The 110,561-nt window shown below is 43.1% G+C and overlaps 1 protein-coding gene across 1 annotated transcript; it reads right to left on the bottom strand.

The window, feature by feature from the left end:
* Positions 1 to 9,640: 9,640 nt before the first annotated feature.
* On the bottom strand, positions 9,641 to 107,086 carry foxp4 (forkhead box P4). Its single transcript, XM_032513441.1, has 19 exons — positions 106,466 to 107,086; positions 73,278 to 73,448; positions 57,059 to 57,148; positions 45,938 to 46,060; positions 37,495 to 37,676; positions 35,039 to 35,048; positions 34,298 to 34,328; positions 31,431 to 31,632; positions 30,830 to 30,928; positions 29,254 to 29,352; positions 25,908 to 25,995; positions 24,692 to 24,775; positions 22,177 to 22,402; positions 21,487 to 21,563; positions 21,296 to 21,397; positions 17,416 to 17,537; positions 16,659 to 16,725; positions 15,484 to 15,653; positions 9,641 to 15,157 (listed from the first exon to the last, which is right to left on the bottom strand). The coding sequence occupies exons 2-19, from the start codon at positions 73,437 to 73,439 to the stop codon at positions 15,010 to 15,012; spliced, it is 2,082 nt and encodes a 693-aa protein (XP_032369332.1). The 5' UTR covers positions 73,440 to 73,448; positions 106,466 to 107,086; the 3' UTR covers positions 9,641 to 15,009.
* Between the last annotated feature and the right edge of the window lie 3,475 nt (positions 107,087 to 110,561).

The following is a 110,561-nucleotide window of genomic DNA, read 5'->3' as shown; positions in this document are numbered from 1 at the left end:
CTGAGGCTATTTCTTCAGACAAGCTCTATTTTCACTAACAACTTGATAACCTCCTGTTCCATTTGTGTGTACAATCATTCATCCGAGACATCCAGGCTTTGACACTGAACTATTTGTAAGATCTGTGCTCTGTGGGAGAAAACGTCTGTCTAGGCTCGAGGGTCCGAGTTTGTGTGGGCAATGGTGTTAGAGAGCAGGATTGTTTTTTGTCTGTTTGTCTTCTGGCTTGTGAAAGAACTCCAGACATACTGTATTTTACTGCTGATCAGACCTGACTCACTTTGTGATCCAAATATTTTGTTATACATAATTCTCATAGAGATAAAATTAAAAGAGATAATTTAGAGAGGCTAATCGAGTATAAATGTCACGTGTTTTTTTAATTTAACAAAAGCTGCCACCAACAGGAAGTATGACAACAACCAATAGCAGCATTTCAAAGTCCCTTTGAGCTAAATCACATCAACACATTTCAAAAAGTCAACCTCATTTCATCTAATTCCAAATGTGTTAATGAGGACATTCTTGCCTTTTATCGGATATCATCACAACAGCTAAAAATGATACCGTACAATTATGGTGTTATGAAAACAGACGTCCTGCATATATACAAACCAAATACAAACGTCAAAAGCCCATGAAGACTGTTGACATTACATTGCGGCTACATTAAAGTTTTGTGTGTTTGTACTAGATTCAGTCTCCCTGCCTACTCCAACAATCAACAATGGGAGAGGAGAAATGTTCTTGTCATCAGCTTCCTAAAAACGCGCATGCTCTCTATCCTCTTGCTTCCATTCACGACTTTACCATTTACCACAACCCCTGGGCTCTCTCTACAATACAGTCATAGCTTTCATTTCTATTTCTTACCTGGTATTTACATACTTACTTAAATGCTAGTGATTCACAGGTACTTAATGGTAATTTCATCAAAATTTTGCTGTAATTTTAATGATTCTTAAACACATTTCTCACAGAGTACATTTGCCTTTGTTCTGTTTTCACAGTAATTGGCAGCTTCCTGTGGAGGTGAACAAGGACTCTGGACCATCCAGGGTCTAATGCACCAAGCAGACGAATATGGCAGCGTCCCTCCACATTCCTCACCTCCAACAGTTCTATCAAATCAGCTTCCAATTATTAAACAGAAGCAGCTGTTGACACACACACACAGCCACATACGTATTTTATTGAGACAGAAATAACTGCAACAGCAGATCATATATTGTCCCCTGGTCCTGAACTGCATGTAATTACTGTCAATACCACTCTCATTGCTGTACAGCAAGTATAGTCTGGATCGACGGATATACATTGCCAGGTTAGGCCTGACAAGCTTTGCTTTTGGCCCTTCACAACAACCTCAAATCACCCACTGAAAATGGCAAGTTTTGAAGAAAATTTGGTTTGTGCACTAAGGCAGGCCAGCTTGCTTCTTTTGGTGAATGATAGTAAAAAACTGTACAATGAATATGTTTACAGCATTTCCTAACTGACACGTTTAGGGGCAGATTGGAGGGGATTGCTATTGACAAAGTACACATGGCGATACACTAGAAAGAGCAAATTACGTTTAACCATGTATCCAGCTAATTTAAATATCTATCGTTACTGTATTGTGTGAACAGTTATCTTCATTTAAATAGTGTACACTTGACCAAGGGCAACTTGTTCTCACAAAGGCAATCCTGTCATGTTTCACTATAGTGAAAGCAATTCTACCTTTCTCACAACACATAGACCTGTTCTTTGTTTGGCTCAGGCTCTGAGACTTTAAAGGCTTTCCAGTCCACTGAGATCCAGCAGAGAAAGAGCAGTTTGACTTCCGCTTTACAGCACTGGAGGACTGAGGTGAGAGCTTCTCCAGGACTTCTGTCCAGACTGAATGAGATGGACCCTAAACCCAGCATCAGATCAGCAGAAAAGCAGGGTGGGAGGAGCAGACGGAGGAAATGTAGATATTGCAATAGGGAGAATCCAGTCATAAGCAGAGAGAGAGAGATAGAAGGGCGAGAGAGAGAGAAGAGACACACACAGTGTGTGTAAATACAGTGCATGTGTATGTGTGCGTGCGTGTGTGTGTGTGTGTGTGTGTGTGTGTATGTGTATGTGTATGTGTATGTGTGTGTGTGTGTGTGTGTGTGTAGGTGTGTTCACAGATGTGAAATTGGAACTACACGCACAGAATATCTACAGAGACTGTCTTTTGTATTATTCTAAACTTTTGATGTTGATTGTTTCAGTGGTTTTGAACAGTCTGGTGTAATTGGGAGAGAGAGAGAGGGAGAGAGAGAGAGAGAGAGAGAGAGAGAGAGAAAATGTGGTTCCAATCACTCACAAAGCTGCTTTTGTTCTGTGGCTAGGGTCCTCTCTCTCTCTCTCTCTCTCTCTCTCTCTCTCTCTCTCTCTCTCTCTCTCTCTGCCACACATCGAGTTGTGGAGTTTCATCCACTTTTTCATTCGACACTTGCCGTCTCTAAGGAGGGCTCTTGCTAAAGACAGATGAATTAGCATTGTTCATACACAGTAAATTGATGAATTGTGCAACTGTTGTTCAAATAATTAGGTAATTGTCAAGAATAAACAATTAACCTTAATGTTCAATAATAATATGATGTAATACAACGATGTTCAATAGTAATATATATTATCCATGCTTCATTTCTGTGTTTTGACACCATGTGCAACACAGTTTGTGCCAAAAAAAGGGTTACTACTTCACTGTTTCTATATATTTGTGTACATGCTGATTCAGCAGCATTCACAGTATTGGTTTCCGATCCTACTGTTGAGTCATCTACTACTTCTGAATACTTTCAATTACAAAAAAAATTCAAATGTTCAGCTCTCTAAGGACATTTGTGCTTGTATTCAACATTTCTCCATCATCTATTGTTCTTAAAATATTTTGCTTTTTTTATTACTTTAAAAGTCAATAGAGCAATCTTTCTCTTCCGGATCCTCCACACCAACATCTGGCTGGTACGCAAACTGCAGGCGGTCCTGGGGTCTGAAGAGGCTGAGGAAGAGCCGCTCTAACGTCTTCCTCAGGTGTGAAGTGAGTGACACCGGTCGGAAGTCATTCAGCTTGCTGGGCCTATTCTCCTTGGGAACTGGAACGATGCAGGATGTCTTCCAGAGGGTGGGCACTCTCCCTAGCTGCAGGCTAAGGTTGAAAATCCGTTGTAGCGATTCCCCCAGTTCTGCAGCACAGGTCTTTGGCAGTCTCGGACACACTTTATCCGGCTTTCCTGGGCTGGAGCTTCCTCAGTTGTCCTCTGACCTGGTCTATGGTGATGGGGGGCTGGGATTGTATTGAGGAGGAGGAGGGGGGGGGGTATGGTGGTGTCAGGGGGGAAGTGTGTGGAGGGAAGATGGAGAGATGGCTGCGGTGGGGGGGGGGACAAGGGCAAGGGCAAGGGCTGGTTAAGAATGTTGAAAAGTCATTCAGCTCCTTGCCCTCTCCATTGCCCCCCCCTGTAGTTCTGGTCTTTGTGTTGTGACCTGTGATGGTCTCACATCTCCCCAGATCTCCCTCATGTAGTTCTCCCTCAGCTTCTGCTCCACCTTTCTCCTGTAGCTGTCCTCAGCTTCCCTCACACAGTGTTTCACCTCCTGCTGTGCTGCCTTCATGGCCTCCCTGTCCCTGCTCCTGAAGGCAGCCTTCTTCCTATTGCGGACAGCCTTGACTCCCCACGTTACCCACGGATTGTTATTAGGGTAACAGCGGACAGTCTTGATGGGGGAGGCCGTGTCTGCGCAGAAGTTTAGGTCAGACAATGTGTCATCCCCTCTATGTCCTCACCCTGCTGGTCAATCAGCACGTCCCAGACTGTGGTGTTGTGGCAGTCTCTCAGGGCACTTTCCTTCTCAGGGGACCACCTCGTGCTGGTGCGAGTTGTCCCCGGCTGTTTTTGGACCAGGGGGGTGTGCAGTGGCTGTAGGTGAACCAGGTTGTGATCAGACTTCCCCAGTGGGGGGAGGAGAGTCGCTCTGTATGCATCCCTCACATTAGCATGCAGGAGATCAATTGTCCTGTTGTTTCTGGTAGGACAGTCTGCAACCTGGTGAAAAACAGCCAGAGTAGAGTCCAAAGTTGCAAGATTAAAGTCCCCCGAGATGATCATGATCATGAAAAAAGTCTCCAGTATTGTCCAGCAAGCACGCAAGGCATTTCTCTCCTGTAGCCGTCAAAACAGTCACCTCTCTCTGAATCTGTTTTGTGAGGTGCAGAGGAGCAGAGTAGCAGCCCCTCCCTTCCCAGTGTGCGTAGAAGAGACAGGGTGCGGGGGCCAGTGTAGGTAGGAGAGACAAAGGGACGCAACAAGAGAAAGACGCAGCTGAGCTGGCCTGGCCCTGGCCAAAGCCAGCATTCTTTGAGAATTCTTTGTGGTTCTTTTTCCCTTCCTTTGTAGAATTTAATTTTCACTTTAAAGCTAGGCTACCTAAGTATAATTATAAGGTAAAATAAATTCCTGTTTTGAATTTGTAATTATTTGGCTAAAGTTTCTATTTTATTTCTATGTAACTTGCTGACACAACTAATAAACTTGATGCAAATGATTGCCTAATGACATCACAAATATGCAAATTAGCATTTAATGTCACAACACTTTCTTGGCTGCTGTGCTTCTTCTTGCTGGGCTTCAGCACCACCAGCTTGGTCTCTTACCATGCTATCCCTAACCTGGGTTATAGGCTCACTTGTCTCTGACATTGTCCAATCACTACTTTAAATTGACCCACTTACGTAAATAAAGGTGTAATAAAACTGTTACTTTTACCTTTAACACTTTGATGTACACTACAATTACATTTTATGACTTTTTTTGGCATACTATACCACTACTTTTTTATCACTTTTTTCAACACACTACACTACTTTTTTGATATACTGTGATGTTATGATGATTTTTAACATTCTACACTATGACTTAGACACGGTGGTTAGCACTGCTCCAGCAAGTAGGGACTGCTGTCTCTGACCCCAGGTTCGATTCCCAGAACCGGCTGGTCCTTTTTGTGTGGAGTTTGCATGTTTTTCCAAACTTTCTTTTACATACTATGACTTTTTTATGACTTTTTTGACATGCTGTACAATGACTTTTTTATTACTTTCAACATACTGTACTACAACTTTTTTGACACTCTATGAATTCTTATTACTTTTTTGGACAGATTATGCTATGACTTTTGTCAACATCCTATACCATGACTTTTTATCACTTTTTTTCAACATACTATGAGTTTTTGATGACTTTTTCTGACATGCTATTCTATGAAAATTGTCGACATACTATACAATGACTTTATCATTTTTTTTTGACATGCTTTACTATAACTTTTTTATATGTAATACTTTGACTTTTGACTTTTTTGGACATACTATACATTCCTTTTGTACACTTTTTTTGGACAAACTATACTATGACTGTTGTCGATTTCTTTCAATTTACTGTGAATTGGTGGCTTGGTGGTTAGCAAGTAGTTAAGCAGTTCCCAGTCTGGGTTCTACTTCTTTGTGTGGGGTTTGCGTGTTCTTCCAGACTTTTTCCGACATACTATAACAATTTTCAACATACCTTACCATGACTTTTTAATTACTTTTACCATGCTATGACTGTTTTCAACATTATTTCAATTTTTTTTGATCACTTTTTGGAAATACTGGGGAGCACACTCTACGAGGTAAGCTACTTTTTTCAACATCCTAAACCATAACTTTTTTATCACTGTTTTCAACATAACATACTATGTCATTTTTCAACATACTATACTTTGACTTTTCAATTACTTTTTTCAATATACTTTAAAATGACTTTGTCATCACTTTCTTTGACATGATGTACTATGACGTTTTTTTGGAATACAGTATCATAATATGACATTTAAGACTTTTCGACATTCTATGCTATGACTGTTTTCAGCATAATATTTGGTGGCACAGTGGATCAGTTATAACTGTTCCAACTAGCATCAGCAAGTAGGCAATGCAGACTCTGACCCAGGTTCAATTACCAGTCTGCGCTGGCCCTTTTCATGACGTTTTTTTTGACTGACTTTTCATGACTTTGTTTGACAATCATATACCATGACTTTTTTATTACCTTTTTTGACATACTATATACTATGACTGTTTTTAACAAACTTTACTATGACTTTTTTTTATGTACTATATCATGACTTTTTCATGACTTTTTTGACATACTATACTATGAAGATTTTCAACATACTATACAATGACTTTATCATCTTTTCTGACAAACTTTACTGTGACTTTTTTATATAAAATACTATGTCTTCTTATGACTTTTTGGGAAAAGCTACTTTTGAACTACCACTACTTTTGGACAAATTACTTTTGAACACTTTTTTTGATAAACTATACCATGACTTTTGTGTGGCTTTCTTTCCATTAAATGTGATTTCATGGTATGACTGTTTTCAGCATAATATTTTGTGGCACAGTGGCTCAGTTGTTATTACTGCCCCAACTAGCACCAACAAGTAGACAATGCAGACTCTCACCCAGGTTCGAAAACCATTCCGGGCTGACTTTCTGACTTTTTCAACATACTATACCATGACCTTTTTATGACTGTTTTCACGCAATGCAGACTCTGACCTAGGTTTGATTCAAAGTCTGGGCTGGCCCTTTTTTTCGACATACAATGACCTTTTTTTCGCTGCAATTACTTTTTATGGCGTTTTTTTGACATACTATACCATTACTTTTTTTATCACTTCTTTTCGTAGTACTATGACCTTTTTGATAAACTGTATATGATTTTTAACATAGTGGTTAGCGCTGCACCAGCAAGTAGTGACTGCTGTCTCTGACCCAAAGTTCAATACCCAGATCGGGCTGCGCCTTTTGGTGTGGAGTATGCATTTGCGTTCTTCCAGACTTACTTTAACATTCTATGACATTTTTATGAGTTTTTCGACATGCTTTACTATGAGGTTTTTGACATGCCATGACTTTTCATCACTTTTTTTGACATATTATACTGTGACTTTTTCAACATGCTATACTACGACTTTTTTGACATACTTTACTGTGGCTTTATATACACTACTAAGACTTTTCATGACTTTTTTGGACATACTATACATTACTTTTGTTCCTTTTTGTGTGGAGTTTGCATGTTACGCTAGACTTTTTTCAACATACCTCACTCTGACTTTTTAATTACTTTTTACTATGCTATGACTGTTTTCAACATAATTTCAAACTTTTTTCTCACTTTTTTCGACATACTGGGCACGCTCTACAAGGTAAGCTACTTTTTTTTATCAGTTTTTGACTTACTATCCTATGACTTTTTACAAAATTCTTTACTATGACTTTTTTGACATACTAAAATATGACTTTTCTTATCACTTTTTATGACATACTATACTAAGACTCTTTGGATGACTTTTTTCAACACACTATACTATGACAATTCTCGACATACCATAGACTTTTTTTGATATAGGCCTACACTACTATGACTTTTTGGGACATACTGTACATTACTTTTGAACACTTTTTACGATAACTTTGTTGTCACCTTTTTTCAACGTACTGTAGTTGTACCTTGTTTTGGTAGCTCCAGCAAGTAGCAACTGGTTTGGTTCCCAGTCTGGGCTCAGTCTTTTTTTGTGGCGTTTCCATCTTCTTCCAGACTTTCTTTGACATACTATAATATGACTTTTTTATCATGTTTTCTAACATGCTATACTATGCTATACTATACTAAGATTTGTGACCCCAAGCAGTAAGGAAGTAGAGCCAATCTCAACAAACCAAACAACAAATGTTCTAAATCCTGTAGAATAACAAAACAATAAAAGTAGAAACAAGAGAAAGAGAGAGGGTGTCCACTCAATAGACTAAATAAACAAATCGGGTGGGTGCATGCAGCAGCAGATACCATGTTTTGTTGTTTTGAGGGAGTTTGGGGGTCAGCCCACTCCTTCAGCCACAGACACGGAGGGGAAAAAGTGTGAGGGAGGATGACCTAGTGAGTGAACTAGAAGAGACGACCAGAGATGTTAGCACGGCTCTCAGTAAATTTATTTTGTGACTCATAGGGTCTGCCTGGACCTCAGTGCTCTCCATGTTGCTGGGATTAGCAGCCCCATACACACACACATACACTTATTGATTTAGCATTGTAAGTCCATGAACATGTACAGAAAAGCAGATGCATAAGCATATATACAAAACTGGGTTTGCAAACGTACAATACACACATTCCTGTGTACACACCGCTTACCATGTCCAGATGAGCATTGAGAAATATGTTTAGCACTTTTGCCAAACACTACCGTGCCACACCAAGAATAACTTCTTTGTGTATTGCTTTGTACCCCGGCTCACCTTGTACAAGTGTATAGTACTAGGTTTCTGCTTAGTATTCATGATGTGTGCATGCCAGTGAGTGTATCTGTGTGCATGTGTGTCTGTAATAGGTTTAAGACGGGGTCTCTCCCAAAACCAAATGTCACAGGGATTTAAGCGTCAAGATGGTTTCTCTCACACTAACGAGAATATGAACCATTCACTTTCAAACTCGGGTTAGTTTTTTCTACCTGCGGCAACACATGCATCATGCAGCGCACAGGTGTTAAGACAAGCTGTTGGCCAAACCTGCAAGTTTGACAGAGACAGATAAGAAAGAGAAGGAAAATGAAGCAGGTGAGGGAAAAGAAAAGTACAGATCAGTACAGGTCACAAAAACTAGTTTCTACTGTATTCAGCATCTATTCTATAATCTCATAAGACTTCAGCCACCTGCATTCATGTTATTCACTGCATCACACACACTACAGGTAGTTCACTTACTGTAATGTCTGTTCTGCACTCTCTGGCCCACCCTGTTGGTCGGGCCATGTCAGTGGACCACAGTAATGTTTGTTGCTGGGTTTGTGTTTATGAGATGCTGCTTGTGTTGTCCGGTTTGTTTACTCCTCCTGGTGGCCATTCTCTGCATCACAACACATGCTGACCTCTCTTAAGGCCTTGCATGACTAAGAAAGGCTGAACTATGGAAATGTTACCATTTGAGCAGCAGTTGGTCAGTGTATAATAGGTTGAAATAACTACTGTACTGTGATGGCACCCTTGGGACAAGTTGATACATTCTTTAAAGGCTTTGTGTGTTTGTATAAAGGCGCATGTTTTTTCTACATGAAGACCATGACCTAGAAGAAATGTATGCTTCTCTTTAAATAGCTTAGGGCCTTAGCTATTAAAATGGCATATTATCAACTATCCTTCGGAAAGCTCCATTCACAATGAACTCTTCACCAGCAAACGGATTGGGACAGCGGTTGAGATGACACATTAGGATGAAACTCATACAGAATTCTTACAAGAAATTTTAATTTTTACCTGTACAATATGACTACACAGGAAGCTTAGTGGAAATTTGCGCCAAACATTTAACTTTCCGTCATTGTAAGCAGTTCCAGAAACATAAAAAATCTTTGTTGCAAAAAATCTATTTTTTCTGCCTTCCTATTCTGTTCATCATCTTGTGGCCCTGGCCCTAGAGGTGCATCTTGTGACCCCTTTGGGGGTTCCACAATGTGGGAACCAATGCTAGGTTTATAACTCTGGAGACGATACAACAAGGATGCAGCATAGGACAGTGTAATAAGTATTTTATTGCATTTTATAATGCCATTGTCAATAATTAGTACAGATTACATGCAACTAGACCTACTGTACAGTTTTTTTATTGTCTGCATGGACAGACACAAGAAGATTCAGGTTACAAATACACAGATATATGTGTGTGTTTTTATACAGCATGAAGGAAAGGGCAGTGACTGGCATTACATGGCTACCCGGGGTGGAGGGTCAAAGGGTTGGGCTCCACTGTCTGTCTAAAGCCACCACCCAGTCCCTGTCTCTGCCTCTTCCTCGGGTCACACTTTCAAATAACAAGAAACAGAAAGGATAAAGAGAGGTAAACAGATAAAGAGGTAAACTGAAACTAAAAGAAACAATACAGAGAGTCACTGCTGAAAATGTACACACATTCCTTAGGTTTAACCAGAGGAGAGAAGTGGTAGTTCCATCGGATTCAGGCTGTCTACTTGATAATGCCGTCAGGCAATGCTCCACTTTAGGAGTCCCTTCCCCCTCACATGACACCTCAGAACTGTCAAATCACAAGTCAGGAGTTGGGCTCCCTGTGTCCTTTGAGTCAGTCACCAGCCAATAGTAAAACACTATTACGTGGATGTACGAGAGATAACAGCTTTACATCAGTAAAGGTAATCAGTGAAGTCAATGGAGACTTTTGGATGTAGCTTGTTTTTTGTTTGGTTAAAGTTGTGGCATTGGTTTGGTTACAGTTTGGTTACTGTTCAGAAGTTTGGACTAAGCAAATGGGTTGCGTTCAATGCCTTTGGTAGTCAGATGATGAGCTGCATCTCTGAGAGTCATTCCACATTTTGGTATTGAGACTACATAAGAGGAGGAGTATCAAAAATGCAACAAGGCCAGGCTTTGATCTGTCTCTCTGGGACTGTGAGATGAGGTTTGACTGGTCACCACCAGACAGATGTGTGACTCAGTGACACCCCCACAGTGCCTGCAGATGATTGACAGCTCTGTGGGTCGGTTCAGTTCAGCACAGGTATGACAGGGGTCAGGGGTCACAGGGAGGGGTCACAGGGAGCTGGGACACATATTGGCACCTGAGAGGACCAACAGCAATATCTTTCTAGAGCTCCGCAATTTTTTTTAAAGCAAGAGAGGGGCTACATATTGTTACAATTTTTCATCTTTCTTTTTTTCTTTTCAGAGGTTTTGGTCCTGTCTTTGAAAAAGTCCTTCTGAGGTATCAATACATAATGAAGTAACTTTTTAGTTTGTTTTCCATTTGTTTTTTTCTTTCCTTAAAAATGCATAAATGCAGTACAGAGACAAAAAAGTATCAAAATAGACCTAGCTAAGATAAATATACAAACAGGTGTTACCTAAACCACTGATCTAACTTTTATTATTTTCATTTTTTTGTTGAGATAATACACTTAAAAAATCAGCGTCCCAGACGTTTTATGAAGAACTGAAAAAATGAAAACAAACAAAACAAAATCAAAACTAATAAACCAAGATACCTGCAGCACATAATATGATAAATACATATACTTCAGCATTAGCAGTACAGTATAGGAATCAGAGCTGAAAGCTTTACAATAGCTAAACAGGTGCAGAAAACAAAGAAGAGAAAATCAAAGGACAACATGGGAAAGAATGCCCTGGAAAGATAAGTCAAGCAATAATATACAAGAATACATCATGTTATGCCAAGCTGGAGAAAGAACAGAAGTGTTACATGGCGACCTGTGAACAATCTACATCTTTATAAAACAACTTTGTTTACAGGTGTACATTACATCTATGTACTGTATGCAGCAGTTCCTCTTGGTCTGGATATTACTAGTAGTAGTGATGAGTTTCATTAAGTGTGTGTTAGTCCTCTCAGCGTCTATGTGAGTGTTTGGCAAAGCAGGTGCTGCTGTGTTGTGGGTCTTTGGATTTCTGGATGGTCAGAGCCGCTGTTGCACTAATCCATACGCCTGTGTGTGTGTGTGTGTGTGTGTGTGTGTGTGTGTGTGTGTGTGTGTGTGCGTGTGTGTGTTTGTGGTGGCACTGATATATTCTGTCCATCATTACCCCCGACAACCAGCTCCCTACAACACAACAAAGCCATTAACGACCAGTTTCTCGTTGGCTGAGATCATGAATATACACACGTATAGTCAGAGCACACAGTTGAGAGGCTGTTCACATAGCTCAGTGCTAAACGGGTGCAGGAATATGGTCATTTTTTACACAGCTGATAGAAAACTTTTCATATATAGTAAGCACTTCACAACAGACTTTGAGACATAGAGAGTGCTTTAGATGTGGTTTAAGGAGAGGTAGTCATTTTTAATTCCATGGAAAGTGAAACGTCTCTATGTTTTTGGGCTCAAGCAGATGTGTTTGGGAGTCCAGATCGCCAAATAGCTTTTTTGTGTCAGTCATACAGTAAGTGTAACAACAATTTTGGCATTCGATATTATCATCGAGTGAGAATGGAGAAAAAAAAATATTTTAGAGAGGTCAGTCTCCCATTGGCTATGTGTTAAACCGTTTTGAAAAGGAGGTAGTGTTATTTTTGGTTTTTATCTTGTTTCAAGATGTCTGTCTGCCACTTTGTACTTTGTTAGAAATCAGTCTCTAATGTGACAGGAAACAGTCCTGTTTGAACTCAAAGTCATCAGAAAGGTTCTTTCATTAAACAAGAAAAATCGTCTGAAGTGCAAGAGATAGTTTGACAAAAAGTATGAAAATATGAACCAAACTTTCAATTACATGATGTCCCTTGGTTGTTTTCCTCTTACATGTTTTTTTCATTATTTTGAATTGTTCCCTCTTTATTGTACTATAACTGTTTTGGAATAAATCCTCCTTGTCCAAAGATGTGACTTTTATAACCACATTAGAGTACACTTCTTCTTCTTGGAAATACTACATACAGATCAAGATGTATGTTTGTTCCCTAGATTGAAAAAAACCTCCAAATGTTTGCTAAACAGCCCCAGAAAAGTATTCTTTAAATCGAAAAGTGTTCAAATGCCTCTCGAGTGCTTCATTTTTAGGTCTGCTCATGCAGCAGTAGGGCCAGTCCTAGGATTGTGTTTGGAACACAGTTTAGTCTGAGTGTGGGAGAGACAGGGTTTCACCTCTAAGTGCTTTTTTCTTTTCTCTTTCTTTTTGTTTTTCAGAGGAACTGTGTGAGGTTTGTTAATACTACTTTTTGGACTCATACCTAATGTGAGTCATTTGTAACCGCTTATCATGTAAAAGCTCTGATGTCTCCAAATTCTAGTTTGCTTAACACACTTTGGTTTTCGGAATGGTCAGCACTGTAATCCATGTATAATTTCAACATAATAGTTATATGAATACAATAATAGGAATGAAAACTCCTGGTTTGTTGTCTTTTGGCCAATCCTTGAAGAAGGAAAAAAAGAAACTCAAAAAGGGCCTAAAATACAGGGTTTTTGGTTTTCTACATCTTTCTTTGGTTACCGGTAACAAAAATAAAATGGGAATAAGCAGATAATAGATTAAAATAAATGTTAAATTTGGTATGGCACTGTAGAGAAAAGTAATGATTTTATGCTCACGGAAAACAAACAAAAACATAAATCGCACGTGCTATTCCTTTAACACAAACTCACACAGTGAATTTCAGATAGCTTCTAAACAGTAACTATTACAACCATAGAGCTTTGAATCGAAGCTGAGCAGAGTTGCCACATTTGGTGTCCCACTAAAAGAATTCCCCCTTATTTGTTAATTAATTTGGACACCGTTCCAGGCAGAACCTTGGTGGGTTGAGGTATTCTCTGACTGCAGTAATAATATATATATATCAATATTTTTAAAGCATTACTGACATTTCTCAACTAAATACACAACCAAAAACAAGCGAATGAGAGAGAATAAAAAATGATTCTGCTGTTAAATAATCTGTTTGGACAATGGCAACTTTAAGTGCATTTCCAAATTTCTTGCCTGCTACACTTTGGACAGAAAGGGGTGGGAGTAGGGGTCGGGTATCACAACTTGGGACAATACTGCGCTTTTTGTTGTTGCCAATACTCATTTGGAATGGTGTGAACAGCCAGAGTAAATCAAACAATTTACAATACAAAAACAAAAACAGCATTCTTAGAAAAGGTACGTTGAAACGGAACGCCACCGTGGAAATATTGATCCTCAAAAATAAACAATGATAAACATCAAATAAAAAAGGAAATGACAAAAGCTACCACACGTTTTTTTTCTTGTTATATTCCATAATCATGAACAGTTTTCTTTTTTAGTCACAATATTTCTGTAGACATTTTCTCCCTCATTTCTCTCTGCTTCCCCTCTTTTCTTCTCTTTCTCAAAGTGTTCCAAGCTCATCGCTCCATCCGCAGATGGAGGAGAGGAGAAGGACAGCACCAAATGGTCCAATTCCTGCAGTCTTTTGGGGATGGGAAGGGATGAGGGTGGGGTAGGAAAAGTCTTTTTCTCACTTAGAAGCAAAGAGTTTAAAAGACGTCAGTCACTAAGTGTCTTTGCTGGGGGCAGAAGTTTGGTCAGGGACCAGGGCCACAACCTCGCCGTGGGCTCACACACTCATGTGGAGACAGGAGCCTGCTCTGCAGAAGTGTTGGAGCACTGATGGAGGTAATCTTTGAAAGCTTGCTTCCTTCCTTCCCATCTTGAAGCCTGCCAGTTTCATTTCAATCAAATCAAAGAAAATGAAAAAGCAAGTGATTGACTCAAAGATGGGGAAGAAGGAGAGGTATAGGCCTACTGCACAGCCTCTGGTGACTGCTCCAAATCTATATACACATGATCCTGTGTGTGTGTCTTTCTCTTTCGAACACATACACATCTGTGCGTCTTCTCAAATGATTTTTGAGATAAAACTGCTAGCCAGGCAGCCCGAAACAACAGCAACGAGGGCGTATGCAGAGTGGTTGGGCAAGGAGGAGAGTGTGTGTCCAAACCTCTAAGGGTCTCTACACAGAGGCTGATATGACTAGGGAGGATGATAAGACATGGTGTGACAAGTGACCATGTGTGTGTGTGTGTGTGTGTGTGTGTGTGTGTGTGTTGTCGTGTGTTGTTCGTGTGTGTGTGTGTGTGTGTGTGTGTGGTGCATCAAGTGGTACATCTTTGAGCCAAGTGTTGGAAAAGAAACACATGGAGGTAAAGCAGTGCTCCGCAGTCTTGTCTTTGTGTCTGTAAGTAATGGAGGTCATCAAACCCTGTTTGGAGTTTCTCAATGTTGTCCTTGGTTGCTTGCATTTTCTTAAAAACTAAAAAAACATTGTCTTTTTCTCTCTTTTCTCTTAAGTGTACTGTAGCTATCTTTTCCTCTTCACACTGACGAGAGGGCTCAGGGATTGATCTCGCTATGTCTCGTCCCTCTGGTCCATCTGGGATCTGTCCTACTCCAGCTCCTCAGTAGGAAGATCCTCCTCCAGGTCGCGCTCGTCACTCGGCAATGGCAGGTTGTGTGTGATGCCGGCCAGAAGGGATACTGACCGACTGTCCTCCTCCACCTCAGTGGGCTCCTCCTTCACATGCACCTGGTGGCTGGAGGAGAGGGAAAACAGCTGTTAGCAGTTTTTAGGGCAGATGCCAATAGCAGAATTTCTCATGCCAAATATGTTTTGGCACGTTCAGAGTTAGTTCACCAAAGTACATCAACATGTATTTGTTTTGTGTCTGGATTTTTATTTTTATTTTTTTTATTACTTTTTTTTTACATTATTCTGAAAGCAACCAAAGCACAAACAATGATATACATTATAATTTATTATAGAGGCATACAACACTGACTTGCTGTTAGTATAGGCCACTATTAGCTACTAGTCTGATACATTGGCTCGTTTCCATTGTGTGCGTATGTTCATGTGTACCTGTACTGGTGAGGGCTGAGCGTGGGGCTGCAGCTGCCATTGCTATTGACCTGCTCCACAGTGGAGCTGACATCATCGTGGCCCACATGCAGCATGTTGAGGCTGGCCGCAGACGGAGTTACCAGGGAAGGGCTGTTCAGCAGAGACAGACTGCTCTCTGCCAGAGCCGCCTACACACAAACACACACACAAAGAGTTGTCTAATCAATTTAAATAGAAGCTGGGCTGCATTGCGGTTTTTGTTTTCCTGAAAAAAAATATTCATAAAATCAAAAGAATCTAAATGGCATTGGCAAAAAACGTAAGTTTGTAAGTTGATATATAACTACATGTAAAACACAGTATAAGAACTTGTCACAGGCACAATGAATAATGGATAGTCTTTCTCTACTTGAATCCACTAACTTGCTAGTGAACTTGACAAACCACTAGGGGGCACTTATATACAATGTTTCCCCCCTTCATGGCTTGAGCATTAAACTCCCTGTTAAAAAGTGTGTGTTCATGAGAAAGTCTCAACAGGAATGGTAAGCAAGACTGAGCCACAACCTCAACGCACACGCAAACACAGTGAAAGGTCAATGTCTGCAGAAGGGAAACCAACTGAATCAACAGGACCAACTTCTGTCACTGCTCCAAACGCTCATTTCCAGCTGATTGTAGATGAGACAGGTTGGACACTAGCTGAGAGACTAAATACCACCTGCCCTCTCAACAGAAAAAAAAGAAAAAAGGAGGGAAATTCTAACTGGCTCAGAGATGGATTTTCTGGGACAAGCGATAATTTTATGCACTAACCTTAATTGACAACTACTTGCTGCTATAAATCATCTCAGTGGTAAAACTGCAAGTGTGTGTGGATTCCCTGTGTATGTCTGCGTAGGAGTGAAGAGATGGGTCTAGTGTGTGTTTGTGTGTGTGTGTGTGTGCTTGCCGAGGTGGGGGTGCTGCATGTGTGAGAAAGTGAGATGGGAGGTGTGGAGGAGGCGGGAGGTGGTGTTAACGTCGTTAGGGAATCTGCTAATTATAAGAGGGAATTGATATTAGTGCCCTTGATTGTGATTTGCTGCTTGTGTGTGCTTGTGTGCGCGTGTGTGTGTGTCTGTGTGTGTGTCTGTGTGTGCGTGTGTGCGAGTGTGTGACTGTGAGAGAAATTTTGAGAGGGCATTCCTTACCTGGTAGCTGGCGTTTAGGGATCCAAAGCCTAGGCCTGAAATCATGTTTTTCACCAGAGTGGGACTTCTGCAGAGATACAGAGAGAGAGAGAGGAGAGAGAGAGAGAGAGAGAGAGAGATAGAGAGAGAACGAGAGAGAGAGAACGAGAGCGAGAGAGAGAGGTGTAAGAATCACAGATTGAGCGCATATGTAAAAAGATGTCACCTCAGCCAAAGCACTCTGACAAGGCTCCAAAATATGGTTGTTACAAGTGGTAACTTACACAGACTGTAAACAGATGATAAAACACACATATGAAAGCGTCTAATATATCTGGCGTGCAGGTGTGTGTGTGTGTGTGTGTGTGTGTGTGTGTGTGTATGTGTGATTATCCTTGGTTTCTCTGGCGGTTGAGAGAACATCTGTTTACATACGCTAACAAGGTTTTTTTTTTCTCTTCTGCATCTCACACAGCTGCTTACTAATGGTGTCGACAAACAGGGAAAAACAGGGAAAAACACACACATATACAGTACAGTGTGTACACGATAAGCCGGCAGCACTTTTTTTTTTTATTGCTGAGTTGGCCTCTTCCTAATAATAGAGGGTCCATTTAAGTAATCATGGTGCCAGCACCCATAAGCTTACACTCACATCAACCTTAACTGTGCACTCACTGTGTGTGTGTGTGTGTGTGTTGTGTGTGTGTGTGTGTGTGGTGTGTGGTGTGTGTGTGTGTGTGTGTGTGTGCGTGCGTGCGTGTGTGCACACACTTACCCGGTCATCTTTGGTGGTCTCCTCTTTTGGTATTCAACTTCATCCACAGTCCACACGGCTCCCTTCACGTTCTCAACGCGAACAAAACACTTGTGCAGACTCAGGTTGTGGCGCACAGCATTCTGGGAAAAAGGAGAGAGGAAAGAGGAAAAGCGTTAACATGACTGAGTTAACAGGTCCTTAATATGGGTATTTAATCTAATATTTAATTTTTTTTTAGTTTCTATACAGAAACTTGAATTTTGTTTATTTTGCCATAAATTAAGTTTTTTCTTTTTCTTTCTTTCTAACGGACGGAGAGTATTGCTTGTAGCAAAGAAAAACACTTGTAAATATGTAAAAAGCCTCCAATGTCTCCAGTTCATTTCACAAATTCCCTAACTTAAACAATCTGTGCTACACTCTTATATAAATGCTATTCTATGACTTCTATAATACTCCAGTGGGAAATGTGTCCTTGAATAGTAACTAAACTAAAATTGTTATTTTTGATCCTTTACTTGAAGTTCTCACTTAGATGGAGTTAATAACACTCACTTAGGGTGTGTTCACTACAAACAATGCTTTCCAGCTCGATGTTAAGTTACCTTTTAAGTAGGCTGACCTGAGGATCCTTTATATACACACACACATGTTCCATGTACAGAACTAATACAGGGTAGCAGTTCTCTAGTAGCGTTGTTTTATCTCCAAATATTTCTAATCATTCACCATCAGCACACACACAGAAACACACACACGCATCCACAGGCACTCAGACAGGCATGCAGGCGGGCACACCGCTATCTTCGTCTCACCCCCCCAGGGACAGGCCTCCCTTTTCATCTGCTATTTGTAGTTTGTTCATGCCCAATTTCATTACCAATTTTAATTCGTCTATAATTAAATCCTGCATATTCTCTCTGACACGTTGTTCTAAGCCGAGAGGGAGGGACAGGCCAGGCATGCATCACTCCTCGCCGTAATTACACACGCAGATACACACATGCACGCACACACACACATACAAACACACACACACGTAATTACACTAGCCATAATCAGGAGGAACCCTTTCTCCCCCGCATCCCCTCAACCCCCGAGCCGTGATGCTAAGTTTTGTAAATGAGTCTGACCCCAATCTGCGCCCGCCACCCTGACAGTGCAAACACACACAGTCACACAAACACACACACACACACACACACACACACACACACAAACGTGCCAGACACCAGTGCTATTGCTAGGCTATTTGCATTCGTCTCCGTGATGAAAGCCTAATTCTCCCAGTTAAAACATTAGCAGTCATTTACAGTGGGTCACAGCACATGTGCCACTCATCTCAACTCCCTCCGGCTGAGAGAGGGGGGAGGGGAAACTGGAGGCAGAATTTTGGGAAGAAAGATGTGCACCACAAAAAACGGAAAGAAAAAAAATCAAGGGACCAAATTCATTTTAAGTTCTCCCAGGTGTTACTAGGAGCAGGAATGTCTTAATATTGTTTGAGCATTGTGATCAGTCCGGTTGTGTTTCTGGGGTTACCGGATGTAGGCTGGGATAGGCCCATATGATGACGAATAGAATAATGAATAAATCAAAATAAACAATCATTAGTACCAACTTTGCCACCAGATTAGCGTTAAATGGTGGTCGATGAATTATTCAGATCCTTTATTAACCACACTCTGAAAATACTACAAAAATATTAATAGTAGCAGTCCTGATTTGAAAATTACGTAAGTAAAAGTATGTATGTGTTAGCAAAATGTACTTTAAGAATCCAAAGTAAGTACTCAAAATGCATTATATATATATATATATATATATATATATATATATATATACTGTATATTGCATTGGATAATGATTACTTATGTATCAATAAGCATTATATTTCTTTTTACTATTATATTTCATAAAATTGGCAAAATTGTTACTAAAATAAATAAAAAATGTGGTGGAGTAAAAGGTACAATATTTAGAGTAGTATAAAGTACTATAAAATAGAACCTCAAATTGTTACTTAATTACTTACACCACTGGAAATCAAAGTGAAGCATCTTACATAGTCTTTAATGCATTTCTTTTTCATTCTTATTCTATTTTTTTTTCAAATTTGCATTAAATGTCAGACCAATTGTCCACAGAAAAGTGGTTTGTACAGGTGTATCTGAAAAACAAAAAACGGTAATAAACAAATGGGATACTTTTCTTGTAAGTGAAATAGAAAATAAAACCTCAGCATGAAAGCCTCCAACCCATCATGCAGCACCTTGAAATCCCAATCTCAATCTCGTCCCTTTCGTTTGTATGATCAATGACTTCCACTCCCTGACACCGCTGCTCCCCTCATGAAATATAACGGCTTATTACAGGACATACATCTCTACGGCCCTATTTGACTCACTGAGCTGCTATATAAATACATAAGGCCATGGCGAGCTATATTTAAAGGTCTGAGAGGCCAACGGCAAAGGAAGCAGACACCAGACATTAATAGTTAAAATTCATAAAAGTCAGATGAGGAGGCAAATATATTCCTGGCTGCCCCATCTCTTAACCCTCTCCTCCCTCCCTCTATCCCTCCATCATCATCCCATCCCTCCCTTCTTGGTTTAGGGCTATTAGAGGAAGGATGGGGTCTCTCCTCACCCCTCCTCCCACTCTCTCTCACTCCCTTGCTCATTCTCTCACTTTCCCTCTCTGGAAGAACTGACACTTAAATTAGTGTGAGTTTTCCGTAGAAATGGGTCAGCACCTACAATGGTGGGATCAGGCCGTGCGTGTGTGTGTATGTGTGTGTGTGTGTGTGTGTATGTGTGTGTTTGTGAGAGAGAGATAGTGGAGGTTGAGCTAGAGAGACTTCAATGTGTGTGATCATAAGCAGTGTGCGTGTGTCAGCTTTTTATGTGCATCTCTGTAACGAGGCTGCATAACGGCTAGATGTGGCTCTACCGGGCTAAGTGGGGCCGACTCTCCATGAGCCATGATAGAGGTGAGAGAATTGTTTAGGTCTATGAGGAAGAGAGATAGTGATGGAGGGAAAGAGAGAGTGAGGAAGAAGGAGAGAATGCGAGCAGTGGGGAAGTGTCTCATAAAGGACAGAAAGAGCCAATAACTGTCAAATCAGTCATATATTTAAGAGCTGAGCAAAGTCAGCTTTAAAACTTGTGCGCAAGTGTGTATGTGTGTGTTATTTGTATCATTATGTGTACAAGTGTTAAATGTAGGCCTTCAAAGTGAATCCACTTTCTGCAAAGTGAGGTCATTTTGGCCAATCCCTAATGTTTCAAATAACACTGCAAAGCCTGCCAGTAAATTGTGTTTCTCTCATTGTGGTCTCAGCCTGCATCTGCATGGGTTTTGGGCTTCATTAGTGGGCACAGAACACAATTACTTTTCTTACTCAGTCAATTAGATCAGTTTTATCCAGCCAGAGTTGTATACAACATTTTAGTCAAAATATTGTGCTTTGATTGTACTTTTGATTTTTTTCGGGGGGCTTTTCCCCTCGATGTATAGTGACAGTGGATAGACCGGAAAGGGGGAGAGAGACAGGGGACTACATGCAGCATGCCAGATTCGAACCCACACCGCTGCAGGACTCAGCCTACATAGGGCGAATGCTCTCACTGGGTGAGCCAGAGGCCACCCTTGAACTGACTTTAAACCTATCCAAACTTCTGTGAAAACCTTCAAATAAATCTGAAGCTGCTCATTTTTGACATCCTGTTAATGACTCCAAACCAGTTTTCTAACTGGTTTCTTCTTCTATCTTCCATCAGTTGAGTTCACATTTAGTTTTCACATTTAGAATTTGCATTAGTTACATCTAGCCAAAATAATGTCCTGAGAGGGATGCAGTACAAAGGAGAGTGTGTAAATCATCAGCTTTTACCTTCCATGTGGCTGTGTTTCTCCTGAAATAGGCAAACTTTCGTGTAAACCAGTTGTAGATCTCATTGAGAGTCAACTGTCTGTCTGGGGACTCCAGAATGGCCTGAGGATGGGGAGAGACACAACCAGATTTAGAAGAGGAGAACACAGATGGAGAGGAGATGGTGAAACTGGATCACTGGAGAGACTTACATGACGTATAAGAGAGGCGTAGGTAAAGGGAGGCCTGACATCAGCGTTCTTGTAGAACTCACAGTTCTGAGCCAGCTCTGAAAATAAGGCATGACAATTTTAAACATGTGTATTGTAACACATGTAAAATGTGTACCAAATTGAAATGATAATAAATCAAAATGAAAAAATAAATTCAATTCTAAGTGGTATTTTAAATCTATAAAAGAGTGGACTTTTTTTTTAATGTGTCTTAAAAAACTGATATCTTAGCAGTGTGTATCTAGATACTTGATATTATTCTCCTATTGGGCACATTTTAATCCTCACGGTTTTACCATTTAAAGACTAGTGACTTAATTCTCAACCACATACTACAGTATATTGCTTGGATACCTGGAATTAACAGTTATGATTTACAGTAATTTTAATGCAAGAAAGCCAAAAGAGAAGGCTTTCTTTGAGCCATGAATGAAAGTGTTTTCTAAAGTGAGATAAAATGCATTGCTCTTTCAAGGAAATTAAAAAAACATATGCACATAAAAATAGCAACAAGTACCTTAAGAAAAGACTATAGCATTTATCAACACTGCATCAAAAAACATAAAATTTGAGTCCATTATGAATCAATATTTAGATAATGCCTAATAATAATAATAATAATAATAATAATAGCAAAACAAGTCAGGTACTGAGAGAGTGTGCGTCTACCTGAGGCGATGGGGGTGCAGTACTTGTCGGAGTTGCGCCTACGTATGGGCCCAACGCCGTGCGTGTGGGAGTGAGAGTGTGTGTGCAGGCTGGAGGAGCTGATGACTGAGGGACCCTGGCGCAGTGGGGTGATAGGGGTGGCAGCTGAGGTGGGGGGGTGGGGAAGACCCTCTGGGTAGAGATCACTGTCCCGCTTTAACAGAGAGCCACTGGAAGCCAGGTTCAGCTACAGACACAGAGAAATTAGTTATGAATTATTAGTATCAGTATTTAGTGGGGTGTTTACAGTATGAATACATTTGTATAACAGACTGATGCCATCCTAAAAAAGGTGAGAAACTTTACTTTGCAAATAAAATGAGCTTATGCACATAATGGCTTATCCATTATTTATATTAAAATGTATAACTTCTCTACTGAGGGTAGAGAATTGTTTTAGTGCAGGGACATAAAATGGATTTTCTATATGACTAATGCTTCTCTCATGTTTACTTTAAGGCTTCACCATCTGCTGAGTGCTGCTGCTGTTTACAGTGAAGCATCATGTACATAAAACAGGTTCAGGGTCAGGTGATCAATGTATTAGAAAATGTTTATGTGTTACACAACAAACAAAGAAATCTCTTTTAGGAAAGAGTTTCTAAACAATTCCCTCAAAAGTTGTGCAATAATATTAAACCATCGGAGATTGTACTGTAACTGCTCTGCAATATGTAAAGCATAGAAATGATACAAACACACAGTACCAAAGGCCAGAGGGCCACAAGCCTACTACTACCTTTATTTTAAAATATTTTACCTAAAGCAATATAAGGCACCATATTCAGGTTGCTTATGTTAAGTAAGTCACATTACATCAAAAATAAAGTCCCCAACGCTCCTGATGAATATGTGTCCCTACCATTTACCAAATGTATTCTTGCACAGAACCACACACACTTCCACACACTGAACATGCACATATACTGGATTTATGCACACAGCGCTGGCTGCTGCAATTAAACACTTAAAAATACAAAACCACATGACAGCATGTTTGTAAGAAGGGAACATATACATGCATTCTGCAGTGGTGAATTCTTCCCTGACCAATACCGCCCAATTAGGAAGAGCCTTGCACGCACGCATGCACATATGAGTGCGTACACACACGCACACACGACACACACACCACACACCACACACACACAAACACACACACACACACACACACACACACACACACAACACACACACACACACACCACACACACACACACACACACACACACACACACACACAGAACCAGTACTCCCAGTCTCTCTGGGACAGTTGTTGCAAGGCTGCTCATTTAGGACTAATTAAAACAACTTTCTGTGTGTTTGTTGTCATCTATATGTTCGTAAAATGTGTGAATTGCCTTCTCTTTACCCTGCCCCCTCTCTGTACCATTTAAGCAGACGGGAGGAGGCAAGGCTGTTTAACAGGTACTTCATTAACGCTGCAACCCTGCCACATCACCACGGCAACAGTCGAACCCTGTTAATTGAGGCCAAGCTTTGTTTCCACTCCTGATGCTCCTCCCCTGCCCCTCCTCCTCCAATCCCTGACCCCGAGGCTCGTCTCCGGTGGTGACAGAACACGCCTCTTCCTGATTTCCCATTAGATGTTAATAGCAGCTGATCCCCCAGCGATCAGCGCATCATCCAGACACACGAGAACACACACACACACACACACACACACACACACACAACACACACACACACATATTGCCACTCTACTGCACCCATTTATTTCCCCTCAAATTAAGACACTCTGCCTCTAATTGACAATTAATTTCAACATCTTCATATTTTAATAAGACTCCTCGTCAATCTGAATAATGAAATATTCATTAGATACCTAATAACAACCTCACCAACCAGTGTGGACACACACACAGACCCACAGCCACCCACACACACACACACACACACACACACACACACACACACACACACACACACACACACACACTAATACACATCACACGTCAAATTTCTGGTTTTGTGGGCACAGACTGAATATACTGTGAGAGACCGCTTTAGCTGTTTTCTCTCCGACAAGCTGAAAAATTACAATTTTTGAATGCTGAATCGAATACAAAACTGCAGTTCAACCCGGAGGCAGTTTGATTGTTGGAATGTACAACTTTCTCTGTGGAATGAGAACATTATGAAAGCATAGTTTTCTGGTAAATGAAATGCATGGTATCATAACAAGATTAAGTTTGGAAAGGAAAAAGACAGAAAGTAGTTCCTATGATTTCTAAAAAAACAAATTAACCCTCACTGGTCAATAGGGGGCGTAGATACCAAGCTACAGTAAGAGAGGAAGGTGACATCACAAGAAGGTTTAGGGATAAAGAAACAATTACAAACAATCCTACAGAGGAGTCTGTAGGTGAATAAATAATCCTAGAAAAGGTTTGGGGTCAGAGAGTTGATGAAAAGGTCATGTAATCTGGGTTTTTGGGTGCCAGTGTGTACTCACAGGTTGGTTAAAAGGCTTTGGCTCTGAAGGGCGCATGTGCAGGTGGGTCATCATGGCCTGGAGTCGCTCGCTCTCTTTTGCCAGCTGTGAAACACACAAAGGATGGTTATCACCATGAAAAACCCTATCTCATTTCATAAGGCTTAGATTGATATAATGTGGTATTGACACAGAATTACAATTACAATTACACCTCAGGCAGAGAGATGAATATAAAAGTCAGCCGCCTAGGCACCCGGAGCTCTCTCACACACTCACACTAGCCTGCAGACACACTCGTCCCCGTTTGACATTGTTAACTGCCATTTAATGGGGGCTGTTACAGCCTGTGGAAACGCTGCATCCTGCGTGTCTGTTTGTGCATGAGTACAAGCATACACACGTGTAGCCTCAAGAAACAACGGATCTACACTAAGACAGATAGCACCATTAACATACTCACACACTGATGAGATGTGCAAATAAGAGACATTCAAACACAGCGCCTGTGCTGCTGCTGTTTGTGTGTGCTATTAGAGGGTCGAGTGGTGGGCTGCCTTGTGGACTGTTGAGGGATGAGGTGACATGTCAGAGAGAGACGGTCGTCCTGATGTGATGTGACACCAGCTGCCTCTCTGTCACTTTGTGTTCCCTGGTGGTGGCTTCAGGGGCTCAGCTAAACGCTGTTTACCACCACCATCAAACACAATGCTAACCCTAACCTTAATGCTGGACAGCAGACACACATACGCAGTGATGTGAACGGGGTTTTCTGAAGTTTTGAAAACTGTGCCAAGATGTGTGTGAAGGGGCAGCCTTTGTACGTTCACTTTTCTTACTCACTGTTTAGGAATGGCATTTCACTTCTTGTCCAGTGTTGGTATTTGGCTTTTGCTGGAGCATTCAGATGTTTCAAGAGCATTGCGTGCATGAGCCACTTTGAGAACAAGAGAGGCCATGCAGCCTGGTCCTCCGCATTCTAGCTCATGTCTCTCTCTCTCTCTCTTTTCTCTTAATTCTCTCTCTCCCCTCTCAGCTCTCTCTTGCTGGTGAACAGAGCAGCTTTATAATTGGAGCAGCAATGGCAGCTTCCCTGCTGACTGCTCCTTTTAAATTACAAGCTCCACTGCTCTCCATAAACTCTGCCCCCTCCCTTAGACAAGTTACTGCCATTGACAGGATGAATTTGTTTGTGTGTGTATGTGTGTGTGTGTGTGTGTGTGTGTGTGTTACTCACCTGTATCTCCAGTTGCTGAACCACCTGCATCTGGACTCGGCACTGAGCAGTACTGCGATCATCTAGGGCATGCTCATTGTTCAAGTGCCTAGAGGTGAAGGAAAAATGCAAGATGATAAATTGATATCTACAAAAAATACATATTCTACAAAAAGATGAAAGCACTGCCAGTTCTAATTCAATGACAATTTCCAAGTTACACTGACTCAACAGAATCCATGTTAAATCAATTCACAGGTCCTAAATAATGAAGTAACAAAACCCAGGTCTTTTACTTTTATTTAAACTGATTAATGAGTTGTTTCAACACTATAAAAATAAATCATAAACTTGGAGGTTTATTTTGTCTAGTGAAGGATGCAGCAGCTGTGTTTTGTGTGTGTATACTTCATTGGTGCTCAGTGAGCCATGATCCAAGACAACCACCTGGATATGAGCTCATGTGTTATCATACAAAGCCTTATCTTCAGACTTTCTGTTAGCTAAACTCCACTCCACATATTAACACTGGTGTGCATGTGTGTGTGTGTGTGGGTGTGTGTGTGTGTGTGTGTGTGTGTGGTGTGTGTGTGTGTGTGTGTGTGTGTGTGTGAATGGTGGCGCTGTTTGTCTACTCAAATGTGGGAGGAAACCCGGGCCTTTTTATCTTCCCAGCCCCCCCTCCCCGTCTTTCCCTTTCCCCTTTTCCCCTTTCTCTCTGCTCTGTCTCGGCCCAAAGGGTTTTTCACAGGGTTTCTGCGCCCCGCCCGGTGTGTGTGTGAGTGTTTTGTGGGTTGGGGAGTGCTGGGATATCAAGGGGGTTTTGCTAAAAACCCGGGGTGTTAATTTTAATCTGGTAATCTTCAAAACCACTTTTTTTTTAAATTTTTTATTGGGAATTTTTAACAGCGAAATAGTGTTGTGTGTGGTTTTTGGGGTGTGTGGGGGTGTGTGTGGTGGGTGGTCTTTTGTGTCTGGGGTGTCTGTGTGTCTTGGGGCGGGTGCGCGCAAAGTGTTGGGTGTTTTGGGGTGGGGTTTTTGTCTTTTTAAAAAAGCAGGAAAATTGGCAATATTTGGCAAAGTCTAAAAATTAAACAAACCCCTGAGGGCTGGCCCTGCTTATCCCTTTAGTAGCTGCCAACACAAATTCCGATAAAAAAAAAAAAACTGATTTTTACCCCTCTTTTTCTCTGTTTCCTCTCTGTTAAGCTTTTTCCCCTTTCTTTTCCTTTTACAAATCTCCCCCTTTCCCCCTCGCCCCTTTCCCCCCAAATCCCCCCCTGCCTAGGGTTCCCCTCCTTCCCCAAAAAAAATCTGCCCCAAAAACCCCCCCCCTCTTATAGGGGGGCCATAAAAATAGCTTTTTTTTTCCGAAGGGGGTTTTAAATGACTCTGTTTACTCCTTGAGTGCTGGCAACAAGGCTTTAACCCATTTCACCCAAACCCCCCCCCCACCAGAGTTTATACCCGAAGTTTTTGGGGGGGAAGGAAGGGGGGGAAGCAAGAAAAAAGAAAAGGGCCCGAAATAGTGGATGTCCCCTCCCCTGTTTTTTTTTCTGCTCTAAAACCCTTTTTTTCCCCCTGGGGCAATGACTAAGGCTGGTGGAAGGGCGCACTTTCGGGTCTGACGGGGATTATTGTCCCCCTGGGGCCCCTTTTTTTTTTTCATTCCCTCTCTCCCAACCTCACACACCCACTCTTCACTTGATCTTTTCTTTTCTCTTCCCTCTGCCCCGGGGCCCCGGCGTGAAAAAACACCAAACAACGCTTTCCTCTCCAAACTTTTCCCCGCCTGCCGGGTGCTTTGATCACTGGCCCAGGACACAATCAACCCCGCACACTTTCCCTTATTTGGGGTGTGGTGTGTGTTGTGTGTGGTGGTTGTGTGTGTGTTGGGTTGGTGTGTGTTGTGTGGTTTTGTAGGGCCCTTTTTTTCATCCCCCGGCTTTAAAACTCCAGCTCAAATTTGCAAGAGTTCCCCCCGATAATGGAAAAGTGGAGTTTTTTTTAGGGGGTTCATTAAAAAGGGTTTGAAACCCTTTTTTTGCGCCTAGTGCCCCGGGGATTTTTGCTTTTTATTTGTTGAAAGAAGAGGGGTTCAGAATGTCAAAGGGCCATGGCTGCCCTCACACCCCCCAAAGGGACTCCAAAAGGGGATAAACATGAGGGGAAACAGAGCGGGAATGATTTACAGAAAAAAAATTTTTTTGAAAAGTGAAAAAAAAGTGTGCAATGGATGATAATTTTAAAACAATTTTTTTATTTAAACAAAGAAACAAAGGGCCTTTTGACCTTTGAGGAAAAACATACAAGGGCCCCGACAAAAGGGCAAAAAACCCAACCAAGTGAAGGAAAGACTTGGTGACAAATACTAACACAGGAACGAAGGGAAGAGGACAGAGAGAGTTGTAGTTCCAAAGTATTGCTCACAAACAGAGGACTTACATAGATGTTGAGTTTGTGTGTGTGTGTGTGTTTGTTTTTCTGTATTTGTTTGTGTGTGTGTGTGTGTGTGTGTGTGTGTGTGTGTGTGTGTGTGTGTGTGTGTGTGTGTGTGTGTGCATAAATGCGCCTCGGTGCAAATGTGATGTAACAGATTGCAACTGATGAATTAGTGAGCCAATGTGAAACACCAGTGTTGTATGTGACTGACACTCCACATTTAGCACAAACAGTAGCTTTACTTTGCTCTGCTTCATCTGCAATTCCAACTGGTAATCTGAATCAGATGTGTTGTGTCCTTTTCCTACAATGCTACTAGGAACCACGTAGAACCTGACCAATAAAGGACTTTTAAGGCCGATACCAATACAAGTATCTGGTTATTTAAAAACATGTAACATGTAACAAAACATAAACAGATTTCCCTAACATTATTAATTTGTAGTTATATATGAGTTTTCACTAAAATAATTTGATAATAATTTGTTTTATTGTCACAACAGAACAGAGAAACATTAAAATACATTAATGTTCTGATAAATGAAATACATATGAAGATCAAGAAGAGTCCTTTTAACAAAAACACAATAAAAAATTTTTTTTACCAGTGTTGCCAACAGAGATGTTGTAGAGCACCCTCTGGTGGACAAACTATGCAACGTCAACATTCATTACATGGTTGACTGTCCGTTTTTATTTTATTTTTTAAAATATTGCCAGAATGTTATCACAATAATTTATTTTTCATTATAAATGATTCTGAGGAATGAATATTCAAATATACAGTATATATATATTTATTTTATCAGCGATTATAAATTCCGGTACTGATAGTTCAGCCTAATAGATTTAATATATATATACTTCCATCTGTAAAACCAACTTACGCATCATGTTTCCATTATTTTGGTGGTTGTTAACTTACTTGATGAACTGTCCCATGTCCTCGCACAGTGCTTCACAGCCTGGCCACTTACACTCTCCATGGCCGTAGAGAGGATGGGAGCCGGCATGCTCCTCATGACTGTGGGGGGAGGAAACACACAGAAAGAGTGAGCTAGTAAAACAGATGTTACATTTTTCATATGCTGTTAGGTACATAACACATTCAGCAAATAAAAGTGATTACTTTTACATAATAAATAGCAAAGCCTAAATATTCAACTCTTTCACATACAAACTCACACATGCTAAACTAACTGTAGCAGCAGAAGCATCAATACAGCCATCTGAGTTTGGTTAGCAGTCATTTAGTTTGTACAGTTCAGGAAGCCAAGTGCAGAGAGAGGAGGATAAAGCAGAGTGGGGTTAGTTACAGAAGCCAGGCAAATAAGGGAATTGGTCCAGCAACCTCAGAGGCACATTCTTAAGTCCATGACCTGTCTCTCTGTCCTAGGCATATGTGTGTGCATGTGTGTTGACACAAAGTCGGCACAGTACCAACCAGCCATGACTGATTGGTGGTGGCTGCCGTCATGTGACTTGTGCATGTCTTTTGTGGTGAGCTTACGTGTGCGTGGAAATGTTTGTTTTGTGTGTGCATCTGTGCACATTTATAAATGTTTGTGTATTTGTATGTGTGTGTGGCGATAAAAGCCTTGACCAGGTTTGGTTTGGGCATGGAGTAAAATAACTGTGTGTGTGTGTGTGTTTGTGTGTGTGCGTGTGTGGCAGGTCCAGTAGCAGATGTGGTTCAGACCTGGACTTTCGCCTGCAACTGCTGTCTCCACATATTTACACGAGTGTGTATGTGTGTGTGCACGTGTGTATGGGGACTGGGATGGGGATTCTCCCAAATCAACATCAGAAGGTTGTCTAACAAAAAACATTTGTCTTGCAGATGGAAACATGTCTCTCTCTCTCTCCCTTTGCTTTTTCACCTCTTCCTAATCATATGTGCTGGCTGAGGTTGGAGCGTGTGTGTGTCTGCAAAATGTGTGTGTGTGTGTGTATGTGTATGTGCGTTGTGTGTGTGTGTGTGTGTGTGTGGTGTGTGTGTGTGTGTGTGTGTGTGTGTGTGTGTGTGTGTGCTGTGTGTGTGTGTGTGTGTGTGTGTGTGTGTGGTGTGTGTGTTGGCTGTGGTTGAGTCAAGTTAGAAGCAGCTCAGACAGCAGACTTGACAAACTGCTGGCAACCACATTCTCCTCCACATCAGCCGTGCATTAGCTTAACAGGCTAACACACTTGCTACCCTCTTTGTGTCTTCTAAAGCCACCTCAGTTGGGCTACCAGCAGCACATTGTACATGTAGTATAACAGTTTGTGACATATTTTATCAACCAATAAATATCAACCCCCTTCTTGAGTTTTCTTTGTTTATGGAGAAGGATAACCTGGATAACACGTGCTGTTACATTTTTTTGAGACGTGCACGTCAGGTTACGGCGTAGGCTACGGCGTAGGCTACAATGTACCTATTGCGTTAATTTAACTCTGGACTATAAATTGGACTTAAGTCTTGTCCAATAATGTTTATGTATGTGTGAGTTTGTGCTACTCACTGGCTGCTGGGGGGTTGGCCACCTTTGGAATAAAGGGGGACATGGTCATCTCCGCTGTCTGACTTGGTGAAGGAGGATATCCACTCAAACAGTCTGGCTCTGAAAGACGGAGATGGAGCCCATGAGCAGCCAACAAAAAGCCAATGGTACAACATAGTCCTCCTAGCACATGCATCCCCAATATGCTAACATGGTAACAAGGAATTTATGTATACAGCAAATTCAGATCCACAAATATAGATGACTCTCACAAATAATTGCCATTTTCTAACAGATGGCCTGCACACACCATCCTGTCCTCTCTTCTATACCATACTTGCATGTGGTTGACAGCATATTGGCAGAACTTACTGAACCCAACACACCTCCTATCAAATGAGCTGAGAGACATTTACACCTTGGTGATGTGTGATATGCTGCATGTGCATGTTTTGTGTTTACTGCGTAGGTATGGATGTACAGCTTAAAGCTAAAAGATAAAAGCCTGAAAAAGACATAGCAATAGTGTGTGAGTTAGAAAGACTGAGGGTCACATTGAGGACAGACGCACCATCACAATGTGGATATTTGAAGTATTTTAACATACTGTACATTACTGTACCTGTCTCTCTTTGGGGTGTGGCTATGTCCGTTGACCAAGCTGTGCAATGGGATGTGAGCACTGGCAGCTTTGGGGAAGGCTGAGGTAGAATTGGAGCTATTGGTACTCAAGTCCAGGCCCTCGGCCTGTTTTAGGGCCTCCTCACTGCTCTGCACCCCTGACACCTCCTTCCACAGCTGTTGGAGGTCTGACGGACACATTGCTGCAGAGAAGGAACGCACAGTTAACTTCATTTCACGTTTAATGCAAATATGATTATATGATATTTAAGTTAAGCTAATTCAAACAAAGTTAAGAAGAAATGTGATTAATAACAAGTCAGATGAGACCACATATACACTGTAAATAAACTGATGTAACAGAGAGCTGTGACTAACTACTGTATTCTAATCTACATAAAACAGAAATGCAACTATTGCAGTCTCATGCGAGTGGTTAAGAGAGGAAAATAGGACAAACTTTAACAGACAAGAGGTTAATTTCAGCATGTTTTTGTTATTTTTCCAGATATCCACTATTCCTTAACTATTTCCTAATCTCTGTTGGCAATTGCTACTATCCACCAGTACCACTGCTCCTGTCACTACCACTATTTGTCTGTCTGACAGGGTGGGTGCACACTTTGAGCTCTTTCTCGTCGCAGCTTTGTTATTTCTGCTCCTATTTCACAGTGAGAGATGCCTAAAATGCCACAGCTACTCGAATGGATCTTACCATGCATGCACATACACATCTGCACACACACACACACACACACACACCACACACACACACACACACACACACACACACACACACACACACACACACCACACACACACACACACAACGGACCTCGCAGCAATCCAAATATTATGTCTGCTTTGTCTGCATTCTTCTGTGGTCCCGCCAAAACAAAAGTTCTCACTCTGGAGGAATTAGAGCGGTGTGTGCCTAGATTTCTGTACGTGTGTGCGTATAATCCAAGAAACCTGAACAATCTGTGGACACGCCCTGAGCGTGAAAGTGTGAAGAAGTTAACGATTGATAGATAAAGTGTTTCCTATTCTGACTTGTCAGACTAGCTCCATTCAATCAAAACACATATAAACATAAATGCAAACATGTTGATATGTAACTTTAGAGGAAAAAAAGAGATTCTGGATTCTAGTGAAAGTCAGAAGCTTACTGAGGAGTGCAAAGTAAGCAAACTCACACCTGATCCTAGAACAGAACAGATTTGGAAACAAAAGAAATCTTAATTTTGTGTGCATTTGGTTGAAAATGTACTCTCACAATTTTACTTAGCTAGTGTTGAAAGATACAAAGTATTTATGAGGATGAGAGTGTTTGTGCTAACTGTTATAAACATACACACCCACATCTGGCTGCTAGGGTTATATTTTTTCACACTGATGTCTGTAGACATAAGCCTTTAGTTAGAAGGTGGGGTCTAACAGGATTAAGTAAAATCTAATGGATTTTTTACATAAGAGTGAAGAAACTGTTGAGACACTCTCAATGATGGACCTGTGCTTAGAAAAAAACAGTTGGATTCTCATTGCAAATTCTCAAATTAGTTTATGTGTTGTCATTAATGAACATTTGGAGTTATCAGGTATCAAAGTTCCTCCATCTTACTGCAGTAAGAGAAATAAACAAAAACCACAGCAGGACCCCCCCCCCCACTGACTACTCACCGGACACAACAGCCCTTTGAGGCGGGGCAACAGTGTGTGCAGTTGTGTGTGTAACTGCGAGTGTTTATGCATGTGTGTTTGTGTGTTTGTGTGGCATGGCTGGTCAGAGGAATGCGCTGGCTCACGCCTGGCTGAGCCGTCACAATGGACCAGCTCTTTCACACTGCAGGGAAATTCCACTCTGATACGGAGGGAGAGAGTGAGAAAGAGAAGGAGATGCCAATGCCAAATGTTTGCAACTGTCTGAAAAATAATACTCTTCCATCCAAAACTGTGACCTCTGCCTTTTCATTTGTTTTCAATTTGTATCTACTCTCTCTGTAAACTGGTAATTCCATTTAGCCTAATCACAAAAAGGTTTCTGTGCAACTCTTGGGTGTATGATTTTTAGGAATAAAATCGATTGAGTTTCTTTTTCTTTTTGTCAGAGTCGGAGTATAGAGCGAGTATGAGAGTTTGTGTTCTTGTGTGTGTGTGTGTGTGTGTGTGTGTGTGTGTGTGTGTGTGTGTGACTCCATGTGACTGCGCATGAGAAAAAGAGAAAGATCAGACGGACGGCGGGAAGGAAACTGGTCTGTTTGGTCAACTCAGTCAGCGATTTAGCAATGTTACGGCCACTTTAGAGCCCCTAAAGCATTCTCCACGTGTGGGGTAGTGTGTGTGTGTGTGCATTAGACATTACTGTGTACAGACAAAAGTGGACAAAAACACACACACACACACACATGTTCACTAAGGGCGGGCCAGTCAACGGTCAACATTTATCGTTCTAAAATCATGCTGACAAAATGAAGGGACAGTGGGAGGAGTTACATATAGGAACAAAAATATTCAGTGGGCCCAGCAATAGCAAAACGATGATGTTCTTGTGTCTGGCTAATCTCAACCACACACACACAAGCATACACACACTCACACAAGAAAATGCACACACCTCCAAGCGGGGGGCTTAGTGGCATATTTTACCTATTATCCAAATGAGTACCTTCAACAAACCCACCAATCAGGTTTCCTTTTATCTTTTATAGGCTGATTAACTTAACAGGCTTCACATGCGGCATTGGATACAGGCCTGTGTGTGTGTGTGTGTGTGTGTGTGTGTGGTGTGTGTGTGTGTGTGTCTGTGTGTGTGACTAAGTGTTGAGGGTTAGAGGTTGTACATATGAATGTATGTGTGCGTGCACGTACCTTGCTGCAGAGACTGCATGGCGGCGGTGGGCTGCGGGAAAGACCTTGTTCTGGAGGTGAGGAGGTGGTAAAGTGCTGCATTGGATCAGTGCGCTGGAAGGCCAAGCTTACTTCCAAGCTATGGGCAAGCGACAGAGGGAAAAAAGGTTATCATTAAGTGATTTCCTTACACACAGTTTTTTTTTTTATTTTTTCTTTGTATCTATTATTCAAAATTTTGATACTTCTGAAAATAAGTCATAACACCCCACTGGTCCTGTTTATTTTGAAACCCAAAAAATTTATTGTCAATTTTTGACCCAAAAAAAGCCAGCATGCCAAAAGTAATTAAAAACCCCCTTTAAAAATTTGTTTTGATCTGAATCAGTGCAGAACTGCGGCACCCCCAAACAAAAAACTTTTTAACAAAGCCGATTTTGACAGTTTCCCCTTTATTTAGTTTTTTTTTCTTTTTTCATCTACGTAAAAAAAAAAATCCCCTTTTTTTAAAATGTTTCGTTTGGCTGTTTCGCCCCTTTAAAGATTCATCCAACAATTAAGATACAGCACTAAAAACCATATGAACAAATTTGTATTAAAAAGAAAAAAAGCCCAGGCTGGGGACCGTGAGGATAAGAAAAAGAGAGAAAGGGGGAAAGAGTTTAGGTTTTAAGGGAGAGGGGATAGACTACATGAGGTGGGGATAAATTTGTTGTGTTACGGTGATAAAAAGTCCCCTTTCCTGCCTGCAGTTTGGGGAACCTGGGCCGGACTGTGGTGTTTTAGTTCCCTGGACAACCCCAAAAAGATGGATTTTTTCTAAAAGATAATAGTGGAGAGGAAAAATAAAAAAAACAACTTGAGGAATTGCCTTTGCGTGGGGGGTGTTGGTGTGTGTGGTGGTGGGGGAGAGGAGAGGGAAAGGAGAGAAAATGGGGAGCTGGAAACCTTTAACAGAGGGACTCAAGGGGGCAGATAGGTTCCCTTAGCTTTGGGGTGGGGGGAAGAAGTGGAGGCAAATGGTTTGTGTGTGGGAGGGTGTGTTGGGCCTTATAAGAGGGTTCAAAGAGGGGAAAAACAACAAAATTCTTTTCAAAAGAAAAACAGAGAAAAATGAAAAAAAAAAGGGGGGAAAAAAAAATTTTGCCAAGGTTAAAGGAATTTGTTTTTGTCTGCCAAATTTATTTGTTGAAAAAGGTTTCAGTCTGAAAAGCCTGCTGAAATGTTCCCCCGTCCTTCCCCTTTTTTTTTCATTTCCCTCCCCCCGCCCCCTTTTCACCTTTTTCGTCCATTTTATTTTATTTTTCAGTCCCACCCCCGTTCTCATTCCCTCCGGGGGGGTTCTTAAAAACATACATTGTGTGTGTGTGTGTGTGTGTGTGTGTGTGTGTGTGTTCTGTTTACACTTAGTTGTGGCTGAGTGGCCAAAGCTAGCGCAGTAACAGGCTGTCAATGTGATTTATGAGCACATCACACACTGTCTGAGCCTGCCAGTCACACAGACGCACACACATCCACACACATCCACACACACACATACTGTAGACAGACACTCGTAGACGCACATGCACACATCTCTTGTGATGGTCAGAGTCACTTCATTAAGCTGACTCCTGACCGGTCCCAAATGCACCGGCAACACACACAAACACTGACTCAACATACACATACATACTCTTTCTTTCAATGCATCACTTCCACACAGACAGGAAAATGAGGAGGAATTGCAGAAAAGAGGGAAAAGGGCAAAAAGTCACAGCCACTCAAGCACAAACACTCCTAAAGGCAAAAGAGAGATTTTCTGTTCTCTCCCTCCTTCCTCCTCTGACTTTTGTGTCTCTTCCGGTTCTCTTGTTTTCTGTGTTCTAGGCTTGCTGGACTCTGAAGTTGGTTAAAATCCTATTCCACACCTGGTCTGCCGAACACTACTCTGACCAGTATCAGTTTATAGGGTAAGAGACAATTTTCCTGGCTGATGGCTGGTTATCTCACACCGTCAGACAGGCTTACACACAGTATATAAATGAAACACAACCCTGCCTCAATATCAGACAGTACCTGCTTGACGAGGAGAGATACAAGAGTTGACTTAAAAGGTGTTTTTTGGTTTTGAATGATGGCTTGCGGCAACTGAAAAACACTGACTGCTAGAAATGGCCTTAGTCATATCAGCTGTATGCAGCTCTGTGGGGAGGCATTTTCCCTCAAGTGTATGTGTTTGTGCATTGAACCATCACACATCAAGCTTCTCCCTCTCTGCATGTATGTGTAGCTGTGTGACCAGTGTTTGCACTTGTCTAGTTGTTACAGGACAACAAACCTGAAAACTGGGACAGCCTCAGAGAGAAGGGAGAGAGGGGAAAGCAATTTAGACACCCTCTCAACATGCGAGTCAACCACAACTGGTTTGCTTTGGTCACGGTCGAGTTGGTTGACCGCTGTCGGAGAGGAGGTTGTGTGTGAGTGTGAGGAGTAGGAGAAATCTAGGATGTGTCTCCTCATGCGTTTATCAGAAAAGTCTCATGAGGCCCTAGCCTTAAATCTGTCTCCTCTATGGCCCTCTGTGTGTTTGGTAATTCTGGCGAATGAGCATTCATGTGACAAAAAAAGTCTCTGTTATACACATACAGTACGCACATGCACAAACATACACTCTTGTACATGCAGGTTACTACAGCAGTCTCGTCTGATCAATTGATATCCTCTTTGTTGTGCCACAATGTTATCCTAGTTGATCCTCTGATATCCTACTACTCTGCGTGTGTGTGTGTGTGTGTGTGTGCGTGCGTGTGTGTAAGAGAGAGAAAGAGAGAAAGGAAAGGAAGGGAGGTTCCTAATGCTGGTAGGGTTAATTGACAATTAAAAGAGTAGCAGACCCATCCTACACAGAGATTTCACCCCAGGCTTAGAGCTGAAGGCATGGAAATGAATACTTTGGCAGGGTAGCATATGGTTTAGCACAGAACTCCTTTACTGCCTCAAAATGGCATGCTTGTGGAAAAAATTAAAATCCATATTCACTAATCCTTGCATTGAGACAAGCTTGTACAAACAACAATAATCTGGACCAATGGAGGATAAGAAGAGAGAAGGAAAAAGAGAGCTAACATATGTATCCTATATATTACACCCTTCATGGGATTTTTTTTCCCTTCTGTTGGCTCCCATGTCAACCACTTTTAATGTGTTTAAGGGTACTTCTGTACTTCAGAGTATACTTGAGTTGAGTGAGCATGTACTTGGTGAAGTTCACCTCTTTTGCCGCTTGCTTCCCGGCTTGCTGTTGCTGTTGCTGCTGCTGCTGCTGCTGCTGCTGCTGCTGTTGCTGCTGCTGCTGTTGCTGCTGAGTCAGAAGCTGGAGATGCAACTGCTCCTGCTGCTTTTTGTAGTACTCCTGTAACTAGAGACAGACACAGAAAGGGGCAGGCAGGGGGAGAAGAGATGGAGAAATATGAGGCGAGTGAGTCACAACACAATTTGTATCAACCTCAACTAAAGCGCTGTCGTCCAACAGTGAAACGCCCCACTATAGTCAGACACCGTAACTTCAATGGGAGTCTCAAGGAATGCAGTTGCTTTCTATTCTTCTCAAGGAAGGCCGCAGTTTATTGTTGTGGCAGTGTGCAGTTCATTGACAAACCACACAGATATTTAGGGAGAGAAAGGAGGAGTGAGATCGACGTCAGAGAGTGATGTTTCTCTCCATTTAAAGGCTGAGTCTTCCCTCCCTGACTCGACAACATAACCTATACTGCCATCACAATACCAAAATAATACTGTGGTAAGAGCGGGGGTTGTTTTACAGAGATTACAAGAGTGAGTTATCACATCTGAAATGGCCTTTTCAAAATGTCACTCTGTGGTGAAAGAGAAATCTATTCAGGCCCCAAACTGTGGGCTGTGTGGGCCAACATTGTTACTTTGGAACCCCCAGTTCTATTAGTATGGCAGCCCCTAAGGGCTACGAGGGGTTTTACCCCTTCGGCCGATCGGAGTTTTTTCTTTCCCCCCTAGGCCAGCTGGGGCCCCAAACCCCGATTTGCTTTAATACAGAGCGGACCCGTTTGAACCCCCAAAAAACCATAGCTTTTTCTTCAATAATTTTTGGGCAGGTGGCCCCCCTTTGGGGGCTACCCCTATTAATTTGGATTTCCCAAAAGTAAAAAGTTCTTTTTGAACTTCGCCCCAAAGGGGGCCCCTTTTGGGTGGGGCAAAGTGTTTAAATGCCACCGCGGCACGGGGTCCAAAAGCCAAAAACCAAACCCACATTGCCCCAACAAGGAAGGGCTATCAATTTTTGAAAAAGCTCCCTGCCATGGCGGGCCCGGAAAAGGGTTCGGGGCCCGCAAAGATGCAGGTACAATGAAAAAGGGGGTTAAAACGTGATGATCTGTGGCATGAAACGGGAGAATGATTACCCCCCGGCTGCAAATATTATGAAATGTAGAGAAAAAACTGTTTTCTCAAAAAATCCCCCCAGGAAAGGAGAGGGGGACCGAGAGCGGCATTCGCACTAGTGTGAAGGAGTTTGGAAAACAATAAAGGTCCGTTTTTTTTTTTTTTTTTTGACTTCACGCGGTTCGCGCACGTGGGGAAACAAAACCGATGAGACAGGGAAAATTTTAGACTACTCGCAGAAAAAAAAAGGGGGAATAAGGGGCAGGGGGGAACCAGGAGGTCCCCGGCAAATGTGCTACTGCCATGCCTTTTAAATGAGCCAGACGCCGACAAGCCCGTAGGGGACCCCAATTTTTGGGGGGGGTCTTTTGGGCTAACCCGGGGGTAATAGCCTCCACAGCATGAACGACGCTGTTTGGAGGGCTGACCCTTTGGGGGTTCTCATAATGACAAAAAATGGATTTTTCCCTGTTTTTCCCGGCGTAAAATGATTGTACAAGCGCGAACGGACAAAAAACGGTGGGAACCCCCTCCCCCGTTCGGGGGGGGGGGGAAAAAAAAACCCTGGGGGGAAAAAAACCCTTTGGGAACCCAAAAGAACTAGTAAAGTTTTGGGTGTGAAGGAGGGTTTTGGGAAGGTGGTGCGCTCCCCGTCCCTTAAAGGAGGGCAGGACGGAAAAAACGCAGTGACAAAAATCACTCCTTTTTTGGCCGCGTTGGGAAAGGAGAAGTGTGTTTTAAGCACAGCATTCTGGCGAAGCCTGTGTAAAGGGCTAAAAAGGGGGGCTTCCCCGACCCGGAGCACCCGACCCGGCCCCAGGGGGGGGCCCCGGGGGGGGCAAACACCCGGGTTTTTGACGCCTCCCCCCCTTCAGGAACGCTTCCAGGGGAGCGCAAAAAACTGTCCTTCCCAAAACCTTGGACGGGGGATGGCGCGGGCTACTTTGAGAAGGGACCAAAATATACCCCAGAGTTTGTGGTACGCGACGGGGTAGGGGACCATGGGGGTCGCTCCCCTCTGTGCACCGCGTGGAAGCAGACCAGGCCTGCGTACCCCTTATGGTAGAGGGGCTCTGGGCCCTGGTGGGCGTACCCCGGGGGGGGAAACCCAATCTCTGTAAGCTTTTCCCTCAGCAACCAGCCCCACAGCCTTGATTATCAGGGGGGGACAGATGCACCTTCACTGCGTGTCTCCTTTCCCCCAGGAATTCCGGGGGGAGCCACCACAGTGAACGAGGGTTTGGGGAAACCCGGGGCCCGTGCCTCCGGTGCCCCCAGAACAATTAACAGATCCCCTCCTGGGCGGCTCCAAGGCGAGGGGGCCCGGGGGGGGAAAAGGGGGGGGAAAACATATAGGGGGTTTTTGGGCCGGGTTGTGGGAGAAGGGGTCACCCGGGGGAGGGTTTTCCGCGCGGCAAGGAAAAACCCCCCGGGCACGTGTTTCTCTTTAAGCGAAAAAATCCACCCCCGCTCCCGAACCGCTCCTAAAATTTTAAGATGTGGGTTTTCTCCCCTCGTTGTTGGGGGGCCCCCCCCTCGACCAAGTGGCGCCGGGTTTTAAAATCCGGGGGAATTTCTGCTTTTTTGGGGAAGCAGGTGGCTGTGGGCCCCCCCAGGGGGGCGTTGGATTTTTAACAGCCGGGGGTGAGCGTATGCCGCCCTGGCGGTTTTTAAACCCCCGCCGTGATGTGTCGTCCCTTTACAAATGCCTCCCCTCCATGGTGAAATTTTTTAACACCTTTAACACCGGGCAGCCCGGCGTTTTTGGGAGGGAGGGGGAGAGGCCCGGGCCCCCCCCACCACCTTGGACTCCCCATTCCCCCCCCGCCGGGGGCGCGTCTGTGTCCCGTAATATATTTTACTCCCGGGGAACCCCGGGGGGGCGGGTTTGGGGCTCCCCCTTGAGGTTTTTGGGGGAAAAAGGGTGGCAGATTCGCCATTTTTGGGGGATGGGGGCGACCGTGGCGGTGAAACCCCCTCTGGACTTCCCCCATTTGGGGGGAACCCGGGGGACCACCCTGTGTGCCGCGGAATCAGCCCCGAGCGTAACGCAGCGCTACACGGGCGCGGCTGAAACGGGACAAAAAGAATCGGCTTCCCGCCCGGTGGACAGCCGGCCCCATGTGACGATCATGTTCCCCAAAAACACGATTGTGGGGGACGAGGGCGCTCTTTTCCAAATTTTTTGGCAAAACCCAGGGTTTTTTAGGGGGTGCAAACTCCCTAGGGCAGCGCCCCCCGTCCCCCGGGGGGGGCTAGTGAGCAGATGTCCCAAATTAAAAGAGGACTCGATGCCCCCCTCCAGAGGCTGGGCGCCGTTTCCTGCACTTGGAAAAGGGCGGGGGGTAGTGGGTTGAACGGCAGCCGGTTGAATGGAAACGGGCCCCTTGGAAGGGGAACCAGGGGAATTTTCCCGGCCTGGGGAAAGTTTGGATGTAAGTAAACGTCTTTCAGATCCACGGGGTAAACCTTTTGTGGGGCGCCACATTCCAAAATGTGATGGTGGCATTTGGAAGGGGCCTCCGGGCTCGGTTATTTCGAAGGTCGAGGATGGACGCGTCCTCCGTCTTCGGGGTGAGAAAAAAGGAGGTAAAAAAACCCGTTTTCTCCCCGGGGAGCGGGGGAAAAAGCTCCCCGCCGCAAACCCCCCTTACTCTGCGTATTTTCGTTTTCTCTGCCGGGATGAAAAAGTTGTCTCCAACACCCCGAAGGGGGGGGGGGGGGGAGGCGAATGGGGTGTTAACCCCCTGTTACGCTTTGAACCCGGTCCAGTGTGTAAGCCAATCCATCCACCGACTTGACGGGGGGAGACAGCGGTTTGTTCACCCACATGGCAAACGGGAGCGCAGAGCCCATCCCGCCCCGGGGAACGAGTGAGCGTCGCCCCGCCAGGAGGGTTTTTTTGAAAGGGGGAGTGGCGGGGCCCCCCGTGTGGGGGGGGAGCGGGCATGGGTTTTAAACCCCCCCCCGCCCCGCCGGAAACGCCGTGGGGAGGGGGGTGGGGCAAGCGCGGCGCCCCCCGGGGGGGGGCCTCTTTCCGCTGCCCGCGCAGCGGGGGGGCATGGCGCCCCCCGCGGGCGGCCTGGGTTTGCTTTTGTGGGAAAAACGTAAACGTGCCCCGTTTTGAGAAAAAAGGGGGGTTTTGGTGGGGGAAAAAGCTCTTTTGAGTGAGGGAGGGCCCTTAAAAAGGGCCTTTTTTTTCCAAATCTCAATGAAGAGGGACGCGACCCCACGTCCTCATTTCCCCCCGCCGTGCGCTTTGGGTGGTCGGGAGGGGGTTGGCCAGGTGGGGGGGCCGCTCTCATGGTCCCCCCCCGGGTCTGAGGTTGAGGCCGTGTGGGAATTTTTGTGCGCGGGGGGGACCGGGGGGGCCCCCCCGCCCAAGTGGGAAACCAAACCCCAGCCTGCTGCGGGGGCTTCCGCTTGTGAAGGTTTTCTGGGAGGTGGGTGCTGTTTAGGGGGGCCCCCCCAGAGCCACCTCCGAAGCCATGGGTCCTCCCGCTTTTGGGGTTTAAATGGCAGTCTGTAGGGGCGGCCAAATAGTCCATCGGGGGGATGGGACCTAACCAAACTCGGCAGTCCGCTGGACTGGACATTGGGCCAATGTTTCCGGGGCCCCAGTCTGAAGCCCAAAACCCCGGCAGCGCCCCGGGGGGCCGGTGGGAGGGTGGATGGGGTCAAGCCTTACCATCCCGTGGCAACTCCCAGGGGGGGGGGCGCCGGGAGTAGGGCCATGGGAGCGGGGGAGGCCGTAAGGCGGTTTTTTGTGCCCCCAGCCCCCCGGGGGGGCCATTTGGGGGGCCCCTCAGGACTTTAGGAACCCCTTTCCCGGGGGGGGGAGGGGGGCTTTTGGGGCCCCAAAAAAGGCTTTCGGAACAAAAAAGGGCGCCAGGTCCCCCCCAGGGGGGGGGACGAAGGAAAAACCCGCGTCCGTACGCCTGAACCCAGGGGAAAGGGGGTTCGGAGACGGGGGGCCTTTAGTTTCCCGGTGGGAGAAAGCCTCCTCCCCAAATGGGGCCGAAGCTCCGGAAGCGCGGCCAGAGTGGGGCCCCTGAAGAGGGCGGCTCCGGCATAAAATCACGCCAAAAGGCCGCGACGGGGGGTATGATCCCGGAGGGCGGCGAAAAAGGGGCCCTTTGGGGGGGGGCGGAGCGGGGTGGGGGCAAAAGGGGGGGGCCGTTTTTTTTTGGGGGTGCCCCCCGGGCCCTTCGGGAACGGGGAGAGTCACGGGGAAAAACAAGCCGTCTCGACCCAAACCCCCCAAAGGGGGGGAGGGGGACCCCCCAAAAGGGGAGGGGGGGAAACCGGGGGTGGAGGCGCTGTCAAGAGAGCGGAGTCGGGATCATGCTCGCGAAAACCCGTCGCCAGCGGCCCAAAGGGGCCGCGGATTCCGTGCTGCCCGCGCCGTCTCCTCCCCCCCACCCGGGAAACCAAAAAGTTCCGCCCGGGTTTCTCTTTAGCGGGCAGGGGGGGCCCCAAATGGAGGGGGGGGCGGGGAGACCGGGGCGTGACGGACCAGGCGGGCCCCCAAAGGGGGGGGGAGGTCCGGCGGAAGGTGTAGCCCGGTCGGAGGAGGGGCAAACGGGCACCGGGGGAAGGTTTGGCTGACTTTATTGCGAAGTTGAAAAAAAGTGGGAGTGAACAACGGGTCCCCTGAAAAAGCAGTAAATGCACGTAGTTAGCCCGGCTGGCGTAGGGGGGGAAAGAAATCTTTCCCCGGCTGCGCAAGGGGAAAAACCCCAATACGTACCCTTTAAAAGGGGGACCTTTCAAATGAAAAAGCTGACAGGTCTGACAAAGCTTTTCAATTTTATGGGGCTATTATGGGTCCAAATGTGTTATTATCGTTCGGTATGAAAATGGGATGTATGTTTAATGCTCGAACCCCGTTTTTATATTTCAAGGTTTGAGGTTATTGGATCTGACGTGTTTAAAATTACCGCACACCAATTATGTGAGGATCTTCCAACCCCCACCACACACACCAGCTCATGACTGCCTGCCCGGAAGCGTGGGCCATAGTGGCCCTACTTTTCCCCCAAAATTTTCTCTTATACATAACTTTTTGGACTAAACAGACGGAAAATGCCAATCATTTAAAAAAGGGTTAGTATTGCGCTGATTTTAAGGAAACACACACACATGAATTTATAATTTTCTATACATCAAAAACACCCCCCCCAAAAACACAGGTCCCTCGACGGCCACAGCCCGTTGTTTTTGATTAACATATTATCAGGAAGCCCATTAAGATTTAATCTTTCGAGGGGGGGCAAAGGCGGTCAGGCAAAAACCCCGGGCCAATGAAGTTTGGTTTGTGGTGTGTGCGAGGGGGGTTATCCTCTTGAGAACAGTCTGTACATGTGTCCGTCGGCAGTTTGTCTTTGTTTCATGGTGCGTCAAATGTTCAAAGAGGCTTTTCAGCTGAGAATGACTTCACAGTGCAGCAGTTGTTTCAGTCTCTCATCCGTCTGACCCTACAGTGAACAGACTACACACCACTGCCCGTATTCACCACACCGTCTTTATAATGTGATGGTCCTGTTCTTTTTTGTGCAGACTGTTTTAAATTTCCAGTTCCAATGTTATCCCAGCCATGTATTCAATTTTGCATAATTTACTGTGCTTTAGTACGATGACATTCCTTCTTGTCCCTAATTTATTTGAAATAAATGGCTCATTCCTTCTTGCTGCTCTTTCTTTTCTTTTCCATCTGTCTCTCCTCTCTTTTATTACTCCTTAGGCCGAGTTAATCTCTCTTTTCCGCGTCACTAGCCCTGATCGCCTCCTCATCACACACACACACACACACACACACACACACACACACACACACACACACACAAACACACACACACACACTTGGCTGGAGAGTAGTGAGTTAAGGGAATAATTAAGTGATAATTAAGGTCTTTTTAATGATTTGATTCAGTGGCTCTGTGCATTAAGAGTATGTGTAAGTGAGGCACTCACCTCTTCAGCCTATTACCATGACCTTGACTTTAGTGAACACACTAAGAAAGAAACGCAGAGCAGCTGTAGCATAAGTAAAGGTTAGAGGAAACTTAGTAAAGGTTAAAACACACATACACACACACACGCACACACACACACACACCACACACACACACACACACACACACACACACACACACACACACACACGCACACACACGCACACACACACAAATCCACAAATGAGTGCCCAGTGCAGCAGTGGGCCGTAAACCTTACTTACACATTCTTACGCAATGCTGTATTGCCATGGGGATAATATGAAATTTAATGCTTGAGTGATACGTTGGTTGATTGTTCTGTATGTGTATGTGTGTGTCTGTGTAAAAGTGCCTGGTTTGCAGATATACACTAAGAGCAAGTCCATACTGTGGTTAATTAAGTGGGAGAGCAATGTTAAACTCAGTGGTTTTAGTAATGTGTGTGTGTGTGTGTGTGTGTGTGTGTGTGTGTGTGTGCATTATCAACCCCTTTCCCCATCTCCTTTTTTCTCGTTAAGAGAAAAAAAAGAGCTGGTGAAGAGGTTCTTAGCCATCTGCAAGTCTGTTTCCAGAAAGCCACCACATTTCCCATTTCCCGTATGCTACATGTTGTCAGATCTTTCCATTGCAATTTATACTCGCCTAAAGCTACCGCTCCTTATTAAATCTTGCCTGCTTGTGTATGTATGTATGTGTTTTCTAGACATTCGCTATGCCATAATTACCTCTCTATCCCCACTCTGTTAATAGCCCTCTTCACAGCCTTTACGAGGTTGCATGTGTTTCGCGTGTGCAGGTATGAGGTCAAAGGTTGGTGTGGTTGAGTATTTGTCTGATCTTTTGCAGATGAAGAGTGTTTATTGGTTTGTGTCGACATGGCTACACCTCTCTCTCCTACCGGGCACCAACACACACTCCTGAATCACAGTGATTCACTGGATGATGCTAAAACGTGTGTGCATGGACGTGTGCACACTTGTGCTTGCATGCGGGAACATGCACATTCTCCTAGCAACAATGCTAAAGAGAAGATACTTGTATTGACAATTTGTGTATAAGTGGATATGTGGATTTGTATTGATCTTCAAAAATCACTGAGCATTGAATAAGATACAATCACGCCCAGAGTGTTCCAGCGCCTCCTAAAACAGACACATCCAAACATGCTGGCCTGGGACCGGGTCCAACCAGAGTGTGCATATGTGTGTGTGTGTGTGTATGTGTGTGTGTCTGTGTGTGTCTGTGTCTGTGAGTGTGTGTGTTCTACCTGCTGTAGCATTAAAGCCTGCTGTTGCTGCAGCAGGGCCTGGAGCTGTGGGGGAGACAGGATCTGTTGCATCTGCTGAGGAGTGATCATCTGTGGACTCATCATAGCCATGGACACAGGCACCTAAAGAAGGTACAGCACACAGACATGTTTATATACTTGTTAGCAAAAGTAGGTCAACTCAATCAATGAGTTAAGCTTTGTGTAAATGGGCCAAGTCGGCACAGTGAGCTTAAAGCATGACTGTGCCTGCGACTGAATGCTCAACTCAAAACAAACAATGTGAATGGAGGTTGTACATTTGGCTGGTATGGACAGGTACAGTTAGAGAGGTGTGCTGTCTCTTATTCTCTGTTGTCAGTCACTGCAAAGAAAAGCTGGCAACATCAGACAAAGATAAATAGACAGACGCATCACAGCACACACATATTGTTGACACTTTCCTCCACAAGGCTGGCATTGTATTTGTAAAAAAAAAAAAAAAAAAACTGGCAATTTCTGTGACAACAGGCAGATAAAAGGAGAGATATACAATCTCACAATAAAATATAAAATTGTATCTCCTTTTATAAACACACGATTAGGACTGCCTCCAATTCTCTTTCCACACAGTCAAGCCTGGCTAAGAAGAAAGAAACAACAAAGTGGCTAACTGATGAGATGTCTATCTCATCAGATAGGGCTGCAGGCAGGCAAAGACAGGGAGAGAGAGAGAGCGAGAGAGAGAGAGAGAGAGAGAGAGAGAGAGAGAGAGGACTGAGAGAAAAATGTGGTTGCTCTTGCAAATGTGTTGTGTGCAAGCATTCTTATTGCACATGCATTGTACACAGAGATGGGCAGAAATGCTAATCTGATGACAAACAGTGCAAACTAATGACAAAAATCTGAAACAGACACACACACATGCCTAAATGCAGACTGAATTTATACACTGTATGTACTGTATATGTATATATATAATAAAAACAACCAAAACTAAAAAAAATGATTTTGTATTCATTTGCTGAATTAAGGTTTGAGAAAACAATAAGAGTGATAAAGATACAGAGCAGACAATGAGAGATATTTAGAGAGAGAAAGGGAGTGAGATTGAGTCAGAGTTGATATTTTCTCTACGTTTACAGGCTGAGTCTTCCCTCCCTGCCTCGACATCAATAAACTATACTGCCTTCTCAATACAAATTATCCTGTCGGTTAAGACGGGATGTCTGTTTTACAGAGAAATACAAGGGTGAGTTATCACATCTGAAATTGGCCATTTATCGATATTCACTCCATGGTGAAATATAAATCTCTCTCATGGCCAAACCGTGTGAGTTTGTGTGTGGGCTTGTGTATGTGGGCATGCACAAGTGCCAGTGTGTGCAGAGCTCTCTTCACGGCAGTCTATCTTCTCACCACCTACCTTCACCATACCAGGCAGGGAGGGTGATGAGAGAGGGAATTGTGCAGTAGGGAGCAAGAGTGGAGACGAGCTATACCCCTGTCACTGGTAAAGAGCTGATTATATTTTGTAAAGAAGATCAGCCATAAATACTAACTCTTTTACCCACCTGGTCTCCGTCTCCCCCTCCCTGCCGCTCTTCTTCCATCCTTCTCTGTCTCTTTTTCTCTGTGTGTCTGTCAGTGGCCCCACACTCTGCCTTTATCAAAGCAGGCTTCTCGAACTAACACACTCCCAGCCCCATATAACAGCGAAGGGATGGAGAATAGGGTATGTAGATGAATGAGCTGTGCGCAAGAGTGTGTGTGTGTGTGTGTGTGTGTGTCAGTGTGTTTGAGCTGAGGGAGAAGGAGAGGAAAAGACAAAGTCAGAAGGGGTGAGGCAGGGGAAGGGTGGTGTTGTGTCAGTTGGTAAAGGAAGAGGCAGAGAGGATTGGGTGGAGGGGTGTAGTGAGTTAGGTGGGGGTGGTGATGGGTGCCGCTTGGCGTCATGCCAGCTTGCCCCCGCCGCTGGGCCTTGTCAGTCTAAGCTGCCAAATGAAAAGCTGTAATTAATTGCTCTTGTGCATCCCATTCTTCCTCCTTGACAACTCATACATTCTATTTTATACACACGGCCATTGACATTTTCAAGTCACAGGCGTAATAATTACTGGAGTTATAGCACCTTTCTGTGTGTTGGCTGACGCGCGTCCATGTTTGCAAGTGCTGATATACTGTAAAATGTGTGTGTGTGTGTGTGTGTGTGTGTGTGTGTGTAAACGTGCACATATGCATGTGTTTAGGACTCAATGCGTGTGGCAGGCTGAATGCTGAGTAGTTAAGGTTTGACGCCATTAATTGCCCCTATAATCTAATATCACAAAGCGTGGTGATTATGGGGCATGCGTTGCCACCACCATACGACACCGCCAGCCTGAGAGCGCCGCCACAAAACAAAAGCCTCGCCATTAGCGACTTGACGGGCCAGGACAAAAGCCCTTCACAATGCGGAATTATATTTTCATTCGGCTTTGTCTCTCCTGGTGAATGATTTCTCCCCTTTCATTGGACTGTGAATAGGGAGAGTCTGAAAAGCCGGGCGATTTGAAGTCAGCCATTTATTAAATGCATTTAATTTTTCTTTCCGCTGTCGTCCCATTTTTTTCATGTTGCATGTTAATTTAAAAGAGAGAGATGTGTGGTAGATTAGTGGGAGAGAGGTGAAGCTTGGGGGGAAGTAAGTGGAGGGGTGAGCAGAGAGACAGGAGAAGGAAGGGTATCATCCACCCAGTGGAAGAAAGGAAAGGAGACAAGGAAGGGACAGAGATGGGGGGAAGAGATAAAAAAATGGTTGACAAATAAAAAGATGTGAGACAAAAGCAACCCTAACCAGCAGGTTTTTTGAAGGAGAAATGTGGCCTGTATCTTAAGATGGTTGCAATAACAAAGACACACAAATACAGGTGAACAAATGCACAATCCTCTACAGAAGGTGTTTGACAAATATAAAAGTTGAACTACCAATAAGGATTTTAAAACCTAATATGTCACTCCTTTCATTAACATGCAAGAATCAGTCGTATGTGCAAACACACACAAACACACACACACACATACATACATACACGTACGCACACACACACTCACACACACACACACACACACACAAACACACACACACACACACACACACACAAACACACACTGTTGAGGGGTCGGGGGCTGACAGAGGTCAACCCCTGTCTTGGAAAGAGGGAGCTGGGGGTAGGGAGGGAAGGAGGGAAGAGAGGAGAAGCGAGAGACAGCCTTGTCGTTTACAGAGAGTGGAGCAGTAATTAGAGGGGTTGTTTGAAGAGGGAGTTTAACTGATTAACAAAGGAAGAGAGGGAGCGAGGGAGTGCCCGAAAGATGGGAAGGAGAAGGAGGAGAAAGGCATGGAGTCCCAGAGGAGTGAAGAGAGAGATGGAAGGGGGATGTAACTTGCATTTCAATGAGCCTTCATCGCTTTCTCCTCTCCTCCCTTGATGACTTTTCATTCTAACGAGGAGGAAAGCCCCACTTTCCATTTCAGATGAAACCTCGGGAAGAGAGGAAGGAGGGTTATCTGATATTAAACCAGCATGCAGCTGGGGGAATAAGCCCAGTGCGGCTCAGCACCATGTTTATATAGAGACATGCTGATGATATGACTGAACTTTGGATTTCACACCTTCACCTTCCTTCTAATTGAGATCTCTGACTACAAATACACCTAATACGCAGCATCCTTAACTGTCACTTAATTATGCACACAACATTGTCACATTTAAAATAAACAAAGATGCTGACGCAACATCAAAGAGCAACATCCAGTGTGCCCTCAACATATACATTTACTGCTAATTTACAGCTATTCACCTCATGCTAGCTCAAAAATGCAGCCAGTACATGGAGTGTGTGTGTGTGTGTGTGTGTGTGTGTGTTGTGTGTGTGTGTGGTGTGTGTGTGTGTGTGTGTGTGTGTGTGTGTGTGTGTGTGTGTGTGGATGGCAGTAAGTGGTGAGAAGAAAAAAGGCTATAATCAGAATCTAAACAGGCTCTCAGTCTAATGATGCGGGCCCTGCCTCTGGGTCTATGGGGACACGCAGGAGAGAAGGATAATTGAAAAAATGACAGAGGAGAATGCAGGAGGAGAGAGAGGCTGACACAGACCTCATCCCCTCCTCCTTCGCATCCCCTCTTCTGGTAGGAACAAACCCCAGCGCTGTTATCCTGTCACTGAGCCATTACCACCTCATCTGGATGGGACGCCTGCCTCTCTTCTTGTCACACACACACACACACACCACACACACACACACACACACACACCACACACACACACACACACACACACACACAACACCTAGATGCGCATAAAAAACTTGACTTCCAATCTTTTGTCCACCTAATAATGAATTGCCATTATGTTTTTTTGGCATCTTTTATTAAAAAGATTAAAATCCTTCCTGGAGGCCACTATTGGTACAAACTTCTCTTTTTTTCTGATTGGACAGTGTAAAAACTTTGACACATTAGCAGCAGTGGTAGAAAAGGGAGAAATCGGTGCTTATTCATGCACATGGCAACTGCATGACCCTCTTCTGCTACTGTAGCTGCCTGCAGGCTGTGGGGTAAATGAGAGCCTCCCGTTTAAAATACAGTCACCACAACGCTGGCTGTGTCTTGGTGTGTAAAGGCTTTAATGATGGAACTCTTCTCCTTCTTTTTGTTGTTTATTTACAAGCTATCATCACTATCGTTCCTTACCATGTTTCAGTCCCTCCAGGTAAATAGCCTATCTGTGCTCATCATGCCAAAAAAATGAAAGGAGAGCATGTAGGGGTGAAGGAGGTGTGGGGGGGGGAGCAAGGGGGCTAGAAAGAGAAAAGCAGAGGAGTGAAGGAGAAAAGCATTTAAGTGGAAAAGAGAAATAGAAGGAGCGCCAACTGTGCTAAGAGCGTTGTTTGGAGCTCAGGGCCTGGCCTTCACTAGAAGTAAAAGAGCCCCATTGTGTGTGGTGAGTACCCCTCCTCCAGCTAATCTGCAGTGGGGCCAGGGGCCACATTACTCTGGGGGGAACTGATGAGCGAAGCCAGGTGGGGTTGAGGATGAGACAGGCATCTTACCGCTTCAGACGTTTTGCTGAGTAATGTTTGTCTGTGTATGAACAATGTGTGTGTGTGTGTGTGTGTGTGTGTGTGTTTGTTTCTATATAAAGTATTACTAATTCCCTTTACATCTCATGTATTTTGTGCAAGCCACTACAGTATGTGTTGCACGCCGATATAGCTAACAGAATGCAGTATTTCTATTTGTTGTTTGGTGATTGCACGTAATTCAGCATACAAGTTTTATCTTGTGAAGATATATTGTCGCTGTTCAGTAAAAACAATGTTTCACCAAATGTGGGGATGTTAAATTATTATTATTACTAGATAAGTATTTGAATTATTTTTAATGGGTTCCGCAACTTCTTAAAATGTTTGAAAAACAGTGGATTGTCTGAACAAAGCTTGACATTTTGGAGATATACTGTATGTTTATTTATTTTTAAGCTGCTTTACTGCAGTATTACATTGTTTGCAAAGTTGCATACAGCTGGCAACATACATTAAGCAATAAGGTAGTTTTCACATCAAATATTTGCAGCTTTCTAAAAATAAACTGAAGTGGAGTTAAGGTTAGAGGATAGATGACTGGTTGTGTTAATGCTTACACTTAAGGATGGATGAATAGATGAAATGATAAGGTGTGAGGATAGCAGAGGGATCCAAGCCCACAGGGGAAGGCAGGCTGCTGAGAGCAGCGAGTTGGGATCTCAACTGGCCTATTGCCGAGCTGGGCCTTGTCCTACACTCACATAGACACCAATCCTTATACACATACACTATGCATAACACTCGTCTCTCCCTGACAGGGGCCAGACAAATGAAAAAAAAACTTTAGAAAGGACAGTGAAAGACCAGTAAGTTCAAGTGGAAAATCCTCCTCCTCTTCCCACCTCACCCTCTCCTTTCTTCTTTCCTCGTCTGCCGCCTCCCTCTATCTAACGCCCCAGTGCTTCAGAATAAAAATGACAACACATTTCCAGAAACACACACATACACACACATACACACACACACACACACCACAACACACACACACACACACACACACACACACTCAGGGCATTTCATTGGGAAGTGTGAGAGGCCGTTATCGACCATATTTCATTACTGATTTCACTCATGTTTCAAATCACAAAATAAGAGTTTCACACTTCAGTGGCCAGACCCAAACCTCTCCTCTCCATCCTTCCCCTCTGTCTGTCCAGCCCTCTGCCCATAGCCAAACCCATTCCACTGGCTGCTCAACCTCCTCCTATACACCCTTCATAAACTGTCAGGACCCCATTCTAGCCCCTAACACACACAGTAACCTACACACTTGTGCAGGCACACGCAGCCCCAATTCCCTCCACATCAAATAAGAGAAACTGCCAACTAAGCATTTTCATTGAGTGGACAAAAGGAGTGCTTTGGGAAAAACACTTTGAAAGGAAATAAATGGGAAGGAGAGAAGGAACCGCTTCAGTACCGCAGACTCTGGGGGGCTAAACAATCATCTTTCCACATACTTTTGTTGATAAGTTAAAAGACTTTGAACCATGCGTCAGAATCCTTATGTTCGATAGTTTTAATAAATCTGTAGTGATCCAAATAAGGCAGCTGGGGAAGGCAGAAAACAATTTAGCAACATATAGAAAATAGGTGAATTACAGTTGTAATATTGATTAAAAGTGTTTTCAATGAAATAAACTGACATGACTCAGTTTCTTCCCGTGCGCCTCGCTCTCTTCCTCCATTCCACTGTGCTAGTGCCAGCCCTCTTCAGAGAGCAGAGGGGCGAGCTAATTAACATATCTCTAATGAGTCTTTTCATTTTTTTCCTAATTAAACGAGCTCCTCAATAATACATGAAAACAGGACACCGCGCTATTCAATTACATACGTATGGGCCACAGCCAAGCACGTGCGTTAATCTGTATGTGTGCATGCCAAGTGGCAGTGTGTTAAGTGTGCCAGGCGTGCGTCTGCCAAGTGGGTGTATACAGTATGTGTCTGCTTGTGCACCCCCAGTGTATGAGCGCCTGCCAAGTGTGTCCATTGTAGAGAACGTGAGGCAGGTCATGGAAGCATGGTACGCATCCTGCTGGGTAATCCCCCAATTGGCACTGTCTGCCAACTGTGTGCCCACCAATTCACTCAGTCGCATGCTTGCCACGACCAATTACGGTATCTGTGGCCACTTATGTGCAAGACCTACTACAGACATACACCTAAAGAGTGTGACCTAAAGAGATCATCCAAATACCGCAGAGAGTATGGATATCCCATACAAAGTATGGCCTTTTTTCACGTTCTTATTTAGGAAAAAAATTGGTTTAGCCACTTGTTAATGCATGCCTTGCTAATGGGAACATTAGCAGTAGTTGGTGAATAAGGACATAGAGTTACAAGTATCAAGCCAGTACAGGATTCAAACCTGTGATTGTGTGGTTTTGTATGATTTTTCATCTCTTACCCCTTTTTTTTAAGAATCCTCCATTTATTATGTAATATCCCATGTTGAGTAAACATCCTTAAACATCTAGTTTATGTATTAAACATCATACAATAGTGAGTGACAGACCAATAAGACCATAAGCATAACAATCTTTGTAACACGTCCATACAAAATGGCAATATTTCTCCTATTTCCAGATCTGAAGTCTTTTCATTATCTACCAGCGTTATTAAGTATTATTTATGTCTTAGTAAAATTTGTTTTTAATGTCAAATAAAAACCTGTATAGTTTTGAATCGTCAATCTTCAAATAATTCCTCATACAATTCTGAATATTGTGCCACTCAGCAATTGCAGCTACATTTTTGTTGCACACAATCAATTTTTCCTGCAATTGCCTGTCTAGAGACTTGAGCTATTGTCTAGGTTCTCTTGAATCTGACACTTGACAGTGACATGCACACGCAAGCAACTAGCACGCACGCACGCACTCACACACTCACACACACACACACACACACACACCACACACACACACACACACCACACACACACACACACACACACACACACACACACACACACACACACACACACAGAGTGGATTGATACCATCTCACACAGCCAGCCAACACTGAGACCATCTCTGAACAACCAATCAAAAAGCAGATATAATCTCAGAGTTTCTATTTCTTTCAGCTCAGATCCTCCCCTCTATTATAAATAAAGAAAAGAAGAGAAATATGATGGGGAAGGGGGGGCATGAGTGGTGATGGTGTGGTGGGTGGGTGGGGGGGGGGGCTGTCAGCGTAGACCAAGTCTTCTCCAGAGAAGTCAAGACACGAATGGCAGTATTCCCGCTCTCCCTGTCTGCCTCTGTCGTTCTCCCTCAGAGAGAAGGGAAAAATCTAATTATCAAGCTCCTAAAGATCTCATTATTGGCTGGGGCTCATTTGCATGTGTGAGAGCAGCCCAGCAGGAACCAACGTGAGGACGGCCATTTTGTGCCTGATGTGAGCCCCTGTGTCACTGTACAGTTGCTTACTGCCACCTTCAGAAATGTCCAGATTAAATGTCTGGCCTTCACTCACTCCATCGCTCACTCACCCTCTCTATGGCCAACGGATGACTGCTTCAATTAACTGGGTGCAGTTGCTGCAATTTAAAAATGATCATACAACTGGAAATTACATTAATTAAGCGATTTCTGCATGCCAATTTAGTAGTCAGATGTGTTGTGAGGTCTGGTAAACACATCTATTGCTGCTGCTGCTGCTCACAAACAATGTGCATTGGTGCTTGCGCCTGTGTTTCTGACTGCAAGGATCCAAGTACAAACAGTGTGTGTGTGTGTGTGTGTGTGTGTGTGTGTGTGTGTGTGTGTGTGTGTGTGTGTGTGTGTGTGTTGTACGTGCGTGCGTGTATGTGTGTGTTGGCAGGGTATGGGGGGCCCTGCGAGCTGACAGCTCAGACAACAGAGATGCAGCGTGGATGCCCTGGAGAGTACAGAGAGGCTGGCCAGGCCAAGCACCAACAAACAAGACAAACAAGACAGATATGGAGAGAATTGAGGAGGGGTAGTGTGCTGTGCGTCTGTGTATGTGTTCAAGACAGAGAGAGGGACGGTAGCGGAAGGTAATATAAGAGATGTATGTATAAATCAGTTCAACTAAACCTGCACTTGACCCCATTCATGTGAGAATACTGTCACAGGTTAATCCCTTGTCGGGTTCACAGAAACTCAACAGTAATTCCTTACACATCATTGCTAAACAACAGATCTACATTAAATGTCAACTTTCTGTTCCCAATACATGCTTGCGGTCTCTTACTTCCCCATTCTCTCTCTCTCTCTCTCTCTCTCTCTCTCTCTCTCTCTGTCTGTAGTTCTTCAGATAGGGAGAAAAAAATGTTTAAACATCAGCAACATTTAATTAAATCCCTTTCCAATGCCAAAGCATAGTAGTGTCCGATATGTGTTTGACCCAGGTCAGAAGGAGGGTCTGATGACACACGCTGACCCATTTGGATTGACCTTCAATGTGGATTTCAACCATGTGTGTCAGTCTGATAAGAGTATTGGAAGGCAAGCCAGAGACAGAGGAGAACGCACTTTAGGTGAATGGCTGACCAACTGTGACACATGAATTATTATTAATATAGGCCACATATGCACCATTTTGTGTTGATTAACAGTATAAATGCAATTTCAATCTTTGGGATACTTTTATAATACAGATCTAAAACAAAACAGTATCTATGTTATTCCCTTACCCCTTAAAAGTCACCATGAACCATAATGTCTCCAACTGACAGTTTTTATCCAAAGTAAATAAAGTGATTCTGATTCTAATTTTGGTTTTGATTAAACGTGTAATCCGCCAGATCCCCTTTTATAAAATTGTACTCCATTTCTGACATCCCTAGTAATAAGCAGTCATTCATTCTGTGTCCTTTTTGCACTTCCCAGAGGTCATTCAGCAATTAAACTGTGTGGCCAACACTGAAAAATCTTTTTCTTTGGTCTTTCTGAGTCTTTTGAGATCTTCTCTGTCATGGAGGCCACTGCTGTTCGTACTAAAATCCCAGCTCTTCCTCTGTTTATTTCAAAGAAAACCCTCTTCCTGCTGCTGGCCATACTGTAAAAAAGGGCAGTTTCTTTTCACCAGAGGAATTTTCCTGGAAAAATATGAGCCAACACCAAATATTTATGTGAACAAATGAAAATGTTTTCATGAAGTATGGATTTTATGATCTATCACTTACATGTAAATGTTGCAGCATTTCATTCTAAAACAGAATTGCCTTATATCTAGATGACCTACACTGTATTATCACCCTTAAATGAGAAAAGTTTCTCATTTTTACCATGTGCACCTTACTGGCTGCAAATGCTGCAAATGAAATCTGACCTTATCCTTGCTTCTAACATCTGCCTTTTTCTACCTTAAATCTATTTTTTCATTGTCCATACTGTGTTGGTCCAGCTGTCTGTTTATCATGTGGCACATTAATGAGAAGAGCAGTGCAATAGGCACACTGCTTGCTGCTCAAGTAGACCCATGGCCCCACTTTATTGATATGAGACGTGGCTACAAATCACACTTCTGCATGTACTCTGCACATCACATAATTGTAAAGAACTGCCAGAAGTAATGTCATGTGTGATATTCATCAACGTACATTGATAGTAATAATATGTGTGTGTGTGTGTGTGTGTGTGTGTGTGTTGTGTGTTGTGTGCGTGTGTTTCCTCCTCAAGTGTCTTTTAGTGGGATTCCTGCACTCCAGCTAACCCCACTCTCTCTGCTTACTGTGGAATTCAACTCTGAAAACAGCTTGCTACCCAATCACTACAAAGACCTCATTCACACACATACACATACACATACACACACACACATTTAAATAGAGAAAGAGGGAGACACAGACAGAGAGATAGAGAGAAAGGGAGAGAAAAGTATGCGCCTATATCACACTACGTAGTTGACGTGGCAAGTTGGTGAAGGCAAAGCTGCAGCAGCCAGGGGCTTAATATTATACAGATTCTGACAAAGCAACACCTGGGTCGTGTGTGTGTGTGTGTGTGTGTGTGTGTGTTTGTGTGTATTTGTACGTGTGCTCTGACCTGCACAGGGCTCTGCTTGACCTCGTTGCTGCCAGAGGAATTGAGTCCAGAGGCCTGCTGGAGGAGGAACTGTCTGGCTGCCTGGAGCGCCTAAGAAGGAGAAATCGAGATAATCAGTTGTTTATTGTGCACACGTTGTCATACAGTGAATTATTTGCAGAATTAAACAACAGCACACTAATAAAAGAAATACATCTTTCAAACATGCCTTACTTCAAATATTTTGACAAAATGCATTGTTAGGTTCAGTTTCAAACACCCATACAATCAAACATTTTTTTCAATTTAGAGAAAAGAGCAGCAGAAATTCTCTCTTACTGGCCACTCTCTGCACTCCCTTGCCAAGCTGTCAGGTTGGATTTCCTCAACCTGAGACATCTACCTGGCGCACGTACAGCATGCTTGAGAATCTGCGTTTGTGTGTGTGTGTACGTGGCAGAATTAATCCCAACTAATTCAAAACCTTCTTTAACTCTCAAGTCGGACCTTCTCTTTCTTTTTCATTCTTTGTTTCTCTGCCCTCCCCTCTGATTCACTCTCTCTCTTCTATGCCCATTTTCTCCTCCTCTTCCTCTATCCAGGGAAGGTGTAAAGTGGGTATTCCACATCCTCTGAGGCAGAAGTGTGTCAGCATATCTTTATGTGTGTGAATGTCAGAGTGATGTAAGGAGCCGTTTGCCCTGATGTGCCCTAAAGAGCTTTGACTAACCACCACCCAGCTCTTCATTCCTCCTCCTCTCCCATGTCTACCTTTTCTGCCCTCCAGTGCTATCCATTCAAACCAGTGACACCACCTATCCAGCTCTCTGTCTCCATTCAATCACTCTGCCCTTGAGTGTTGCTGATTCATCCTTCCGACACCACTACCTCAGCCTTCCCTCCCACTGCCTCTCCTCTCGTACCCCCCCCCCCCCCCACACTACTACTTTTCCTCCTCACACTTCATTTTATTATAAACTGTGTAACTGTGTAGCCTTAACGACTCAAACTCTCTATCATTAAAACAAATCAGTTGCAGAGGAAAGGGCATTTTTGTTGGAATGTCTGAACTGCTCCTTTAACAAAACAAGAAAACACCCATGTCAAAACACAAGAGCCGCCTTGCACTTACTGTAAGCGCATAGTCACACACACACACACACACACACACACACACACACACACACACGTGACAGAGGGTTAGAGAGGGGAGACAGCAGGATGCACATTTGCTTCCTCTGACTCAAAGGGGAAAGGTTCCCTTGTAAATATTGATTTATGAAAGTGTGTGTGTGTGTGTGTGTGTGTGTGTGTGTGTGTGTGTGTGTGTGTGTACACACCACAAATTAACGGCCAAAATGAGGGATGTTCTTTACCATGGAAGCTCTTACTCAACCATGCAGTACCCAAAATCTGTTCTACTGCATCATTTCACAACCACAGAAAATTGTAACGCTGTGAAACGGTGCAGCGCACACACTTACAGTATATTGTCACATATTTAATGAATTGTCAAATTAGAAGCTTGGGTACATTAAGTAACGTTTAATTACAAAAACAGAGAGGAGAGATTAGAGGGAGACAGAAAGAGAGAGAAGTCCTCTATGCAGTCAGAGTAATCAAAACCATCTGTATCCAGCACACTTGCTAGTTTTGCTGAGACCGCAATTAAAACACACACACGCACACACACACACACACACAGACACACGCACACACACATACACAGACACACGCACTTGGATGTGTATGTGCCTATACGCACGCACACACACACACATATTTAACACTTTTACAAAAATCTTGGGAACCCCCTCCCATTTACTGGTTTGACCTCAGCATTGAAGCAGGCACAGACATACACACATAGAAACCCCAAAAAAACACAACCGCCCAGTTTGTTGGCATGTGGTGTGAATTACTCGTTGAACACCATGTCTGCCCAAGAGTAAGTGTGTGTGTTTTTCTGTGTGTGTGCATATTCGTGTGCGTTGGCAGGAGTTGGGGAGGCATGTCTGGCAACAATAAGGGACAATTCCACCCAAATTACCACCCTGATTACCACTATATTAAAGAGCCATTTATGGCTTTCATAAACGCTACAACCAAGCAGAGGTGATGCCTGTCTCCTCTCCTGTGCCTGTATTCATGGATGTGGGTTTATGCAAGAGACAAGAACTACCAACTAACCAATGCAATTCTCTAGATAATTGAACTAAGTCTTTATTGTAGATTTCAATTCCTTTTTATTCAAATTTGCCACAGCTTATATGCAAAGCTGTTGAAATTAGATACTGTAAAGATACATTTTAAGTACAGTTTTACACTATAACTACAGGAGGAAAAGTGTTTCTTATTGGCTGATATCAATATACAGTATATAGAAACAGTAATGCATTGATTGAATGTGTACCACAAAACATCACACACAACTTTCTCTCAATCTTCTACAGCTATAATTTTAAACAAGTAAAGACTTTGGTAAAGGTATAACGCTATATGATCATCATGAAATGATCCCAATGAAAGTCGATATGTGGTAATATTGAATTAGTAGAGTAATGATACACTATGAAGCATTATAAAAAAAATAATGGACTCAGCTAACTTCACCATATCCTTAATTTTCTTATATCAGGACATCTTCTTTTGCACTATCGATTCAAGACTCCATATAGTACATTACATTTTACAAATATTCAAAAGCTGATGATCTGTTCTATTTCTCTCATTTTTTAATTGTCTACAAGTTATTGGAGTAATGTTACTTCACTGCGCCAATGCAAAAGCTGCTTTTCCTGTTTTCACCAAACCTACAGCTTTTATGGGTATTTATGTCTTCTGAAATCAGCATTGGTTGTTTGGGATGGGAGCACCATATTTTTGGATATTTTATGGGTGAATAAATTGCACCTTGAACTTTCAACATATGAAGTGGTAAAGAGGACAACAGGTTTTGACAAACACAAAGCCAGTGCCAAACTATACCTTGTCAAGAAGCACTCCGCTGCTTTGACCCTTTTTCTTTAATTTCTCCTCTTCACATTCACAATTCCCTTTTCTTCTCTGTGACCTGGGTGAGCTGTAGTATTGTAAAGTATGCCCTCCCCCCTCTCCCTCCACCCACTCACACACATATACACCTCCCAGACTCCCCCGCCCCAACTCCCCGCTCCCCCTGTGGCATTCTTGGGGGTGCACTGCACCTTTAAAGAAAATATGAGGGAGGCCTAAGAGGGAGGCCCAACAACAGAGTCTTTGTGCTGCCGCAGAGCACACACACATGCACGCACACACAAAAACACACACACACACACACACACACACACACACACACACACACACACACAAATACACACATCAGTGGTGTCAGACAGGTTTATTAGAGTGAGAGAGGGAGGGAGGAGGAGGAAGGAGGGAAGAGGGGTGAGGAGGTCACTGCTCAGCTTGGAGGCCTGAGAGCACAGTGTGAGTGTGTGTGTGTGTGTGTGTGTGTGTGTGTGTGTGTCACTTCGGTGTGTGAGTTCTTCTGACTTGTCATCGCTCTCCTCTGTAAATCATCGCCTCTGACCAGCCTTTAATAACAGTGCATTTTTTAATTCAGCAGGGTCCCACACACACAGACACACACAGACAAAACACACACCCACACACACACACACAAAACACCACACACACACACACAACAAAGGCTACTTTCAATCCTTAACAGATTCCGAAAAATGGCTGACAATAAGTTTCTTTAAAGGGGGAGGTTGGTAAGGCAGTTAGAAGATCCATTAGAAGAGAATTCCATTTTGCTCTGTGTGTATGAGGATCTTGTAGCGCATATGGGAGTGTGTGTGTACATGCACATGCCCATAGTCTGTGTGAAGTGGGTGTGTGGTGTGTGTGTGTGTGTGTGTGTGTGTGTGTGTTGTGTGTTGTGTGTGTGTGTGTGTGGGGTGTGTGTGTGCTGTGCCTGGCTCGGTTGCGAAAGCAAACGGTCTGTATGTGTGATGAATCTGGCCTCTAATCCGCCCAGTGTTTGGGTGAGACAGGGAGAGAAACGCAGGAATAAGCAAGAGAATCTAAACAGAGAGATGTAGCAAAGGAAGAGGGGGGGCAGGGAGAGAGAGAGAGAGAGAGAGAGAGAGAGAGAGAGACAGGTGGGTACCATATGTTGGAGTAGTCCGTCAGCACAGACTAAGGTCCATTGTTGACGGCCGAAAAGAAACAAACCGGTCCCCCTCCTACCCTCTCCTCCTCATCTCCCCCCGTAGATAAACAGCCCCCGGGGCAGACAGTGGGCTGTCCTTGAGGGAGAAGGAGGAGGAGGGGAGGGAGTTAGGAAGGGCAAGGGGGAGGCAGGTGGTATCAGATTTCTTTGCTCTAGACCAAGAAGAAGAGAGTACAAAAAAAGTAAGGAGCACAAGTGAGGGTGAGTGAGAGGCTCATTGTTGCATCTGTCCGCACCACAGCCAAACCAGGCTAGACGAAGCGCGTGCTTCAGATGTTTTGGCAGCGTCGGACACAACAGATCTCCAAACAAGTATCCCCTTTCTGCCTTAACAGCAGCCTGGAAAGATAGTCTAGTAGCCATTCCTACACCCCTTTTCCTTCCCATGAGAGAGCAAGAGATGGTGAGAGGGCTAGAAGGATACAGGGTGAAGACGTAGAAAAGAGCACGTCACACCCAGCTGCTTCTCTACAGGTCTGCACGCTTTCTGATTTTTGGATCAGTATGAGAGACCGGGTTCAGAAAGGAGCGGTGGATCTTCTTTTTTCACACTTACTCCCCTTCTCCTCTCTATCTCCTTTCTTGAGTGCTGTCATTGAAGCTGAAAGCCAAGCTAAAGCTGCGTCGATGCTCCCGTCCTCCTGGGTCACCCAGCTGTGATCCGTTGTATCCGTTTGCACTGCACTTCCTCACATTAGCACCAAACGAAACCACCTCCAAACTCCAATAAACCCCTCTCCTACTTTAATTTACTCTCTCCTTCTGGTCTGTGCTATTCTCTGTTAGCTTTTTCTGCCTCTAAATCTCTCTTATCTTTGATCCTTTCTTTTCCTCTGGATGCTCCGTGGAGTATCACGACCAGAGAAGAAGATGAAACAAGACTGAACAGATGTAACGCAATCTACAAAGCATGTCAATTTGTTAAAAGCATAATGATACTACAGTACCACCGGCTCACCTGTGTTCAGAAGCTGGCCCAGTATTTACACCCACACACACTGTGTACTCAAAGTGCGATTACTGAAGAGGTGACAGTTAGTGGGATTGCGATGTGACTTTGGGGCATATGTGAGTGAAGGCTTGGTTACAGCCGCGGTGGAATCTCACGTATCAAATACATCACAGTCAGCCACCACAAAACCAGATTGCTTTCCCAGATCACTGCTACTTTCTTTCTCTCCGTCTATATCACCCGATCTGTCTCTTGCTTTCACTCAGCATCTCCATATAATGTATAACTCACAAAAGTTTGGCTCTCATTTCTCCAAGTATAGTTTGTCTTTCTTGTGCCCTCTCCCCTCCCCTCTCTTCTCTAGAAATCTGTTACCCATAGCCTTATTCACCACAGTAAATTCTGAGAGCAGATATGGGTTAGACAGAGGCCTAAAATAGATAGTCCAGGCCAATGGAAACCAATCCTTGTGAATGCAGCTGTTGGCCTTATGAGGGGAGCCTCGCCATCCTATGACTTTCAGACAAAGACTCACTAGCATGACGGCAGCTGGCAGGACTGGGATAGGTAGAGGTAGAGCCGTATTTAGGATTAGCAAATCAACATTTAAGGGATGGTTATAATAGATTTGTCGCACTTTAACAATGAAAATAACTCCCAATACAGTTCTGTTACTTTAAATTGCTGAGAAGATTGACAATCTCAAAGCTTGTTGTAGTTCTTAACCGTGCAACCATCGAGGCCAAAGTCCGGAAGTTTGTATAAACATTATAGGAGCTGATTTTACTGATGCTCATGTTTTCCTCCAGACGTCACATTTTACGGGAAATGTGCGGGATTATGTTTGGGCAAAAATGTAAGTAGCTCTGTGGCATGGAAAGGTCTGCTGAGCAGGTAGCAGCATTTACTTTGTTGCAGTAAGCAATACGTGGTCTTAAAGTAGCTGGAGAAATGTCAGCACTGATATTAACTAACACTGCTGGGAGAAAACTTTATAATAGTTACACCAATTTAAGAAGTCATTTGTCAAACATCATCTGATTTAACGACATATGTAAATTCTTTAAAGTTAGATGCAACTTTACTTAAGGTTGAAGGTGTAAGCGAACAGGGAGTGGTTTACATATTTAGGGCGAATCAGGGGTTTCCAGGGGTAAACATACAGTGGTAGGGGGCAGTCTGAACCAAAGCCTGCTAAAGCTGCACAATTTCATGGTGGGTTACAAATAAACTATGCTCTGCCAAGACTTCGCCCCTTTCCCCTGACTCTTCCTCACATGCTCTTTTTCTTCTTCTGGTATTAATCAGGTCTTTCCGGCTTTCCTTCACCAGCTTTCCTGCCATTTGTTTTTGCTCATAGCAACGTGGAATTTAAACCAGTTGTCCACCAATATAACTGAGCTTAAAGAGCACTGAATACCTCAATCTGTTTAGGCTGCTGCTGAGATGGAGCTATCTGGGACACCTTCAGAAACACCAGCCAGCCACAATCCCGTTCAGCTATTTAATGTAATGTTTCCGCAATATAAAGGCACCGTTCGAAAGCTGAGGTTTTAAAACGGCTGAAGCAAGCTACTTTGGGCCCAGACTGACCATTAAAAAGAGGAAAGACCGCGTTCAAGAGCCAATGCAATAAAAACTCACAAACTCCAAAAGAACTTCAAAATATGCCGTAATGTTTGAAAACCCTGGCCATTTTAGATTTTTTTTCCCATCCTATTTTTCACAAAAGGGACCTGTTCTAAACTACGAGGACCCTGCCGTTTTCCAGATGGTTCTCTTCAGTTCAAAACTGTTTTGTGGGAGAAAACCTCTCCCCTTCAACTATGTCCTTACACTCATCTAATGTTTCTATTGATTCACAGGGGTATAAGCAGAGTCATAAAAAGGAGCTGACTGAATACCCAGGACTGCTTTATATCATTACACAATTCATCATCATACACACACACAGAAAGAAATCTACCTATCTTCCTAAGGAGATGTTGTCAGCTTTTCTCTGTTCAGTGAAAAGAAAATGGCGTAAAGAGATAGACAATTAAAGATAATGATGAGGTGAGCAGAGACAGAAAGAAAGAGGAACTCCCTTCTTGATAAAATAAAAGCAGCTCCCTCTGTACTGTAGGCCTCATCTTAGTCCAGGCGGCTAATTGATGGCAAATAGCTCTAAAGCGGTTTCCTTCCACACACACACACACACACACACACACACACACGTCATACATTATATACACATATGCAGTTTCCCTGCGGTTTTCAACACAGCTCGTTTGGCAAGAGAGAAAGGTCTCACTCCAGACAGACCCAGCCCACAGCGGAAAAACACACATACACACACACACACACACACATACAGTGTACCACGTAATATTTAGCCCTCATCTTGTATAAGATAGGACAGTTAAGTAGTTTGGTCATGCTCCTGTGAAGACAAGGCCACTTAGGTGTTAGGAGTTTAAGCTGCTTATTCTGCCCAACAAGAGCAAGTCCTGAGAAGCTAGACTGCGAGGCAAGGCCAGCCCATGATGAGGATAGCATTAGCCTGGCAACCAGGCCTCACATATGGAAACCGTTTAACTGTTATTATTAATATCCCAAAAAAAAAAAAATCAAACTAATAACACATGCAAGACACTGCCAAGACTCAGCTCAGGAGACAGAGGGAAAACACATACATACACAAACAGAGACTGTCTGCCATGTGCACATGCATACACAGACACATACACACATCAAGACAAATGTACACACACAGACGCCTATTGGTTAAACAGAAAAACACGCTCCTAGTCAGTGGCCTGTAAAAGTATTAGCCTGCCTTCTTCGATGGAAATAAATCTCTTTCATGTTTTTGGTTCAGAGGGTTTTTACACCTGGTTGTGGCTGTGGAGAAGGAGACGGACACACCCTTACACCCACCCTTACCACACACACACACACACACACACACACACACACACACACACACACACACACACCGGACGTGGGCAGGCACAACAAAGGCCGGCTGCTCTACCAGAAGTTCTAAACAAGAACAAAATCTTCAACTTCCCCAAATAAGAAGCAGGGGTGTGATCCAAAAAGGGGAAATGGGGAAGTATGTGTGTGCACTTGACTATATGATTTAGCAAGAGGGTCAATTCAACCAGATGTTAACAGGCACATTTTTCAATTTAGAATAACTCAAAGCTCAGTCTATTCTTTTTAAACTTGTTTGACAAGGTCTTTTGTTGACATGGGTATCTTTTTATTGCAAATATAAATTTCTTAACTTAACAATTTTGTTTAGAGATTTAGGAAAGCGGTGACTCTGCAAGACAACTGTTAGTTCATAAGGACAGGACATAAGGTTTTAGTCACCCATCACTAAGTTATCCGTTTAACAAAAGTAAATAGAATGTTATTACCCAAACGTTTTTTTATGGTGAGGAGATTTTGCAGCAATACAGCCTGGTTCAACTTTGACCTATTGTACATAATGTCCACAAAGTTCTTAAAGTTCTTAAAATGGAGGTTAACCTGTCTGATATTAATTATAAAGCAATACAAATGGTGAGTAAAATGTTAAATCATAAAGTGCCAACAGAGAAAAAGCTTCAAATAAAGGTTTTCATGAATCCCATATTAATATATAGCAGTATTGTAGCACAAAGAAATCCAGGAGTTTGTCATTTGCTGACTTGACTTTGTTTTAATGAGAAGACAAAGTGCTATCTTACTTCATCTCAAATTAAGCTCCACTGTACTTTTTTTCAGATGTTTTTAGTTATATCAACTTAACTGGAAAGACAACAAATGCATTCTGTCTGTCAGGTGAAAAAAAATGCTGTCACACACTGTCCCAGAGCTCAAGACGAAAGCGAAGAGAGAGAGAAGAGCTACATTCCTCTCCTCCTCCCTGTTGACTCTAATCTCTCCTTTAAAATGGCTCACACAAAGAACCAACGCAGACTAGCTAATTAGCAACACTTTAGGCCTCTGCAGCTATTGTGTGTGTGGTGTGTATATGTGTGCGTTCATTGTGTGCACCGCCGGGCTCTCGACTGTTTCCAGGGTAACTACTTGCCTAGCAGCCTTGTAAGCTTTCCACATTTTGTCTTTACTCTTCACGTTCTCTCTTTCCCCTCTCTGTGTCTATCACTTTCTGAGTCCGGAGTGGTGGAATGAAGGTGTTAGGGACGTTATGAAAAGAGAGGAGACTAGGTCTAAGATATGGGGATTTTTTGACCTGTTTGGATGGGGGTTGTAACCTGATGCTCTCTATTTTGAGTGCCTTGCCCCTATTGAACCACGAAACACTGCTTCTAAGCACATGTCAATTAAAACCAATTACGGCTGTTTCTTTTTGAGAAAGCAGAAGATGGTGACCAATGTGAACAGACATCAATGCACACACACACACACGGTCACACCTCAGTGTCACTGACTAGTAGTAGTAATGAGGTCATGCAGATTTGCTCGCTGACCTACGATCCCTTAAAAAGGCCTCAGTCACCATGGCGATACCTTCTAAAGAGTGAGAGTCAACAATCAACTTTTTCATCCTCAGACATTTTTCCATGAATAGTGTCCGTTCTCTGTGTGTGTGTGTGTGTGTGTGTGTGTGTGTGTGTGTGTGTGTGTGTTGTGTGTGTGTGTGTGTGGTGTGTGTGTGTGTGTGTGTATGTTATTTACCTTACATTGCAGCCAGGCCTGCCCAATGTAAGTGCTTCCAAACACTCCCATGGTAACCAAACCTAACCTAACCCCTTCAGGTGCCCGGGGATGTGTGTATAGCTCAGTCTCCACAACAGAGACAAGACACACACAGACACACACACACACACACACGCACAGACACACACAGACACAGACACACACACACACACACACACACACACACACATCTTTCTTCTGTTGGTATCTGTCTATTCTTGTCTCTGAGCCTCTTGGCTGGTTGGGTCAACCAACCGTGACTGTGTCCATGCTGGCTGATCTGGACTGGTGGACCATGTCTACTGTCCGTCTACTCTTTATCCACAAGACTCGTAGCCTTGTAGCATGCTTCTTCAGAGCCCCTTAAACAATAAACTTCATCATTAAGTAGATTTTACAATTTTAGTCCAGTCAAAGTCAAAATTATGACATACATCTATTAGCTATGATTTCAGAAACTTGTCAACCCATGGTTGTCCCACAAGAACATTACTCTTTAATGAGAGAGTGAAAGAGTATATGTAATACAGCAGAGAAATACAAAAGGAAATGAATTGAAAGGACATCAATAGTAAGAACAAAAATCACCCTCAGTGGATCTCCAACATTCAACGATCTTGCTGAAAAAAAGCCATAAAACAATTTTATAGACACCCATAAATACAACATCTCAGCATCCCGGAATAAGGTCTAAATGTGTGACAAAATCACTGAATGACAGATATGAGGAAAGAGAAACGTGTAAAATACATAACTGACCATGAGATTTGCATGTGTTTGTTAAGTCTGGAGTGCAGGAATGCAAACATGTATTTGATAAAGTGCATATGCCTCAAATCCCCCACATAATTCTGAACAGTATAATAGTTTTTATCAATCAATATGAGCAGATTTATATGCTGAGAGACCAAAAAAAAAAAAGGGAAGTAAAAGTCAAAGAAGAAAGATAAAGGGACCTAGTGGTGCTTTCAAGACTCCTAGAGGAAGTTGGTGTTCTATAGGTCTCTTTGTATCACCGTGGTAACAGCAGTGGGTGTTCTGCGATGCTAGGCAACCCAACTGGCCCCTCCTCTGTCTCAGCATGGCCTTTGGTGACCTGTGAACTATACTGACCTCAAACATAAAGAGGAAGGCCTGGCCCATACCGAGCAAAAGCTTTTAGGAGGTGACAGCACTCAGAGAGAGGCATGGGACTGATTTACTGGCCAGCACACACGACGGACACATGCAAACCCGCACACATGCAGACGGACATTTAGACAGGACCATGACACACGCAGACAAACATTGGATACAGCCCGTCATGCAGATACAAAAAATGCAAGTATAATGAAATTAAATTAACTCCCACTGCACTGACAAAGTAGAAAATGTGTCTGAAGATTTTTCTTCACCTCCTCCTCCTCTTCTCTAGCCACCCCTTCACCTCTGTCTCCTCTGCACTCCTGACCTGAAAGTGAACTCTGGTGGAGAGTGGGAGGTCAAACAGGACATAACTGTCCCAGTGACCAAAATTCACCCCCCATAATTTAGCAATGGCCAAGCAGCCAGAGCTATAGAATCACATTTGTCTCAAAACCTCCCCATCTCCATACAGCCTGGCCAATCTAACAGGAAGCCATACGTTATCTGAATCATCCAGCATCTCTCATCGTCTTTTATAACACACACCAATCTCAAACATCTGTCCACACAGTATTGCCGGCACCAAACTTAAATGCAAAGTCTTGCACATGCGCACACACAAACACACACAAAAAACAGCTATCATCCATCAGTGTTTGTGGATATCTGAGATCTGTATCGGTTCCCCCTGATCTCCAGTCATCACTGTGGCTCCTTAATTACACCCTTCATTAACTAACATCAGCTCCGTGCATGTGTGTCTGTGTGTGTATATGATAGAGTGAGCAAAAAAAAAAATTGCACACACATACTGGCGTATGCGAGTTTGTGCATTTGAGACCGCAAAAAGAGGGAAGAGTTAAGGAAAAAATAGATTATGACAAATAGGAATTGGGATCAAAGCTCTGAACCAATTTCTAAAACTGCCTTTTCCTCAACCAGTGTTTCTTTTTCTTTTAAAACCCTGGGGAAGGGAAACTACTACTACAGTCAGCCTCTCACTTTCTATATGGGCATAAGAGCAAGTTAAGGGCAACAGAGAGAAAAAAGACAGAAAAAGAGTAAGAGGGGAAAACCCTCCCTCACTGTTTAAGCTGACCGATGAGTGGCAATCCTAAGAGGAAACGGCACCTTTTTGTCACCATCCCTCTCTTTCCTCTCCCTCCTACTTTCCCCCCCTTTCCCAAAATCACCGGCCGTGACTACTGTAGCTGCTGAAATGAAACGGGTGAGAATAGAAAGGAGAGGGGTTAGAGATGGAAGTACACACATCGGCAAAAAAATAAATAAAGGGGATGAGAGACGTGAAGAAAAGGAAAGAACTGAAGACACCTGGTTCTAATCAGTGCCCCCACCCACCCAGACACACACACACACACACACACACACACACTTTGAGGTTTGTTAGGATTTATCCTGCTTACATTTCTCCTCTGCTATGCATCATTTCATGTCTACACCCATGCCCAGCACCTCAACAAAGTGCCATACACTCTCCACTGCACTCTCACTTTTCCACCTCTCCTTCCTCTCGCCCTATAACTCCCGTCTTTGTTTTCCCTCCCTCCTCTCTCCCCTCGATGATGGGGCAGAACTGGTCTTCGCCCCCTCTTCCCTTTCTTCCCTCTCTCTTCACTCTCTCCTGCTCTGTTCGTTCTGGGGAGGCAGACAGGCCACATTCCACAGGGAGGCCCAGGCGCCCTTTTCTGACACGTCTCAGCGTTACACCCCTCCCTCATCCCTCTATTCCTCCTCTCAAGCCCACCAATATCCCCCCTCTTCCCAATGTGCTATCTCCTAGCCCCTCCTTTTACCTTAATTCCCTCTGGCTGTGTGTCCCATTTCCTCAATTCCTCCCCTCTGCACACCCACTTCCTCATGTGTCCGCTGACCATCTACAGCAGCTACCTTAGACCTTGTTAACTAACTACCTACCTACCTACCTACCTACTTTTCTATCTATGTGAAAGACAAAAAATGAAAGAGAGTGAAGGACAGAGTCAGGAAAGATGGAGACCCCTGAAAGAGAGACAGAAGACAGAGAGAGGCCAGCGGAGGGGTTTGATGGCTTTTGATGGCTGGGATTTCTCTCAGGTTCCCAAGGGGCCCAAGGAAAAGATGGCTTCGTGTCTGACTGCTGCGCTGTCAGGAGTTGTGTGTGTGTGTGTGTGTGTGTGTGTGTGTGTTTGTTGTGTGTGTGTGTGTGTGTGTTTTGTGTGTTGTGTGTGTGTGTTTTGTGTGTGTGTGTGTGTGTGTGTGTGTGTGTGTGTGTGTGTGTGTGTGTGTGTGTGTGGTGTGTGTGTGTCTTTTTTGCTCCAGTGCGCTCTGGCATGGTGTTTAAGCACCAACAGTAGTCTGCACTACACCTTCAGGTGAGAGACTCAAGCGTGGAGGAGAAAGGAAAAAGAGACAGAGGAGGAGTTATATCTAAGACTTTAAGGTTGAAGCATATGAGGAGGCTCTGATACAATGCTGTCAGGTGAGCAGTGTCAGTAGGGGCTGTCTGTACCAGACAATATTGATTTTATGATTGGTGTGCACAAAGTAAAAACACAGCCGATATGGTCACCCAGTACTACTACACTAAAGCTTGACTTACTACTGTGATGGAATAAGGGATAAAAAACATATGACCTTATGATCTTAGGATTTCAGGGTTTCAGAAAAGGATAATGTATTTATGTATGCCTTTCAGGGCATTTTAAATCTTACCTGACATATAAGTTAAGACCAATTTTAAACAAATATAAATAAAGCTGAAAACGGGCCTTAGCTAAACTACAGGTGGTCATGATGAGAACACAATTTGTGTTTACAAGGTAAACAATATTTGTTTTTCAATATTCTGTGACAAAACCCAATTCTGTATTAATTTCCGATTGTTTGCAACACAAACTGAAAAAATAACACCTCTACTCCACTAATGTAACATGTTTAAATACTTTTTCAAGGTCATGAATTTAAGATAAATAAATGTAGTTTTTTTTCTTAAAATGGTGTGATTGTGAGAAGAAAAACAGAGCAAGGGTAAGAAAAGAAAGAGATGAATGAAGAAAAAAAATCTGTTGGTTGTGATATCAGAGTAGCCACTCAACAGTGCTCACTGGGACAGAACTCCCATCATATCCAGGGGGTCAGGGGGGGGTGAGCTAGGTGTATGACAGCAACTGAAGGCTGGTAATACTGAGCAGAGATGACAGGGACACATACACAAATATAAAGTAGTACCCTACTTTCTCATAAATCGACAAAGTCTGCCTTCTTACCACTCAACTGTACAGTAAAACAGCCATACACTACAAAAAAGGCTGTAGTGGCAGAAAACAGTTTCAGAAAAATATCCACACCACAGGAAAGACACACTTTTTCAATCTGTGCAAATTAAGCGTAACAGAAAGCTCTAAATAGAGGATTGCTACAATAAATTGCTGTTCATTTACTGTAACACATGTGGATGTAATATGTTTTTGTGAGGTGAGGGTTGGGATCTGGAGGAAAGGTTGTGCTTGTCTATCTTTCATGGTCCATAGCGGATAGAATGAAAAAGAAGTACAGTGAGAGAGAGGAAGAGAAAAGGATGGAAAGGGAGAGGGAGGTATGTTTGTGGTTGGTATCCCGCTCAAGAGAGGAAATACCAGCGTGTGCACGCACACACACACACACACACACACACACACACACACACACAGGTGCAAAAACATAGAGAGCAGAGACACGTCCGAGAGAATAAAGACTTGCTTTGTATGAGGTTTGGTGTTTATGTATGTGCAATTGAGAGTTGTGTGTGTGTGTGTGTGTGTGTGTGTGTGTGTGTGTGTGTGTGTGTGTGTGCGCGTGTGTGCGCGTGCACGTGTGTGCGTGTGTGTCTATCCTCGTATGAAGGTTGCTGAGGAAGCAGGGTGAGGATGCAGTCAGAGGAAGGAGGAGGGGGACCAGGACAGGAGTAAAGGGCCTCAAGTGTTCTTAATTCACCTAAGGCTCCATCATTATAATTAGGTGGAATAATTATAGCAGCAGGGAGGAAACCCTGATTTTTCCCCCCTGGGTTTCCTCAACTAGAAACTCAGCTGGTGTCACATAGTCCAGGTCTCACACTGACCCTCTGTGATGGGCAGACACAACACACACAAACATGCACATACACACACACAGCCAGTATATACATGTGAGATTTTGTGTAGATACCGCTGGATGATTAAAAAAAAAAACTTTTTTAAATGATCTGTGTGTGTGTGTTTGTATGTGTGTGTGTGCGCGTGTGTGTGTGTGCGTGTGTAAAGTTTGGGTCCTCCAGAGAGCAATCAGAATTTTTGGGGAATGAGAAATAAAAATGTAGAATTTCATCCAAGAAGTTCTGGGAAGTTTGGAAATTCCATTTGACACAGTGGCCAGGGTTTGTGTGTGTGTGTTTGTGTGTGTGTGTGTGTGTGTGTGTGTGTGTCTCTGTTTGTGTGTGTGTGTGTGTGTGTGTGTGTGTGTGTGTGTGTGTGTGTGTGTGTGTGTGTGTGTGTGTGTGTGTGTGTAGGGGGGACTGACGCACAGGAGGCAAGATAAATAGCATTACTGCAGACACTACATGCTGACGTGTCAAACACACACAAACACCACTTCATGGATCAGAGAAAAATTAAACAGACTCTCCCACACACTCCTTGAGCGTCTTGAGTCCTATATCGAGTGTGTGTTTACATTGTGAGAATGTGTGAGTGTATGTCAGATCCCCACAACAGGACAAAATGGCTACTCTCACCATACAGGACTTAAAAAGCAGGTATGACTAATAATATTGTCTCAACCAGTAATGTGTAATAAAATATCAGTGGGAACCTCCTGCTTATGAATTATTATGGTGGACTTTGTCCCTGTGGAATTAGTTGGCACATTATGAATGCTGGGTAATTAAAGCACCTAAGAGCAACCTTGTCAGAGCTTTTTACTGTTTGCACATGCAAAGCTGAGAATTTACCAACTGTGGCCAATTACGTGTTGTCACATCTGTAGATTATGTAACAGCCTGGTGTGTACATGCTGTTCTAGACAATGTACCATACATATGCACGAGTTGCACAAGTGGAAGGTGCTGCAAAACAAGTCTGGCAAGAACATATACAGGTAAACGTGTAAACATAATGTCAATTGCATGCATGACAGGTACACAGCAGCACACATTTTGGCTCCAAAACATGCGCGCACACACACACAAGCACGCACACACACACACACACACACACACACACACACACACACACCTGTTGCTGTTGCAGGTGCAGTAAGTCGACTGGGCTGATCTCTCCATTGGTGTCTCCGTTAGACCCGCCCTCTCTGCCTCCCCCTCCATCTGATTGGCTGCTGACTCCGTTCTGGTTGGACGGTGTCGTTCGAATGGTCTCAGAGGCTGATTCCACCATCATCACTGGCACCTGAGAGCGGGGGGGCAAAGCAACACACTGATTGAACAAAAGTGACCTGGGAAGTTTGAACAGAAAGCCCGCTCCCATCTGAGTGAACAAACAAGGCCGGAAACTAAAGTTAACACATGCAGAGATAGAGAAGTGAATTGTGTGGTTATGTGCGTGTGTGTGCACGTGTATTTTGTGAAAAGTGCTTTTGGTCATAAATCACCCACACACAAACATGGCCAAGTGGCCACAAAGCAACACCTGAAGCCGAGACTTTTTTGTCTGTATGTAAATGTGTGTCTAGGAGCATACGCATGGCTATGGATCAGAAGTGCAGCAAATCTAAACTGACAAGGCTTTTAATACTCTATATACGCTATATAGTTAAATAACACAGACATTTCTCCAATAATCAGAGGTGGCATGTGTGCGCTGTGTGACAGCCATGAGCAGGTTGGTCTTTGAGAAAGTTCTGTTTGATGCACCTTCACAGGGCCTCTCTAATTAGAGCGTGTTCCTTCCACAAAACCCGACAAAACGAGTCGTTCCTGGATGTGTTGTTGTTTTTGAGAAACAACGCCTCGCAAACACACAGGCGCATTTGCCATCGTTATGAGCCTGAGCGTGGGAGAGAGGAGACGCAGAGACACACACATACACACGCAGAACACACACAAGGCAGCTAACACAAAACAAAACAAACCTTCATACACGCACGCAGGCTGCGAACTCCTAATGACAAGCTCAATCTCGTCTTTCTGCCTCATCCAGTTTTAGAAATTAACACACAAGCACATAGTTTTTAAGTGGAAAGTTCTAATGCTTTGTTTCAGCTACCCAGGGTGGGTACAAAACACCATCGAGGCAATCTCTGTGCGACTGTGTATGTGTACGTGTATGCTTTTCAGAAGCATACAACCAATGCCTTCTGGGGAAACAATAAAAGGCATTTCATGAGAGACTCTAACTTTTCTTTTTCTCTGAGGTAAGAGCAAGTGAAGCTGTGTGGTGTGTGTGTGTGTGTGTGTGTGTGTGTGTGTGTGTGTGTGTGTGTGTGTGCTTGCATGTGTGTATTTTTTCTGTGAGACTGTCAGCAGGTGAGGGTGTGAAAGAGCGCTGGTGGCTCTGTTATTGGAATGCTGCCAGATGCTTGCTGAGGGACAGGGACCTGAGCGTGTTTGTGTGTATGCGTGTGTAGGATACAAGTGTGTGCAGGTGGATGGGCTGGTGGGTGTGCTAGTTAAAGGGTCAGTTAACCCAAACCCCCCCAAAGTATGTTATTTCACAAGTGGTGTAGAGCCCTGTTAGGTTTGGAGATACCTGCCACTAAATTTTCTGCTGGTGCCTCAATACAATGGAGGTGAATAGAATATATAGAATATAATATTATACTCAATGCATTTAAAAATGACATTTTAATATTTTTCAGCAATTAGTTTTTTTCACAAAAAAGGCCCCAATAAGTCTGAAATCAGTAAGGTATATGGTTTATCCCAAAAAATGAAGATGTGTTTTCTGCAAATGTTTTATTTTTAATTCTTTGAGCAGCACAGACTAAATTCCATTCACTATCATTGTATTGTATTTGGATAGTTTTAGAACATTCCAAGGTACATTTCTCAAAGCCAAAAAAACACTGAGGGCACATGAGAAGAAATATGTATTTTCTTGCCATTGAAAGTTCCTTCTTGGCCTCGGTAAGAGCAGGTGACAAAAACAGTGATGAGCCTGTTTTTGTCAAATGTATTATTTTCTTTTGGTTGAACTAAACCTTCAAAAGTACCGGATGCCTATGAACAGATTTCACCAGTTCTCTCCTAACAAGTAGTACAATTTGAAAAAAACACAAATTACACTGCTATATTCTTCCCTCCTTTTGACTCTCTCCTGTGTCCCTGCTGGCACCCATCCACCTGTGAAGTTAAGATGGTGAAGTTAAGCGTCATTGTGACATTTAAAGCTAGACACTTAATCTCCAACCTCATTCCTCTTCACAACACTTCCTCACTTCTTCATTCTCCTTCCACCTTCCAGATCTCTGCTAGGCCAAATTGCTCCCTGAGGTAATATTATGAAGCAAGGCATAGTGCTGAGTGATCAACAGATCCCGCCGCACAGTCCACTGACTTTGCACTGCAGTAGAAACTCCTCGCATCATCACACGTCTCACTAAGCATGAATCACCGGCCTGTTATCTAGCCCACACTATACTGCGCTGTGCTGTAATGTACTGTACACCCATCTGCTTCTTACTCTTCCTCATTGACCTTATTAGCAATGAAGGGAAGAGAGATAAAGACAGAGAGATAGAGCTTGCAGGTGGGCAAGGACCTAATGGGAATGAGGGGAGTGTGTATTGACGTGAGCGCATGCCCTCTCTTTCACACACACAGGCAGTGTGGTATATGCTCGTCTAAAGGGTGTGTACTCTGTCATATCCTGTAATGGGTGTATATAAGCTGGTGTAATGGAGGTCGGGGAAAAGGCAGGGGCATAAATCTACTATGAAGTCTCTGATTAGAGCTATGATACACACACACACACACATACACACAGTGCTTTAAGTTTAAGTGTTTCTGGCAGCGAAGAGGAGCTGCCCGTGCAGAGGCCTGCCTCAACCCGCTACTCACTCTTTCTGCGTCTCTTACTGCTCTTTCTCGCTCTTTCTCTACATGCTCAGACCCCTCCAGCTGAACCCCTGACCTGAGAGTGTGTTGGGAGAGATATTCCCACTACCCTGAGGGGACCAAGTGAGGGAGGGAGAGAGGGAGGGGCGCAGATCACAGAGATAAAGAATGTGTTTGTAGGAGAGGGAAATAAAAGGCCTCCATTGCCTTTTAATTGGGATGGAGAAGAGAAGAAGAGAAATGGGACTCAACATGTTTCTGATGACTCTTGTGTATACGTGTGTGTTTGTCTAAGAGGCTGACATCTACCTTTGTACTGTAACGGATTAGCTCACAGCAAACGCTAGGCGCATGTGTTTATGTGTGTGTCTGGTGTGATTGATGAGTGGAGAGGCGCTGGGATGAGTCCTGTTTCGACACGTAAGCTTGTTCAGATGTTCCCGAAAATGTAGCCCTAATAATAATCAGAACTCAGCTCTCCCTCTGTTCCTTCCCACTGCTCTGGGTGTGTTGAGTTCAAACAAGCCGTGCCAAATGCCCAGTGAGCTGGCTCACAGTGGCTGACTCTCAGGCTTTGTTGGAGGGATTGGCTCTGTCAGATTCCTCCTGGTCACAGCTCGTCAGAACCGTAAAGCCAGACCAGTTTCACTTTCTGTGAATGTGTGTGTGTGTTTGTGTGTGAGTTGTGTACAGTGTGGATTTATGTGTGCATCTGTGTTTACAGCAGCTTAGTGAGATAATAAGTCTTTATCATGTTATGCCTCATGTGGGAATATTTCCAGCAGTCCCAGAACGCCTGTTCTGTTTCCTCCGCCTTGCATCAGCTCGCAGGAACGCTGCTTATTAGGCAAAGAACTGAGGGAATACGGGTGGGAGGGAAAGCAGGGGGAGGAGGGAGAAAGAGGAAAAAGTGGGGTGTCGGGTAAGGAAGGAAATTTTCTGTACCAGTATCTACACTCCATCATCTATCTACTTTCATCTGACTCTTGAATTATCTGTCTTTCTCCTACTCTTTGCATGCTGTCTTTTTCCCTCTGGTTATGCCTGGTACCTAGTGGCAGGTTCAACCCTGGAAAAACATTAAAGTTTTCACCCTGAAATAGAATCCACATAGGTTATTTCTATGATCTCTGATAGTTCAATCAATATTTGTGAGCAAAAAAAAGTGTTCCCGGAGACAGAAATCTGAGGAAGTGGAGCTCTAACCTGTTTTGTAATCAGGAAACAGAATTTGGAGGAGCCTATGTTGACAATGAGTGGCTCTGTGGATTCATAAAATATTTGGTCTAGCTGTTATACCCAAAGGGGCTTCATTTTGTTATAATTGACAGTCAAGAACTAAAAAAAACACATGAAAAAAATGACCCTGGTTGCTGTCATTGTGTCCACAAAATGTCCTACTTAGTTTTGGTAGAACTGCTCCAGAATTTGTATTTTTTTAAAAGCTGCACAAAGAGTCTAAGCTGTTTTATTTCTATGCTTTGACAGGGACATGAACACTGACACAGACAGACAGACAGATGAAATAATAGTAAACACTTGCACACCCATGTTATCACACTCTAACCCTGCACGCTCGCAAGAACTCTGCCACTAAATAAACCGTGACACTGGCCCCGAGGGAATCTGCTTTAGCGCCAAACCCCAGAACAAAGCCAACTATCAGGTCTGGGCTCCTATGTCTACATTAATCACTTCTTAGGTTCACGTGTGAGAGATGCAACAAGAAACACTGAGCAAAATGAAATGCAATTAAAAAAATAAAATGGCACAGTGAGGCACTTAGTGGCTTTGTGTGTACAAGGAAAAAAGTAAATATGTTTTGTGTTATTAACGTTCCAGCAGAGATACAGCAGCGGTGACTCTTAGAGAGGTGTTCTTGTATTATTTTAGTTTCAAGACAGGATTTCCAATGTAACCCTGCACCTCTTATATATCATGCTACTAAATCATCTTCTGCTTTATCTTTCCATGCAAGCACATATTCAAATATCTAACTCATGAGGCTACCTTGTGTGTGTCAAGACATGTTGATCCACAGAACAGCATCACCCTAAATGTTATTAAATGGCAGACAGTTCATGTGAAGTAAATCTGCATTTTAGCTGTTTCAAAATTTTTTTTTTTTCCACACTTTTTGTCTTCTTTAATCTTTCAATTTACTAATTGAGAGACACGTTTGTACTAGCTCCTTTTGAAGACTTGAGATAGCAACATTTTCTTAATGAATTGCTAAGAAAAATTATTTAGTATATTATTATATTATATTATATTATTTATAATATATATTTTTTTTAATTCAATCTCAAAACATTTCAAGTTTTGGATCTTTGTGTAAAAAATAAATGTATTCAAATAATGTGGTGATTTGGGCTTAAAACACACAGATGAACATAAAAAGTATATCTAAGAACTATAGCCCCACTCTGTAGATCTATATGTTTTAGATGTGTTCGGCAATCTTCGGCAAAAAAACTTTCCCGACTCTAGAGGAATGACAGAAGGACAAAGGAGAGGAAGAGTGAAAGTAGGGATATCTGCGTGGCATTTCTGTGCTGACGTGTATTGACTTCCATAAAAGAGAATGAGGTCAGGGGAAAGCTGAAGAAATAACACACATGTATTCTCATACAAGCAAGCACACACATAAAAACATACTGCACACATTGTTTTTCCATCACTTCCTGGTCCAAGTTTGGTTGTTTCCTCAGCAGCTGGCCGTTGCTACATGCTAGCCAGATTTGCAGAAGGATACCAGACCAGAGCCCACAGGTTTGTCTTCCACACAGAGCTAAAGCTAGCAGCTAACAGCACTGCTCCAGGCTACTCTGGCTTCCAGCCAGCGCTAACAGGTTGGCTAACAGTAAAGGGCTAATGCTAGATGTCTGCGGCTACCCTGGCCCAGCTCCAGAGCTAACAGGTGAACTACATTATTCCACAGACAGATAGTCAGTCAGATGTGGGCCAATATCTACTACCGGCTGGCCCGCTTGCTGGCTGGCTTTAAAGAGCATCATCAACCCAGCGAGTGAAGCTAGCAGCACTGGCCTATGGTCTGACCTCCAGTGTGATGTTCAGCTGGCTAATGAAGAAGCCAGTGCTGTTGTTGCGGAGTGGAGAAAAGAAGAGAGGGGTTTAGGGTACAGAAAATCCCTGGCTATATAAACATGGGGAATTCTTCTATACTTCTGCAGGTCTGTAGGTCTGCCATTATGGAGTTGACTTTGTCTGAGCATTTAAGTGAGTGTTTGTGTGCATGTAGCCTCTGCATGTGTGCTTTTCTGTGTATTGGCTGTACAGTATGCTACCTGCCATTTACGTTCTTTTCCCCTCCCCTCTGGCGTGTTTGTCAGTGTGCAGTGTGAATTGTGCGTCTGCTTGCCCGCCTGCAGTTCTCTGAAGACAAAGTCCCTGTTTACAGAGCCCATAAAGATTAGCCTCCCTTGGTCAGGTGGGTTCTGGAGCCATAGGTAAACACACAGCACATTCCGCACCGATGAGATCGCTCTGTATGTGTGTATGACCGGGGCAAACATACACTCCTGCCTTCACCTCGACCTTCCTTTAGAGTGCAGTAAGTGATTTACCACCTTGCAGACTGCTGTCTGTTCAAAATACTGGATACAGACACAAAGATACACACCGCACACACAAATATTTGTAGAAGGAGCGGACTTCATGCACACCTCATTTATCTAAGGCGAAAATCACGGGTTGTACATTCCTAAAGAAGTAAAGCTTGCGCATCTGCGTGTTCCCATGTGCCAGTTGGAAATCATCCTGTGATCATGAGGATGAAAAATCGCCGCTTTCCCCTTAATCTTTCCCCTCTGTCCAGAGAGGTAATGAAGGCTGAGGTCAGGTTATGACAGTCCACGCGGTTAATGCTCAGATTGTATTTAACATGGTGGAACAGAGATGAAGAGGAGAGCTGGAGGAATGGAGGGCAAGATGGAGAGGAGCTTGGAAAAAAGGCAACGTGCCTTTATTTGGATCTGAAACCAGCTAGAGCGCCGCGGAGCAATTATCAGCTCTGTCCTATGAGAGCTCTTTATTAGAATGACCTTCACTGTGATGGGGAGGGAGGGAGGAGTGGGAGAGAGAGAGAGAGAGAGAGAGAGAGAGAGAGAGAGAGAGATGGAAAGGTGTCAGTAGGAATACCAATGACATTAAGGTGAAATGTGTGTGGTGAATTTGATCCTTTTGACCCTCAGTTCACCATGTACCAAAATCCAGATTGAAGTGGGTGACGAAAGGAAGAATTCAGAAATGCACACACAGCAAACACAATTTCAGTCGTCAGTCTTTTAGCCTTCGCGTGTGTGTGTGTGTGTGTGTGTGTGTGTGTGTGAGTGTGTGTGTGTGTGTGTGTGTGTGTGTGTGTTTGTGTCTGACCTGTCAATAATAAACTGGACTAGTGGACTAGCATTCAATTCATATTAAAAGACCCCACCATTCTTACAAGAAATTGCTCCATTCCTGACTCTGATATTTTCCACCTTTGCCAAATAAATGACTAACTTTAATTACAAGGGATAATTTCTATTCTATTAGAAAGAGGAAATATATTTTCTAAAGAGGTAACTTTGTTTTAGTTGCCTTTGGGGGAGCCATAAATTCATTTATGATCAAAATTCACATAACAAGGAAGATAAAGTGAATAGATTGAGTATTACTTGTAAATGACTTACAATAATAAAGGGTTGCATTGGATTTTTTTTTAAATGTGGCAGATAAAAAATGAATAAATAAATAAATATCAAAGTGGACATATAATTTTATACATTGGCTTTCAAGTCGGGCACTTTGCATTTCCCAGTTAATTAATAGATTGGATCAGAGCGAGTTTAATCAAATATAATTGAATAAGTCCACAGTAAAAACAGGCCAGACTTTAAAGGAGACATGCAGAGAAAATGATAGCATGTCCACTTTTCAAATTAATTGAATTTTAGTACTTTTGAACTTGGTCCAAGCTGTTACAGAGGTAATTAATTCCCATCCTATCCAAAAGTGCTAAAACAAGATGATATCCCTGAGCATTCACTATGGGTGCACACACACACACACACACACACACACACACACACACACACACACACACACACACACACACAACACACACACTAATGCATGCATATTTTTTCTTACAAAAAAGCTAAATCAAAAGCTAATCAACACTGTTGCAAACCAATGATAGTCTGTAATGTATTCCATGTAATTGTTAGTTTTCTGTTCTTATTGCTCTTTTCTCCATACTTTTGTCTTACAGGCCACAACTAAAATATTAATAATTTCTCAGGCAGTTCTCATTGTATTAAAAAATGTCTCCTTTATAATTTATCAGAGAAAGAAAAATCTTTGTTATAGTGACACACATGCTAATTAATAGAAGTAGAAGGGACATTGAGGGAAGTCATACTAATTTGGAACATGCTAATATTAATAGAATAATTTATGGCACAGTATAAATAAATTAATAGAGTATTTCGTTTGAAAAAGGGATGCCTTCATTTCAATTTAGGAGAAAAGAGCAAGAAAATCTCTTGGAAAAGGACATTAATACTAGTGTTCTATCCCCAAAAGAGTAAAGGAAGAAACAAACTAAACATGCACTGTTCACTTTTAAAATACATCAATATTTCAGTCAGCTAATGAAAACTGGATGAGCAACTTGTATTCCTGCCTTGTTATTTTCATTTGCTGTTTAAGGACTTTTTGACTGGTAAATTTGTGCAGAATCTGCGAAAGGCAGAATGTTTAGTTGTTGTTTTTTTTAAATGAGATGTCTCTTACTCTTTCCATTGGCTTCATGTAAAGTAACAGCTGAGTGCCAGGCAGTGGGTGAGAGGCAGTGAAATAGATGGAGCGAGAGGGAAAGTAACAAAGACCAAGAGTGAGAGAGAGAGAGAGAAGTGGACTGGGTCATTACCACCTTATACTCCTCATTAAAATATACCCATCACAAAGACATTCTGCTGGTGTGTGTGTGTGTGTGTGTGTGTGTGTGTGGTGTGTGTGTGTGTGTGGTGTGTGTGTGTGTGTGTGTGTGTGTGTGTGTGTTGGTGTTTGCGCCTTTACACATACGCATGTGACCAAGCAAGTGCACGTTTCTGGTGTTCCTGAGTGTGCACATGTGCGTCCGTATGCAAAAGTGACAAAAAAAGAACAATATAATTGGAGAAATGTACGCAGTAATAATAGGTATTCAGAAAATGATAATTCATATTAAACAGGGTGCACAAAGTCAGCCTCATTTGCATGTTTTAGATTATATGCATTTCAAAAGTAATTTCCGCAGGGCATATGAATGACATTAATTCCCGGGCGGGTTCTGCTATAGACCTCAAACTATCAAACACTCAAACATTTAACAGATGAAAAAAAGAGGGAGCTGGTGCCTTGGCAAGGGGAGATTTCAAGGTTAAAGTATTTGAATGTGAATTTTTAAACTTCTGTCTTGGTTTGTTTAAAGTTGCTCCACAGCTAGACTAAGAGCTCCATTAATTTGGAAATTCAGCGAACCACAGATGTTTTTTTTCTTACTTAGCTGTATGTGTGCGTGTGTGAGCAAGAGACAGAGTGTGCATGTGTGTGTTTTCCTGTACCAGTCCGAGAAAGACACCTCTCCTCCTAATCCACCATCACTTCCTCAGCAATAAGCCTGAATTGGTCTGACTCACTTTGTGAGTCATGTGCTTGTGTCACTCCAAAACCAGACTAGCACAATCCAACAGAGAGAAAGAAAAGACAGAGCTCCAATAGCCCAAATTAACTGACCCTGAGTAATGGAGGGGAAAGAAAAAGTGATGCAAAGGCTAAGAAAAAGGATGCGGCAAGGAGAGGAAGACAGGGACAATAACAAGTGCCCGGAGATGGAGACAGAGGGTTCCCTCTCCTCGTGTGTTCATGCCGAGAGGAAGACCCCGGGGAAGAATACAGGCTGGATGAATGTGTAATTCCAGTGGAAAACTCTGGATGCCATGGACAACATTCTTCTCTTATTAGGGAATCTGGTCTGCAGCCACATTATAGCGCCTGACTCATTATTGCGTATGTGTGTCTAAAAGACACACACACACATAGACACACACACAAACACACACATCTAGATGTTCCCCACCTGTTATTCTCGCTAAGTTTTGGCTAACGCACAAACTCACAGCTAGAGAAGAGGGGGGGAAAGTAGCGAGAAGAAAGCATATAAGAGGGGAACACTAAAGTGCTAAGCACGTCTGTGTCTTGTTTGTGGTTTGTCTTCATCTGTAAACAGAGCTGCTGCTGTGAGTATGTTAGCCTGTCATTATCTCATTAAGAATTGATGGCTTCTGAACAGTAAGTTCAAACTGTTTTGTTTGTGAACGTTCAACGACTGATGTACGACAACAACCACTAAACACACATCCTACAGTGCAGCTGACACACACATACACTGGTAGAGAACCTCTTGTTGCTTCAACACACACACTCACACACACAGACACACACACACACACACACACACACACACATATACATACATATCTAAAAACACAGATTTAAGAAATACACTAATGGATGAAAGTGGCACATCTCCCTCTTCATCCCTGCCTCCCTCTCCTGTCAGTGTGTTCCCTGGCAAGCTTTTTCTGTTGCTGATGTTTAAGCATTCTCGGTAATGTGAAGCATTTGGTGTATGCAGACTTCAGAGAGTGAAGGGGGGGTAGTGAGGAGGGTGGGAGAGCATGTCTAGGGGCAATAAAAATGGGCTAATTGGGGCCTGGGAAACATGTTTGTTTTCTCACTTGTTCTTTTTCACCCCTTTCATTTTTTTCCCAGCCAGTCACAGCAGATCTGTTCATTGGAGAAGGACGAGCGGAGAAAGCAAAGAGGATTAGATTCTGTAAGACACAAATCAGTAAGCACGCACATGCACATATAGTGTGCGCTAATGTGGACACCGATTTAACATACCATAAGGTAGCCGTGGGGTGTGTGTATTGAACAAGATCTGTCTGTCTTGACCAAATGACCCACAGGGTGCACAGGGCTCTCCATTGGTCCACTCTGCCTTATCAATACACTTCTGCTCGGCCTATTCAACAGCAAAGAGCTTTCCTATGGCTGCAGCTCAACACTGGATCAATGTTATGAGCAATGCAGACAAACTGCTGCTAAAGAGACCGGCCCCTGCCTCAAAGGGCCGTCACAACACTGGCTCCCCCAGGCTTGGATCGTTCCACTAATGGAGGTCTCTGCCGGGGCCCCCAAGGGCCCCTAACCACCAAACAGGCCCCCAAGGATCCCCCCCTTCTTCTCTCCTCAATCTCTCTCTGTCATCCCCCTATCCCTTAATCATTTCTCCATCCACATGGTGGTATTGACCTCCACCTCTTTAATCAGCAGTGCTGTCTTGTCCTCATGTGGGCATTTGCTTGTGTTCACAGCATACAGGCTAATATGAAGTATATGTGTTTCAACTTGACTGTGACTGTAAAAGTCCAGCTTGAATGTTTCAGGTAGTGAAAAAGGGAGAAAAAAATTCCCTCTCTCTCCCCCTGAACATTGCTGGGATCCCCACCACATGACTCCTGACTAGTCATTCTTCTCGCCCCTGCATTTGTCTTCTTTAATAACAGTGAAAATAACAAGAGAGGAAAAAAGAGCGATGGAAAGAACTTGCATACTTGTCATTTCCGATTGTTTACCTTTTTCACGGCAAATTGATTCTTACATATCCTGTTACTGGAAGCTCTCTGTGCTCGACTGCCAGGCCTGTCTGGCTCTGGCCTACGCTGCCAAACCCCGTCTCTGGGCTTTATGACCTGGCTCTGGGGAGGATTTTTAAAGCTTTCAACTCACAAGTCATTTTCAATGGTACAATACTGCTTTTGTCCTAACCACTTTTGTTGTTTTCTTTCTCTCCCTGCCGCCTCCTCTGACTTTCTCTTTCTTTTCCTCTCTTTTCATCTCTCATTCCCAAATCCATTTTCACTGGCTGTGAATGTGAATCAAAAAGACTCAGGCCTTTTTCTTGCCCATACCTGTTTGTTTGCTGAAAAGGTGGACTTGTTGCATCATGATGGGTTGACTATCAAACAGAAAAGACAAGCAATAGGACACACAGACTAAAACCCTCCAGCTGACATTTAAGGCTTGCTGTGTGGCAAGCCTGGTTGAAGCAGGCTAGAGTTTCACTGTGGTGGCTGGGCGGTTCGCTGTGGTTCAGATCTTCCTTGGTTCTGGTAGGACTGGGGTTTGACTGCAAGGACCTCCAGTGAGCCAGGCAGCAGGCCTGAGCTAAACTGAGGCCAGAGCCCGGAATAGTCCTCAGTGCAGAGGGCAGGTCTAATGGTGTGTTTGTAAGGGCGAACCCAAACAAACAACCTGCAGTTTGAATTGAAGCTCTCTAAGTCTCTAAGGCCAGATGCTGTCTAACGGGAGAAACACACACAAAGACACACAAACACATACAAACGCGCAAAAGCACAAGGCGTGTGTGTATACAGTAAAGCAGGGGCTGAAATAGACTTGTGGCAAAAGAAGTACACCACCTACCTCCAGACTAAAGTCAGGCCATCAGCCCCAGCACATGTCTGGACTTCTGCCTTGCACACAGCCTCGGTGTGTGTTTAGTGTGTGTGCGTGTGTATGCATGCAAACTGAGGTTCAGCAATTTCTCTCCATATTCACACTAATGAGAGAAAAGGGCCAGCAAACCTCTTCTGTAATTACTCCCCAAGGAGCCAGGTTTCAGCATGGCCAGGGTGCATAAACAACTACACACACACACACACACACACACACACACACACACACTCACACAAACAGTATGCTGATTCATCTGAAACAGCATGAGGTTGACATTTAAATGTGTTCACCTGTTGAAAAGGGTTTGTGGGTGTTTGGAGCACATGTAAAAGTGAAAGAGAGAATAATAATGGAATAATATCATATCATTATGGAAGGTAAGGATATCTGCTAATTAGTACTCTAGAAGTAATTGAGTGTGTGCGTGTGTGTGTGTGTGTGTGTGTCTGTGTGTGTGTGTGGTGTGTGTGTGTGTGTGTGTGTGTGTGTGTGTGTGTGTGTGTGTGTGTGTGTGTGTTTATGAAAGGGCATTTTGTAAACAAACATTAACACCATTAACCTTACATTAAACCCTTCTCAACTTCGCTACACACAGTGGTGAACTCAGTCCAATCTCTTACAATGACAAATCTAAATAGAGCTTTGCCATAAAAAACGCTAGTCTTGCTTGTGTGTGTGTGTGTGTGTGGGGTGTGGGTGTGGGTGTGGGTGTGGGTGTGTGTGTGTGTGTGTGTGTGTGTGTGTGTGTGTGTGTGTGTGTGTGTGTGTGTGTGTGTGTGTTGTGTGTGTGTGAGCGAGAGAGGAGCGGACTGAGAGAGAGATAAGGGGGCATACATAAAGTCAATGTTTTAATGAAATCACATCTTTGTCACACTGCATCAGTTCTCACTTTTCTGCATTTGACAACACCTTTAATTCAGCCAATGTTAGCCTGAATTAGCTTTTAACAACTACAATAGTATTAGTCAGCAAACACACACACTCTCCCACACCATATTTGAAAACCTGCTCACACTCAGACAAAGAAGCAGAGATATACGACAAAATCAGGCAATCATTTTGTCTGTCTGTGAGTGAATAGTTGGGAAAGGAGTCTTTAAGGCGCACGCACACATGCACACATGCTCACACGCACGCACACACACACACACACACACACACACACACACACACACACACACTCCCTGCCCAGTGTTTGTGGTGGCGGAGCACAGCTGGTAACATCTGGATGTATTTTAGAAGTGTTTACATTTCCAAAATGCTGAAAAACTACACAAAAAGAGAGAGACAGGATTCTGAAAAACATCGCAGGTGCCAGAAAAGTAATGAAGAAAGGAGCAAGTCCCAAAAGGAGATAGTTTAAAATCTATCACAGTGGAGTTAGTTCACTTACACACACACACATGCTCATAACCGTCGGCCAATTGCAGTTATTGCCATAATCCTAGTCCAATAATAACTGACATCTGCTCCACTAATTGGCAGACTACAGCTTCTCCGTCTGAGTTTTGTCCCATCAAGCTTCCCTTAATGTAGCTGCTTGAATGAAAACAGAGACTTTGCGCATCAGCTTCACTACCCGCCTTCTCTTTACTGCTTACCGGCTGACAACCACTCTTACGCACTCACAGCACACATATCACAGCTATTTCAGCCGACGAACACACACACGCACAAACGTACACGTGTGCAGATGCATGACTGCAGACACACACACATACACTAAACAGCTGCATTTCCATTTTACTTCCCCTAAATGACGAAAACACAAAAACAGTTGGACTTCATTCTGCCTAATCAAAGCTGACATCCAGTACATCTCTGTGAGATGACGTCAACAATGAAGAGACGCACACACACAGGCACACACACACAGATACACACACACAGTCTTTGGGATGTAATTTCAGTGATTGGGTGTAATTTACCAGTGTAAGTTGAAACCAGACAGGGCAACTAGAGTGATCCCTGCTAGATCAAAAACAAACCATACACACTGGAGTGGGGTCAACACACTTACACACACACGCACACACACACACGCACACACATGCACACACACGGGCATACACTCAAGGTGTGCTGAAAATTAACATACTGACTTTTCTTTTAAATAAAAAAGGCTCGGGTTGTGTGAGATGTTACAAAATGGCTATGTGCTTGAATGTACACAAATCAGTATTTAAATCCCATTGTCCAATGCAAAAGTGTCCATTGGGATCACTCTAATCCCCTCAGGTATGCCACTTTCCCATGGTCCAACCTAACCTCAGCACACACACACACACACACACACACACACACACACACACACACACACACACACACACACACACACACAGGGGAGATTATTAAAGCGACCTCGTGGCACATGGAGGTTCCTGATGGATTTAACATCAGGAATGATTGTTAACTTTTAGGACTAAAAAGACTTGAAGTGACTCCTGAGAAAAACAGAGCTCTTAGCCAGACAAATGGATCACATGACAACTCGACCAGCAGCAGGGACCCCTGGGAAAACGGTACTGTGCCATCTCTCAGATCACACAGACTCAGGAGCCAAGCCGTAATGACGCTGTGCAGCTCTTTATCACATTTAGGTATAAATATACCATTCACGTGTATGGGTTGAAGTGGGTTTTTGGCGTGAATGTGCATCATAGTCAAGTGGTTATAAAAAAAAAGATAATCACCGTAAAATAAATTAAACCTATTAAGAGGAACATATGCTCAAGGTGACAGAAGAAATTAATTTGGCTCAACTATTGAGACCCATACCTCCACCCCGCTATAGGATTTCTTCCAAACTAATTATCACGCTCCACTTTCAGAAATAATAAGGAAAGTACTTAATAGGTTAGGATTCACCCCTGCATTCATATGTCCATTTAACATTCCTGCTTTCATGCCCACACACTCTTGCCTTAATGCAATTTCACATCCGTGATTTTAAATAGAGGAAGGAATTATATTTCAAGTGGTGTCAGGATTAGAATGTACAAGCAGTGATATTAAAATACTGTAAAGTCTATTGTGTACGCACCAAGCCTTGAGTGGCTGAAGCAGAGGTAAAGATGTTAAATAATGTTTTTGTCACAGTTTAGGACGATGGAGAAATTATAATAATAACCACAGATCCCTGATTAGTCTTCCCTCACTGTATAGTAATTTGGTTCCCTTTCTGCTTTATGCTGGTTTAAATTTTTAAACAGAGCACAGATATGGAAAGACCCCCAAGTGTGTGCTCCTACGCCAGCAACCAATGTCTGTTTATCTAGTCAGCTATTCGCTCCAATTATAACAACATCCAAATGCAACTATTGTTTCATTTCAAACATTCTTTAAAATTAAAATCTTTTTTGTGTTTTTATCCCTCTACGCACCACTAAATTAGCATTTCAGCGCCCCCAGGCTATGGAGAAAGTGCGAAGTCAAAATGCAGGTTAGGCCAATTTTGTTCATTATCAGTGCAACACAAGTTAAGCATAAAATACATGAATAAAAAGATTAAGCAAGCCCTTAAGATAACTTTTATCAAATTTATGTTTTCCATTACTTATTTTTCAAGGAACATAAATGCAATGTAACATTAATCATGCATACTTGAGGATCTTTCTGTGAAGTACAGCTCTTTTTTTCTTCATCTAAAATATACCCTTCTGTCCTTTGCTTATTTCTCCCTGTGTGATATGTTGTTGAGCTCCATGTAATTGTGTACCCTGTGAAAATTAACAGGATGCAAGGAGTAAAAAAGAATCAATATCCTGATGAAGTCTGAGAGGATTATTATGTCACTTCCTCTGAATACAGCTCAAACTACAGCAGTATAGCCACACATGCAGTGCGCCAACGTGACCACAACCATCTTCTGTCCCCAAATGCATCAGGTGAGCTACTGTCAGAAACTTACAAATACAAGAAATAACAATAAAGATGAAAAAATAGAGAGACTGAGAGGGAGAAGTCTATTGCTAAGTGCTGGGGTTTTCTATTAAACTCTAGTGGAGGCGGGAGAGAAAAGGGGAAGAGGAGTTCACATTATCTAAGAGAATTCCAATTAACACTCTCCCCCTCAGTAATTAGCTACTAAAATAGCTAGCAAAAAAATCCAAAATCCCAACCCTGACGCCCCCACGCTGCCTAATTAATTCTCAAATCGAGAGCATCTGATGCAGAAAAGAATCTGATAGTGTTGATGGCAGACAGAGTGGTCAGAATAAACCATGAGGACAAGTGTTTAAGTGTAAGGAAAAAACAAAACAAAAAAACGTTCTTATCAGCTAAGCTTTTTTCTTCTTCATCAGCTACGTTTCTGTGTTACTTTTCTTTTGGAATGTCTTGATATTTTACAAGACTTACTGTAACAGAACTAGAGTTGAGCTAATTTGTAAATGCTTTTAATCACAGACAAAAGTAAATGCCATTTATTTACCTCAATGTGGGGAAAAAAAGTTAAAGAACTGACATAAAAAAGAAATTTAAAATTGAAGAACGAGCATACTGAGCAGATCTAGGCCAAATAAAATGAAAAGAATGAGGGAGGGAAATCTGAAATGAGGGACATAGCCAAAAAAGCAGATATCTTTTAGCCGTCTGCCGCTCATTTGCTCCTTCGCTGGTCAGTTCTTCCACTGTTTAATGCAAACAGATGAGGCCTTTTCTCGCTCTTTTTCCAAATCCTTTCTTTTTAACAGTGGCTTTTTGGCCTCTGCAGTAACGTCAGCACTGCGTCTATTAAAACAGCATGTGTCCCAGACTGCTACACACACACACACACACACAGCTCTGCACTTGGACTTTTTTTGGTAAACTTTGAACTTCTTTCCATGAAGTGACATCTGAGTCACAGGGGGTTAAGGTGTGCTGAAAGTTTTTACACACATTGCCGTGCACACATTGATGTAGGTAAAACATATTCAAACTTACAATCAGAAGAAGGTATCATTATGTCATCTATCTGCGTCTCCTATCAGTGACCACTGCTGATGGATAACAAGACAGAGATAAACTCAATCAGCAAACAACCCACCTGGCCACAAGGTGGTCCATAAAATCCCACTCTAATAATACCAGCCTTATTTATCTCCTTTTCAATAAGCACATGGCGGCCTGTTTCAATTAGACCTTTAACACACACTCACACACACACACACACACACACACAGAGCTTATGCTTTTAATATATTGAGATACCCATCAGGTACATTTTACACAGATTTTCACAGCCCACACACACACATATACACATAAACTACAGTAAGTCACACACACACAATGGCACATTATAAAAAAACACATGCTGTCACACGCTGATCTGTATCTGGACAAGTCAAACTGTGATAAAGTCATTCTTCAACTACAGCAATCGATGGAAGTAATTTATTTACCTCACCAGGCAATTTCTGCCTTCAGAAAGAAGGAGAGAGAGAAAGAGAGAGAGATAGCGAGACAGAGGGAGATTTGGCAAGCATGTGTGAGTGGTGTGTAAATTAATCTAGCAGCAGTGAGATCCAGAGCCATGTCTAAGTCCATAAAACAAGAGGAGGTTAAAGCGGCTCACATCATGCACACACACATCAGGCAAAGGTCCAGCACCAAAACCACTTCTTCCAGAGAGAGAAGAAACGTGAAACGTCATCTAGGTTCCATTAATGTGATGTGCTATCCCTGGATGCCACTAAAAAGAGGAAAAAAAGAACAGTTATGAGTCCTTTCTCTTTCTTTCTATCTTTCTTTATTTCTTTCTATCTCTCCATTCAAAAGCAACACACACTGGAGAGAGGCCTGTCCACGGTCCTTAACTTTAACTCAATGAAATAAAAGGCACTTAACTAAGCTTCAATGATCGATACAAACACTGCTGCTGGCCGGTGCTCAAACACACACATGTAGATACACACTTATCCCACCTCCTCAGATGCTCATGCATATGCATGTCCATTGTGATTTATACACCCTGGCGGGGGTGTGAGCCTATCTGAGAGTAAGGCCAACACACAGGTCAGCTCATTTGTAAATCAGTTGCCTATTTATGAATGTGTACGCGTGAGTGTTTGTGTGTGTAAGTGCATATGTGTAGCTGTTTGTGCCTATAAATCTGTGTGCCTGTGCGTATGGTTATAGGTCAGTGTTAGAAACAGGCTCATAATCACTGTAGCGCCTTCATTCATTATATTTATTGAGCTTTTGCTCCTGGTGTGTGTAAGTCACACAAGTTCTACACTATGGGTTGCAGTCTATATAGTGTTTGTGTGTGTGTGTTAAGTCATGTCCGCTGAGTGCTGCTGACTATTTCTGCCAACCAGCGCTTTGACCCCGCTTTTTGCCACAGGAAGTTGCCTAACTTTCTGACCTCTCTTATTATTCCCAGGAAAGGTTAGGGGAAAACCTTTGGAAAAAACGCCTTCCCATCAGAGTGGCTTTCACTTAATGGGGTCCCAATGGTCTCTTCTGTCCTTTACACTGGATTATGGGTAAAAAAAAAAAAATAAGACAACATCTACACCCAAAGAGGTGTTGAGGGTTAAAAGTACCTTAATTTGTGGCATAATCTGAGAATTCAGCCTTCTTTACACAAAAAGTGAAGAAAACAGTGTGTGCTCCTTTGTGGCAATTCAGTGGTGTTGCTCCACCCTCCTTCTCAGAACAACAGATTTGGGCTAATAGGGCAGCTGCTTGTCCCCCTTCCCCTAAAGCCCCACTATGCTGCACCCTCTGCAACCCTTCCACCCCGTCTCCCTTCCCAAAAAAAGCCCAGAAGGATGCCTGTTGTTTTCAACTTGTTTTTGACATGGCTTTGAATGGAAAAGTTGAGAAAATTGCTCATCCCAGAAAAAAGTTAAATTTAAGTGGTATTAAAGTGTTGTTTCCAGATCATTTAAATGGTATCATGAAAGGAATTTAAAAAACAGTGTGCCATGAGGCTGTCTGTTTATCAATCTATCCATGTGTACATCTTTTATTTCTTTCGTTTTGCTACGTTGTCAACACAAGCAACCGTATCCTCTCTGCATCAGGTCGGCCAGCAACACTGGTTTGTAACATCACTCACACACACGACAGTTTATACTCTCCACAATGCAAAAAAATATAATTTGGAAAGCATGTGTCTTAATATACAGAAACGGAAATATCTAAATATTGCAAGCCATTGCAATAAAAAAAAAATAATACCAGGGGAAATGCTACTAACCCCTCAAATCTCATTTCACAGGTACTGCACTTGTGTATAATGACAATAAAGGCATTCTATTCTATTCTGTTCTATTCTAAACCCAATCAATCCCTTGTGGCGTGTGCAAGTGAGCTTATAGATATGTTTCAATGGATTGAAACCTGGAAGCATGCGCTAAATCACATAAGACAGCAGGGTCTGACAGGGTCTATGTGTGTTCATTTGTGTTTGTTTGTGTCAATGTGTGAGTGGTGCCCATGTGTGTAACTGGAGCTAAACTGTAAGCCATATGCCATATGCCACCACCCTCCATCCCCCCAACAACCAGACACACACAAACACACTTGCACATATGCACTCATAAGCACACTTACATGTACACACACACATGCTTCCCTGTTAAAAAAAAAGCCCCTCCACTTCATTAGGAAAGTAAACACAAGTGCTGTCTGAAGTGGCTAATTAGAGACTAATTACTCCCTGCTCGTTACTAATGCAAATTAGATTACGCTGCTTAACTTCCTCGTGTCCACAACGCTGCTGTTAATTGAGGCCTTTTGAAATTAAATTACCCGCTAATTAGCATATCAAAACCATTAATTCTGAGCAAGGAGGGGGAAAAAACAACAACAAATGGCAAGTTTTGCTAATGCGTTTTGCTAATTGAATATGTACGCTCAATACAGGGGTTTGTGCCAGGAATACCTATTCAGCTGATGAGTGCACATGCATTTTGTGTATGCGTGTGCGTGTGCGTGTGTGTGTGTGTGTGTGTGTGTGTGTGTGTGTGTGTAAGCAGTGAGACAGAAACCCCATGCATCATCATAAGAGCAGCATATACTTAAAGAAACCATTCCATCTCTCCAAATGCTTTGTCAGTATTTCCCTCTGAACGCACAACTCCACTGATGTTCAGTGTGCGGGGAGCGAGGGATACAGCAGAGACTCCGAGAGAGAGGAGTGTGAGAGGGGATGGATATTCATCTCATGAGAGGCAAAAGAGCCACTGTATGTGAATGTGGAGTGTGTGTGCTGCAGTGGTATGTGAGCGGGGTTAGCATTTGTCCAGGCTGTAAGGCTTCTTTGAAGTAAGGAACTCTGCCTCTCAGCTGCTCTCCTAAAACCCTGGACCCCCCGCCAGCTCTTTCTGTGCAGCCACCCATCTCTTTAACTGCCCCTTCTTCACCTCCGCTACAATACCTGTCCAATTAGGGAAACACACACACATACATACACAATCCACTTTTTATGGCCACTGGCAGGTGAACAGCCCAATCTTTCCTTCAATCAAAGCTGAATCTATTTTTCTCTCGCTCTCTTCTAACTGAATAGATGATTTGAAACTTTGTGGATTAGAAATGGTGAGCATATTCATGGCCAGGCCTACCTGCTTATGAATAAGAGAGGACACACACAGAGAAGCCAGGAGCTATTAGCCACTTTAATCTGCTGACGAAATAAAAGAATCATACATCTAAAGATCCATCTCAGCTTTGCATGTAAAACCAGCAGAAATAATGTCATTCTCAACAACTCCTCTTTCCCTATTCCAACATATCTATCCAATCAGGGTGCGTGAAAAGCCCCATTCAGGTTGGCCCTTATAAAAGTTTCACCTTATTACACTTTCCAACTTCTTGTTTCATTATACCTATAATGGCAGATGAAAACCCGAATGGTAAAATTGAGAGGTAGCCATACAAAAAAATTAAATAACCATGATAATTAGATGTAAAGATATTATAATTCCTTTAACAGGATGCATAGAAACTGCTGCTCAACAATATTTGCCCTAATTGCTAGAATTATCATATTAACCAGTTACCATTTGAGTAAGTTGATTAAAAAATTGATTATTCGTCTATTTCTTTTAGGAGTTTCTTAATCAAAATCTTACATCCTTGAAAAATTAATTTGAAGCCGTTTCTTATCAGTTAATTAAATCGGGTTGGAAGTCATATTTTCTGTGCGGCATGATTAGAACGGTTCTGTTCTCTTCTGTTCAGACACCATGACGTTAGAGGGGGAACTTTTCACTGTCTCATCAAACATTCACAACCACAAGAATAGGACTTCTTTGAAGGGCCCACCGCCTTTTTTTTTTCCAAACCTCTGCCTTTCTGATGAATTGTGCTATACCCAATAGATCTTTCTTTCTCGTTAACACATTCTCATTAACGGACAGAGAAAGCGAAAGGAGAGGAGAGGGGAGGGGAAGAGAAAAGGAGAGCGGTGAGGAGAGGCAGAAGAAGGGAGTGAGGGAGGGGGGACCAGAGGTGGGAAAAACAGAACCCATGGCAGAGATAAAGTCAAAGGAAGAAATGAATACACTGACACATTTTAGTAGCTACACAATGAAGAAAATTAAATATAAAGCCAACACACACATACAACGTTGCCTGGGTGACAGCCTTGGGATGGTCTGAACTGAGACTAAACAACTAAGCCAGGAGCTAAAACAAGACCTGCTGTTACTCCAGGGACCAAAAATTGTTCTCTCACGGTCATTGTTTTATTTCGATAATACTTTTAGCCATCTAAATATTTTTATTTTGGAAAATAGCATGCGGTAGGTAGCAGTGAAAATAGTTTTATATATATATATATATATATATATATATATATATATATATATATATATATATATATATATAACTGTATGTATATAATAGATTTTACTTAGTTTTTTATTAATTCAAATTTGCAGCTTTAAAAACTACACATTAGAGGGTGACTTCACCTCAGAAAACTAGTTTTCTATTTCTGGAAGAAGACTAATTATAAAGCTTTGCCCATGGGAAAGAAAAGCCCCTCTTGAAGGAGAGAGGGAGGCAGAGTCCATTCAGCACTGGCATCAGTGGAATATAAGTTTGTCTCTCTCCACTTCAGCGAGCAGCAGAGCAGAACCGAACAGATACAGTGCGCTCCACTCATCTGTCCATCCCCAACTCCTCAGGGAGGTATGGGAGAAATGGAGGGGCAGGGGAGGGGTTCAAAAGGAGAATTAAAAGGGGAATCAGTGAGGGTGAAGAGCAGTATGGTGAGTCTCTCTGATTGGATAATGAATAGAATGATTATTAGAGCCCAGCTAGTAAAGTTACGCAGAAATCTCAGCTCGTCATCAGCCAATCAACACGCTCCCTCATCAACCAATCAAACCCGAACCCAAGGGGGTGCAGTGGGGGAGGTAAGCGGGGCTTTTCTATTTGCCCTTCCATCTGCCTCTCTCCCCTTTTTCTCTTTCACTTTTTCTCTTACAACACGTCATCCTGTCTTCGGTACAGCTGCCCTCATCTTTCTCCGTGGGAGACAGAGAATTCTCAAAGCCACAATTACCGCACAGAACTATCAATTTCCCCTTCAATTAACCCTGTGGGAAGAGAGGGATCGAGGGAGAAAAAGAGAGCAGAGAAGGGGATGAGAGATTCAAATTTGGGATGAGAAGCGCCACCTCAGTCCACTCCTCCTCCCCCTAGGATGCAGTCATGTGTTTGGGCAAAGGAAGGGGAGAATTGCACCTCCTCGGAATAAACTTGCCCCTGCCACTGGAGGTCAAACAAGTTACTACACAGCACAGGCCCCCTATCCTCATTACCAGCAGAAAGGCCCGGCCACTGCTCCACTAATGCAGACTGTATGTTAATAACCAGCGCTCAAATCACAGCGCAGAAAGGCCAAAAGCTAAGAGACATCGAGGCACAGCAGCTAGGATGGAGGGAAAGAGAGGGGAGAGAAAAAAAGGTGAAGGGGAGAGGGTGGGATAAGGAGGGGAGCCAGGAGTTGTGTTTCTTAGATCAGCGACTAAGGGCCTGTGCATTGTAACAACGGACAACTGTGACGGCAAGCCTGCTCTCTGTGCTCTGCTCCCTTCTCCTCCTCCTCCTCTTTGCTTTCCAACTTCCCTTCCCACCTCCTCCTACTCCTCCCTCCACTCTCTCTCTGAGCAAACCCCCTGGGGGAGCCGCTCAAACCAAACCCAGCCTTCAGCAAAGTTTTGCAGGCAAACTTTTCACAAAGCCCCCAGAAGCCGTACGCCTGCCTGACACCACGAAGCATGCCAGGGTTTCATTGCCACTCACCCTCCCTCCTGTCCTCTTTTTTTGTACTTTAGTCCTTCGTTCCTCCCTCAGTCCCCTCCCTCGTTTATGCTGACTATTTTCTGAGGCTAATGCACTGCTCCTGACTGACCTTTAGACAATGAAAACCTGCAGCAGCAGAAGTTGCAGATTAGGGCTACAGGTTGCATACGGCAGTACTGACCTTCACTGGGCAAATGGGCATTGAGGTGTCTGCTAATCAACAACCCAATGGCTGCCTTTCAACTTGGTCAAAAATGCCCTCAGTCCAGAAAATGTTATGTTGTCTCCATTACTTGCTGATTGTTCTTCAAGGGAAAGTCTTACTGAAATAGTCGAAATCAGTTAATTTGTTGTTTTTGTTAGAGAATGTGGCTAAAATCTGTCTGTTTTTGCACTTGGAGGCACAATCTTTATGTCCAGGGACAAGCAGGTGTGTTGACAAAACACTGCATTCATGTTTTACAAAATGCATTGAACAGAGAGAACCGAAAAGTTCTTACACTGAATTCAGTTCTTTGAAAGAGTAAAAACACCTATAAAGTTTTCAAATCAAAAGTATTGGGAATTTGTGTGAATGCTTGTAATAGTTTTTTTGCTTCTCCTACATAAAATCTGCGTGGAAAGTCCTTACAACACTACAAAAATTATGTTTTAAATTTCTCTTTGAATCTTACAATAGAATAAAAATGTGTTTGTCCTTTTAAGACACACTCACAACACATACAGCTTCTCAGAGACTGTTGAGAGAGCTACTGTATTGATTGACCTTGCATTGAGTCTTGTCTTTTCAGTCATACAAAATAAATAATTCCTATTGAAATGGGGCCTGAGGAGAGGTAGCGAATGTTGGAGGTAAACTGTGATGACAGCTTGGATGTAATGAAGAGGCTGGGGGAACACAGAGCCATGATAATTAGAGACAACAGGCATGACAGGGAGAGGGGAGAGGGGGAGAGCACAGCAAGGGGGGGTAGATGGACAGGAGAAAGTGCAACAGAATAAGAGGCCGGGAGGAGAAAAGAGAGACAGTGAGTGTTGAGTCCTTTACAGTGAGTGACTATTGGAGCTCCGACAGGGAAAAGAACACTTCCCGACCAACCACGGACCAGAAATGAAGGCAGCCCTGGCAACTGCAGGCCCGCCTGCTGTGTGTGTATGTGTGCAGTCTTATGAGTGACATACAAACATCTTTCTCAATGCATTAAAAAAAAATTAAGTTAAAAAAACAAAACAAAAAACAGATACAATTTCCTTTTTATATGTCTTGTCATAAGTCAACCAAAATTGTCTGGGACGTAGGAAAACGTGTTTAAAACATAGTGTTGTGCCTTTGTAGATACAGTGGAACAGTGAGAATGTGACAGCATTATTTAAATTATGTTTTTCTCTTTTAATCCAGGAAAAAGTTGTTTTAATTAATTGTTGAAAGAAAAAAAGATGAGCATTTTCTTTTCTTTCTTTTTTTTACTTGACTTGATGTATTGAAGTTGAAAATGAAAAACTTTTCTGTAATTAACATGAAATGTGATAACAGTAAATCTATTTGAACTGTATCGTATGCAGCCTGTTAGAATAATTTGAAAATTACCTTGGCTTAAACGGTGAACCAATAACCTAAATACCGAAAGACAATACTTCTCTCTTCACTACTTTTCCTACTCTTTTTTTCTGTGCTCTCTGCCTTCCTTTCCTCTCACCCCCTGACCAGCATTCTGCCGGCAAACAGCTAACGCTGCTTCAAAGGCCAACAGCCCACAATGCAAACACACACACACACACACACACACCACACACACACTCTGCCTTCTCTCTCCTCAGGAACATGAGAGCTGGCTCTAATTCACAGGCTGGTAAAGCTGTGGTGGACAGCAGTCTTGATCTGGCAGGATTATGCTACTTTTATTTCCCCGAAAGTCACGGGGAGAGGGGGATGGGGTGGAGGGTGAGGGGGGACACGACTAAAATCCTTGTACGTCCGTGTAAGTGTCTCACACATATACACATGCAAGCTTACACACTCATAAACACTGCTGAAAAAGCCCAAAGTGCCACCCAGAGAAGAGACTCATCACTCTCCGTCTCATCAGTCAGAGAAAAAAGGGATGTGGGGGCAAGAAGGGAGCCAAGCAGGAGGAGGAGGGAGCAAGGGAAGGAAGGAGGGAGTAAAAGAGGGAGGGAGTAAGGGGGGGGAGATTACACAATTATTCAGATAACAGCTGGGTATAATCTAGTGGCAGATGTCTCTCGGTCAACAATGCCCACCACACACAGGCGTGCATGTGTATGCGCACACACACAAACAGAGTTTCAATGCCCAGCGAGCAGCCACAGAGTGAAAAAAATGGCCACTGATGAACCAGCACCAACTACTTAACAACACAGCTTTCTTATCGCTCTGTCTGGGAACATAATTTTTTTTAATCAGTGTTCAACGCAGATGAAACAATCTATAAAAATAATGACATAGAGCCTGTTTTTCCCTCAACAAGGAAATGTCTAAAAAATACACACAAGTTGGGAAAGCGACAACCTGTTTGCTTTTCTTCTCCTCTGACAGCCGTCTGAAAAACAGAACCTAAAACCTGAGGAATTCTGTCCGAGGAGGAGAGAGGTGGAGGGTCATCGGTTGATTGACAGTTAATTGTTGTTGCACACACGCACGCACGCACGCACACACGCACCACACACACACACAAACACACACGCACATACGCACACACACGCAGAGAAGCATCCCTCTGGTCTGTGAGCGATCTCCAAGACTCCCAATAGTGGCTCTAGCAGGCACCCTCCTCCCCTCCTGCCTCCACTTCCCCTCCCCTCTCTGAAAAGGCACTATAGAAGCCATAGAGTCCGCACCCCACTGGGCAAAGCCTGTACAGTCTCTTCACCTTGAGGGCCACAGCAGGAAGAAGAAGAAGAAAGAGAGGAGGACAGAAGTTGACAAGACAGAGACAAAGAGAGCATGTAGTCCCTTTACATGGGCAAGATTCATCATACATACTCTCTCTATAAAAAGATCTCTAAATGTTTCTTCAAGAACTTTTTGGAAAACTTAATTCCAAAGCGAACAAATCTTCATGTGAGGTTAAGCGTAGCAGAGGAGGAAGGAAGGGCGGCCCATTGCAAGTGGTGAGAGCGAGCTCTGTCAATCCATCAACCCAGGCAGCCTATTGTGATTTGGTTTAACACTGGTTAACAGCTCGCCCTGTCAGGGGATGGATCATCCCACGGCGCCTCACATGCTAATAGCTTAAGTAGGCATCCCATGTCCCCCGGAACTAATACCATAAATACTAATACCATAAAAGAGCAGTGCACGCCAACTTTCCAGCCTCACTTTCGCCTGCGTTAGCCAACATCCCGATACTTTACGGATTAGAAAACATAATGAGATGCATTTAAATAGTTATTACCTCCCCGGTCCTGAATGGCAAGAAACCGGGACAAGGGCAAATACTGCATTGCTAATTTTCTTATCATCATATGTTAATGTGAACACATCCTGGTTGAAGCAATTTGAATATTCTGATGTAAATCAAAAACTGCAAAATAATAAAATAAATCGGATTAATGGTAGATCTGATAACTGCAGGAATGACATGAGCAAAGAAATCTAAATATCAGACGTTATTATTTGTCTTAAGGAACTCGTAAACTAATAACATGTAAAACTCACTTGAGTTCAATCAGTTTAGTTTATGGACCTGGATATGAATCCCTGTGCGCTCCTTCTCCTCTGGGAATCTCAGCATTTTATCGGGGCGCTCACTTATCCGCTCTACAGATTTTTACCGCCGCAGCACCACGGACAAACGAGCACTCGAGAGCTGTGTAACGTTTCTCTACAGTCGGATGGTTTATGAAATGTGCAAAGTGCGTCTGTGTGTGTGTGTATCCATAACATTCGGAGCCTTGCGCTTCACAGCTGTCACCTACCCTTCACAGCCATCCTTTCAATACACATTAAAGCAGGGCTGCAGAAAGTTTAGTCACATTGTTGTTCTGAGCGACGCTCTCCACTGATCTGCTCCCTCGGTTCCCCGCTCGATTGACGGCTGCCCTGTCAGTTTGTCGCAGCGCTTTAGAAAACACCAACGGCTCTCTGATGAAGTGCTTACAAAAGGTCATAGGGTGGAAGCAGCGGAGGGGAGGGCAGCCAACTACTGCGAGAGAGGGAGGCAAGGAAAAAGGAAAGGGAGACAGGACAGAGTGAAGGAAAATCCATAACACAAATACAGCTGTCAGAAGCAATGCAGAGTTAGCAGGGGACACAGCGACCAATGAGTGTATTTTTTTTTTTTTTTAATTTTTATGAAGATGCTCTACTCGTACACAACAGGCCTTCTCTCACTTTCTACACATAACACTGTTTTTTTAATGCTTCCACCGACCATCTCATGTGCTCCACCTGGCTGTGCCACTGACCTATAATGATCCTGAGTGACTCTGTCTGTGAAATCAAACTTGATAGCTCCAACTGCCTTCCTTCACGATCTGTGCTCTTATTGTCCCCAGACTCCACAGCCCTCTCTTTCAGCTCCAGCCATGGCCTCAGGTGCCAAGCGCACTCTGGAGAGGCTGATCTAATGCTTCCTCAGCTCGTTTCCCTTGCTTCTACCAGCCTTTCACTCATATGTTCTATTTCTTTCTCTGTCCCTTTCTTGCTTCCATTTCCTCCCCTATGCCCATAGGAAACAGTCTCTTCCGCTCTGAGCTGTTGGGTCACTCCTTCCCACATCCATCAGCTGTTAATGGGCCAGTGCTCTGTGGAGCTGCAGAAACATCTCTAAGCCCCCCCCCCCCCCCCCACCCCACACACACACACATAGAAAAACTAATCTGAAATGCATGGACATGTTAATGACTACAGGCTAAACCACTATGTCAAGCAAAATGATTACCTTATCAATCAGAGGAAGAAAAGTGCGTACATTTTAAAGAATGAAGTTGGGACTGCGAGCAGGGCTGCTGTCACCACGTATGCAATGACAGCTCTTTCAAAGGACACAAAAGGAAGAAAAGGTAACAAAAGACAACAACTGCTCCCTCTCACAGGTGGTCAACTTCCTAAAGACCACTTTAATGCATCATCCCGCTTTCCAACTCTGGTGTCTTGCAGCTTCCCTGCGCGACACCGCCTTCTGACCCGTCACAGAAACACGTCTCATCTTTGAAAAATGTGTGGGATTTATTATATATACACACACACACACACGCACACACAGACAGACAGACACACACATTCAGCCCTCAGCTTCTACTAAATAACAGGTTCAATTAGAACCACATGTATAATCAGGCCTCAGTCTAAAGCAATGTGGCGGCACTTTCACTGTGCAGTCAATCACTTCACAACCAGAGCACTTCCCCACTTGCTGCCTGCCCTTAAGGAATAACACCTTCATTTATTCCATTATTTTTGTCAATTATATTTCATTAACATATGTGTAAGTGGTAGTTGTGGTATTCTGTAATTGCATATGGAGACATGTAGCTCTTTGTTTTTCTATCTTTTTTATCACAAAAAAGTAACAGTTTTATTCCATAAAAATTGAAGATATACTAAATTAAAATGTTTCACCTAAATGAATAATTACACAGTTGTTACAACTTGTAAAATATCTTATCCTACAACGTTTCCACATTTAAAAGCGCAAAACATGTTTAGCTCAAATGCGCACGCCCTGCAATAACGGCAGCTTCAGGACACTGGACACTTGAAATAATTCCATTTAAAAACATGCTTTCGCTGCCTGCACATTTTTTTGCCTTCTCAAACCCCTTCTAAAGGATATTGAAAATTTAACAATTTCAGCTTTTTAAGCAGGTAGTGCACTAAGTGCTGCAATAGAAGTAAACCTGTGAGTATCTATCACGGGTCAAATCCTACATGTATAGCAGAGTTGTGTACGGGTGCTCTTCAGCATCACTTTGGAGCCAAAAGCCCACTCAGACTTGTGGGCTAGGGATAGCAGGAGGGCTTTAATGAGGAAAGCGCGAAAGATGGAGAGACGGACAGGCGAGCCATCAACGCTACCGACGCACAGGACATTTAAAACTTCAAATACTGTCCATTTCCACTCAAGCAGGACAGGTGAATTGAGAAAAAATGCACTCTTGTACACACACACTCCCGCACTCAGATATATACACTCTTCCACACATACATTCACACGTGCTCATGCTGGAGGTAAGGACTCTCTGAGTGAGTTTATGGACTAACACAATCATGTTGCTGGCTTTTAATCCTGCTTGAAAAGGTTTTAAAACGCATGAGATTCACAGCCATTATTGCACGTCTCTAGACGGTTTCATACACGCGCTAGAGTCACACACCGACACACTGTCACACACACAGGACCCAGCTGAAAAATCCTCATTAAAGTAATGTGTCAGTAAGCATAACAAAAACAATTGTCTGCTGTAGAGCAGAGTCCGAAACTGATAAAAATCAGCAGCACACGAGTGACTCTTACAAACAATGAAACAAAACAGGACATGGAAAAGACACAGCTGTCGAGAGGAGGGGGGGTGAAGCAATGAAGGAAAAGTGTTGAGGCAAGTCAGATGAAAAAAGGTGGCAATGCTGAAGCAAACACAGACACCGACAACGCACAATAGCCGACAGAGAGTGGAGAGAGTGGACAAGTCTCTGACACCCTGCACACGTACACTCTTTTTTACCCAAATAACTCCCTTTGAATCTCAAATACTTTTTGTTATCATTGTCTCCTTATATTTCCATGAAAGCCTGTCACTGATGTGTCCAATGAGCAAAGCATATCATAGAAATGACAACTTTACAGTGAGTTTTCATACTGTTGGTAAATGCTGCAGTGTTTAAGAGTAGCTTTTTTTAGTAGAAATATTCAAATATATCCTTTATCCTTCAGCAGTGTCTCGCTGTTCTCCCTGAGCCCCATTGTAGGTTCATTTTGAAAGAGGTTATCAGTCAGGCAATTTTAAATAAAAATGTACAAATCACTCAATTGTTCAGTAATCTGTATTTTGTTGGAAATTGTACCTTATACTCTAAACATCATTGTTTTACAGTAACTGAGACACCTCAGCTGCGGAGAAATGAAGCAGTGTAAGAACATGTAGGTACAATTAAAAAAATCATGTCAGCAAATATAGCATATGGAAACAATATTATCTGAGATAGACTACATTGACTGTTGCTGTCAGCATTCACTTGTGTCAATTATTGTCACACTATTAAAATGGTTCAGGTGTGCATATATGCAAATTGAAAACATTCTGCTTCTTATGTATTTGCTAAAATTAACAAATCAACCATCTAAATATTCTGATCACATTTTGCTGATTTAAATAAACCGCAGCATGAGGCTGCAGTGTGAACACTAAATACATGATTGTATAGATTTGTATGAAGGCTACAACTCAATGTGTAATTCGTCTAGGTGAAATAAAACTTTTTTGGTTTGTTTTTTAATTGTAATTCTGCACACACTTTAGGTTACGCCAGGGGCCCCGAGCCACCACAAAATGCCTGCTTTCCTGTCTGACACCAGAAATGTGGTCATAAAACGTGATGTAGAGCTTTTTCATTCCCGCTGGATCTTCTATTAAAGTGCAATTAAAAGTGTGTCATCGCATCGCGGAAATGCCACTACAGAGGACAGAAAGGGGGGGTCGGGGGTGGAGGATGGGGGGGGGGGGTACACAACAGGAGAGAGAGGACATAGTAAATAAAAATTAATTATGCCAAATGCCCGGGCGCACATCAATCACGGGGCAATAATGCCCGTGTCAGGGTGTGCACCCACACGGCCTGTATGCTTTTCTCTATGACAGACAACTAACAGCAATTAATTGTCGTTTCATCTCTCCCTCCTTTTTTTCTTCTTTTTTTTGGTCTGCAGCTTTCCATCACGCGGGACCTGAGTCCGTCTGACATGCGGGAATGTTGGCTGATGTTTCACATTTGATTCGATGAATTTTATTTCTTTGGGGGGGGCGACAGAAGAACACTAACTTAATTTTCACAAAACTTAAGTTGATGTGACACATGTTATGTTTAGCAAATTAAAGGCATTTTGAACTGTGTATCTCATTATAATAGCCTATGTAATTTAAAAAAAATATATATATAAATATATATATATATATAAGTAAGTTTTTATCTATTTTTCTAGAAAGAAAAGATCAGTTTTCCTTTGTGGTGTGGGCCTGCTTTCAGGCGGTCTATGACTGCAGAAAGGAAGGAACATGGGTCATGCAGAGGTTCTGTAAAGGCTGCAACCCCCTTGATTTCTATAGTTATAATAGTGCCTAAACCAGCTGAAAATGTGCCGTCATATTTTTTATATTTTATCAACAAAAGTATAAGTATGTTTTTGTAATTAATGCCATCGGTCTAATTTATGAATTATAAAAAAAAACACTAAGACGCATGCAGTGTTATAATGCACTAGTTATCGCAAGCCTGCAGATTTGATCCGTTTAAATATTCACCGTTAAACTTCTACTGTGCGTGAACAACTTTCCTCCACGCCCATCTGTTAAGACCTTCAGATGTAGTCTGTATTGTTATTTATTTAATCCGGTGAGATTATATAGAAAATACAACAAACCCAAGTGAGGTCACATAACGCGGTTCCAATTTCAAAAGTCAAAAGGGTTTGAAAAGAAAGTATTGTCCCCTGACCTATTGGCTAGATGACCAGAAATCATTTTAGTCTGTCTTAAAACAAAGGGGGTATTATCCTCAGTCAGGGGTTTTAATCTATTTTTTTTTATTTTAAAGTTAGTCTAATTAGGCCTATAAGAAACTAAACGAAACTAAGAATTAAAGACAGTGTCCTACCGGCTAGAGTTAAACAGGTATAAATCGATGGCAAAGCATTCACACGATTCGCACACGGGCGTGTGTAAAATTATCACCACATAACCTTCGTCGGTGTTTATTATCAAATCCCTTAACAAGGGTTATTAACGGGGACGCAAAGTTAAGTTTAACGCTTCCGTTCAAATCCTACCGACCTCTTAGTTAGTTCCAACCTGTGAGACTAACTTTTTGTTGCCACATGAGCAAATAGTTTGGACAATGACACTTTGCACCGGTCCTCTCAGTCCACCAAGCTATGCTTTGATAAATTAGAAAAGAGTCCAAATAAACCGCCCTTTAAAATAAACATCATTTTGAATAAACAGTTTGACTCAACACGTGTGAAAATGGTCTAGAGAAACTTTTTTCATTGTAGAAATTGAAAAGATAAAAAAACTTCACAGGATTTTTAAAAACGAGGATTAAGCGTTCAACAATCCGGTAAAAATAAAGTTAAAATGAAACATGGACGGAGGGAAATCTGAAAGAGGAAAACTCCCGAGTCTGCAAAGCTGGAGTTTATAATAGGCTACTCTATAATAGCTTTCACTTTTATATTATTAGGCTGACTTGGAGGAGTTTCACAAACAATGTGCGATGAAAAAGTGGAAGTTCGATGTTTTTTGGCTTTTGACAGATAATGTGTGTATCAGAGAGTTTCAATGGAAGTACAGAGCGAGGAAAGAGTGAGGAAGGTAAAAAGGGGGAAAGGAAAGTGTAGATAGTGCATCAACCTGTTCTCTTGTTTTCGGAAGAAGTCAACTTTCACGCCAGTGGTTGGACCATGTGGACAGCCCCGCTTCTGCTCCTCAAAGCCCCGGCGCGTCCACTCTCTCACGGCGACAAAGGGGGACACAAACCGACGGGACGAAAAAAAAGAAAAATGGAAAGAAACAGAGAGGGGAGAGAGACAGAGAACTCTAGGATCTAAGACCGCAGGACCATTACTTTAAACGACAAAGTGTGCTCGTTAGTCCTTTCCTTTTCCCTTTTGTGTGCGTCCTCTCTCCTCGGAGTGGCCCCTCTGGAGTGAAGTCAGAACAATACTGCCGCTAAAACTCTGGCACTGTGCGCAAGTTGCCGCGGAGAAAGCGCGCAGCTTCTCGTCTTGTTTTGTGGCGTCTGCTTCTCCTCGCTATCTCTTCAAGAGGCTTACTCAGCGCGAACAACCTCTCCACCGGTCCTCACTTTTTGGCATCCCGTCTGTTGCTTGCTCGTTCGCTGGAAATCACTGTTGAATCACTAGGGCTGTGTGAGTGAACGAGTGGAGTGTGTGTTGCGAGGGGGACAGTTTGCTGCGCTACCGTAATGCCTCTAAAGCAGGTGCGCGTTTGCCATCGCCCGAACCTCGCAAAGCCCTGGCGCACAATAGGAAACAGCAGCCGGTGAGAGGATCTCTCTCTCTCTCCCCCCTCAGTTTTGTGTGTGTGTGTGTGTGTGTGTGTGTGTGTTTGTGTGGTGTGTGGTGTGTGTGTGTGTGGTGTTGTGTGTGTGTGTGTGGTGTGTGTGGTGTGTGTGTAAGGCACTGATCTTTTGACCTCTCTTTGCATCCCGGCTGAGTTGTGCTATTGTGGAGGCCGAGAGGAACAGATGTTTGCCTGCATAGAGTTTGGTCTCAGAAACCGTCATAAACTAGCACAATAACCCAAACTGAACCTTATATTAAACACTTTGGGTTTCTACACTTCTACCTTACATTCCACCGTTGTATTGGTACATTAAAAACAAAACAGTATAAATAACATATTTTTCTACCCTTTTTCTCTTGACAGACCTTATTGTGATATGACTTTTATCTCTTTCACACTGCATGGAAGCCTTTATCTATTTTCATGCCAAAAAGATTTATGTCAACCTAAGAGATGCTGTATTTGACTAATAAAAAATAAGTGTAAAATCACCAAAAGTGGGTTCACTCTTGTCTTACACTTACCTTGCAAATAGACAGTTATATTATGATTGGACAAATTTTACTGTCTACCTACCTCACTACGTCCTTTATGTATTTTGGAAGCTTGACAACTCCTTTTGCAAAGTTATTACCAGCTCTCCCCCCGCTCACCACCACATTCATTTACTAATTGACAGCATAATCAGTGTTGAGATTTCTCTCTCTGATGAAATTTGGAAATTACATCATACCTGTCGCTGCAAAAAAAAAAATGTGAGGGAAAAAGTGCCATAACTCATAAGAAGATCTTGGAAAAATTTTGCTTTGGTCATTAAATGGGATTCTGCCCTCCTGCCATTTCTATCTCTAAGCTTTTATCATTGGAAAATGATGGCAGTCCATCACAGCACCGCCCAACAATGGGCCACGACAGCAGTAAATCACAACACATTCATTAGCACGATCAATACCTCTAAGAATATGTGTATCTGTGTGTGTCTGTGTGCAAATTTTTTGTGTGTGTGTTTGTGTGTGTGAGTATATATTAGCACCTATATTTACTATATATATATATATATATATATATATATATATATATATATATACAGTATATATATATATTTTAAATTACTCATCTCTCTTCTGCGCCTGACAATTTCTTGCCGGGAACACTTTGTTATATCTCCAATAAATCTCTGGAAAAGTGACAGGTGCTAATGTGAGCAACTGGATAGTGATGCTTTTTTAAGAGGCTGTTATCATGAAGGTGCACTTTCAAGTTTGATCTAAAAAATGAGACGGTATTATTAAAAGAAAGTTTAGAACTGAACCCGAGCAGGTGTGTATACGGTTCCTTCAAATCTTTATAGTGACAAACAACCTGAATACTGTAACTGGATTTACAAAAGAAGCACAAAAGAGAGCAGAGAGACTGAATCATCTCTGTGCTTGTTGTTGTGTAACTGTTGACATTTTTAATAAAGATATCAATCACCCCCCGCCTGTTAGGAGAATAATGATTTGGTAGTTGTTGTTTGTCTGTTTTGGCTCATGGTTGCATAAAATAACAAGATTAAATAGAGCACAGGAAACTCGGATAGGACTCTGGTTCCTGCACGGCCTGAATAACATCAAGCAGGCCAAGTATGAAACTGGATCAAAATAAGAGCTGGCTTGAACATCTTAAGTCAACACCTTCATTCTTGTTCTTGAAAAGGAAAGGAGAAAAACGTTGTTTGGCCCTCTCACCCATCTCCTATTCCCATTTAGGAACCCTTCTCTCCCTGTTAATCAGGGGGAATAATTATCAAAGTGGACAGGTAATTAAATTAAAACATAAGTGGCTACATGAGCTGGGCTGGCTGTACTACAAGGTTTTCCCTGGCTTAATTAAAGAGAAATATGGGAGAGCTCACCCACAGTGTCACAGAGCTGGAAAAAAAAGCAGGAAAAAAGCTCCTGCCACTAACTTGAATAACTCAATCTGATGGTTTACACACTGGATTTTGGATTGATAAAAAAGAGCTGATTCTGGCCTGTGTGTATATATGTGGGGGAGAATTCTTCTTCACTGCTCATTCCTGAACAAATCAGCCCCGCAGACTATGTTGTTTGTTTGCGTATGAGAGCAAAAGCACATGTGTGGCAGGGAGTGTGAGGCGAGGCAGCGCAGAATGTGTGGCAGGCGCATTAAAAAACTGCAAGCTTTAGCAGCCATCTGGGAATAATGTCGTAAAATAAAGCCACAATAAAATCAAACTTACTGCTGTTGATGTTTACAAACAACCCCCACAAAATCCCACAATGCCTGGAGAGTCAAACTTAAGGAGAGGCCTCAAACACACACACACATACACACACACACATAAGTAAATAAACAGACCCAGAGCGGGAAAGCAGCGCAGAGACCAAATTATCAAAACATTCACAAATACAATAATACAGTATGTGCCCACACCCACTTTGGTACACATATGAGTGTGCATGTTTGCAAATAAAGACAAAGTGGGAAGGCTGCATACACACACTCACATAAACAAACACATACGCGTTCACATAAACAAACACACAAACAGCACTGCCGTCTCTGTGGTTATACAAACCCAACAGAAGTCTGTGGGTGAAAAGTACCACTGCTATCTCAGGACTGGGTGTATTACAATAATAAGTGGCTGAGTGCATCCACACCAAGCTTGTAGCGCAGTACCTGTTAAGAACATGTGTTTGTGTGTGTGTTAGTGTTCTATTAACAGATGTTTCTTAAAACATGTTTACTGTCACAGCTGCTCCGCATCACACAACCACACACACACTGAAGAGAGAGAGAGCGAGAGAGCGAGAGAGCGAGAGAGCAAGAGAGCGAGAGAGCAAGAGATAGAGAGAGAGAGAGAGAGAGAGAGAGAGAGATGCATGCTAGGAGTGTGTTTATCACTACTCTCTCCCATTCTTGGCCTTTAGTTGAAAAGGAATAATTAGGGAGTCCCAGCCAAGGCAGTGGTGTACGTGTTAACAAGCTGTTTTAACACACACTCACACTTCTTCCCATATGCAGGGACAGCCAGAGAGAGCTAGAGGGAATCTTGTTCTATAAGCCTCAAGGACTCACTTCATTTTAAAGCACTTGTGACCCAGAAGTGGAGTCCGGAAACAAGGCTGGAGCCGGGGTGGTGTGTGAATCTGACAGGTACACATGTTCACATCAATGAGGCTTCAAAACAAAAAAAGTCAAGTCTGCACGTTATAGGTTAAAAAAAAAAAGTGACGGAAAATACTCATCCTCCAAAACATCCTTCTCTTTGAAAGAAAATTGTCAACATAAAAAAACCCAGTGACTTTCTTTACTTAAGACAAAAGAGAGAAACGTCTTCATGAATGATGGATTAACTACCCAAGTAGCTGTTAAATCACGGATAGAGAAGGATTTCAATTGTAATGCATAT

This window comes from Etheostoma spectabile, chromosome 4, assembly GCF_008692095.1.
Source record: "Etheostoma spectabile isolate EspeVRDwgs_2016 chromosome 4, UIUC_Espe_1.0, whole genome shotgun sequence".
In the NCBI taxonomy this organism is placed as follows: domain Eukaryota; kingdom Metazoa; phylum Chordata; class Actinopteri; order Perciformes; family Percidae; genus Etheostoma; species Etheostoma spectabile.
Note: the sequence above shows the minus strand (reverse complement) of the source record. Positions and strands in the feature narration are given on the sequence as shown.

Coding starts and splice junctions, on each gene's coding strand:
- foxp4 (XM_032513441.1), bottom strand. CDS start 73,439: ATGATGGTGGAATCAGCCTCTGAGACCATTCGAACGACACCGTCCAAC. Junction 30,929..31,430: donor CACACCCCAAAGAGAGACAG/GTACAGTAATGT, acceptor TCCGTCTTTCAG/AGCCAGACTGTTTGAGTGGA. Junction 24,776..25,907: donor TTCAGCAACTGGAGATACAG/GTGAGTAACACA, acceptor TGTGTTTCACAG/CTGGCAAAAGAGAGCGAGCG.